Genomic DNA, 141,221 nt, shown 5'->3' with positions numbered 1-141,221 from the left:
TACATAACGTACCAAAATTCTACACCAACTTTCCATGCCAACATTCCATGCTAACATTTTGTGTGAAGATTCTAGAGCATACATCAAATTCAAGGGGTGCAAATATGAAGGGGGAAGAATTTTGGCTTGGAGGGGTGAATCAAGTTTGAGACTGATTTACATCCCTCGGTCTCATATTTACATCCTTACAGCCTGATTGGTACCCCCTTAGACTAATATTCACATGCCCCTGAGCTTAGCATTTAAATCCTTATTTGAAATAACGTTCCCACCCACCTGACTATTTAGGAAAAAGTGCATATTGTAAAACAAATAGTAAATTCCCTATATTGTTTTCTACTCACCACGGCTCCTCTTTAAGACATGAGATTAAGTGTCATGAATTGATTATAAAAGTGATGGATCATGTTTATGTAGTAGGTGATTGTGATTGATGTTTTTTTGCTTTTCGTTTGAGCTACTAAAAATCTGATGGAAACATGAACATACCGGAAGCTTATTCACTTCTAGTAATTCTGGTATCTAGGAATAAGCATGTAATGAAGATGATTATGGAGCAGATTATAGTCTATTCATTAGGAGTGAAGGATTTCTGATGTGCATTCCCTTCACGCTGCGGCCATATTTTCTCTCTTTTGTTTTCCAGGCTAAATACATGTTACAGAGTATGGCATTCAACATGGCCAAAAGCCAGATAATAGGCAGGATGTGTGACTTCTATAACAGTGTTTGGTCATAGACAATTATTCATGTTCATTTTCTCCAATCCTTTACATTCTAGCAAAGCATCAAAATATGCAAACATGCACAAAACTCTTCTCACCTTTTCCAATGCATTCCTATGGGAGTACTAGAGGCTAAACAGAGCGGATACACACTGCACAATTCTTTCCAATTTGCTAACGCCGACATCTGCACAGCTGCAGTGGTAGCCAACAGGAAATCGTCCATTAGAAAGCAGGCGGCTTTGTGGGAATATGAATAGACAATCAATCATCTTATGTTAGGTTTTAGCTTCTCCAGACTATATACCATATTGGATTTGCGTTGCAATTGAGAAAACTAGTCCCTTGCACCTGTGTATTGTTTCAAGTAATTGTACATTATAAATAAGCAGAACCAGTGATCTACAGTTACATGCAGCATGTTCCCTTTCAATAGACCATGTTCTCACTATGGGTTGTAATATCTTTCAGAGGGGCTTACATTCACAAACTTAAAATCACAGCAAAACTCCTTAGTAGGAATATATAGCGCTTGGCTGTAAGGCTGAATGGTGCAGCAGCGCACAAATTCAACAGCTGCTCCATAGGGGATAAGTCTGTACCACAGTGTATAAAATGATTTTTAAACATACAATTTGAGCCACCAGACAGACTGCTCTGGTTGTGGCCTATCTGTCAGAGAACAAAGGGAGTCAGGCAGTTAAATTTCATCACGCCGATCCCTATCTACACTGACATTATCTGTCGGAGGAGTCTTGGGAGACTCCCATACACTTAATACTGACAGCTAGACTGCATAAAGGCTCCATACAAAACTGCCCCATAATGCACCCACCAGGAATAAAAACAAGACACTTTGATACCTTTTGCTGGGTGATGGTTGGCCACAGCGTTTATTAGAAACCATAACCAAACCTCATGCCAACTGGCACTCAAGGTGCCTAACTTGTACTCCAGGGGGAGCAAACTGTGTGCCACCGGCGGACTCCCGCCATACATTTCTTTTTGCCGGTTAATCCCAGCCCGCTGTAACTTAAAAACAAATAAAGATTAAACTTTCTCAAAATGTCTTTGTCTTTTCTTTCTTTAAAAAAATAAAATAAATAAATAAATATATATATATATATATATATATATACACACACACACATGTACAGAAACAAAAGGGAGGGAGGGTGGGAAAACAAGCTCCTGAGAGGTCAGTCGGAACTGAGCCAGCAGGGGTAAACAGCGCTTTTAACAGGAGCCAGCTTCAGCAACGTGACCAGGGAAACAGAGGGATAGGTTAAGACTAGGGATGACCAAACTTTTGAAAAGTTCGGTTTGGTTCGATCTGGCGAACCTTCACAAACCTTCACAAACGAATCTTGCTATAACAGCTGAATAATTGCAGCTACAATAGTGAGAGTCTGATAGGGTTTTGTTTAGTTGCAGTTGCTATTACAATGAAAAAAAGGGGAAAAAATCAAAGTGCAAAAATAGTGAAAAAAAATTAGCCAAGGTGTAAGTGATTACATGTGACATAGCACACAAAGTTCCTTGGACACAGTAGGGTGGAAAACAGAAATTTGATAGTGGAACCAGCAGCAGTAATAGTACTGTATTGGACCCAGTGTGATGGAGAACAGACAATTGACGGAGGAGGCAGTAGCACTTGATTTCACCCAGCCCAGTATGGTTGAAAAGAGACTATTGGAGGAGGCGGCACCACTTGATTGCACCAACCCCAGTATGATTGAGAACAGACTATTTGAGGAGGAGAAGGAGGAGGAGTCAGTACCTGATTGCACCCAGGCCAGTATCATTGAGAACAGACTATTCAAGGAGGAGGAGGAGGAGGATGTTCAGCCTGTGGTGACCTGGGAATCCTCGCTGATCATGTTGTTCACCGCACTTTCAAGAACACGGACGAGTGGGATGATGTCGTTGATGCCTGCTTACAGAACCGCGTCCTCAAAAGAGATCAACAATTGGCACTCCATGTTCAAAGAAACCTGTGCACTTTGAGGTTTATCACATGTGCCATACAAGGTGTATGACTCAGCCCGCCCTGCTGCACTGCAGAGAAAAGGTTCCTCCCTTTGTGGGCTACAACACTTCCCACCGTTAATTGACCTTGGGTCAGCCATTTATATATCTCCTTCTCCTCCCTGATGGTCCGGAGGAGCTCCTGCCCACTGTGGCTCTGTTCACCCAGGCTCACAAAATGGAGGACAGCCTGAAAGCGTCGGGCCTGACATAGTTGGTAAGACACCAGGGCAGGTTGGACTACAGTCAAAGCGGTGGATGGTTGCAAGCTGGTGGAGGCAGAACTTTTGCAGGTGACAGTGTTTGGGCTAACTTTCTGGTGGTCTTCTGGGGGAATGTTGACCCAATGGGCAGTAACAGACATGTACTGCCCTTGCCCATAATTAAAGGATCAGACATCAGCACTGGGGTGCACCGTCTTGGACACCAAGAATCCTAATGAGTTGCCAACATTTTTCTACACAACTGTGCAGTGATGGGACAGCCGATGGGACTTTTTTTGTTTCTCGGACAGTGATGGGACTTTTTTTTGGACGTTTTTTGTTTCTCAGACAGTGATGGGACTTTTTTTTTTGTCTTTTTTTAATAAAAACTTTTTGTTGTTGCGGCTAAACAGGGTTCTCCTATTTTTTTAATCTGATTGTAAATAATTGATCGAATGAATTGATTTTCCCTCAATAAATTTGATGAGCATGAACACTGAAGTTGCTTTCATGTGTCTTGGTTAATACTCACAGACAGCTGTCACATTACATTTTTGATTAGGCAGCACCCAGGTATATCTGAGGAGACTAATTTAAGGTCTCACCCTAAGGCTATGTTCACACTACGTGAACAACCGGCCGTAGTGACTAACCGGAGCCGCTTGCTTCACTGTGTGAACTGACAGGTCTTTCTACGGCCGGAATTCACTGACTTCCGGCCGCAGAAAACTGACATGTCAGTTTTTTCTAGCGCCGCACGGGATCCCGGCCGGAGCGCATACGATGTGTGTACGCTCCGGCCGGGATCCCATTAAAAATAAAGCTATGTCCCACCCCGCAAAACTACGGCCGTAGTTCTGCGGCGAGAACTACGGCCGTAGTTATACGTAGTGTGAACATAGCCTAACAGGGGTGACGTCACACATCTTGATATTCACAGAAAACCAGGATACAAGGAGTAATAATCCCTTTTATCCTGGTGTATTCTGTGAAAAAAGTACAATTTTGTGTCGCCGTTGTTATTTTTACCAGATTCATAAAGAACTTTCTCAAAGTTCGGTTTGGTGCCGAACCGAACTTTTTCCAAAGTTTGTAACGAATCTGGTTCGTAACGGTTCGGTTCGCTCATCCCTAGTTAAGACAGCAGAGAGAAGGAAAAGGAAGGAGGGACATAGCAACAGTTAACCATTTGCTGGCAAGGGTAAAGGGGGGGGGGATAATGGCTGTATACACATATGGAGAATGCCTTTATGCAGTCCCTATGCACCCTTCTTATGCAAGTGGGATGCCTTCAAAACCTGCCACAAGTGGGGACCGTTCACAGTAAAGGGGAAATTCTCCATTAGGCAAGGGAGAGATCTTCAAATCAAAAATACCAAGACTAGTGCCGCACTCTCTGCAGCAGGACCTCTCCACATGGGAAAGCCTTTCTATGCTACGAAGATTGAGAGCGTAAGACTGTTTTGTGTTGGGTCTTAAGAATTCCAAGTCTAACGACACTCTATTACGGGACAAGGGGGTCCTGGCTGAAGTCTGGGCAGACCTGTCCACCTACTTTACTTCCAACACATCACCCGACTCGGCCCCGTTAGTCGTGTGGGAAGCCCATAAGTGCTTTATTAGAGGCACTCTTAGCCTCTCGCCTGAAGAAGGAAAGAGCGGCACACATCAGGTCCCTGATCTCACAGATTGCGGACCTCGATAAACAGCACAAGCGGTCTCTCGCGCTTGCCACGGGGGCAGAGCTAGCGGCCTTGCGTGGGAAGTTACGAGACCTCACTTTTGCTAATGCCAAGGCCTCCTTAGCACGATGCCGCCACCATTACTTCGAGTTCGGCAATAAGCCGGGCAAGACCCTAGCTCGGGCCCTACGTCAACAGGGAGCACGTTCTTTCATCTCCCACATTTCCACCCCTTCGGGCTCAAAGCAGACCCTTTCCTCCCTAATAGCTGATTCTTTCCGGGACTACTATGTATCTCTCTACGGCATTTCTCCGACCTCGACCACCTCTGCATCCTCATCCCCCCACTCGCCCATACTCTCTTATCTAGCAGACCCGGCCTCCCGGCGTAGTCTGGGGAGGATGCGGCAGCTTTAGAGTCACCCATTACGGCTGAGGAATGGGAGTGGGCGCTTAAGACATCTCCCACAGGCAAAGCCCCGGGCCCAGACGGGCTTACATTGCCGTATTACAAAACCTTTGGACCCCTTCTAAGGGACCACTTCCTTTCGGCCTTCAACTCTGTGTCCACTGGCTCCCCCCTCCCCATGAATACCCTCCGCACTCACATTTCTGTCATTCCCAAGGAGGGCAAAGACCCTTCCCACTGTCAGAATTATCGTCCCATCTCCCTTCTAAACCAGGACCTCAAATTCTTCTCGAAAATTCTGGCAGCTCGGCTCACACCCTTGCTGCAAAACATCATACATCCCACTCAGGTGGGGTTTATGCCCATGCGGAAGGCCCGCGACAATACCACTAGAGCTATAAACATTATTCATAAGGCCCGTTCCTCTGGCCTCCCTGCCATGCTCCTATCAACGGACGCGGAGAAGGCCTTTGACCGTGTAAGCTGGCCCTTCCTCTCTGCCACACTCAGACACATCGGCCTTGGCCCTCATATGCTGGAGTGGATTGGCTCTCTATACTCCCACCCCACGGCTCAGGTATCGGTCAACGGCCTTCTCTCTGACTCCTTCCCCATCTCCAACGGAACACGGCAGGGCTGCCCCCTCTCCCCCCTTATCTTCATCCTGACCCTGGAACCCTTCCTTAGACATGTGAGACACAACCCGGACATTGCGGGGGTACGGGTGGGGCCAGTAGAACACAGAGTTGCAGCGTACGCGGATGATCTCCTCTTCTTTCTTACCCAGCCTTCTATCTCCCTCCCCAATCTCCTGAAGGAACTTTCCAGTTACCATTCTCTTTCTAACTACAAGATCAATTTGCAGAAATCGGAGGCACTAAATGTCTCCCTCCCGATGGCGGTGGCCTCCTCCCTTGAGGCCTCCTTCCCCTTCCGATGGTCCCATATCTCCCTAAAGTACTTGGGGGTTCAGCTTACGCCCTCCGTACCCGACCTGTATAAGTTGAATTTCCCACCCATGCTCCAGACGGTGGAAAAGGACCTGCTTAGATGGCACAAGGGTACCTTCTCATGGTTTGGCCGCTGCGCTATCTTCAAAATGAACGTCCTGCCCCGCCTCCTGTATCTTTTCCAGGCCCTACCGATAGCGGTGCCCGTGTCTTTTTTCCGACGACTGACGTCTCTCCTCACTAAATTCATATGGGCACACAAACAGCCGCGTCTAGCAAAGGCAGTCCTGCACCGTCCCAAATCTCAGGGAGGCCTGGGTCTCCCCAACCTTTACCAGTACTACGTGGCAGTTCACCTATCCAGGGTACTGGACTGGCACCGCCACTCTGCCACAAAGATATGGGTCACCCTGGAAGAGGCGTTGGCACCTCTGCCTTTGCTGGCCGCGCCCTGGCTTCCGGACTCGGCCCGTCTAGTACGCTCTCACCCCACCATCGCTCCGACACTTCGAGTCTGCCAGAAACACTTATCTGCCAGCTTTTTGGCTCCGCACCCCTCTCCCCTATTCCGAGCAACCCGTCCTTTCCCCCGGGGATGGAGGACGCGGGCTTCCGCTCCTGGTTCCGGGCGGGACGCTTCCGTGCACTATCCTTTCTCAGGGGAACGGCCTGGCCCTCGTTGACGGACCTCAATGCCTTGTCAGACCCCGCTCCCCTGGGCTTCTGGAGGTCCCTTCAGCTCCACCATTTCCTTTGCACTCTCCCCATGCCCTCTCGCTACGCTCGCACCCTCACGCAGTTCGAGTCTCTTTGTACAGGCTCGGGCCCGCTCCGTCACTCTCTTTCTATAATTTATGCCATGTTGAACTCCCCTCCGGACCAGTCACCTCCCTCCTTCCTCGCGGCCTGGGAGGAGGACTTAAACACCTCTTTCTCCCCGGCGCAACTGGACAAATTGTTCACATGTACACATTCCTCCTCGATATCCTCCCGCATCCAGGAAGCGGGTTACAAACTCCTTTCTAGGTGGTACCGTGTCCCTACCCGTCTTCATCGGATCTTCCCGGAAGTGTCCCCACAGTGCTGGAGGAATTGCGGCGAGGACGGCTCCCTCCTGCATACGTTCTGGAACTGCCCCAAGCTGGTACCCTTTTGGCATGAAGTGTGGCGTATTACCTCCACCTTCACTGACCACTCACTCCCCTTCTCTCCTGCCCTCTTCCTCCTGCATGTGTCCGACATTCCCCTCAAGAGCTACCGTTCCTCAGTCCTCCGACACCTGATTAACGCAGCCCGGGCCTGTGTTCCCGCTCTGTGGCGACAACCTGACCCCCCCAGCCTAGCCATGTGACTCCGGAAAGTAGAGGATATCAAGCGTATGGAGGATCTCACTGCTCAGCTCCATGACCGGAATTCCCGGTTCTACCAAACTTGGTTCTACTGGGATCAGTACACTGAGACTCCCGAATACAGCTCTCTGCTGGCTCAGTGAGGAGCCAACTGCCCTTTAGACCCCCCTCCCCCCCGGCTCTCCCCCACTAAATACCCCCCTCTTTTCTCCCCCTTCTTACTTTCTCTTTCTTCACCTTTGGTTTTTGTCCGTTATGCCTCCTATCGGAGCACCAGCTCTCTTCCCAACCCATATTGTTTGTTACATATTGTCTTCTGGGAGTCATGGTTTGCTGGGAATGTCCCACGGAAGTTGTTGGGATACAGTTTCAATGGCAATAGATATATGTTAAGTGTACGCTTGCCCTAACGCCCTGCGTGGCGCCATGGGTACCCGTTTTGATGTGTGGCTTGTTCTTGCCCTGCTTCGCTTTGTTAAAAAAGAAAAATGTTAATAAAAATTTAGAATTTAAAAAAAAAAAAAAAGAATTCCAAGTCACTTAGTAACATTCCCATTGCTCCTCCTCATCTACCTGTGCCTGGTATCAGCCGCATCTACATAATCTTGGGCAATCCCACAATCCACCAGTTAGCAACAAAGAAAACGTGCTCAGAATTGCGAAAATAATAAAAAAAGGCAGGACAGCGTTCCTGTCGTGTGCCTTCCTGACTGCGACTCTTTGAGTGAATGTAAGCAGATTATAAGTGAGGGGACAAACAGAAAAACATGCAAACAAAAAACATGGCCACAGCAAAGCTCATACCAATTCATCATTTATAGGTCACATAGACTGATGGGGTCTATATACCATGTCCTCAGGCTATCTAAGGCACAATTTTTGAACAGACCACCCAGGGCTCATGGTACCCATAACCTGCCCCTGGCTGCGGCAGCCATAGGTCTGCATGGAGAGGAACCAGGAAGTACAGATACTGGAATAAGAACATAGGGGGCTCTGTAAGGTGAATATGACTTCTTTTATTATTTTACACCATTCTGAGTATAAAACTTGCAGAACGCTGACTTGTGATTGTTGTGGGCAGTTTACACCAGTTTCCATTTTACACACTTTGATAAACTTGGGTCTTTATGTTGCTGGAAAACCCTGCTAAACCTCCTGGTCAGAGAAAAATACCATCCTTTGCAAGATATGCCAGACACATACTGGCATTGGCCAGACGACCATATTATTGTGTAGCATTATGGCACAGCTTATAAGCCATTTTTGTATGGCAGCCACCAGGTGGCGCTGCCTTCATAAAGAATAGTATGCCTTGGCATCCCTTGCTATTCTTTGTGATGACATGGGAATCCAAGAGATGCATATATCCATCCATCACCTAACAGTTGCTAGTTGTGATGCATCTCGTGTTTGAGTGCTGTCATAAAGGGGATAATGAAAGGTGGCATAAAACAATCACATTTATGGACATGGGCCAGCTTCATCCTGCAGCAATTAAAATACAGATTCCAATCATCTTTGGTCATTGTTCATGGTTGGTGGAACAACATACACAATCAATTCAGGCCACTTAGGTTTATGACAGCCAAAGAGACTGGTGAAATTGTGTGCGCAGATCCATTTCTCCACACAAATAAGTATGAAGAGAAGTGCTAGGACTTATAAGAATCCTTTCCATGTTCTACTAAAACAAAGAATACTTTAAGAAAAACTCTATCAATGTCACTGGAAAGACAATCAGTAGTATGAAATTAAGTTATTATTATATTATTTTTTAACCAATAAATCCATAGAATGAACAGCATGTGGGGGAAAGGGTCAACAGGCAGATTCAGAAAGCTTGGGACTCCAACACAAAGGGTGACATTTATGAAATGTCCGCTCGAGGGGTACGTCAGGGAGAAGGTGCCCCTTCTCCCTGGCCTGCTGTACTCCCCGCTCGCCTGATGGGCGGGCTGGGGGAGCTTGGGGGGGCGTGACAAGGCAGGGAGGAGGTGTGCCCTCCCACGCCTCAATTATCATGATTAACGCCTGGCGTAAATCATAATCCAAATCTACACCTGCTGGAAGCAGGTCTAGATTTAGTATGCTGGGCGCAGGTTCGGGCCTCTTGTAGGGGGAAAGGGAGTGGGGCCTAATATAAGACCGCCGTACTTGTATGCCGGTCTTCATAAATCCCCCCCAAAATGCAGAATGGTCCCTACGATCCACTGAACTCTCCAGAGCAGGAGGGATTTTCTTTGGGGAATTGTTACGACTTTGGACAGTTCCTGACATGGACAGAGGTGGCAGCAGAGAGCACTGTGTCAGACTGGAATAAATATACCACTTCCTGCAGGTTATAAAGCAGCTAATAAGTATTGGAAGACTGGAGGTTTTAAGTAATTTTTTAATGTAATTTATAAATCTGTATAAAATTCTCGGTAGTGCCTCTAAAAGAGAATGTGTCATCAGATCCCCTCCCATTATGGGCTCAAAGCTGTTGAATGCCCTTTCTGTATACATCACTGTCATCTCTGAACAACTATAGTATATTGTGCTCTTTACAAGGAACATCATGAAATCAGAGGCTTAAATTCTAGATTTACCGTTCAGTACAGTAAGTGTAACATGGCGTCTGGGGACAGCCAATTATAACTGCCCCCCAGGACACCCAGTCAGAAGTATAACAGAACACAGCTCTATATCACAGCTTTGATCCCAGAGATCAGCCTTAATCATGTGTCCTGTAGAAACTTCAGGCTTCTAGGAAACATCATTTAACCCCAACTAGAAAGTGCAAGCTCAGCAGAGTTTAAGAATAGCGATGTGGGAGCATTGAGGAATCTCTTCCTTTTAATATCACAAGATTTTAGTTTCGTTTAGAGAAATTTCCTGCCCGAAGGCAAAAGCTGCCACATCGGATGACTGGAGAGTAACGCGTTCCCCGCCTCTTCATCATTCATTACATGTGAAGAATTCAGCAGGTTATCACAGAGAGGGAGAACACCTGGGACGCACTAGAGACAGACACCATGCCCTCTTCAATATTCATCTCCGGGAAGACGTCATTTACAGATACAACAGAGCTGATTTAGCCATTGTGAGAGGTCACAGTCTGTGGGGATGTATATATCTGCTACACTAGAGCAGCTCATGGGGAAACAATGTGGAAAAAAACAGCTAAATGACATATTCAACTCTGCTACATCTGTGGACCCTGTATAAAACCTTCTTTTGTATTCAGTTGTTTTATATAGTGTATGGAAGGGCAGGCTCCACCAGACACTACTGCAGAGGGGACCCTTCCCTCTGATGTCCAAATGTCCTAACCGGAATTGGGCTTATGAAACAGAATTCTAGTGAACAATGCCCCCAAAAACACTTGAACATGATGCTAAACAAGTAATTATGTGCTTTAGCTGGTTTCTTGTTATAATGCTTTAAAACAAAACTTTACTTCCAGTCTTCTGAACAGGGCCATCTTAACAGCATTATGGACCCCTGGGCAGAGTTGTGAACTGGAGCCCCCCCACCCCCAGGAGAAGTGTGGTATCCCACCACGGGTGTTGCTAGTAGTTACACCCTTTGTAAAAGCCTGTACTTTCTGGATGTAACTGGTGATGTAGTAGCGTTAAAGTTTCGCCACAAGGAGTCGCTATTGTAAGTGTATGTACTTAGTTGTTTCACAGCTGTCGCATGGAAAGGGTTTTTGTTTATTTGAATGTCACATGGATCTGTAGACCAGTGAGCGTTCTATCCTATTATTTCTCTCTTTAACTCTTACATATGCACTCTTCACCCATTTACAACACACCTTACAGGGGCTATAGATAGGACGTTACATGGGTACAGGAAGTGAAGAGGTCTTTTGTCGGTAGACTCCGTGGAGATAAGACCTAACCTTTTCTTTTCAAGTAACTCCACGCAACACTATGCAGTGTTAAACCTTTCACTAGAAAGGACAAGTCAGAGATCATCTCAACCCACGCCGTGGACAAGGAGAGTGACAGTGCAGCACAGTATCCACAAAGAAAGGCTAGGAACTGATCCGGATAGAGAAAAGTTGCTAGAAGCCTATGAATTCTATCTCAGCAGGGAACCCTCAGCATTCCGCTTATCCCAGGTAACAAGGTCTGGGGCTTGTGTCACCCACTAGGACGGGTCCCCCGACACTGGTAGGGCAATAGGTGGTGCAAAGACCCAAGAGTCAAAACACGGGCACAAGTATTCTCTCTCAAGTATTCTTCTTTTTCTACCTCCGACATCCCGGCAGAGCACAGTATTACTTGGGTTGGAACAACATCCTCCTCTCTACTCTTCTGAACCTCTTCTATAAACCTCTCAACACGCAACTCAGTCGGCACGACTGTACTACTTTCTATTCGCTCACTACAGATCTTGATCCTAAGTCATTAAATGTCTTATCAAGTGTAACTAGGGATGGTCCGAAACTGCCGAGGTTCAGGTTCGTATGAACCCGAACGCTCGGCATCAGATTCCCGCTGTCTGCCCGCTCCGTGCAGCAGGTGGATACAGCGGGAGGACCGCCTGGAAAACTGGGATACAGCCTATGGCTATGGCTGTATCCCAGTTTTCCAGGCGGTCCTCCCCCTGTATGCGTGGGCAGACAGCGGGAATCATTGCCGAGAGTTCGGGTTCGTACGAACCCGAACCGAATTCGGTTCGGACCATCCCGAAGTGTAACGTCTTCTGTGAATGCAAAGCTGTATGACCTGCTGCATAGAAGTATTCTCAGTGTAAAGCAGATTTGATTTATAATAAAGAGACTCTGTGATTTCTCATCAATCACCAACACAGTACATATACATCGCTTGGGTTATCTCCCCTTTCTGTGGGTTGCAGTGCCAATAGCCCGGGTGGGTCACTACTCCACTCCGGACCATCGTGACAACAGCCCAAGGGACCCCGCAACAACCCAGCAGGTCCCTGTCCACAGGGAAACAAGGTGTAACCGGCCCGTTAAACTAAAAACAGGTGTGCCACCCAGTGGCGGATTATAATGTGGGCGGTTTGGGCGGGCGCCCGGGGCCAGAGGCTCCGGGGGGGGGGGGCCATGCCACCGCCCACATTATTAGTATGCTGCTGATGAGTGATGTGCTGCTGTGTGATGTGTAATGATCCCTGGCGTCCGCGGAGGCCCCCCCCCTTTCCCAGATTCCCTGGTGGCTGAGCAGGAACTCCCCCTCCGTCGCGCAGGTCTCGCGGCACTTAGCTCCCCTGCGTTACGCAGGCTTCATACACTACGGCTGTACGCTGCTCCAGGTGGGCGGGACACAGTCACGCAGCGCAGCGTTGTGAAGAAGACGCTGCATGAAGAGAGGAGAGCTGAGGTGGCCTAGTCTGCGCAGTGCCCATGACGAAGAGGACTGCAGTGCAGAGCAGCCCAGAAAAAACAGCAGCAGCAGACTCCAGAGTGTAAGAGTGACAAGTTATTTTTTTGAAGCAATGGGGGGTGCTGGGCCTGGGAGTTGACGGGAACATGGACCATTGAGGGCTGAGGGGAAGGGGGGCCAGGTGGGACAGCAGAAAACCGGGAGGCAAGTTGTTCATTGGGGTGGGGGGCAACAGCAAGGGACCAGGTGGCAATATGTTTATGGGAGGAGGAGGGGCAGGGTGACAGCAAGGGACCAGGTGGCAATATGTTTATGGGAGGAGGAGGGGCAGGGTGACAGCAAGGGACTAGGTGGCAATATGTTTATGGGAGGAGGAGGGGCAGGGTGACAGCAAGGGACCAGGTGGCAAAATGTTTATTGGGGGTAACAGCAGAGGATCAAGTGGCAAAATGTTTACTGGGGGTAGCAGCAAGGGACCAGACATTGTTTATTGCGGCCAGCAGGGAGGGGAGGCACAGGCAGTACTTATTGGGGACAGTGGGGGAGGAAGGGGGAGCACAATGTTTTATTGGGGGCAGCAGGTGGCAATGTTTATTGGGGGCAATAGGGGTATTTCTATTATGGAGTCAGCAGGGGGCTATCTAATATATTCAGGGAGCAGCAGCAGCCAAGGGGTATAATACTATTTAGGAGCTGCATAGAGGGGTCCTAATACTATGGGAGGGCATAAATTGGCTTTATATGGCATAGGGGCAACAGGGGGACCAATACAGATGTGCAATTTGTAAACAGATGAAGATGGTGCGAGAGCGTGGAGTCTAAAATGATTTTCTGGCAGATTCTGCAGAGATTGGTCTTGGCTGGGAGAAATCCTCCAGGCCGAATGGAGAAGAAAATTCAGTGCGTCTGATCAGAAAAGAAGCCCATCTGTGATTGACTTCAGAAGACGTGACTTACTCAGAGAAGATACCCCCTGTGAGTCATTCAGAGAAGACTCTAAAGGTAAATCACTGTGGTAACTGCAATGTAACATTGGAGAAACCCAGGTGGGCAGACCGTGTTGGTTAGCAGTGTCTAAAATGGCCCATTTTAGACACTGCTAGCCACCATGATCTACTGTGTGTACTCATAGTTCATGCACTTTACTCAGAGCAGTGGGTTTAGGGCCTAGCAATTATTGGCTTTACCTATGTGATATTGTTAATATCACATAGGTAACATTTATTCATTAAACATTTATACAACTTTGTAATGTGTGGTATTTACGCGAATGGCCGCCTTTCCCGTGTTCCCCCACCCCCGGAAGTGTGGTGCAATATACTCACCGCATTGCTGTCCCAAGATGACAGCCGGGGTCAACAGTATATTGCACCACATTTCCGGGGGTGGGGGGGAACACGGGGAAGGCGGCCATTCAAAGTTAATAGTTTACTATAAAGAAACTATTGTATTTCTTTTCTAGTCGGTGCCGGTTGTGGATGGACGGCGGGGGGCCAAGGTTGGGTGGACAGCCCGGGGCCCAGGGTACATTTAATCCGCCACTGGTGCCACCATACCTGTGTGCCCAACCGACATTGGCGTCGTGACACAACATCTTTGGGCCCGGCTATATCTCGGCCAACCACCACAGGAGTGGCGTCACACTTCACCATCTGACAAGTGACCGGCCGTCTCACCTCCATACTACCGGAGGTGGGCACCACTGAAGATTGCAGCATCCTCTGTATGTACGGTTGTAGTAGCTATAAGTGTGTATTTGTCTGTCACATTTCCAGGGGTAAATCTGACTGTGTGACAGTCCAGTTGTGAGTATATGACTCCCTGTGTATACAGAGCTGTTATTATGGTTGTTTATATAGACCAGGGGTCCCCAAACTTTTCACACAGGGGGCCAGTTCACTGTCCCTAAGACCGTCGGAGGGCCGAAAAAAACAAACCAAAAAAAAACAAACTATAATCAAATCCCAGTGCAAAATGCCACAACGCCCCCCTCCCCCCCAAAAGTAAAAGCATCCCTCTCTTTCCACCCCTCACCCAGCCCCCACTCAACCCCTCACTCCCCCCTCAACCAGCGTCCCCTAACTCCCCCTTCACACCCTCAACCAGCCCCCTCACCCCATATACTAATAATGTATCCCTTCATTGTCCCCCATATAGTTATATTGTCCCCCTGCAATGTCCCCCATATAGTTATATTGTTCCCTGCAATGTCCCCCATATAGTTATATTGTCCCCTGCAATGTCCCCCATATAGTTATAATGACCCCCATATAGTTATAATGACCCCCTGCAATGTCCCCCATATAGTTATAATGACCCCCTGCAATGTCCCCCATATAGTTATATTGTCCCCCTGCAATGTCCCCCATATAGTTATATTGTCCCCTGCAATGTCCCCCATATAGTTATAATGCCCCCCTGCAATGTCCCCCATATAGTTATAATGCCCCTCTGCAATGTCCCCCATATAGTTATATTGTCCCCCTGCAATGTCCCCCATATAGTTATATTGTCCCCCTGCAATGTCCCCCATATAGTTATTATGCCCCCCTGCATTGCTACAAAAAAAAAAAAATTATACTCACCTAATACTGTGTTCATCTCTTCTAGCCTCTTCAGCCGGTCAGTCGCCGGAGGGATCCCCCAGCTGGAGCAGCGACGTCATCACTGCCCCTGCCGGAGGATCCCTCAGAGATCATTTCCAGGTTACATCCCAGGCGGGGGGCTGGTGGTCCGTGCGGCGCGGAGGAGGCTGGCGGCAGGGATAACATCTGACACTGCTCCGGGATCTGCGGTCCGTTGCACCAGACCGCAGATCCCGGAGCAGGACCGCAGATCTCGGAGCAGTGTGAGATGTCGCCCTGCCGCCAGCCTCCTCGGCGCCGCACGGACCACCAACCCCCCCGCCTGGGATGTAACCTGGAAATGATCTCTGAGGGATCCTCCGGCAGGGGCAGTGATGACGTCGCTGTACCTGCTGGGGGATCCCTTCGGCGGGGATGTCGGCAGCAGTGTGGATGCGGGGCAGGGGCAGGGGCTGGCGTGATCCGGAAGGGGGAACTCTTTTATTGGTGGTCAGTAAGAGCAGTCTTCTCACTGACCACCAATGAAAGAGTTGTCCCTTCCGGAAGTGCGGCGGGGGCCGGATAAAATGCCTCGGGGGGGGGGGGGGGGGGGGGGGCGCCTCGCGGGCCGTAGTTTGGGGACCCCTGATATAGACAGTCCTGAGTTTGACTTTATTGGGACTGGTTGATCTAATAAAGTCATAGCATCTAGAGCTGGAGACAATTCCCGCGGGACTGATACAGTCCTAAGCAGAGGTAGACATATCACTTTTGCAGCCTGTTCAGCTGCACAGTGGCCCAGGCCAATAGAGGGGACCGCTAGGATCAGAGGGGACCAGCCAGGGCTGGTTCTCCTCTCTCCTCCTTTCCTTCTGCAAGCTGCTGCTGCTGAGAGCCCCTCCCCCTCCTGCACTCCACTGTCCGGCATACCTTGTGCGAGGAGAAGAGAGAGCATGTGGTGACAGGGGCTGGAGGGATCCTGCAGGGTTATGGCTGCCAGGGACAGGACTGTGAAGAGGAGCAACAGCAGCAGCTGTGACTTATTGAGTGAGTGATTATTGTCAGTGTGTCTGTCAGGCTGCTGAAAGTTGTAAGATAGAGGGTGAACAGTAGAAGAGAAAGCATAGAGCCCCCCACCCTCTGATGCTGATGTTTGATTGTAAGTTTATGCCTTTCCTTGCCTTTCCCTCCCCCCTGCAGCATGGTTCTTTTTCTCTTTCATCTTCCCCCTAAGCAGCCGCATACAGTACATGTATCCCACCTGTGGAGCCACATACAGCACATGTATTCCACCTGTGCAGCCACATACAGTACATGTATCTCACCTGTGCAGCCACATACAGTACATGTATCCCACCTGTGCAGCCACATACAGTACATGTATCCCACCTATGCAGCCACATACAGTACATGTATCCCACCTGTGCAGCCACATACAGTACATGTACCCCACCTGTGCCCCAACAGTGATTAAGGGCTCATTTGTTCTATCCCCTATTAGAGCTGATCTGGGGTCACTTCCACACTCTAAGCTATATACTCTCATCCCCCACACAGCATCCAGAGTACAACGCACCCAGGACCCTCCAAGTACAAGAGCTGCAAACACTACAACTCCCAGCATTTACTGCAGTCTGCAACCGAGTGGGACTTAAGGGGCTACGTATCAGGGTGGTTTGGTGATCTCCCCACTGGGAGGCACCCCCTTGGCAATAGGCTTCCCTCCACTGGAGGGATATCTGGCTATTCCCGTGTTTTGAGACTCGTAGCTGAGACTCCACTGACCCTTCTTTTGCATATTTAAATTTATAGGGGGAAATGCATCAGTGGAGACTCTTCAGTGAGTACTCCATTTGATTTTTTTGTCGCTGGTCTCCCTGAGCTCAGCAATTGCTGTGTTTTGTAACCCTCAGGATGTGCTGGGATTTAAAGTATAAATGAGTAGACAATTCAAGGGGTTGTCCCCTCAGAAACTGCAACTCCCAGCATCCTATGAGAGTTTCATAAGTGTAAGGCATTCTAAGAGTTGAAGTTATTGTTTTTCAGGGTGGGACCAGGTCAGCATGTCCCTTCTGACTGGTTCTTTATTTGGGTGCCCCTATGATCAGTTCTATTGGTTGGCCACAGGTACCCCAGTTTCACACTAGAGCCTGCACAGACTACTGTACAGTACTTTAGTGGGCCCTGGCATCTGTGCTGTAGGGCCCTCCCGAGAAACCAGGACACATGTAATGGATACCCGGGCGTACATATGTGTGCGCCTTTAAGGCAGAAGGGTGGAGAAATGAATAGGTTATGGGGGCCCAAACACATTTTTGCACAGGGGCCCTCTGCAGTCTGTGTCCGCCCCTGGTCCCAAGCACATCTGCAGCTAGTACAGTACTTTTCTAACAGTATTCAGGTCAGACTTTATTAGTTTTGTAAAGTTTGATGACAGCCAGTATGGCCGCCATGACTCCTGAATGACATACCTGCCTGGATTCTTTTCTGAGGCCCTTTATGTGATCTGTGATGCAGAATGAAATTGAAAATGGGAATGGGAAATAGGCTTACCAGGCCTGCAAGCCGCCTTGCTCAGGCCCCCTTTCCACTGCATTGTGTCCCCAACCTGGTATGCACAGCTGCATGCATACATGGGTCAAACTGACCTATGAGGGCCGGCTGCTGAAAACGGCAAGCACTGGAGCCAAGTGGGATCCCGAGCATACCCCCCCCCCCCCTTCCCGTCACCAGACAGAGGCATCTTCTGTTTCAGGACTGCTAATGTATGCTGTTCATGCCGACTTTCCCATTGGGTAGGGTGAGACTGGGGCCCCCTATGAGTCTCTGCTCTGCTCCTGAAGGCAGCTATCCAGGTCCAGTCTCCTGCAGGCAGCTTTTTAGTCTTGTGCTGGTTAAAAAGAAAGGGACTAAATGCATAAAGTCCCCTCCATCTGCACGCTCACGATGAAGGCATCGCATCGATCTTATGGATTGATGGACGCATTCCTGTGTGACTTCCTGTGTTTGGTCTCTTTTTTTCATATTTTGGAATATTCTATTAACAGAGTTGAGACTTCAAATCAGAGAGATGACCCTTAAATGCAGACACCAGACACCAAGTGATTGGCTGAGCGGCCTGTCACTTCAGAGACTGGCTGGACAGGACAGCAGCTCCTGGACCAGACAGAAGCCAGGAACACACCAGGGAACGGGCAGAGGCACTGGGGAGCGTGGTCAGGTAAATATGAACTTTATTACTTCCTGTACAGTCGTCAGCCGTCATCCACACATAGTGATGCATGGTTGGCAGCCGATGATTTAAGGTCAGGAACTAAAGACATGATCAGCCGATGATCGGTGTCAGCTGATTGTTGTCTTTATTACACAGAGTGATAATCTGCCGAGTCATAAGGTCGTAGTAGTACTTGGTCCTATAGGATAACAGCTGATTATGGGGCACGCCTGCAATCGCTGATCTTCTAGGAACATAGCTAGTTGTGAGGGCACTCAGCAGCAGATCCTACTGGTAGCAGTTTATCTCACAAGGACCCACAAAGTTAAAAAAAATAAAGCTGGAATAAAAAAACAAAAACAAAGCTAGACCAATCCAGCCATTGAGATAGCCTCCCTGGATTTATATTGCCATCTTTATAAAATTGACAATTTTCATTAATGTCTCTACCTCATCCAGCTCCATCAGTAGGGATTTCCTACCTGACCCTGTATGTTGCGGCCAGTAACCTCTATTATATAAGGACAACAGTAGAAAGCAAAGTAACGCCATCCAGAGCCGAGTTCTCACATCCATAAACACCTTTTAACAATATCATTTGTGCAATAGTTTTCCATTCAAATGAGGCCACTTCTTTATTTGGCTCATATTTCAGCTCCCTCTGAACAACAGCACATTAGCATTTCACTGATGTGAAGCATGAATTTCCCTTTATACCTCGTTCTCAGCTAATGCCTCTTCAAAGCGTTGCAAAACAGGCTGCGTGAATACAAATTATTATTATTTTGTTTGACTAAGAACCTGACCTGATCTACTTTTGACAATCTACTAACCCATTTTCTCGCTGTCGGGCTCTCATGTCCTGGCAACCTTCTCGGCAGTTATATTTTCTTAATTTTTTTTCTCTTTGGCAACAAAGATGAGACAAGACAGCCAAATACAATAACCGCCATAACAGATGACATTAGAAGAGACCTGTATCATCAATCAGCCGGGAAACATTTGGTGCCAAGAGGAACGCCTGTGGCAGAGGCAAATAAAGGAACAAGTTGACGCCTGCCCAGGCCAAGTTAGGCACTTAGTTAACATGGCCAGTCCAAGATGGTAGGATTATGTAATTGTATTAGAAGCCAAGGTACACATATTATATAACATAGCCAAAGCACACATGGTACACAAAGACAAATGCTACAGGTATGCCAATAGACATTATAAAAATTGCAAACACTAGTATTATTACAAATAAGTACACAGCCGGACAGTTATATTTCTTAAGCTATGTTCACACAACGTGAACATCCGGCCGTTCCGTGACCCCGGTACTTAAGTCCCCCTGCACACTATGGAGCGAGCGGCCGGAGCCGCTCGCTTCATAGTGTGAACTGACATGGTTACCTATGGCTGCAATTCATTGAATTGCGGCCGCGGAAAACTGACTTGTCAGTTATTTGCGGGGCCGCACGGGATCCCGGCCGGAGCGTATACGATGTGTATACACTCCAACCGGGATCCCATTGAAACTAAGGCATTGTTCCACCCCGCAAAAGCTACAGCCGTTGTTGCCATTGGCAACAACGGACGTAGTTTTACATAGTGTGAACATAGCCTTAAACTGTACTTTGCATAAAAAAAACAAAAAAACTTTTTACATCACAAGACACAAAACCCCCTAAACCCCTCCCCTGCATATTGGAACGCCTCACTTTTCTGCTATCTTATCATCTCCATCCAGTGCCCCTATAGATTAAGGCTGGGTTCCCACTACGTATATTTCAGTCAGTATTGTGGTCCTCATATTGCAACCAAAACCAGGAGTGGATTAAAAACACAGAAAGGATCTGTTCACACAATGTTGAAATTGAGTGGATGGCCGCCATTTAATGGCAAATATTTGCTGTTGTTTCAAAACAATGGCTGTTATATTGAAATAATGGCAGTTATTTACTGTTATATGGCGGCCATCCACTCAATTTCAACATTGTGTGAACAGATCCTTTCTGTGTTTTTAATCCACTCCTGGTTTTGGTTGAAATATGAGGACCACAATACTGACTGAAATATACGTAGTGTGAACCCAGCCTTAATTAAGCTAGATATTGTTGCGCCTGAATATCTCGAGACACACTACTCCCAGCAAGCTCCTTGCACTGTACTGGTGAGGGGCAAGAACCCTGAAACAGATGTGTATGTATACAGTAGATAATTCCCCCTTTTGGAGGAGATTCTAGTCTGGCATATGATCACTAATCATGACTTTAAGTTCTTTAACCCCTTAAGGACAGAGCTAATTTGCATTTTAGCACTTCCATTTTTTTCTGCCTTGTGTATATAAGGCCATAGCACTTGTATTTTTTCACCTAGAAATCCACATGAGCCCTAATTTTTTGCACCACCAATTGTACTTTGCAATAACAGGCTGAATTTTTTCATAAAGTACACTTCTCAAGTCATTACGAGTACATATTACGATTACGATATGTAACATGTATAACTTTTATTTTATCTGATGGCTTGTAAAAAATTCAAACCATTGTTAACAAATATGTGTTTTTTCTATCGATACCTTGATTGCACATATGCAACTTTTTGATCGCTTTTTATTACACATACGCCGTTTACCGTGCGAGATCAGGAATGTGATAAATTAAGTTTGGGTGATTACGCACACGGCGATACAAAACATGTTTATTTATTTTTATTATTTTAATTTATAACATGGGGAAAGGGGGGTGATTCAAACTTTTATTAGGGGAGGGTTTATTTTTTTATTAATAACACTTTTTTTTTATACTAGAAGCCCCCCTGGGGGACTTCTAGTATAAGTACACTGATCTCTCGTTGAGATCTATGCTGTATAGTTATACAGCATAGCTCAATGAGATAGGCACTGGATTGCTTTCGGCTGATAGGACGGGTTCACACTACAGAATTCTCGCGGACAATGTCGGCGGAATTCCGTCAGCTGTCCGCCCGCACGGGCACATCTGGGCGCCTTTCCGCCGGCCCCATAGACACCATTCTATGGGCCGGCGTATTCCACGATCCGCTAAAAGAAGTGACATGACACTTCTTTCAGCGTATAGCGGAATTCGCCGGCCCATAGAATGGTGTCTATGGGGCCGGCGGAAAGGCGCCCAGATGTGCGGGCGGACAGCTGACGGAATTCCGTAGTGTGAACCCGCCCATACAGCCGAAAGCAATTGAGTGCCGAGCCGGGATCAGCTCCATTATGGCGCACACCCCAGCAGGTACCGGATGTGTGGATTGCTTCTCCGGGACAACCCAATCCATCCCACTAGACACCAAGGAGTGGGACAGCAAGCATTTTAAATGCAGCTGTCAACTTTTGGACCGTGTCAGCTAACAGCCACGGTCCCGGGATACATGCCGCACCCGGGACTGCGGTGGTTCAGAATGGGGCCCCCCTTTGAAGTCCCTGAGGCGACCACAGGGCGTAAATATACGTGTCACCATTGTTACAAAAAAATTTTGACATGTCAAAAGTTTTGATCAGTCCAGATCTAAGTGTTCACACCTGTACCGACCTGGAGATAGAGTCAGACTTATAATGGAGCACAACGCTGCAGCGTGGTCCTCTCCCTACTCATTCTCTTGATCAGTACCGGTCTGAACACTGCATGTGTTTTAGTGCGATTTATAATTTCCTGGTTTCAGTTCCGGTCCAGGCTTCCCATTGTTAATTGCTCTCTTGGTTTACGTGTTGCTTGACCATACGGTTGTGTTCTGTTTTCTCACTATGCTGATATCTTTTGCTTTGTTAATTAAGCTTCTTGACCTTAATATATATATATGCGATGCCCGGGCCCCTAGGGGCCACTCCGCTGGTAGATGTTGTTACTGGCAGGAACCAGGGCAGCTAGATGGTTGTCACGGTTTAGACACGAGGGATCGCAGCTGGAAACCGGACTCCTGACCGAGCGGAGACTAGGCATGCGATTCTTCGTTGTCCTTAGTCAGGGCACCAATAATTACACCAATGCCAAGGTTCAGAAACAACGGTAGTTGTATATTTATTGTAACGGTGGTAACTAGTAGCAACAGTCTCTCAGGATGCAACCGGGTATAAGGCAAACTTGAATAAGGCAGAGTAATGGGTACTGAATGATGGGAGTAGTAGTGATACTGAGGATAAGATGCTGGGTGGAATGAGACTGAGATGAATACTTGCTGTTGATGATTAGAGAAGATGATGAGAGGAATGACTGAAGAACGGCACCCAGATCTGGAGAATAGATGAGAATCTTGAGGACTTGAGAATAGCACACAGCCAGGAACACTTCTTGTGGAGCTGGAGCAGCAGAGCACACGTATCTCTCTCCTGACAGGGGAGAGAGGTCACACAGAACTTGTCCCCCTGAAGGTGGAAGACAAGACTAAGGTAGAACAGGAAGTCACATGGTATTCCCCAGCCAAAGCTCGATGGCCATTGGAGCTACCATGGAAGCAGGAGCAGTCACGTGACATCCAGCCATTGTATCATCACACCATTAGGCATATACAGTGAAATATACATGAGAAGTACCATACTTGAACACTGGGGGGCGACATAATACCTTTAGGCACTGTTACCTGAATATGCATACAAGAAATGAATGGAATAGCAGACCTGAACACTGAGAGGGGTGACACAATACACACAGTTTGCAGTGAACCATAGCTTTCCAAAACAGTAATGGTCATAAGAAAAGTGTGAGGATAAGAGGGCCTGTTCTGGGACACTGCATATATAATGAGCACAATATGTGTTGTAGATTCAGTTGGTTACGTAATTAAAAAAAAAAAAACGTTGAATCTGAAAAAAATAAAATTAATTAAAAAATTCCAGAACAGGTTTTTATCGTGTGTACGCTGGGGGGAGTATATACGATGAGTCCTTGTAATTTTCTACTTTTGTCTGTTAGCCATGGCAGCGTCAAAACTGCATAGTGTGAACAAGTGTGAGTGGGGTGCTGGCTATTCGTTTGCATTATTTTTTGTAATGACAGTGATATTTTAAAGGTTAAGCCTTAATTTGAAGAAAATGATGCCATTGTAAGTTGAGGGACCACAATAAAGAAAAATAACACAACTTTGTATACAATAATAGTCACACTGCAGAGGATACTTGTTCAACAGATGATAATGCAATTCTTATATTTTACAGCTAGATGGGCTCCTAAGGAAGCTCATACAGGTTAAAAATCAGTGTAGACGCCTATAAACATTATAATCTAACTAGGCTGACGGCAATGGATTCTGCTGCTATATCTTAAACCCATACCCCAGCGACTCAGTCGGCCATTATCAAGAGTTTGGATGGAAATTATACTGTGCCTGCACAGTCATAGAAATCAATGGCTGGGGATCAAGGACTGTCCTAACATTCCTGGACAAACGCTTTAAAGGGGTTTTCCCACTGCAAAAAATCATCACCAATTCACAGGGCAGCGGGCGGTTTAACCTCTGAGGCCCCAGTGATCTCAAATATGGCAGTCCCAGAATGTCCATTGTGCATGTAATAGTAGTGCACTTGCTTGACCATTAATCCATTTACTGCTATGGGGCTGACAGAAATTGCTGAGCATGATCTCTCACTTTCAGAGTGACAAGAGTGATTTTAGTGCCCTCACTGTTGCTATTAAGCCCCAGAGAGTCTACTTCATGGTGCACAGCATTTTTCTCTAAATAATATGGGGTGATCAAAGTGCAGCCATTTGCCAGTGGTATATACTCAGGAATTCTTCCCCTAGGTGTCTAGCTAAGCACAACACTCAGTCCTGACTACTATGCCATGACATAATGCTGGTCAAAGCGCACTGAACAAGCTAAATCTGCTAGGGGATGTTTTACACAGTACTGCATGTACAATGTGGCATGTGATGGGATAAAGGGGTTACTGATGTATTGTGTGTGCAAGGTGCTGTGTGGGCCAAAAGGCAAGAAACTGCAGGCATGAAATTCTTACACTAGCTGCTACTAAGAAGCTAAACAGAGGGAAGATAGGAGGTTACTCTGCAACACCGTGGCAATACAGTAATAGGTACATTGCTACAGCGGCCCTACATTTTATATGAGAGGTCAAATATGAGAGGAAAGCCTTGATTTATCTTTGTGGATTATCTTCAGCGAGCAGACTGGCTCGGCTTGCAGGTAACACAGCCCAGGCTTTCACAGGTTGTCTCTCGCTCCTGCACATAATGGTGGCAAAGGGCATGTTCACATTTCGTTTTTCTCCACACGTCGGGCTACACGTCAGGAATCAAAGAAAAAAGGATGCGGACATGCAGCCCGACGCCCACATTGACTTTAATGAGCAAGATGGAGTCATTATGTGACTGTGTTCTGCTCATTTGCGGGACGTACACTGCTTTTGTGCAGGACTCAAAAGCGTAGTCGACCACGCTTTTGAGTACTGCACAAAAGCAGTGTACGTCCCACAAATGAGCAGAACACAGTCACATAATGACTCCGTCCTGCTCATTAAAGTCAATGTGGCCGTCATGTGGCTATCGGCCGCACATCGGGCTGCACGTCCGCTTCCTTTTTTCACTAATTCCTGACGTGTAGCCGAATGTGTGGAGAAAAACGAGATGTGAACAAACCCCAACTCCTAACCCCACTTCCTTTGTCCTTAGTTTTTCTGTTACTAGAGACAGATATCTCCTAACAACAAACAGAAGATTGCAGAAAAGTTGAGAAACTGATTGGCTGTGTTAGGAATCACACAGTAGGATAAGTCTTTATTTAAGTCTTTATTTAATAACGACCGTAGAAAACCCTTTCAGTTCACACAATGGAGCGTGCGCGCTCCATTGTGTGCAGGGGGGAATTTGGATGCGGGCACGCATGGATGCACCCGCATCCAAATTCAGCGGCAGTAAAGATCATCCAGCCGGTACTGCATGGTATTTTCTGACACCGGCTGTTCCGTGACCCGACCGGGTCACACAACGGCTGGTTTCTTACAGAGTGGGAACATAGCCTAAGCCTGTCTGGGATGATAGTGAGGAAACTGCTGCAGTTTTTTCTCTAAAGAACAGGAAGTGTCAGCTTAATATTACTCCTAGTGGCTAGACTAAAAACTGCAAGATATAAGCATTATTTTATAACATAAATAGAAAAAACGGAAAATTGGGAAAAAAAAAGAAAAAAGACAAAATCCTTTAAAAATATGTTTAAAGCATGAGTACATGGCATATTGTGCATATGTCATGTACTCAGACCTTCATATTATCCCCTCAAAATCTCAGTATTTTTACAATAATTAGACCATAATAAATATACCCAGGGTGCACAAGCCAGTACATGCAGAGGAGGGTAAGTGTAGCGCGACCTCATCCTATCCCCAAGATCATTTATCTCTATGATAAATGAGCTGCCGCTATGTGCTGACATGGAGGGCACTGTTACATATCCAAAACTATTCAGTGATTCTAAGGAGCAAAACCTCTCAGCACCAGTAAAGTCTGGACAAATGCAGAATTCACAGGGAGACAACCCTGTTTTGCATCTATTTTAGTCCTGCTTTTTCTTACTGTAGCCATTAAATGACCCTAGGCTGTCAGTCAGAGTCCATGACTCAATGATGTGACCAGCAATTCTCCACAGCCCTAGACCATAGCTTTAAATAGAACTGGTAATATACTACTGTAGAAGAAAAAAAACATAGCTTAGGGCTACAGTATCTAGTGAAGCCCCTCCATATTGGGGCAGTGACTGCATCAACTAATATCATAAGCTATGGAATACAGATAAGCCATAGGGCTGCAGGGAATTTAACAATTTTTATGCATTTGCAGATTTCACACATTTCTTGTATTGAGCAGATTGCTATATTCTGTTGGTCGGCCATGGAGAACCGAAAAGACTTCTGTTTGCCTCCCCTCTAAAAACGGGTCTGCAATTCTTCAATATCAGCACCAGTTCTGCCCACGGGATGTGGCTGGTATTTCTTTTCAGCTTTGCCCACTTCAATGGGGTTTAGTGCACTGTTTAATACTAAGAATGAGAGTAATTTTTTAAAGAAAAAGAGGGAAAGTGCCTAAAACGTAACTTTTATTGGAGATGATAAATAAACACCATAAATCGTGTACCCATCACCAAGTTACAAATTTAAAATGAATGGTTTGGATAGTCGCATATCCGGAGTGCGTACTTAACCAAAATAGATTAGTATGAATATTCCATATCGAGGCTAGGTGAGCCCCAAATTTAATATGTTAGCGTCGTATTCTCCCAACGCGTTTCTGCCACTCGTTATCGCGGCGTCATCAGGGGAGTATATCAGCACCAGTGCCAAAAGTGGTGGAAATCGGTGCTTATAGTTCAAACTGCAAGCATACCCAAGAGTAGGGGTCTGTAGCTCTGTATGAGCTGTATGCCTATATACATGCAGGGTATGCAATGGATGGGCTTAACAGTGTACATAAAGTCATTATTTGCCGCTCAGCGGCTACTCACTGGCCCTTGTTTTAAGACCAAGCGGGGTGCGGTACATGGGAAGCACTGTAATAAAGACAACATACAATTATACCTCCGAGTATAGGGTTATTGTCATGAAAACAGAAGAAACATCCCTTGTGGGATACTCACTGTGTGCTCCCAGGACCTAGAGTGACTGTAATTTGTCGCTGCAGTGGCAGCACTACAGTAATAATCTAGAGTATGAGAACATGACCAATCAGTTATAATGTTTACAGTCTAGGGCTGGGTTCACACTATGTATATTTGAGGCTGTATTTGTGAGGCTGTATAGCAACCAAAACCAGGAGTGGATTGAAAACACAGAAAGGCTATGTTCACATAATGTTGTAATTGAGTGGATGGCCGCCATTTAATGGCAAATATTTGCTGTTATTTTAAAACAACGGCTGTGGTATTGAAATAATGGCCGTTATTTACTGTTATATGGCGGCCATCCACTCAATTTCAACATTGTGTGAACAGATCCTTTCTGTGTTTTCAATCCACTCCTGGTTTTGGTTGCTATGAGGACCTGACATGAGGACCAAATACTGCCTGAAATATACATAGTGTGAACCCAGCTTAGGAATGTACTATCACCTCTAGTATACTCTCTACTCACTTTGTCCCCGGCGCGGTCTCCGGATACAGAAATAAATCAGCGTCTGCTTTGGCAGAGGACTGACTGAGCACGCCGGCGCTGACTTTAACTGCCACGTCCGGCCCACACCAATGCGTCAGAAGCGCGCGCCTCCGAGTGGGAACGCCCCCCGCGTCATGTGACTGAATCGCGTCACCGATTGGGCGGGGAGCTCTCCATCCCACTCTGGTAAGGGAACGCCCACGTTCGATCACGTGACTAAATCGCCACACGCTCGATGTGGGACGCCCTCCCCCCGACAGATCCTACATGGTGTTTAGCAGGAGTGTCAGGTGAGCGGTGAGGCGCCGCTGTCCAAGTACTGAACCTGGTGCTGTGCTGCGTCAGGTTCTTTAGAACCATGCGCAGCACCGTATTTACTGGCTATGTAGATATATCACTGGTTTATTTGAGAGGCAGTTCATGGACCTAGATATTTAAAAAGGCAAAGGAGAATAAATCATTACATGTATAGTTCCATCTATCAAATTAGGATAGATGTCTACTATGGTTAATAGAGCTAGATCTTGGTATCTATCTATGCTTATGCGGCAATTTAGAGAGGGAAGGAGGGGGGGGAGGGGGGGAGGGGGCAGGAGGGCAGTAAGGGAAGGGAAATGGCAACTCCAACATGGGCTGGGGGAGGAGGAATAATTAAGTAAGGACACATTGATTTGGACTATAGGGCAAGAAAACTATGGCAATCAGGAAGCTCTGCATCACAAGGCAATGGGTCTAATCTTACCCTGATAAGTGCTATTGTAGGCCCTATTCCTAGGTGGGGTGGCCGCCCTAAAAAGGGCGGTCCCACTCTGGAACCTAGACTAAGCCAGCCCTACTATGCCACCTGACTATCTGATGGACCTAACTTCTTGGTCTACTGAGACCCTCCCTATCTGCCTAAGTAAGCCATCAGAGATATAACCAGCCAAGGGAGGTATGGGCACCAGGAGAGGCTAGAGTGAAGGAGTAAGAATGAGAGTAACACAGATCGATTTCTGACCATTTTAATAGAGAAATAAAATGTGTGTAAAAAATACATGGAATGGGATAAGACAGTGACAGGCTGATACTCTCCACATATACGTACCACATACAGGACAAGCACTCAGTGTCTCTCATACACATACATAGTGTTGCACAAGCAGTGTCATTCATGGGCATACACGCATGGCCTGCTTCACATCAGGTCTGTGGCTATATATAATTTCCAGAAGAAATTTTGGCCATTCAGAATGTATAGGTGAATTACGTAATTTCCCATAGCTGTCTTAGATTATGTTTCAAATGGGTCAGTCGACGTCTGTTTGGTCTCCATTCATAGCGAGTGTCAAAATAAATTCTGAGCGTACTATATTAGTGAATATTAATTCTTCTTTTTTAAAAAAGGGGTGATCATCTGTATACAAATATATATATAATATATAAAAGTACTGTATAAGTTCTAGACTTTTGGGGGTCAGAGTCGCGTAGCTTCATCCTCTGAGTCCTCTGGGGTCTGTAAATCCCCTTCAACAAGATCTGACCCCCAGCCCCTTGTGATAGAAGTAGGGGTACTCTGTGTTGAAGAAGGAGGTCCGGAGCTGCTCCCACCCTTGCTGCCTCCTTCTTCTTGCAGATATCGTTGCACTTCTTGGGGGAGCTGACGTAACTCTGCTTGGCATTCCTCTTCTAACTGGGCCATCAGCTAGAAGAAGGAAGAGAGGATAAGAAGAATGGGTATTGAGAGAAGAGGAGACTGCTGCCTGCAGTTCTCTATGGCCTGACACTGACCTTTGGCTCCTCGTCCTTTATTCTCTGCAGTGTCTCTTGGTGAGCAGCAAGCAACTTTTCTAGACGCTTGTTTTGTGCTTCTTCTAACTGCAAGGAAAGGGACATTTATAAGGAGGACTGGCGGTAATGTGTACTGAATAGGTAATGATAGCATAAAAATATTCCTCTATGGAAAGTATATACAGCAATAACACTTGTTACCAGCTGTCTCCTATTCATCTCCACTGGACTAATAATTTTTAATTTCTGATCTGTTATAGAGCTGTGGTTATAATGCCCTTTTTCCTACACCATAAAATGCACTACTTTATCTTGTATTTGTATTCATAGGATCTACACCTGCATGTCCATCACTGTATTCAGTACAGCAGTGGTTTGTAGTAGTGCGGATCAGCAGCTTTGATTGTACACTTTGCTTGGCATATAGTATTATAGGCTATGGACACCTCTTTATGCATCTTCTATTCATATTTTATTTTATTAAAAGACTGACTTTTTTAACGTAAAAAAGATGTTGTGGGAACATAGCCGTACAATGCATTCAAAAGTGTCTCCAATAGGTGGCCCCAGAGAACAAGCTATTGACTAAAGGGGCATTGCATGGGCTATAAGACTCTGTGTGTCTCTTTGAAGCTCTCCTTAAGGAGAAACCTAAACCCCTCAGTCCCATTCAAAGGTGTCCATATTCCAGTTATTGAGTTTTAAATTATTCCAGTGTGCATCTTGTCATAAACAACAGCCTCCAATCCTATATACAACTAGGTGGTACAATTAACAGAAAATAGCATGTTTTTTTGTTCTCTGTTGCTAAGCAACCTGAATCCCCGACCACATATTTTTATGCCATGCCGGAGCCTTGCGATGATATGTTTACTGAATATGTCCGAGCCGGCAGCCCAGTAGTCCCCACTCCAATTAACTAATGCAGATGAGCAGTAAGTATTGTCAGCGACTGTAATTGATGTGAGCCCATGTGTCCTCCAATATTGCTGTGAATATTAGCCACATTGTAATAGTGGCAACCCGAAAGGTCAGGCTGAAAAGGAGTCACTGTCCCTAGATCACTTTATACGTTGAATTAAAGGGGTAATTTTTATCTATGTAATTACTGTGATGTTTACAGGACTATTTTCTACTGGTCAGAAAAGTTATCCGACTTAATGAAAAAAGTCTCCTGAGATTATTACTACTGAGGCCGGACATTGTCTCATCTATCCTATTACTTTCACACAAAAGTGTATTCCCCGACTCTTCCCAGCACGCTCCATGGTCACTTACACTGCGTATAAAGTTCACGGACTCGTTGATGTGACGTCTGTTGATCTCAGTCAGTTCTCTGCAGAAAATATGATGTGATAAATGGAGGATGGCAAAACAAGGAAGGAAAATAGAAAAGAAGGAGAAAAAGGAGTGTGAAGAATTTTAGCTAATAGTCTCTCTTACTGACCCTTCTTTCTTGTGCCGGTCTTGTGACTTGACCTTCGTGATGCTGTTATGTCTCTTTCTGTCCAGGATCTTTTGTAGTTCTTTCTTCTCTCTTAAATGAGATATATAGATAGATATAGTTTCTTTACTGTCATACTTTTTTTCCCTTTTGCAGTGTGACAGGAGTCCACCATAAGAATTCCCCAATTGTCCCAACAAAAAGTTCTGATTTTGGATCTTTCAGTTCATGTTTTTCATTTTCAAGATGATATCTACTTTTCATATACAGTGAAGATATGTTGGCCGTGGGGGCCACAAATAAGCGCTAGTCCGCCTTTACACAGCACAACAAATTGAGCTACCGGGCTGCACAAATGATCCTAGTATAGTTTGTCTATTAGTTGGGAAGAAATGATTGCTTCAGCAGCACTCTGTGCATGCGGGCACATACAGTGGAACAAGAAGAAAACAGCTGAATGAGGAGCGGTCTGAGCAGCCAGGAGAGATTTGATATGTGATGATCGGCCAGGCACCCACATAAGATCGACTGACATAATTTCTACACAGTAGAGCATGTAGTGGACTTAATGTCACATGACTTAGGTAAGGCTTCACGGTATATGGATGTAAAAACCCTATTACACTATAGTCAGACATATACCCCCATCGTGAACAGTGAACAGTTGAAAGATAATTTGGATCTACATTTGTCCATGTAATAAGAAAAAAGAAATGTGCATCTGATGGCTGATTGCAGCAAAGGGCTGCACAGACTTCGCTAGTGACATTCATGCAGCCCTGGTTGTGCAATTGTTGATCTGTGTAATGGGCTTGGTAAGTGAGAACCGATCTAGCAGACTGGCGCTTACTTACAGCGTGGGTTAGGCCATGGAATACGGCCTTAAGTGAGCTGCAATGAAAGAAGTTACACTGCTATAATACAAATGATGAGTTAGCATTATAATGGCATGAGAAAAAAAAGATCTTGAGTGCTTCTTCAAAAGAACTTGTAGCGCTGCTCAATTAAAGATTACATCTCTCAGCACTGAATAGCCTCAGAGGACTCTTGAAACAATGGGTGCCCGCTAATCCTTTATTTTAAAACTGAGCAAGTTTACACTGAGGCTCCCCTGCCAATATTAGCTGAAGAACAGGGGTTCCCAGCAGAGAACCCCCTAAGATGAGCAGCCGTAAGGGGACCCTAATGTAAGAATACATTCTCCAAACCTCTACGTCCACATAAATGATCCTATTATACTGGAAACAACACTCACTTCTCACTAGTTTCTTTAAGCTTCTTAAGCTGGGAGGTGTGATAGGCCTGGGCAACATCTTGTAGCTTCTGAACAGCCTGTAGGTAAGGAAAGATCAATCTTTGTTAGAGATGGTTACAGTGGTGTCTTCAGGATTTTAGGGGGAGAATGCTGCACCTGTTGAAGATGAAAGTGTTTGAGTTTCCTTTCTTGCTCATGCTGCAATTCCCTGAGCTCCACAAGGCGTCTCTGCTGCTCTCCTTGTAGATCCATCAGCTTCTTCTGCTGCTCCTCCTGCTCTGGCAATGAACTACAATTACAAGGTAAAGAATAACACACGATCAATGCATGCGATGAACAACATAATATAATAAGGCAAGGAGGAGACCTACACAGTTGTACATTTGGGGGGTGGGGGGTCACTGCAAAGAGGAGACCTAGAAGGGAGAAGATACTATGGGGGGGGGGGGGGGTAAATTATGTTAGGGAGGCTGCACAGGGGGGAGCTGCAATAAGGAGACCTATGCACAATAGGGTGGAGGCTGCACAACGGAGGCCTATACTATGGGGAGGGGGAAATCTATACAATAGGGGGGGCTTCACAAAGGACACCTATACTATATGTGGTCTGAACAGAGGAGCATATACTATATGGGAGTGCACAGAGTGGTCTACAGAGTGCACGCTACAGTATTACTTCATACTGCAGAGCTGATTGCTTTGTAGTAATATAGTAGACTATAATACCATTGCAACATAATAACTCCCTCAACCTGCAGAGGTTCGGATTCGTACGAACCCGGACTCTCGTCAATGATTCCCGCTGTCTTAAACCTCTGTAGAGAGGGTGGATAAAGCGGGAAGACCACCTGGAAAACTGGGATACAGCCTATGGCTGTGGCTGTATCCCGGTTTTCCAGGCGGTCCTCCCGCTGTATCCACCCTCTGCACGGAGGTTTAAGACAGCGGGAATCATTGACGAGAGTCCGGGTTCGTACGAACCCGAACCTCGGCAGGTTCAGACCATCCTTACTCAAGACACTAATGCTGCGTTGTCCCTTGGTAAAGCAAAGCTTACTGCTAGGCTGGGCTATGAGTAATCTTTCTGTCTGTGGGTTTGAGCGATTTCTACACACGCTCACTAACTTCCCCCTTTCCTTTCGCCATAAGGAGTAATCCAAACCTATAATCCTAGTAAGCTAAATTCCCTCATAGTGGTAATTTAAAAACCATGCCTCAGACTAACATGTTTTGTCAGACAAATCTGACTTTTTCAAAGTTGATGGCCAAACCCACAGACAGAGATTATCCAAAGCCTTTTTAATACTTGACAAAGTATCATTTTGGTATTGGGAATTGTAATACTAAAGAAGATATCGGTATAGAAGTCAAAGTTCTGGTATCATTACATCCCCAACCCTGCTCCTACAGCTGGATAGCCACAGGTTGGGAAAAATTAGTGTATGATCTAATCTTTACATGTTAGGTTTTTTATGGCTACTAAATGGCAGTGTTGTAGTTTTAACTTGTAGCTTTTTATTATTTATTATTTGTATAGCGCACACAGATTCTGCAGTGCTTCACCTATCTGTATGTCTTTGGGTGTGGGAGGAAACCGGAGTACCCGGAGGAAACCCACGCAAACACGGAGAGAGAGAGAGAACATACAAACTTTTTGCAGATGTTGTCCTTGGTCGTATTTGAACCCACGACTTCAGCGCTGCAAGGCTACAGTGCTAACCACTGAGCCACCATCTTTGCCACAAACGTGACAACTGTGTAAAACTAACCATATTGGCTGTCACCCAGCTTTCCCAGGGACACATAACCAAGGAACTGCTGGGCAGTGGCAAAGTTCATAAAGGCAAAGTGGCAAAGTTCTTTTTGCTACAGATTGAAGTGCAAAGGGGCTCACCTTCAGATAAGGGGCACAAAGGAGGCCTAACTACAGATATGGACACTAAGAGGGGGCATGAGTACAGATCGGGGTAAAAAGAGGGGGCACAGCTACAGAATAAGACACAAAGAAAGGACATAGGGGCAGAAAGAGGGTCCTGTTACTGTTGGGAGCTTGTATGGAGGAGGGGAAGGTGCTGAAAAGGTAAAGTGCCTTAGATATTTGTCTGGCAGAGGGGGGGGGCATCAATAAGCAGGGCTACACAGAGGGGACCTGCTGTTTTACTGTTGCCAGATTTGCTCCACAAAGGGGCCGGCTGAGGCTCTGTCACCCAAGAGCCCACAAAACCCTGGAGCCGGCCCTGGAGCGGGAGGTGGGGAAAAAATAAACTTTTGCTTTTGGTGCCGGGACACTGCTATCACTCAGCAATGTCGTGGCACCAATTACCGACATTGCGCTCTACTGCTCCCAGCAGCAGCCCAGCAGCGTTGTGTGTAGAACAGGGCTTGAAGATACTGCTGGGGAAAGGAAGGACAGACGGCACAGATGACAGGGAGCGCCAGTAGCAGCACCCCTCGGACCCCACACAGCTCAGGAGAGCACCCAGTAATCGATTCCCTCTAGACCCCCCCCCATGCCAAATACACTACCCCCTTCAACCTCTGTGTACCCCTCAGATCTGCAGCGCCGGACCGGCTCTCACCTTCCCCTAGCAGCAGCCCAGCAGCTGCTGCGTGTGGGACGGGACATGGTGAGCTGACGCTGAGGGAAGGTGAGAGCCGGCTCGGCGCTGCAGGTCTGAGGGGGTGGTGTATTTGGCATCAGAGGGGGGGAAGGTGTCTGGGGGGAAATCGATTACTGAGTGCTCTCCTGAACTGTGTGGGGTCCGAGGGGTTCTGCTACCGGCGATCCCTGTCACCTGTGCTATCTCTCCTTCCTATCAACAGCAGCATCTTCAAGCCCTGTCCTACACACAACGCTGCTGGGCCATGGGGCATAATTACAATGGGGGCACAGCATGGCACATTATAACTATATGGGGCACAGCTTGAACATTATTACTATATGTTGGCACAGCAGGAGACATTATTACTATATGAGGGCACAGCATGAACATTATTACTATATGGGGGCACAGCAGGAGACATTATTACTATATGGGGGCACAGCATGAACATTATTACTATATGGGGGCACAGCAGTGGGCATTATTACTATATGAGCAGGAGATCTTGCATGCAGGGAGCAATCCACATACCTACTGACTTTACTGGACATGACAACAAGCAGTGGACTAACTACTGTAAGGGAGCCTATAGGTGGGAAAAAGGGAAGGAAGTTGATGGAAATGTATGGAGCCTAATATGTTTGTCTGGCAGGTTCAGAAGAGGTGAATTGTAGCTGCAAGAAATCATTGTGGTGGTCCGGGCTGGATGGAGTCAATGAACAACTTTTTTTGGATTTCATAGAATGTTATTTTCTTAGGGGTGCCCTGAGGTAAAAAAAAAAATTCCAGGGGGTGACTCCTCCCAGACCTGACATGGGGGAGGTATCTGACTACATGGGGGAGGTATCTGGCAATGTGGGAGGGTATCTGGTTACATGGGGAGGTATCTAACTACATGAGGGGGTATCTGACTACTTTGGGAGATATCTGGCTTCATGGAGGAGGTATCTGACTACATAGGGCAGGTATCTGTCTTCATGGGGGACGTATCCGATTACATGGGGGAGGTATCCGACTACATGGGGGAGGTATCCGGCTACATGGGGGAGGTATCCGGCTACATGGGGCAGGTATCCGGCTACATGGGGCAGGTATCTGGCTACATGGGGCAGGTATCTGGCTATGATAGGGGCAGGTATCTGGCTATGATAGGGGAGGTATATGGCTATGATAGGGGAGGTATATGGCTATGATAGGGGAGGTATATGGCTATGATAGGGGAGGTATATGGCTATGATAGGGGAGAGATCTGGCTGCAGGGGGACATATTCAGCTCCATGGGACAGATCTGGCAGTAAGAGGCATATCCAGCTTCAGGGGACAAATCTGTCTGGAAGAGACATATCTGGCTACAGGGGACATACCTGGCATCAAGAAACATATCTGACTGCAGGGGACATATCTGGCTAGGGGGATTTCCGGCTTTAGGTGGCATACGTGGCATGGGGAAATCTGGCCATACCTAGCTGAAAGGGGTATATGTGTCTGCAAAGGATGTATTTGGCTGCAGGGAACATATCTGGCTCCAGGGCCATACCTAGCTGAAAGGGACATATCATTTTCTGTCTGTGCTCCAGCCTACTTCTTTGGCCTCCTGACGGTCGCTCAGCCAGTCAGTGCACTGTCCTGTTGCAGCGGGAAGGTAATCATCATCTATTCAAGGCCCGGCGGCTAATTAGTGTAATAGGCAGTGGCTACATTGTCATAGCACAGAGCCATAGGCCATAACAGTACAGAGTATGGCAGCAGATTTCGATGTGAAACGTACGTGTGAATCAACCCTAAGGCAATGTTCATAATCAATAACATCCTTGGGGGTACTCTGCTTGAAAAGGTTGAGAAACACTGGTCTACACTATATGGGGGACTGCACAATGTATTATATTACATGAGGGCTAAACAGAAAGGACCTATACTATAGGCAGGCTGCACAGAGGGGCCTATATTATATTGGGGAGCTGCACAGTGAAGCTATCCTACATGAGAGCTAAACAGAACGGACCTAGACTATATAGAGGGCTGCATAGAGGGGCCTATTCTATATGGGTGGGCTGCACAGAGAGGGATCTCATACTATATAGGGGCTGCACAGACAGACCTGATACTAAATAGGGACTCCATAGAGGAGCTTATACTATATGGCTTCTGCACAGAGGGGCTTGACACTATATGGGGACTGCACAGAGAGGCCTATACTATATGGGGACCTTACTACTATACAAGGGCTTGGAGTATACCTTACTTTTATGTGAGAGGATAGGGGGGCCTGAAAACTATAAAGGGGCACAGAGGGGCTTAACTACTATATATGTGCTGGAGCAAGGAACCTAAGATGTTTCTCTGGCAGATTCTGGAGAGAGGATTTGTGGCTGGGAGAAGTCTTTAAGATGGTTCAGCCTGGTTGGAAAGGAAAAATGAAGGACTCTGGTCAGAGATGACGCCCCATGTGAGTCAGTGGATGTAGCTGCACTGCAATCACTTAAAGATGCTGATCTCATGCTGTGTTAACCAATATAACTAAATTTCTAAATATTGCATCAAATGTGTAACTAATGTACTTGCAAATGTACACTAACTGTTGCATTATATTTAATTTACTATGCTAAATTAGCTTTTAGACGAAGGTACAGATGTTTCTGTGTAAGTTTTTGGTTTGCCCAGCTTTGGTAGAACATTGCCCTGCTCTCTTGCCATTCCACTCAGCAGTGGCTGAAGCTTAGAGGGAACATTGCTCAAAACCGTCACATGCATCAGCAGGAAAACTTACTCTTGTCCCCCTTTAAGGCTCTTCCCAAACTTCTTCTTGCGGATGCTCTGGAGCTGTATGAATCTGCTGTTCTGCTCCTTACACAGTGAGGACACCTTGCGCAGGTGTTTACGGTGCATGTGACGCAATTCTTGGTATTGTCGGCAGAGCAGCTTCACAAAGCTTTTCTGTAACTTCAACTCCTCCAGGGAAGGAGCTGGCACATCTGAGTTTTATATATATAAAAAAAAAAAACTCATGACAAATCTTGCATAAAGAAAAAATAGGCCTATGTTTTGAAATAATGCCTATTTCCAGTTACCTGTTAATACACTTGCTATAAGGTCATCTCTTTGCTGAGCTGGGGAAGAACGGAGATTTAACATTTTAATAATGAATATATACATACATGGAGAGAAAGAGAGCACACAAAGTGTATGATGATGAACAATGCCTCTTTTTATATAGCACTCCAAATAAGAAATACAAGAAGTATGTTCCTAACCCCCACCCAGTATGTACTGACTGCAAAATCTTACTAGAAGATGCTCACTTATATGGATCGATTAAAGTTCTCTATAGGTGTTATGTGATGCAGTGAGCTTCTCCTCTCTATGCAGAGAGATTTACAGTATACTGGGACACCTTATGGCTGTGTGAAGGAACGCAGAGGATTTCAATGTATGGGGGAAAAAAAGAGCACTGGTCCTGGTATAATTGAATTAAAAGTACATTTTTTGGATTTGAAAGGGAATCTATCACCAGGAAAGCGCATATTAACCTACTGATATTACGGGCTAACCCTAGTGACACAAATACCAGTAAGTCAATGTAGGCTACTCTAGTGATAGATTTCCTTTAACCCATGAAATAGAAATGGTGGTAATGTCCATGGCACAGTCTCTTAATTGTAATGTATAATACATACCAGGGGGTGGTATTGGGGTGATTGAAGGCTTCTTGTCACTTGGGATCTGGTTAGTAAAATTGGACGTTATATCCGTCTTTTTCCTATCCTGTGGTTTTTCAGTGTTGTTGACCTGAAGTTAATAGTAAAAAAGCAAACGTTAGTTAATGTCAGAACAGGTTGCACTTACATATAGAATAATCCTTAACCTTGCCCTGCATGCCATTTAGTCAGTTAGCATTAGATTAGGCCTTCATCATATAACAAATAGTAATAGTATAGTAATCCTCCCAGATCATACAAATGGCCAAGGTAATAAAAAATTTTTAAGTATTTCTGCGAAAGTGAGCATGCAGAGAAATGGAGACGTGGATGACATGACCCCCAAGATGTAATGCACTTGCTATCAGCCACTATTCCCTGTATAAGTATCTGCGTGTACCATGGTGTGCACCATACCTCACTTTCTCCAATCAGAGCCACAAGCCTCTTTGCCCTCTCATCCAGACTGACATGTTGGATGGGGTTAATCAGAGCTCTGATGTACTCTGGGGAGGATGAAGTTAGTTGTCAGGATTAAATAGAAATCATCAGCAAACAACATCACAACCAATAACAAATGTGTGCAATAAAGATGAAAGGACAATGAACGCATCCAGAATAGTAGGGATAAGATATAAGGATGAGAAGAGGCATATAACAAGAATTACAGATAGAATCGCTAACCTTGGTGGTCATCAGGGATGTAATCATTGGCTTCAGTGTATACAAGAAGAGCCGGGAGACACAGAGGCTGATTAATCTCATTTCTGAGACAGATGTAGTGATAACCTGGAAGAAAACATGGATGGTTCACAGTTATCTAGATCTCCTCCACAGCAATATAGGTAAGCCCATACATCTAGTATAGCTCTCAGCTACTTCTCCCAATCTCCCCATACGTGTGCACACTTGAAAGCCCCCTCCCTATTGTGCTCAGCCAGGCTCTTTGTTGGGCACAGCTTAAAGCATCTATAAAGTGTCTAAAGGACATAATAAAATGTTTACTAGAAGTTGTGTCAATGTCAGGTATCAGAGCCAAGGAGGCACGTATGTTCTTCATAGGAGGTAACTACTGCAGGATACCTGGGTTACTCATATTTATACACTGTTTAAGAAAATAACATCTGGAAGAAGCCTTCTTTTCACATGACTTTATAATTATATAAACTTAACCAGAAAAAAAAAAAATATATCTTGGTTTGGCCGTCTCACCTTCATGATACATAAATAATATTTTATGTAATGCTAAGTGGCTTCCACTGTCTGATAACCACAACTGTGCTCAGAGAAGCCAGGAAGAAGCACTACATATATTGTTGAGGTTAATATATCAGCAAGATTTCTGTCACCATTTCCTTCTGTTTCACCTCTCTAGATGACATCATGTCCTGTCAGAAATGTGCACCAGGCTTTATTCTCCTTATTATGGCTCAAACAAGGCTGGAGATTAAGGCTTGGGTTACACTAGTGTTATACAGACACATTTGGCGCCCCTATTACAAGTCTCTAATAACCTGATGTGACAGCTCCAGTCATCAGACCTGCCGCCAGACTGTGACAAAAATATGGCTATATTACCCCAGTGTGAACCCAGCCTAAAAAGCAGCTCTACTACTGCTGTTGTATCAGCATGTATTGGTTGGTACTGTATGTTATAGGCTCTGGGGCTGAAACCTGTAGAATGCTGCTCCCACCACCATGTGTCACTGTATTGTTTGCACTGCTGAAGGTAAACAATGCAAAGGGTTAACTGATGTCTCTATTGATTATCTGTCTTCTATGCCACTGTCTGGTAATTATTGTCTAACCAATCCCCAAGCAAGCTACCTCGGCTTATAACGGCTTATCTTTATATTATTCCCAGCTTCCAAACTGTGCCTGTTTGTATCTTCTCTCGTCTACCAGCGCACCAGCTGTGTTCTATACCAAAAGCACAATACTATTGTATTATCGAGGTTCCTAAACTGTGAAAAAACTGTTTATTGCCCTAACAGGACCTTCTGCAAACAATATATATATCCTGATGCCTAAAAAGCAACCTAACCCCTGGCCCCCCTGGGTTGCTGCACTTGCAGTTCAGCATGCAAGTAAATGTCACTCACCTGGCCGTATAGCAGACACTGGTAGAATTCTGTGACCAACAAACTTTCCACCCTCCTCAAAGACAGCGATACGAAGAGAGGCTAGGGTTGGCAGCACCACCTAGAGGATTAACAGGTTGAAAACATACAACCAGAAGGGTCTTTTACACAGTGCATTTATTGATCAAACAGGCTGACTACCGCCCCCGTGTAAGAGGCCCAGAATTGAGCCGATGCAGATGAAAAAGTGAATGGTTGAATACTGTAGCCTGGTGAGCCATTGCCAATAACTATCCCTAGGCTCTATTCACACCCTCAACATGGTTTTCATTATATGGAGTGATACCATTGGCGCTGGACAGTCCCCACTGATGGATTATGCTATCTGTAATGTCTAAATGCAATCACATGAACTGAAAAGTACTGCATGAAGCCATAGACTTTTATAGGTAAAACATAGTGCATAGTATTGACTCCTTTGTACCTACTTCACATCTGTATGTTTTCTTTATGGGATGGCATAGCATAAAATAGATTTTTTTAAGCTTTTCTGTACGTCTTGAAAAATGTAGTCACCATTTATATCTAAAAAAAATATACATATATTCCCTGGTGGTCTAAGAAAGTGAAGGTGTTATTGCAGTGAAGGAGCAAAAGTTTATTTAAATAACAGAGCCACTTTACCAGTCTCCATGACAATACATTATACCCACGCACGCACTCAGCTCTACTTCATCATTCGCACTCAGCGCTTGCTGAGTTTTCTATGGGGCTTCTATATGTAGGTGATGAACATCGCTTCCAGATTACTCTCTTGCAGGGCACTGATCTCACTGATCGGTAGGAGAGGACTGTGCAGCCATTAGTCGCTGCACAGGTCACTCAGCAGTCGGGCACAGCTCTGAATCGTCACTGAGCCCGACCCGAACATTAGGGAAGCAGTCAAGGCAGTCTGACTCTGAATTTAAGTGAATGTAAAACTTCGCTACATAATATATATATTTTTTTACATGTCTTGATCAGTGACGGTGCGTTGATCCAAGTGGTCTATTTTTCAAATCGCCGCCTGATTCCTGCCATTTGGGTTTCTTCATATGCAAGGCGTTCCCAATGTACTGATATCCCCTCTCCTCTCTATCCTGACCCACATTCCTCAAAATTAAGTCTGGCTGCATCACCGAGGGGAGGGGATATCGGTGTACTGGGCCCGTCTGAAGTGTATAGAACAGCCCTATGTGTATATGAAGAAGCCTGAGCAGATGGTAGGAATGGGGCAGCAATTGGAAAAAGTGGTAAATTCATTTTAAGGGTTCGTTCAGACGTACAGGATCTGCAGCAGATTTGATGGCGCAGATTTAAAGCTGTAGATTCAAGGCAAATCAATTCTGGGCCATCAAACCTGCTGCGGATCTGCTGCTGCAGATTCAAATCTGTGCCATCAAATCTGCTGCAGATCCTGTATGTTTGAATGCACCCTAAGGGTCCTATTTCACGGGCCGATGGGGGCCCGATCAACGTTGTAAACGAGCGCCGATCTGCTAGATCGGCACTCGTTTACTGGGCCTATTCCACAGCCCAATGATCGTTGAGCGAGGGCTGCAGGGACGTTACATGGTAGGACTTCTCCTCCAATCCGTCTTCAGCAGCTCCAGAGCGTCGGTCGTCCGTCGCGCCCGCTATTCCACCGTAGCAATGCGCGGTGGGGGACCGATCAGCTGATCATCGGCTGATCGTTTTCTCTATTCCACCGAGCGATAATCAGCCAAATCGGGCCGATTTGGCCGATTATCGCTCCCGTGGAATAGGCCCCTAAGACCGCCTTACACATCAGAAAAAGTCAGCCTAACCTGCCAATTTTGTCAGGACCAGCCAACTATCTGATGTGTATGGGGCCTCTGAGCTTTCTATCTGCAGACAACGTCTAGGGAGAAAGGAATCAGACATGTTTAGGTTTTAAACTGCTCAGTCCTTTTGCTCTCTGAGAGTTAGGCCACCGACTCACCGCTTCTTCCTCCATTCAGAGCACATGAACTCTTGACAGAGAAGAACATTCATGTGTATGGAGGGATCAGGAGAGATAGCTGTATGTGTATGGCAAGTGACAAGAGGGCGATTTAGCCGCACAGAAATAAGAACACTTTTAAGCAATATAATGATACCTTATGGAATATAAAGGGCTCCTCATCCCACACAGGGTTAAATGAGTTTCCCTGGGAAGTTTTTGTCCTAAACTTTCTTTTTGTGTCAACGGGCAAACCAAACATATCAACTTCTACGTATATCCCAACACGTTTATCAGACAGGAACTGCCCTGAAATGATCTGTCAAGAAAACAAAAATGACAAAGTCATGGATGGTGAAACTATAACAGGAGGAGCGTCCCTGTCTCTCCCCTTCTGGCCGCTTACCTTTACTTTCACTGTATTAGCTACAATCCCATCAACAATGTTTTCTGTGAACGGATCGAATGGCTTGTCTGTTCTGCGCATGAATTCGGGCTTCAAGAGGTATCCGCTGCGCCTGTTGTATTCAAAGATCCCCATATTCAGCTGCATGGGGAGGTCTACAAAGGAGCAAAGACTGAACATTATCACCTGACAAGAAACAATACACTATAGAAGAAACAGTGCGGCAGGAAGGTGACTGTGGGATGGGGAAGGGGCGAGATAGCAGGAGAGGCAGAGAGATATAAAGCAAATTAATACAACACTAAGAAAGCACAGCAACTGTATAATAAAGCAATGAAGTGTGGACAAGGGGAAAAGCAGGGTGGCAATGCAGGGTGTCATCATATATAGCAGGGGTGGGGAACCTTTTCCATGTCGAGGGCCGGTCGGGCATTAATAAAATCATTCGAGGGCCGCATACCGTGTGCGGAAGTTAGTAGCGTGGGTTTGCAGCACCCGGGGCAAGGCAAAGTATTGTTCCACTAGTGCCCCTGCTATTGTAGTTAACCCCCAGTGATGCCCCTGCTATTGTAGTTAACCCCCCCAGCGATTCCCCTTGTAGTCTAGTTAACCCCCAAGTCATGTCCCTGGTGGCCTAGTTAACCCCCATCAGGCATGTCCCTGGTGGCCTAGTTAACCCCCATCAGGCATGTCCCTGGTGGCCTAGTTAACCCCCATCAGGCATGTCCCTGGTGGCCTAGTTAACCCCCATCAGGCATGTCCCTGGTGGCCTAGTTAACCCCCATCAGGCATGTCCCTGGTGGCCTAGTTAACCCCCATCAGGCATGTCCCTGGTGGCCTAGTTAACCCCCATCAGGCATGTCCCTGGTGGCCTAGTTAACCCCCATCAGGCATGTCCCTGGTGGCCTAGTTAACCCCCAAAAAATATATATATATCCCACTCACCTTACCTCCGCTCCCACGCTGCCCATGTCCTCTTCTGTCCCAGGTCCTCTGTGCCGGTCTTCTCCTGCAGGCGGCGCGCGATGAAATGATGTCATCGCGCGCGGCCCGCAGGAGACTGAAGACACGCGCCGCTCTGCTGGGGAAGAAGCCGGCATAGACAGCATCCTCCTGTGTCCGGCAGCTGTCACAGACACCGGAGGATGCTGTGTATGCAGACTCCTTCCTCCTCCAGAGCGGCGCGCATCACAGGGGAGCTGCGGGCCGCATCAGGAGGTCTCAGGGGCCGGATGTTCCCCACCCCTGATATATAGTCATCCATACACTGCTACCACAACTACAGAAAATTCCAGCATCTCTACCAATCTCTTGAAAAAATGCGGCTACATTAGATTTCTACAAATCTACTCTTTAGTTTACATTTTCATATAGAATTTTGACCACAAGTATCTGGCGACAATCTGTCCTATAGTTTCTCCTGAGATAGGCGGCAATGGCAGCTGCTCGTGCTGTTTTGCGTCTAGCTACATCTAGGCTCTGTTCAGCGTTTACTCATGCAGAACAGCAAGATGCCGTATAATCCTGAGGAGTTACCATCCAAACCGTACAAAGCGCCCGGCAGGCTATAAAACTAAGAACTGACAGCAAAGGATTATCACAGAAATGTAACCAAGCTAAAGAAGCCAGAGACGCAGAGCAATACTTCATCCAGCCTTGTTTCTGTGATCTAACATTGGAATTGGCATCGCTTTGTAAAGTATAAATGTGGCAGAAAAGTACCGTATTTTCCAGTGTATAAGACGACCCTCAATTTTTCCTGTTAAAATATAGAGTTTGGGATATACTCGCCATACAAAACTACCCCTCTTCCAAGCCACACTAAATAAAAGTTAATAAAAAACATCAGAGAGCAGCAAGATCTGAGAGGCAGAGAAGGAGGTACAGTAATACCGGTAGGATATAAGGGCAGCCAGACGGGTGAAAGAGGTGAGTTTTTCTGGACTCAGCACCATTCTACCGTATCTTTTTTCCATACCCCGGGTGCCTGTAGCTTGCTCTGCCCTTTATACGGTCGCCGCATACGGCAGGGATGTGGCCGTTTTTGAGCTCCCCCAACGTATGCGGCTACCACAGATTTTTCAGTCTGGTTCCAAATTTTTCAGCACCCGCCCTATAAGTGACCCCTGACTTTTGAGAAGGGTTAAAAAGTAGTCTTATACGCAGGAAAATACTGTATGTGGGCACAATGACTGGACTGAATGACAGGTACAGGGATGATGAACGAGGCATAGGGTTGATACTAATTGGAACAGAACATAAAGCCGGCAATTTTAGTACAACCTCAGATCTGCTTTAAGTATTCCTCAAGTTCTGGAACTCTACTGAGCTTATTTTAATGTAAGTTAATAAAAATAATATATATATATATATATATATATATATATATATATATATATATATATATATATTTTATTTTTTTTTTACTTTTTTAAAATAATATAATTTTTTTTATTATTATTTGAATTTGTAGTAAGCTCTGATGCAGGCTCACTGCTACCTCCTACTGTTTGTGGCTGGATGCAGGTTGGGGTTGCTTTGTATTAGTGTTTTGTTTTTTTACTATCTCCATTCATGAGCTGCACCCTGGCTGTGTCAGAGAGGACATCCCCACTCGCTACATTCTGTTTCCCCCCATATCCAGAGGCCAGCAGGTGAGCGGGATGCTGTGAGCCACTCAGCTATGTGCCTTTGGATAGAGAGGTATCTGAATCTAGTAAGCAGGGATACATATAAATTATTATTATCAAAGGAGTCACCTCCAAGGCAATTGTGCCCATGGCCAGACGAGACATTTTTTTCAGACAAATCTAACCTGCTGGTGGCTCCCTAGTGGGCATGTGGCACTGATGATTAAGCTATGGGTCCTATTATACAGCCTGATCATAAAGTGTAAATGAGCGCTGATTTGCTAGATCGGCAAGGGCCTGAGATCAGACCAGAAGGGAACAGTAGACAGAGCTGCAGAGACCAGGGAGGGCCCGAGGACACCTGGGAACATGGTAAGATAAGTAACTACTTTATTATTTTACACTACAATCATCAGCCGTAGGCCACGCATGGCTATCGATGCACTCCTGTCGCCTAAAAAAATGATCAGCCCATTATTGTTTTATTGCCTGATCATTCTCTTCATTACATGGAGCGATAATCAGCCCGATTTGGCCGATTATTGATCCATGTAATAGGGCCCTATGTCTGTTACCTTCATCCTCGAGCGCTGTTCCCATGCTGTTAGCTGGAAAATCTTTTGCCTGGTTGCAACAGGGGGGCAGGGCTACAGCCTCCGCCAACCTGCCCTTTCTAATGGTTAACAATGGAGGAAGCTAGCTGGGGCGGAGCTAGGAAGGTAGCTCCACCCCCAGTGCTCCTAATGGCTCACCGGGCAGAGGAATTCATAATAAAAAACACAGTAATGGCGCCTAGGATGAAGGTAACAGACATAACTTCCTCCTCAGCGCCCTGTGCAGCAGCTTAGATTTGTCTAACCTGAAAGTACCTTGTATTTCCTCTACCCTCTGCTGACCAGAGTGGGGTGAGTATTGGGTAATTTATTACTTCACAGCCATAGAAGTGCAATGTAAAAATAAAAAAATAAATAAAAAAGCAGTGCTTCTACCAATGCAGGCGCTAAAAATCCCATACATATATAGATAAGTTTACTATGCTAAACAATGTAAAGTTAAACAAAACCACTGATGACAAAAAAACTGTTTTTTTTTTATTTTATTGCATACAATATGTTTACCAGAAGAGAGCAGAACTCACCCAAGGTCTGAAAATTTAGCGCCACCATCTGACATCCAGCGTTCCAGAAAACCTGGGGCATGTAGTTAGAGGAATCAACTCTCGTTCCTTTGGGGTAAATACGACTCAGCTGCTTCTTGTTGTATCTGGGAGAAGAAGAAGTGAAGGAAAAATAGGTAGAAAGAGAAAGAGAAGTAGTAAAAAAAGCTCAAGATAGATGTGGACCAGGAGGATGGGTAATAATAGGTTATGGGGAAGAATTATAAGTCACTAAAGGGAGACAAACCAGAAACAGAGGATGGAGCCGAGGGAGGGGTAGAAACTGACCTATAGGGAGAGGCAGATGAGAAGAAGAAGAAACCACCATACAAAATGCACACAAAAACAGATGGAGATTGTGCCTTAGAGTGCGAACGTTTGGCCTTTGATTACCAGTGGCTGAAGAAGATGGATGCAGCCCTAGGGAGCCCTGGAAAACATTGATGCAGCCATAGGCTGTATCCACGTTTTCCCATAATAAATCCAGGTACAGCCGAGTATGCAGGTGTATGTGTGTGTGTGGGGGGGATTGCAGGAAAGTTGTTTGGCATCTACATTGACAACTATCTAAAATCTATGGTCAGCTTTAGAAAAATAGGGTGCAAAGAGAAGGAAGCATAACTGCACAGACCCAAAGGTCTGCAAAGGAACTGCAGACACCGAATGGTACTAGAAATCAGCTGGTGTCAGAAAGTTATACAAATTTGTAAAATACTATTAAAAAAAATCTCAATCCTTCTAGTACCAGCTGCTGTATGTCCATGCTACCACATCTGTCTGTGACAGAAACTGTCCAAAGCAGGAGAGGTTTTCTATGGGGATTTGCTACCATTTCAGACTATTCCTGTCACAGACAGAGGTGGCAGCAGAAAGCACTGTGTTAGACTGGAAAGAAAACACCACTTCCTGCAGGACATACAGCAGCTGATAACTACTTGAAGGATTGAGGATTTTTTATAGTAATTTACAAATTTGTATAAACTTTCTGACACCAGTTGACATGAATTTTTTTTCTCTCGCAGGAATACCCCTTTAAGTTTCTAGTACCATTCAGCGTCTGCAGCTCCTGATACCAAGATACTTAAAGAACTGAGTTTTTTTTTTAAATAGAAGTAATTTACAAAGTGTAATAACTTTGACACAAAATGATTTGAAAACATCTTTTTCTCACCAGAATACCCCTTTAAAAGTGATATCCCCTTCTTAACTAACATAAGTGGACCTGCAGGACTCGTCAAGATAAATATTTTTGCAAATACATTCATTCCACCTCTGCTCTAAAAGAAGTCGTCTGGGTTGTTAGATATTTAAGATTTTATATATATATATATATATATATATATATATATATATACACACACTCACCGGCCACTTTATTAGGTACACCATGCTAGTAACGGGTTGGACCCCCTTTTGCCTTCAGAACTGCTTCAATTCTTCATGGCATAGATACAACAAGGTGCTGGAAGCTTCCTCAGAGATTTTGGTCCATATTGACATGATGGCATCACACAGTTGCCGCAGATTTGTCGGCTGCACATCCATGATGCGAATCTCCCGTTCCACCATATCCCAAAGATGCTCTATTGGATTGAGATCTGGTGACTGTGGAGGCCATTTGAGTACAGTGAACTCATTGGCATGTTCAAGAAACCAGTCTGAGATGATTCTAGCTTTATGACATGGGGCATTATCCTGCTGAAAGTAGCCATCAGATGTTGGGTACGTTGTGGTCATAAAGGGATGGACATGGTCAGCAACAATACTCAGGTAGGCTGTGGCGTTGCAACGATGCTCAATTGGTACCAAGGGGCCCAAAGAGTGCCAAGAAAATATTCCCCACACCATGACACCACCACCACCAGCCTGAACTGTTGATACAAGGCAGGATGGATCCATGCTTTCATGTTGTTGACGCCAGATTCTGAACCTACCATCCGAATGTCGCAGCAGAAATCGAGACTCATCACACTAGGCAGCGTTTTTCAAATCTTCTACTGTCCAATTTCGATGAGCTTGTGCAAATTGTAGCCTCAGTTTCCTGTTCTTAGCTGAAAGGAGTGGCACCCGGTGTTGTCTTCTGCTGCTGTAGCCCATCTGCCTCAAAGTTGGACGTACTGTGCGTTCAGAGATGCTCTTCTGCCTACCTTGGTTGTAACGGTTGGCTATTTGAGTCACTGTTGCCTTTCTATCAGCTCGAACCAGTCTGCCCATTCTCCTCTGACCTCTGGCATCAACAAGGCATTTCCGCCCACAGAACTGCCGCTCACTGGAGGTTTTTTCTTTTTCGGACCATTCTCTGTAAACCCTAGAGATGGTTGTGCGTGAAAATCCCAGTAGATCAGCCGTTTCTGAAATACTCAGACCAGCCCTTCTGGCACCAACAATCATGCCACGTTCAAAGGCACTCAAATCACCTTTCTTCCCCATACTGATGCTCGGTTTGAGCTGCAGGAGATTGTCTTGACCATGTCTACATGCCTAAATGCACTGAGTTGTCGCCATGTGATTGGCTGATTAGAAATTAAGTGGTAACGTGCAGTTGGACAGGTGTACCTAATAAAGTGGCCGGTGAGTGTGTGTATATATATATATATATATATATATATATATATATATATATATATATATATATATATATATTAATCTAGTATACAGCTATAGGCTATGTTTACAATACGTATATGTCCGGCCGACATATACGTGGAAAACTCCGGCTGGAATTTACGCAAGTTGCAGCCAGTTACGTACGGTCCGCGAACTTACGCCCGTAAGCTTAGTATGCTTCCCGAGCGGCGTACGTAGCAATCTGACAGCGGTATTTTACTGGGATATCTTCGGCTAGCCCCGGACACCCCACAGAACCTTTTGGATCGGCAAAACAAAGTGGAAAAAAGAAGAAACCACCACTCCGTACGGGACCGCATGTTACGCTACGGGCGTAAGTTACAGTATTTCCGTCCTAGAAACAATGGTCTGGTTCATTTTTTACGGCGCCGCATACGATCCTGGCGTAAGTTCGTACGTAGTGTGAACTGTGCAGCCGTAGATCATATACTTTCCATTGTAAGCAAACTACGTTAATCTCCGGCCGCTTATTCACGGAGTGTGCTACGGCCGGAAAGTTACGTAGTGTGAACAAAGCCATAATGTGTATATATAGTGTGTGTGTATGTATTATATATATATTATATATATACACAAACACTCCAGGCAGACCACTTAATTTAGAGTGTTGGTCAGTAACTTAGGCAACAATCTTATTTATTTTATGAACAAAAAATATTTACATTAAAAAGCCCCACAAGTACAACTATGTCAGCTGGGATGGGAATACTCCTTTAATAATGCAAAGTTAATGTTTTCATTGTAGATGCATTAAAGCAGGGAAATGTTTGGTTGTGAGGATGTACACAGCCTTTCTATAACCTATATACATTATACTCTTGGGGTATTCCTTTACATACAAACCAGCTTCTGATTTTTGTTTTTAAGGTGGCATTTATCTTTAAGAAGGGGCTATAAGGATACTCTACAAACTCCATGGGAGATTTAGTTAGCTGTTCCAGTGCTTTAGTCTCAACAAAGGAAGACATTTCATAATATTTATTCCTCTCTGTGAGAAAATGAAGGGACAGGGTGACAACAAAGGAAGATGAGGAATGCAGCAGATCAGGGGAAAAGATGGTGAAAAAGTGAGATACACAGATTATTAGAGGAGTAAAAGTATAGTAAAAAGGAAAAAACAATTAAGGAAAAAAATGGGAACAAAAATCATCAGCAACTTTCCATGTACAACTATAGGATAAGAGCATTAAGTGCACATACTTCCTCTATACATCCTAACTCTATACTTTTCCATGTGTAACCAAGCAATTTCTTTACTTGTAGCAGAGTAAATGTTTAATTTGTTGCTGTCATTAAAAAAAAAACAAAAAACTTATGACATAACGCAAAAAATGGAAACCCAACAGCACTGTGAAATGAAGTCCTTAGACACAGCTTGTGTAGGTGAATGCACAATGGAAAGCTGACACTCCCAATATCAGTAAATAGATAAGAAGAAATGATGGAATCCAACAGCATTCGGTACTGAAGCAAAAATCCAAAGATTTCATTGCATATTCATGGTACAGCCTGATAAAGACCTCTATGGGCTAAAACGCCACTGTTGAACCATGGATATGCAATAAAAACTTTGGGTTTTTGCTTTAATACCAGATACTTTTGGATTCCATCATTCCTTTATGTAACACAGACATAGCTTGGATCGGTTGGGGGTGCTTCACTCCCTAGCTTACTGCTCAGGCTGTCTGACTGCAGGGGACAGGCTCCATTATATGTATAAGGAGTCCATGTCCTGCAATCAGAAAAAGGGAACGAAGCACCAGCACTTAGAACCCAACTGATCTAAACTACTGGTATTTTTCTTCACAAGAAAAAGTGAAGAAAAAAAACACCACCCATAGAGCACACTATAAATAACTAATGCAAAAACACACAGTGAGTGTGGAAGACCACCAAGTAACAAGCATTGTAGGTATAGAAGCTCACATTTTCCTACTGACTTCCACCCAATCGCATTTTTTCCCACCAAATAACAGCATTTCTCTGGTCGTCAGGTCACTAAATGGCATGTGTGAAACCTAATGCAATAGGGATGATCTGTGCAGCCATTCTCCATTCAGGGTAATAGATGAAGGACCTCGATTAACTAAGAATTCCCTAATAAGGTAGTTCACAGCGTGTTTTCTAGGCCAGACAGCTCATTTACAGTTTGCAGTGACACAATAGTAAATCCCCCCAGCAGTAGAGGGTTCTTGCAGTTTCATTGCACAAAGCAAAGAAACCATCTATACAGAATTCCTCCAAATACAGCACTGCTTGAGAATGGAAAACGCAAATGCCTTATGCCCCATCCTCATCATCGGCCTGGCTCCATTTCTAATATGGGTTTCTCTTTTCAGCATTCACCACAGTTAAATCCTTTTCAATTTTAGTACAATATACATAACCAGACAGCCATAACATTATAATACTTGTATTTTTAAGATGGATAGTTAAAAGGGGTTATCCAGCTTTATAAATTGATGTCCTATGCTCAGGATAGGCCATGAATGTTAGATTGGTAGGGGTCAGACTCTACTGATCCGGTCTTTGAAGGGTCCACAGTGAGCTGCAGCCTACTCAACAAAAAATACAGGGACCACCCATTGCAAAACTAAAGGAGTCTGTGTGTATGTGATTGTAAAATACATATCTTTGTTCCCTTTCAATACTTCCAAACTGAGAGGCCCACCACCCAATATCTGATCCCAACCACTTCTCGAAGCCTATAGGTTACTCACTGTTGGCCACATCAAATGACTTGAACTTGACAGGTTCCACATAGTTCACAAGATTGGACATTTCTTCTGTGGCACTAACTTCACTACTTGCTGTGCCCTGGAAACAGAGGTTAACTATTAAAGAGGTTTTCTGGACTGAGCTGGAAGCAGACTGCTGTGTACACTGTTTGTTACTATATCTCTGCTTCCATTCAATTTAGTGGGAGAAGAACTACAGCAGCCCAGTACGGCCCCTTCACAATGTATGGCGGTTTCTGCTTACAGATACAGTCTGCCAGGAACCTGTTTACATGAACCTTCTTGGAAGGGAGAAGGGGGAGGGGGTTCAGAGGGGAGAGGGAGAGAACAGCTCACATACAGAATACTTCGTCTTCAGCAGAATCAGAACTGGGGGAAAGAGACTGAATATATAATAACAAGTATGGATTGAATGGTTAATCTCACCATAGGCAGCAACAAAAGATATGTTTGAGCAGAATACCCTTTTAAGTCATTATACTAACCTCATCAGACTTTTTTGGGTCAGTAGGTTCTTCATCTTCCTCCTCTTCACTATAAGCATCACGGTCTACAGAGTAATAACAAAAATCAGTGCATTATAAATTAAAGGAGTATCCCCATAACAGCTTGTCATCACCAATCCATAGTATAAGGAAAAACAAGCACATCATTGGGGGGAATCACTTCTGGGACCCCCCACAGATCCCAAGAATTGAGACAAAAATTGCACTGAACACATTTGCAGCTAGCTTGATTTATTCTCTATGGAACTGTCAATCATGTCTTTGTTTAATAATTTTTTTAATAATTTTCAATAAATGTCAACAATTAACAAGCTTATACACATAGGCATCAGATGTACCCCGGTAACATGGGGAGTAGTACAGAGAAGCAAATAAACAGAGCTCTTATATGCACAAACACAATAATTAACCGTATATATGGAACACATACGGTCAACTAGCTTATCCTGAGCTAGCACTACAGGTAAGTAATGTATGGAATATGTGGAGAGGAAAGAAGGTTTAGACGTTACTATTGGAGTTTATATAAGTCTAATGTTCAGTGTTTGACAATCTCATAATAAATTAATAAAGCTTAAGTTGTGCATCATTTATTCTAGGAACAACTTTGTTCCCATTCTCAGGATCGGTGGTGGTCACATGGGTCAGACCCCCCACTGATATCCTATGCTAGAGAAGGGAATAGCCATTTAACCCGGACTGACATACATGCATAGAATATAAATCTCACCGATAGACTTGCGCGGTTCTGCACACTTGGGAATCCTCTCCTCAGTTTTCTCATCACCATTGGTTAAAGAGACATCGGCTATGTCGGAGGCTAATGTACCTGGGACCAGAGAATAGAATAATTCATAGAAAGAGCAGTGTCTTTAAACCAATAAGCTTTCTCTTTATGCAATGGAGCTACATAGAATATAATAAACATGCTATTCTTAACTCACCCAGTGTCCTACTTCCAAGACAGACATGTTTCATCAGCGACAGCCAACCCAGCCAATCACTGACTGAGGCAGGACAGCACCGCGGCCAATAATTGGCTGAGAAGAATCCGCCTGCTGAGAAGAGTCTGTCTTGGAAGCAGTGTTGAGAGCATTCAGAGGGGGGGCCTGAAGACGCCGTAGATGGACCCTTGGGGAGCGTGGTTAGGTAAGAATAGCATGTTTATTATGTTCTATATCTGTCCCAGCACAAAAAAAATAATAATGTTCAGATTATCTGAGCAGATGTACAGTTTTGTGGGATACAATTCAATATACCTTGCATTTTATTCATTTACATCCCTGCTATTTTTATGATAAGTCTAGTGGGTGGTCCCACTCTGTGACTGGCACCCTTCCCTTTTTACCTGTCCATACACAATTTGTTGTGTAGGGATGCCCACTGGAGTCCCGACCATAGAAAGAGCAGGGATTTTAAATATGTGGCTCAGTTCACCCCTAAACCTATGCTGGAGACATCTGGTATATCCTGGGGATCTTATGACGTAAAAAAACAATGGAGAGCTGTAACATATCCCGCTGTACATGTATACTGTATAGGCATATTGTTGGCTACAGCTCCTTAATGTTGCACGGTACATAAGTTCAGCCGTTACCTGTAGCAGGTGCCTCGCATACACTGGAGGAGTCGCTGTATGTGTTGGACGGCTGTTCGCTGACTCTTCTTTTCACGCTGCCCTCTGAGCCTTTTCCCCCTACTCGGTGCCTTTTTTTGTTCTTCACAAGGATCCTACCCATGAGTTCTTGGGGGCTCGGAAGAGACACACCTGGCTGGAGCTAAGGAAAAGAATAGATACATGAAAAGGAAGAAGAAGAGATAGGACTACAGGATGGACATTAGGTAAGATAAGGAGATGTGGAAGAACCAAGTGCTCAGAAGTTTTCTTTCGGTGCACAATGCAGTCTTTTTGCTTCAATCTAGAACCAAGAGACAGTGTAATTTTAACAGGATGGGATGGATGGCTTTTAGCTTTGTTATATCAGATACATATAACTAAGGCTGTGATACATGCCACAGGCAGAATCTATATAATATTATATATATATATATATATATATATATATATATATATATATATATAATCTGTACCTATACTGCCTAACAACTATACAACTATATAGGGAACTAGTATTGGTTCTACACAAAATTTCAAGGTAAATGCGCAATCCAACAAACATACAACATGACCATAGTAGTCAGCCCACAACTCACAAGAATGGATAATATGAATAAAAAAAGGGAAGAAAACAAGTAATACAGCACAAAAGTAGTCAATAATATACACAGTATAAGGATGTTGTATTGTGAGTAGAAGGATGTCCCCTTACAGGATATTTCTCCAGTGGTTCTATTAAGAGGGCGTCTCCAAAGATGTTCCTACAATACTCAGCCATTTTTGCTTGTTGCTTTGCTCTAAAAAAAAGATAAAAGGCATCTGGTTACTGGTTTTTGGAAATAAAAGGTAAAAAAAATAAAAATGACAATAGAGTACTTTGTTGTATTGGTCTTTACAATTGGTGTAGTACAAAATATATTATTTCTATATTTTTTTTAATACACCATTAAAAAAAATTATATTATTTTTTGATAATGAAATTGTGGATTTTAAAAGGTGACTTCATGCATCTTTAGACATGCAGTTTTCACCTTTAACTAATATTTCTGTTTAAGATCAATAAAGAGAAATTTGGAAATAAAATAACTTATCCCCTATTCACATCATCACACAGGGGTGTTTGTTATGACTGAAGCAGCACTTTGCACCAATGGGGTTTGTATGTGATGTATAAAGATATAGTGTATATACTGTATAATATGTAAAGATATATACTATGGCAGTCTATAGACCACCAAACCACTGCTTTAAGACAATGAGCCGTCAACAATAGGGGGGAAAGCAGCATATCAGAAGAAGGTAGGCTTACTAAATTAATGTATTTGCAAAAATATTCAACCTGATGAGTCCCTCAAGCTTAAAGGAGAAGTCCCACGAAAATAAATTTAAAAAAATCACAGGCAGGCAGGGGTGTGTGGGAACATAAAGAATGTATCCTTACCTCTCCCCCTAGCGCTTCTCTTGCCAATCTCGGACAGCCGTTGGATGTCACTTTCGTCCGGCTTCCAGGTACGTCACAACCCAGTCATTGACTGGCTGAGCAGGCAATCCATCAGCTGGTTAAATGACATTGCAGCAGTAGGCTGCAGGAGGCCGGCGGCTGTCAGAGATCGGTAAAGCAGTGCTGCGGAGGCACAGAGATGTGTACGTATACTTTCTTTATTATGTTCCTGCACACCCCTGCCTGCGATTTTTTATTTTCGTGAGACTCCTTTAAATCTATTAATTGAGATGATTAATTGACTAATAATGAATGAAGTATACCCACAAATTTAACTAAGCCATCTATACCAGTCTATGTTGATATCTGGTTATCTGAACCCTTTCTCATGTTCTTTGCATTTGAATAAAATCTTACAAGGTAAATTAAAGCTGAACCTGTCAGCCCCTAGTTACAGACAAGTTGATATCAGTTTTCTGTCTTTTATACGTAAATGTAGGGAGCTAACAGTTTATTTGTTGCAGTGCCAGCGCTGTAAGACAGGACTCCGGATGTATGAAGTGAATGCTCCAACTACTATGTGACTGTGTCATTTATTCAAGTTGGGTCTGCAGAAATCCATGCAAATGGTGCAGACACAGAGCTATTGTGATATATGAAGCAGATTCAATGCATGTGACTATACCCTCAACATGTTCAGGATTTATAGTATCCCAGCATTAATAGCTACTTCTCCTTCCCAGGATACCAGCCCTGCTCTGGCCAATTTTAATCCCTAAGACCTTTTCGCATTGTGTGCATATGACCATTATTTCACAAATTGAGAAATGGTCTTAGGTTTTGGAATCATTGTGGGACATACTTAAAAAACGAGAACTGAAATAAAAAAAGAATTTAAAAGAAAAAAATCTGAGGCCTAAAACGCTGTTCATAGTAAAAAGTATACTTACGAATCAACATGGTTTTCAAACGATAAAATAACGGGGAACTGGGAGGTTTTAAAGGCACTTTCGGCAATAGCTTCAATAACTTCCTGTAATAAGGCAGTAAGAAACATAGAATTATCATATAAAAGGCACAAGTAACATACAGAATTTATATGTATACTTTTTTAGTACCTTAAATGGTATCTCAGTTGTCATAGTGAAACCATGCGTAATAAAGGGCTCCTCATCCTGGGGTCGTCCCTTCCAACAGTCCAACTCAATGCAGCGGCACCCTGTGAGCAGGACTTGTCGGTACATCTCTACTGAGGAGTTCCCAGTCAGCTGCCCAGCTGCACAAGACACAACATGAAAAAAGAATGATCACATACAGGAGCTGGTGATGTATCCTTTGTATTTCACAAAATTAAAGGAGCACACAGCAATTTATTTTTTATAATTCTTTTTTTTTTTTTTGCTTACATAGTGCAGCAGCTATTACTAGGAAATAACACAGATGTTCTTGTGTATACCTATTTTAATTGGTGTGGCATTTACTGGCTGATTCCTTCCAATATGATATGGCTCTCTCAATTCTGACTGTGTTTCCCTTGATGCCTCTAACTTTGCAAAGATAGAGGGGTGACGTTTTACCACAGTGATCTTCTTCTGAGTCCTATGTAAGTGCCGCAAAACCAGTGACGTACAACTTCTACCCCCCCAAGTCACACAATGGAGTATCAGTCTAGTCCTATGAGATACAGCTTCGGCCTGTCTCCTTGTGATAGGTTTCTCCCTGTCAGTGGTTACAAGCAGTGTGAAGCTTCATCTCATAAGAATGTACTGGATGTTCTGCACACACAGACACATACACAGTGAAGCAAATGGCACTGCCACAATATTGCTGGTGAGTTAGCAGTATATGTGAAAAAAATGGTGGAGTGCTTTTTTAACTGGATAGGTGGCATATACTTTACTCACAAAATACATAAATTCAAGGGTTACTAGAGTGCAAAGGCAGAATAATGTAAAACAAGTGTCCATTTCATATTCCTTACCAGTGAGGTAGGTGTTGTGAGAGGAGTTGATAAAGTAACTGGTGATGGGCTGCGTCATGTCATCACTTAGATCTAAGGCTTCTGGTGGCACAATGCTGTTCTCATCTCCACCAAGAAAGCGACTAAAGCCTTCCATGGACATCTGATCTGTAAAGAAAAGAATGTTTACAAGACTGATCATGGATAATCCACCAGCCAAGGCTATGACACCAGATTTCCATACTCACCCCTCTCTAGAAATTGTTTGTTGGGCTCATACTTCTCAATGAGTTGGCGCACCTGGTCCCTCTTTAGAGGGGGAAAAAGGATTTCATTGAGCCTTGGATCTCTTTGCTTTTGGTTTATAAAATCCATTAGCTGCTCAAGATTTAAGTATGGTTTCCCTTTAGCTCCACTGGGTATGAAATAAACAGAGAAGTCATTGACAAAGCAAATACTTTGACGTAAAACAAGAAAACAAGGATTTTATACAGAAACACCAGTAGGTAGTTAAAGGATTTTTACAGGAGCTGTTCATCTATGGCCTAACCCCAGATATTAATATCCAATTGCTTGGAGGGAACCCAAAACTCCCTGTCCTATTTTATGCTCAAAATGTCTAATAAAAAGAATCTGATTAAAAAAAAAAAAAAATCTGACTCAGAAGCAAGATGTCACCTATTTATCTGCGTCTGGTTATACAGCTCAGTTTTGCAGCAAAGTTCTAACATTACACCCAACCTTAAAGGACAGGTGTGGTGTTGTCTCTGGATACAATTAGCTTTGTTTTTCTTTTCCTGGATAACCCATTTACACTGTTGATGGAATAAGGTAATGATCAAAAGGTTCTTTAGATCAAAGAACTAAAGCCATAGACCATAATCCGCTCATCAAACAGGATCCATAAATTAAAAGACATTTACCCCGATACAATTGCTCCTATTATGGGAAATGCTATGTCTATTGCCTACATTAAATTTATAATTTCAACATGCAAATAAAGAAAGAAAAAATGTAGCTTAATTTAATTTAGAATTTTCACATTAAGGCTATGTTCACACTACGTGAACAACCGTCCGTTCCGTGACCCCGGACTTAAAGGGGTAGTCCACCAAAAAAATTTTTTTTTCAAATCAACTGCTGCCATGAAGTGCCAGAGATTTGTAATTTACTTCTATTAAAAAATCTCAAGCCTTCCAGTACTTATCAGCTGCTGTATGCCCAACAGGAAGTTGTATTATTTCCAGTCTAGAGAGCAGGAGAGGTTTTCTATGGGGATTTGCTACTGCTCTGGACAGTTCCTGACATGGACAGAGGTGGCAGCAGAGAGCACTGTGTCAGACTGGAAAGAAAACACCACTTCCTGCTGGACACACAGCAGCTGATAAGTACTGGAAGACTTAAGATTTTTTAATAGAAGTGAATTACAAATCTCTGGCACTTTATGGCACCAGTTGATTTGAAAGAAATTTTTCTTGGGTGGACTACCCCTTTAAGTACCGGCCGGGTGTTCTTTCCGGCCGTGGAGCTCTGATGCGGGCGCATCAGCGCATGCCGCATCAGAGCTTCTCACAGCACACAGTGAAGCAAGCGGCCGGAGCCGCTTGCTTCACTGTGTGAACTGACAGGGCTTTCTGCGGCCGTAATTCACTGAATTCACTGAAAACTGACGTGTGTAGGCTCCAGCCGGGATCCCATTGAACATAAGGCTATGTTACACACCGCAAAACTACGGCCGTAGTTCTGCGGCGAGAACTACGGCCGTAGTTTTACGTAGTGTGAACATAGCCTAAATCGACAGAAAAATGTAGAGAGAAATAAGTAACTTACAGCTCCAGTAATATCTTATCAATGTCCGGGCGCAGACATAGCTTATTCAGAAACCTCTCGAAAATTTCAAGGGTAAATTCTTCCGGCTTGATGGACTCACTCTAACAATAAAAATAAAAGTGGTCAATGAATGGAAGAAGAAGAAAATGTATCAGTATAATCATTTCTAGCAGGTAGTAATAGGACAGGGGGAGACAATGGTTTATGATTATGGTAAAATGGTGTAGGAACAGTAAACCTTAAAGCGACTCTGTACCCACAATCTGCCCCCCCCCCCTTAAAAAAAAAACCGCTTGTACTGTCAGATAGCTGCTTTTAATCCAAGATATGTCCTGAGTCCGTTCGGCAGGTAATGCAGTTATTATCCTAAAAAACAACTTTTAAACTTGCAGCCCTGTGTCGAATTGGCGTGGCCTAGAGTGTCTGTGCCCCAGGCCTGCGGCGACTCTCCGTCTTTCCTCCCTGCCCTCTTCTCCATTAGGAATGCGCCAGGATTTCTCATCCCTTGTCTAAACACTGGGGGGCCTAAACACTCTTGGCCACGCCAATTTGACACAGGGCTGCAAGTTTAAAAGTTGTTTCACCTGCCGAACGGACCCCAGGACAGATCTTGGATTAAAAAAAGGCTATCCGACGGTACAAGCGGGTTTTTTTTTTTTGGGGGGGGGGGCTGGTGCACTTTAAAGGCACATGGAAAGCCTCTTTATACATTTATTGCATCTAAAGGCCCTTTTATACAGGCTGATTATTGGCAATGAGCCTTCCTAGAAATGCTCAATAGGCCACTAATGTAAAAATGCCAGCAATCAGCTGATGAGCAGGAGAATATCCGTTCATCGGTCTATCTGATCATTTGATTGGCAGTAAAATGTATTGTTATTGGCCGCACATCTCTCGGTGTAAACAGGAGACGTGCATCTAATAACATTGCATTCTTGCACGGTCCCATATAAGGCAGAGTGAAAGGACCCTTTAAAGGGTAGTGCGGCGTTTAATTTTTATTCACTAAATAACACACATTACAAAGTTATACAACTTTGTAATGTGTGTTATTTAAGTGAATGGCCCCCTTCCCCGTGTTCCCCCCACCCCGGAAGTGTTGGTGCATTATACTTACGTGTTCGCTGTCGCCCCCGGCCGCCATCTTGTGCCGACGACGTCATCTTCGGGAGGCCAGCCGAACCACTCCAGCCGTCCCTCATCCCGCCCCCCCCCCTGTGCCACGTCATCAGCTGCTCAGCTGTGATTGGCTGAGCACAGTTATGCTCAGCCAGTCGCGGCTGAGCAGCTGATGACGCGGCAGAGGGGGCCGGCATGAGGGACGGCTGAAACGGTTCAGCTGGCCTCCCGAAGATGATGTTGTCGACACAGGATGGCGGCAGGGGTCGACAGTGAACACGTAAGTATAATGCACCAACACATCTCGGGTGGGGGAAAAGTTAAACGCCCCACTACCCCTTTAAGGAAGTATTAGACTATTTGACAGGCTGAAAGACAAAGCTCAGCAAGCTCGTAGGCTGATCGCTGTCTCCATGCTCCATGTAATAGGGCCATAGACTTTAGACCAGCATATGCAACATCAGTCTTAAAGAATTCCCCAGTTATAGTTGTATTTTCTGTAACAGCAATGCTATGGACTTTTTCTTAAATAACTGGAGAAGCAAAACATTTCCCTGTGACATCATATGTATTCATCTCCATAGCCTACCCTGTTAAAATTCAGCCCACAGGACTCTAGAGCAGTCTCTACTCTCTTCTTATCTGCTGCAAACATCTTCAAGATACTAGAGAAGAACAAGCAAGAAATGCTGAGGTTACAAAGTGTACAGTGCGTATAAGAACACTAAGTAAAAAAGTAATGGACATCTAAACAAAGTGTACCCAGCAGACTGACTAATAATGGGGAACCAGAACTCTTCATACTGCCCACCCTGGCACACCACATAAGGAGTACAATAGGAAAAGGCATGCTAAAATAAAAATGCCCAAATTCTGTTTGTCCTACTGTAGAAAACCCCAGCAGTCAGCTTAAAAAAGGGGTTGTCCAGTTTCAAAAAGATTATTTTAATATACCCTAGTCTAGGATTCTGAGTTAATAGAGTGGGGTTCTATGTTCAGGATGCTTATTTAGAATGGTTACAAAGAGTGTCTCTTACTTTGGAGGACTTGCCCTGTCCTACATTACTTAGGCAACTTATTGATTTCAATAGGGGGAACTGTGTAATGCTTTATTTCTCCTATGGTGGCGTTGTAGAGAAATTGAACACTTATTACCAAGTTTCTTCACAGAACACAACTGATCACTGGGGCTGTTTAAAGTGGAGGACCATCAGGTGCAAGCGAGAGGAGGACAGGTGGACTAGCATGTGTGCACCCCCCCCCCCCCCAAGGAGTTCCCGGCCGGAGGAAGCGCCAGTGGGTATGAAACAGCTTTCCCGGGACGGTGCACGCTTGCTAGTCCACCTGTCCTCCCTTTGCTTGGATGCAGTGTATAAAGAAAATTAAGCCTGAACACTTGGTGAGTGCTCCTTATTTTTGTCTATATTGTGAAATGCTAACTACTGTACGGTTTTTGGGAGCACATCAGTGTCAGGATAATTGATTCCTTTCCCTACAAGCCATCTGAACATAGCATTGTGGTGCTGACTCCATCTATCAATATTCACAAGTGTTCTGTTTACTTGCAATGCCACAACAGAGACTGTCTGAATAATGCACAGACATGCTGGGTCCCCCAGAGTGTAAGACTGTTTCCAGTTGCTGTCTGCTCAGATAAATAAATGAGAGTATATGAAAATGTGTTTTCTAAACCAGACAACGCCTTCAAGTCCAGAGTCAGAAGATCGAAAATGTAGAATAATGGAGCATGAGAGTCCAACCATGGCTTGCAGTGTCTCGACAGGGTTAAAGGAGAGGCTACACAGAAACTAACAGGATGTATCACTCACTTCTTCACTGGAATCCTTCCATCCTGATTAACCTGGAGCTTTAGTTTGGTGTATCTAAAAGATAACCAAAAGAGTTAAGTGAAATATACCATACAGAGCAATATGCAGCACCTAAAAAAGCAAAGTATTGGAATGCATTACAGATGTAGTGCAATCTAAAGAGCTCTGGAGGGGATGGGGATCTTACGCCTTTTGCAGGAATGTGTTCCGAGATGAATTTTGCGCTAAAATATTTGTTGCCAATTTAAAAAGTCCATCAGTCCAGATCTGAAAAATACAAAAAAGATACAAAAACACTATAAAGTAACAACTATCTAAAAATAGCTACAGCCCAGACATTCTCCACTCGGTACCTTCGCTGTGTCCTCCTGGACAGCCATAAAGTTGAGGAAATTGATATTAACAAGGTCACTCCCATACACAACAGTTACGAGTTTATCTTCAGGGCGCTGCTCAGTTCCAGTAAATCCTAAAATTTCTCTCATGCGCGAGTCCTGATGACAAAAAGAAAATTAAAGATTTTACCTTTTCATTTTAATCTAAGTGTGCTTGTGCTCCCTTCCGTCTGACTCCTATGACATTCACATAAAGGGAGATCGACCATAGGACCCAACCCTTTAAATTTCAGGAAAGCCTTTCATTTTCCCACCCCTTCCGTGCTCCCCAAAAGAAGTGCTGCAATGACGTCATGTACGCTGGTCACATGACACTGCCGCCAATTACTGGCCACTTACTGCTTTTATAGGGGGTGACATGTAGCTGTAAAGACTATACCTCTGCTTACTATATTCGTTTGTAGATTTGTATTTTTTCAAATTTGGAGAGGCAGGCCAAGCCATAGCGGCACAACTCTCTGCCTGAGGATAGGCCAGGAATTCTAAATTTGTAGAAAAGCCTTTTATGTAGGAACACCTATTAGATGCTTTATAGGGCATACATAATATGGTACAATTGTACCTGCTGAACAGCTAACCAAAAAATTTTTTTTTACGTAAGGTCTATATTAAAAATTTATGTGACAGGAACCATGTGACCGCATATTGCTTCTCAGTCAGTTAGACACATTAAAAGGATTTCCAGTCATATTTTTAAGAAGGGTCCCTTGACCTTTAATCACATCACAAAGCGTTCTGGCTGAGGCCCCCCAGCAACAAGCTGTAATCCATGAGTAAACCTGGTAGTAAGTGTTAAATTTCCCTGCAGTGCCACCAAAGTGTCTCCCCTTTATAAGGGTATGTTCACACTGAATAAAAATGGCGTAATTATGCGGCTTTTGCTCAGTGTGAACATACCCTAACTCCGCAATGCCTAAAATGTTTTGGGGTTTATATTTTTGTGAATGGCTTTAAATGATAAAATAGTGCTGTTTTCCCATTTCCCATATACCATGTAATTCCTTCATTTCTTCCCAGTGAAAAATTGCCCCTCTACTAGGGGGCAAGATTAATGAAGATTGATTTCTTATTGAACTTAATAGGAACGGTGTATAAATTCTCTGGTCTTTATAATGATATATTATAAATTAGCATTATTTTGTAGAAAAAGTTAAAACTTAAGTGAGCTTTCCATTCTTTTAATTATTCATAACGTAAAGCACATGTGATATAGTGTCTGGGCCATTTACATAGTTGGTTTTAGAGCTCACTGGTTATTGTAGTACCACTGTTCATCAACAGATGGAGCCAATACTCTGTAGAATTAACCTCACACCTTATTCCCCAACCAGTGCCTCTTCAACTGCTGCAAAACTACAATTCCCATCCTGTCATGGTATGCTATGATGGGGGTTGAAGTTAAACCACAGGTGGGGTAACACAGTCTTATGTAGGTCTATTTACCTTAGCACTTCAAACACCACAAATAACTTGTTTCCTTCTCCCTATTGCGAAACCTTAGTCTTGGGTTCATGTCATCACCCAATGATCCTCCCGGCACTTACCAGTCATTCATAATGTCAACCATGTGCGTTACAGATGTCTCTGTCTTGACCTAATTTTACTTCATAGCTAAGTAGAATTGTATTCAGAGAATTAATCCGCAATGTAAAGTGGCTTGCTTTGGCCTCCATAACACCACATCAATTACAACGCACACCTACACAGACACATGGCTACTACCCCTGCCTGCCCCACTTTCCCTGCTTCTAATGTTATCCATATACAATAGATAACTGGTGTCCACAGCATCAAGTTTCAGTTACTGTCAATGGGAGTCTGTAAATATTCCCAACTCATATAGCAGAGTAGGTTGTACACACCTGGTGTAGATCCTCAGGTCATCAATGGCATTGCAAAAGGCAAAAATAGGAGCCCCCTAAGGATGAAGGGGGATGGGAGCGTCTTAGGCTTATTATAGCCTATAAATAAGTGACCTAGGTCGTGACATTCAAATAGGGCAACAAACACTAAAGCCTCACTGACTCATTCACATTACTCCTGGCCATTAGTATCCTTACCTTAGGTATTTTAGCGTACTTTCCCGTCCGAGTGTCTCTTATTAGGCTGATATCCAAAATATCAACTTCCTGTAAGTGTATGAGAGAGATAATATGATTATCATCAAACATCCTACATCACAGATAATGGTGGTATCATCACATGCTATGTTGTTCATGGTGTCTTTGTACTATACAGATAATTCAGGCAACTAGATAAATAGGAGTCTCATGTCTCCCTTGTGCCCCTGCCCCAACCCTTCAACCTTTTATAAGAAGTGTTATAGGGAAACTGGCCAAGAAGATGCTATATAAAAAGTTAGCTGTATATACTGGAGTATAGATAGCCATACACATAACACAGCTGTCAGGTGAATGCATGCTCAGCAAATAGCTAGCTCTCCTGATGCCCCCATACACATGAATGCACAAAATGTTTGATATGAGTGCTCATATGTTTGAATAGACAAGGCAGTGGGTAAACTGCTACTAGACTATTCTCACAGAAGTTTATTTCCCTGAGAACAAAAGGAATTGGGAATTTAACAGGCCTAATCGTTCTCTTCTTGACTCTACACCTATGGCAGAGGTTAGGGAGACCCTAATTACAATAAATAGTTGGCCAGTGCTGCCTAAATCAGGATATATGGCCACCTTTGCTATTTATCATTTCCTGGAACCATCTGTAAAACAAGATAAAATGCTTTTAATGGTTTTGGAACACCTATTTTTACAGCTGGTGGCGGTCTGAGCAGATGGACCCCCAACAGGTGATAAATACTACTAGTGAATCCTGGATTCCTCCTCTATTAGCCAAAGCAGAGAGCTGCTGTGAAGAGTGCCTCTCGCTCTGGAGGATCTAGCATATACAATTATACAAACAGCGTATTTTAAGGTGCCTACACACCTTATACTAAAGCCAGTATAAGGTGTATCAGGGCCTCCTCAATCTCCACGGCCAGTTGATGTTGGTGGAGAGAAGAGTTGGGTATGACGCATTTTCACTGCCTGACTGTTCTGTTCTTGGGAGCAATAAACCACTGCCATAGGTACTATATTTTCCGGCGTATAAGACGACTTTTTAACCCCGAAAAATCTTCTTAGGAGTCAGGGGTCGTCTTATATGCCGGGTATGGTGGCCCCATGCGATGGGGGGGGTTCAAAAATGGCCGCATCCCCACCGTATGGGGCGACCACTATAAAAAAAAAAAAAAAAGAAGCAGTCAACTCACCTGGGGCCCGTTCCCGCCCTCCGCGCGTGTTCTGTCCTGTTCCCTGCGCAGGCAGTGTGACTTACACTGACTGTGCCGCAGATCCCCGAAGCTCTCCCGAACTCTCATCGGAGACGCTCGGCTGATGGGACAGCTTGGGAAGAATGACAGAGGCTCTGGAAGTAACCAAAGCGCCTGTCATTCTTCCGAAGCTCTCCCGGCAGCCGAGCGTCTCAATCAGTGTAGGTCACACTGCCTGCGCCGGGAACAGGCCAGGAGATGCGCTGAGGCCGGGAACAGGCCCCAGGTGAGTTAAAGGGGTTATCCAGCGCTACAAAAACATGGCCACTTTTCCCCCCTCTCTTGTCTCCAGTTCAGGTGTGGTTTGCAATACGTTACCACATGTCAAGACTGCCAATTTCACTTGCCACCATTTGCCCACTGGTGCTGTTCTGACTGTGCCAGTCCCGGCTGTCAGAGCTTCCCCTTCTCCTTCCTGACATGTAGGAAATGCCCAATGAGTCAATCAGTGGCAGAGGTAGGGAATTACTGTGGCCACTGGCTGGTTGAGTAGGCATTTACTGCATATCAGCATAGAGAAAGGGGAGCTCTAACAGCTGGGACCGGCACCATTAGAACAGCACCAGCAGACAGTCAGCAGCAGAAGACTACATGTTCTTCATTTTGGAATGAAACTTTGGGCAAGTGTTACATTTATCTTCCAGAATACGTATTTAAAAGGGTTCTCCGGTTAAACATATTTTTTTAATTAACTGCTGTCAAAAGGTTATAGAGATTTGTAATTTACTTCAGTTTAACATTTTCCAGTCTTCCAATATTTACCAACCGCTGTATGTCCTGCAGGAAATGGTGTATTCTTTCCAGTCTGATCTTTGTATGTGACAGGAACTGTCAGAAGTAGTAGCAAATCCAAATAAAAAAACCTCTCCTGCTCTGGACAGTTCCTGACATGGACAGAGTTGTCAGCAGAGAGCACAGTGTCAGACTGAAAAGAATACACCACTTACACCACCACTGCAGGACAAACAGCAGCTGATAAGTACTAAAAGACTTGAGATTTTTAAATAGAAGAAAATTACAAATCGGTATAACTTTGTGGCACCAGTTGATCTAGGAAAAAAAAATATATTCTTAGCTGGAGTACCCCTTTAACAGAAAAATGTGCAATGGGAAGAAGCTGATCACTTGCTGCCCTGATCCCCTACATATCACAGCTGATCACTGGATATGTCATTGTGGCCTCATTCTATTTATCCTCTACTATTAGAGTTAATAAAGGAAAGAATGGTCACAAAAGGCATCACATCACAAAGCAACTTCAACCTGCATTAAAAAGCTGCAAAAACTTCAATCTATTTATCCATCCATCTTTATTTCAAGCTTACACACACGCCCCAGTACGACCACACACCCACTTTCCTTCCAAGCTGGTATCTTTGTGTTTGTCTACACATTCTCAGGGTTTGGTCAGGGAAAACGCGTTTATCTCAACAGTGAGTGGGGGAATAGAGACAGAATATAAAAAATGTAAACACTTTAAGCAGATTCCCCCTCCTTCTCCTGACTTCCGCTGAGTCCATCCTCTGGAGGCCGGAGGAGATAGACTTTGCGGATAGGGAGGGAAGGCAGCACGAGAGGGAGAGAGAAGTGAGGAAAAGCAGCCGGTCAGGGCAAGGAAAAGAGGTGGGATGAAACAGGAACAGAGCTATAGTGTGGAAGTAAAGGTAAGAGGAGAGAGAGAGGCCGTGGGAAAATGAATCAGAAGGGCGAATTCATCCGGCATCCAGATGTGGAGGAGGGGTGGAGGCCCAATGGACACATCCAGATGTGTCAGAGGCTTATACAGCGCAGGGGAAGCTGGACAGATGAACAATCGTCAGGGTGTCAGAGGAACAGACAACAGGAAGAGAAAAGGCAGAAAGCTTTCAGGACTGGAGAGAGGTTAAAGCATACCTAGTCAAACATAATATACATATATAAAAAGACTCTTTAAAAAACACTCTCGCTATACACTAGAACAAAGCTGCCAAACCTCTGGTTATGGCACAACTTCAAATATATGCCATCTGTTCACATTTGCGTTGTTTCTGCTTATAATGAAAATCGCAAAGCTGAATTCATGGTAAGGGCCCTTGCACACTACAGAAATCACACAGATAACTTTCTGCGGATTCCGTGCGGATTCCCACTTGAACATTTGGCCGTCCCATAGGCTTCATTCTAGGCTCAGGCCGACTTCGTTTGACCATAGAATTATGGGACTGCAAGCTAAGTGCAGGGGGGGATGAGCGACAGAATGCGCGGCAAGTTATCCACATGATTTCTTTGTGTGCAAGGGCCCTAAGACAGAATAAAACAGAGTCCATCAGCATTTGAGTTCTATCAGGAGCAATGGCACTGCGTGTCTCCTTAATGTTTTACAAGCAGACATGTAGGAAGCTTAGATATAGTCACTGTGTGTTACAGTCCTCACACTGACCATTTTCTATGTGGTTCTGCAGGATTAAGGAGTGACAAATGGATTTTGTTGAGTGGGATGGCCCGCCATCTGATGATCTGGCACAGGAACAACTAACAGCTGTACAATGTAATGCCCCCGCCAAATAAATCCCTGTGTGCATGCAATGGTGGAAGAGTTGCAGTTATAGCAGTGAAATTATGACTATGATCAGTCCGTTAAATTCAATGGAACTTGTGCGGGTATGCATACATTGGCACAGTGTTCTGCCCACCTATACAACAACATAGATGCCCTACCATTATCATTTATTTGTAAAATAAACAAATTATAATGCACATAAAGTACGGAACTGGAGGACAAAGCCAGTATATAAAACTATTGTATAGAGCCGATAAGATGCATCAGAGATTACTAGAGCAACAGAATGAAGAGGTGGAGAGAAGAAGACAATACCCAAGAAGCTTGGTGAGATATGTAATAGACAGGGTGTGGGTGCAGCTGCTGCCATGAGATAACCCAGCATACTGAACAGTCATAGAAGACAGGAGAATAGTGTGGATGACCTATTTTTGCTTCTATACACCCAGATCTGGTGTTACCTGGAACACCTTGTCCCAAATATTTTTCCAAAGACCACGAAATCACATCCTAATGGTTAGCACAGTCAGAACATCAGGTTTTCTCACCATGTTAGGGCAGGTCCAGTATAGATAAAACCCCATGCTGTCCACACGTAGGGTCACCAAGGACTTACTGCTGGTGTCCTACAAAACAGCAAAAACAAGAGGATCCATTAGTAATAGAAGTGTTATACAACAATGGCAATTCATCATATAGGAAGGAAATCACAGGCACTTGTCTAAGGGAAGGAGCAAACACTTCTAAGGGGCAAAAACAGCTGAAAATATGTGCTGGATGTTTTGTACAGATGAGCCAGAAAAGAAGGGAGAGTAAGCTGCTCCTCTGGGATGATGTTATACACGAGAACATGGAGCACTTCCTTCTGTAAACACCAACGAGAGCTCTTACTAATGAAAGGAAAAAGCACACCAAAAAGAAGGCGCTTCATGTGCTCTCTATAAACCTTTATATAAAAGAATATTCTGCTGCCACAACCTTATTTAAAGTAATAGGCTGCAATTCACATGCAGTCAGCGCTGACTAGATACAGCAGATTTTACAAAGAAACATAGAAGATTGACGGCAGAAAAAGACCACCTGGTCCATCTAGTATGCCCTTTTAGCATTTCCCTTTTTATTTTCTTAGGATAGATATATGTTTATCCCAGGCATAGTTAAATTCTGTTATTAAACATTTACCAACCACACCAGCTGGAAGTTTGTTCCAAGCATCTACTACTCTTTCAGTAAATTTTCTCGCGTTGCTTCTAGTTCTCGAGTTCATTATTTTTTTTTTTACTGAAAACACTTCACTCCGGAACCTTATTTAGTCCTTTAACATACTTCAATCATGTCCCCCCTTTCTCTTCTTTCCTCCAGACTATACAGATTCAAATCCTTAAGTCTTTCCATATATATATATATATATATTATATGCCTCACAGCCTCCATAGTTTTTGTAGCTTATATTTGGACCCGTTCTATTTTATCAATATCTTTTTTAGGTGAGGTCTCCAGAACTGGACACAGTATTCCAGATGTGATGTCACTACAGCTCTATACAGCGGGATCACAATCTCCCTCTTCCAACTGGTTATACCTCTAGCTATACAGTCCAGCATACCATTATATATACAGCCCAGCATACCATTATATATACAGCCCAGCATACGATTTGCTTTCCCTACTGCCTGGTTGCACTGTTGACTCATTTTAAGGCTGTCAGAACTTACTACCCCTAAATCCTTCTCCACTGCAGTCTTTGCCAACACAGGACTGCCAATATGATACTCACATAGAGAATTCCTCCTCCCCAAGTGCATTATTTTACACTTGGAAAAAACTGTGAACTGCAGTTTCCATCCAGACAGTCCAATAGTCCAGAATATATTTGATAATCCACACAAGCACGTTGAAAAAAATTCTAAGGCCACTTTCAAATGAGCGTAATATGGTACTCATTTTATAGACATACGTCCTGATCCAACTTAGGAGTATAGATCCCTATGATGCTTTCAGTTCCAGCCATCTGACCTGCCATTGGATTGGGACTTTTGGTCATAGCAAAAATGTGGTTTGAAACAGTATACAGTGGTACCTTGGTTTAAAAGTAACTTGGTTTAAGAGTGTTTTGGTTTAAGAGCTCAGTTTTTAAAAATTGTGACTTGTTTAAGAGCATTGTTTTGGTTAAAGAGCTCCCGGTACTGGGTGGGAGCGCGAGTGGGGGGCATGCATGGTCTGCATAGCGCAGTGCTTCTCAATTCCAGTCCTCAGGCCTCACCAACAGGTCATGTTTTGAGGCTATCCCATACAAAGGACAACTGTGATAATACCTGATGCACCGAGTATAATTATATCACCTGTGAAATACTAAGGAAATCCTCAAAACATGACCAGTTGGTGAGGCCTGAGGGCTGGAATTGAGAAGCACTGGCATAGCGGGGTCTACAGCCCTGTACTCTGACTCAGGAAGTCTCCCTCACCTTCCAAATCATAGCAGATCCACTTCATTGCTGGGGCTTGCATCAGGGGACATGACTGTGGAGGTAATCTCTTTATAGCTGTAACCCCTCTCTCCCCAGAGTGCTGCTATACTGTGACCACATATGTCCTGCTCATTCCTTCATGCTCCCTGTAGTCTCTGTCCGCCCTTGTGTTTCCCATCCTCTCCATTACTGTACAGTAACTTATAATATCACATATTCTGCTGTTTCATTAGTTTTATATGTTATTCAGAATTATAAATCATTTTTTTGGGGGTGTGGAACAAATTGTCTGCATTTCTATGATTTCTTATGGTAAAATTTGCTTTGGTTTAAGAGTGATTTGGATTACAAGCACAGTCCCGGAACGAATTATGCTCATAATCCAGGGCACCATTGTATATGTATAGATATACCTTAAGACACAATACACTCACCAAAAAGTGTGTGAAACTTTACAAAGACAAAAGCTATGCAATCTATGTAATCCTCAGAATACTAGACATACTTTTCTTCCTTACACGTGATAATAAAAATATGTAGCAGTTTATATACATAAGGTGACATATCCCTGTGCCGAGCCCTGGATTACATCACCATCGATAATTTCTGGGTCATGAGTTTACAATGATTAGTAAGGAACATGTGGAACTGCTCCATTCTGGCAGTGTAATACATTACATGTACAGTAGTCATGGACGCCCTTTGGCCGTGACCGGGGAGGACTGTGTGCTCACACTGATAAGAGATATTACCTGGCAGAGAGCAGCACAGATTGATCCAGGAAGAGAGGCATGAGGTGCACAGGGAAGATCTGACAGCCAGAGGGGAGAAAGCCATGTTCACACCATGTTGTCAATGCTCTTAAACTGCCATCACCAGTGTGTGAACTACTGTGAAAGGGAGGAAGAGCCAGGTGTCTGACAGCGCCAGTGACCGCTGACTGACAGAAACACAGACGACACACCACCACCACAAAACTGACAATAATACAGGACTATTTACAATACACAACCAAGGCCCTTAAGCTCCTTTTACACAGGCCGATTATCGGCAAGGAGCATTGCTAGAAACGCAGAGGAGCTGGAAAACACACACTCGTCGGCTGATCACGTCCTTTGTCTGGCTTTAAAATTTACCACTGTAGTGTGTAAGAAGGGGATGAGCGGCGGATAGCAATACAGTGGTACCTTGGATGAAGAGCATTTTGCAAGAAGAGATCACAGTTTTTTTAAATTGTGACTTGGTTTAAAAGCATTGCTTAGGTTTAAGAGCTCCCTGTACTGGGTGGGAGGGGGAGCAGGGGAGGGGCATGGTCTGCATAGTGGGGTCTGCAGCCCTGTACTATGACCCAGGAAGTCTCGCACACCTTCCAAATAATGGCAGATCCGCTTCAGGCTGGGGCTCACATCAGGGGACAGGACTGTGGAGGTAATCTTTTCATAGCTGTAATGTCTCTCTTCCTGGACAGAGAGTGCTGCATGTATGTGCCCACATCTGCCCTGCTCATTCCTTCATACTCCCTGCTGTCTCTGTCAGCCCTTGTGTTTCCCATCCTCTTCATTCCTGCTATAATGTACCTGCACTCACACTCAGGTATACACATGGCTGCTTATAATGTGCCTGCACTCACACTCAGCTACATTATTTTTGGAGTGTGGAACTAATTGTCTGCATATAAGTGATTTCTCGTGGGAAAATTTGCTTTGGTTTAAGAGTGATTTGGATTACAAGCACAGTCCGGGAATGAATTATGCTCATAATCCAAGGTATCACTGTGTATTTAAATGGCTGCAAAAATTATATATCTGACTGTATAAAAGAACCCTGTAATCGGCTTGTGGCGGGTCTGGCTGAAGACAGATGATGTTGGTGGTGATAGAGGTCGGGCGTGATGGAAGATCAGTGTCTGACCCCTTTGCTTTGCGAGAGATAAGCCACAGTCAGTGCTCTCTTGCTGCAGATTCCTGCTCCCTTCCCCATAGAGAACACAGCTGTGCTCAAAGATCCTGTATATGGGAAGGTTGGGGGTCATCTGGGAGACATAACTGAAAGCGAACAATCTCTCAGCCTCAGATATTGAAGGTATATGGGGACCTTTAGGCTACGTCCTGTAAAATTGTCTGTGGATCCGCGACCATGGTTAATTTTAGGGGCCATTCATCACCAAAAAATAGTACATATCCTAGTACGGATCGTGGCACGGACCCCCCCACCGCCACCCAGCAGAAGAAATGAATGGAGCGCATAAGACAACTACTCGCCTACTCCCCCCGGGCCGGTGACCATGTGAGCCGTCCGGCACGGGGGGAGTAGTCCAGTTGTCTTCTGCACTCCTATAATCTCTACTGCCAGGCAGTGGGGGGGGGCTGCCCTTTGAGGGATCTGTGCCACAATCCACCTCCGGTCATCGTGGCACGGATCGAGTGAATGAGGCCTTTCTAGCTGTGTATGGATCCTAACATCAGTATACACTCCACTTCACATAAACATGGTAGTACCAGTCACATGTGGTAATAGTAAAAACACCCAGTTGTGTCGTAATTGCCAGCACATTTCTTTTGATGCAGTTCTACGAGGTTTTCCTAGGAAGTTTTCTAGAATTGCTTCAAACGTCAACTGGACAGGAGATAGGGAAAAGCCTGCTGAGGATTCTGTACTTTGAAACATATACTAAAGATTACGTTTTGCCCTTATATTTTATGTATATGCTATTTTGTCTTTATGTTTAATGTATACTAGAACATCTCCTGGGAAATGGGCTGAAAAACTGATTTCAACATTCCCGATCCCATGTTCTGGGTGAGACCCAAGAGTACATATTTGGGATAAGGCTGTGTTCACACACCGCCGTTTCATCGCATTACTGCATCATTTTATTGCAGTACTGCAACATTGTTGTGATAAAGGAGGAGTAAGACTCTTCTAGACTCCTCTGTTAGCAGTCTCTCTCTCAAGGGGCAAATGGATCCAGTAACCGACATTCAACGGATATTTTTCCCTCCAAACGCCATCCACTGTGATAAAGTTGGGTGGTCCTATATACATTATATTGTTGGATACTGTTGGATGGATACTATGTAAAGACTTACTAGTAAGGGCCCTATTACACCAACAGATGTCTGACAGTTTTTTGCAGCCAAGGCCAGAAATGGACTATAAACAGGGAACAGGTCATGAAAGAAAGACTGAGGGCCCTATTACACCAGAAGATTATCTGACAGATTTTTTTTGAGCCAAAGCCAGGACTGGACTATAAACAGAGAACAGGTAACAATGGAAAGACTGAGATTCTTCGTCTTTTCAAATCCATTCCTGGCTTTGGCCTACAAAAATCTGTTAGATAATCTGTTGGTGTAATAGGGCCCTGAGATTTCTCCTCTTTTCAAATCCATTCCTAGGTTTGGCTTAAAAAAATCTGTCATATAATCTGTTGTCCCTAAGGGCCCTATTACACCCACAGATGTTTGACAGATTTTTACAGCCAAACCCAGGAATGGATTTCAAAAGAGGAGAAATCTCAGTCTTTCTTTCATGACCAGTTCCCTGTTTATAGTCCATTCCTGGCCTTGGCTGCAAAAAACTGTCAGATAATCTGTCAGACATCAGTTGGTGTAATAGGGCCCTTACTAGTAAGTCTTTACATAGTATCCATCATATTGATAAGGTAGCAGCTTGATCCATTGAAGATATCCAACTATATATTAGGATGTGTTCCCTCCCTCTCGGTCTCAGTACCTGTGAATCACAGTCGCACACACACATGCTGGGGGACAATTTTATATGAAGCCAGCTAACATGGTTTAGGATTGTGAGACGTATCCAGAATGCCCGTAAGAAAGCCATTAACACAGCAGAAGCATATAAATTTATTGCTGCCGGTGCCAGATTATTATGTAACATTCCTATGTAAAATCACAGTTACAAGGTAAGGGATAGACCGCACGGCTCTCTTCTTGGCACAACTCAACGTAAACTCCAAGCAGAGATTTGCTCCTGGGGATTGCACTAATTTGCTAAGACCTAGAAATATAAAAGTGCATGATTTATGTGATTTATGTCTGCCCGTAGAAGGTGCAATATTACAAGAACACAGGTTGTTATAGAAAATATCATGAAAAACACAAATATGACAATTTATAATTATAAGTAATGAAAAATGTTTCCAAGAGCTGCAAGTAAAGTGTATAGATGCGGGTGCCTGGAAATAGTGAATCAGAGTGGTGCACGAACCCAGAGAGCTGGGCTCAAGGAGACAGGAGGTCAGATAAGAGGATCTATATACTCCATGGGTAAGCAGCAGTAGCACATCTGAGTGTAGCGTGTGTGGGCAGCGGGCGGACCGGGCACTAAGAACGTGTGCAGCTCTAATCCAATTAGTCCTGATCAACAGCAGATAATCCTGTAATTTCATTAACATTCTGCCATTCACAGCAACTCACAGTGCAAAGAACACACTGACAACCATCTCCTGCTACAGCCACGCACAGCCCTGACCAGGATTCATTAACCCTCACAACTATATCAGAAGATTTTTTTTTTCTTGCTTTTCTTGCTAATACAATGTATAATATTGATAATAAGTGAACAAGTCCTTGAACCACAGGGGGGGGGGGGGGTTCTGTTCTCTGGGTCCTCTATAATCTGGAGAGCAGGGATTCTGTGATTTTCTTCAGAATATAGAGTGGTGGTCTCCAAGCACTGTACTTTTGTTAGCCTTATTGAGAATGAATGGTGCATTAGCTGCGCAGTGGGCATCATTCATTCTGGGGACAATTTTATCTCCGTTCTCAGAATAAGGGTATGTTCCTACTACAGAAAACACACAAAAATTTCAAGCAAAGAATCTGCCGTCCAACCAAAAAATTTCTGCGCATATTCTGTAGAGGGAACATACCCTTAATTAAAGCCCCAGCGGGTGGACCACCACTAATCAGATTGTTATCCCCTATCCAATGCAAAATTCCACATACAGTAAGTAAACCATACATAGGATGGCATGTAAATATATAGAAAATTGCTATAAAAGAGGACCATGAAGAAAAAAACCTGCAGGTGACATATGGCCAGCAGCTAACTCTACCTAAAGAATCAACCAAAGCTTTTTGGCCATAGCTTGGTATACACAATGTTCAGTGAGATATCTGTGACCTGTGTACTTGCTGCAAAGTAATAAAAAAAAAAAAACTCTAAGTGTGGAGAGACCATAATTTTTGCTATGGACTGTATACACAGTAAGTGATAAGAAAAAAAAAAATACAGTGGAACAGACTGTAGCTACAGATCTTACAGATCTATAATACATATCTGCAGTGACCATCCGTATGATTCCTAAATATCTTACATGGGCACTTATCATGTAGAAACATATTAAAAGTTTTGATCATTCGTGGTCTGAGACCCTGACCAATCACTAGATAAAGCCAAAGGAAGTGCATGCTAAACACATTCTCTCCTGACTGAACTTCCTGCCGGAGACTTTCAAAATGCAAGTGTCAGGGACCATTTCGGTCTCGCAGACGGAGAGATGAGCCGGTTCTTATCTTTCCAGTTGTTCTAGAGATCGGTCACAACATGAACAGACTCAGACCCCCTACTAACCCAAACTTTTGGCATATCTATAGGACATGTTAACATTTGTTACAAGTGACAAGTACACCTTACTTCTAAGGAAAATATGACGCAAGAGAATAAATTTACTCAAACAAAATAGAATGAGCAAAGGAACAAAAGAATAGTATGTCAGTGCTATGCACAGCTGTTACTTTTCCCATAAGCAACACTGCCTGTTGGTATAAAAAACATGTTTAGGTTCATATGCATGAATATTAAGACATGTCTTCCTTATCTCGTCAATTAGCTTTAGTGGGTCCAAAATCGTATATACGCACTCTTTGTAGTCTACTAAACTCTTTTGCACTCATACGTGCACTTATAGGCTATATATATTATAGAAACTAACTCATTTTGTTAGCTTGGCATTTTTTGTAGATAGGTGTTGCATGATACATCAGCCTGTGGCTACATGTAGATAAATGTGTATATATACTAATATACACTCACCGGCCACTTTATTAGGTACACCATGCTAGTAACGGGTTGGACCCCCTTTTGCCTTCAGAACTGCCTCAATTCTTCGTGGCATAGATACAACAAGGTGCTGGAAGCTTCCTCAGAGATTTTGGTCCATATTGACATGATGGCATCACACAGTTGCCTCAGATTTGTCGGCTGCACATCCAAGATGCTCTATTGGATTGAGATCTGGTGACTGTGGAGGCCATTTGAGTACAGTGAACTCATTGTCATGTTCAAGAAACCAGTCTGAGATTATTCTAGCTTTATGAAATGGCGCATTATCCTGCTGAAAGTAGCCATCAGATGTTGGGTACATTGTGGTCATAAAGGGATGGACATGGTCAGCAACAATACTCAGGTAGGCTGTGGCGTTGCAACGATGCTCAATTAGTACCAAGGGGCCCAAAGAGTGCCAAGAAAATATTCCCCACACCATGACACCACCATCACCAGCCTGAACCGTTGATACAAGGCAGGATGGATCCATGCTTTCATGTTGTTGATGCCAAATTCTGACCCTACCATCCGAATGTCGCAGCAGAAATCGAGACTCATCAGACCAGGCAACGTTTTTTCCAGTCTTCTACTGTCCAATTTCGATGAGCTTGTGCAAATTGTAGCCTCAGTTTCCTGTTCTTAGCTGTAAGGAGTGGCACCCGGTGTGGTCTTCTGCTGCTGTAGCCCATCTGCCTCAAAGTTGGACGTACTGTGCGTTCAGAGATGCTCTTCTGCCTACCTTGGTTGTAACTGTTGGCTATTTGAGTCACTGTTGCCTTTCTATCAGCTTGAACCAGTCTGCCCATTCTCCTCTGACCTCTGGCATCAACAAGGCATTTCCGCCCACAGAACTGCCGCTCACTGGAGGTTTTTTCTTTTTTGGACCATTCTCTGTAAACCCTAGAGATGGTTGTGCGTGAAAATCCCAGTAGATCAGCAGTTTCTGAAATACTCATACCAGCCCTTCTGGCACCAACAACCATGCCACGTTCAAAGGCACTCAAATCACCTTTCTTCCCCATACAGATACTCGGTTTGAACTGCAGGAGATTGTCTTGACCATGTCTACATGCCTAAATGCACTGAGTTGCCGCCATGTGATTGGCTGATTAGAAATTAAGTGGTAACGTGCAGTTGGACAGGTGTACCTAATAAAGTGGCCGGTGAGTGTATATCTATCTATCTATCTATATATATATATAGACTATTGATTCACCTAGCAATTTCATATACTCACCATTAATCGATATAGCAGCTGTATCTCCTGAATGTGTATATTCTTTGGTTGTTATATATATTATAGATAGATTTTTTTTTTTTACATTATAATCTATGGGAGATGAATGCAAATGTTACACTCTGCTAAACCAACCTGCTCTACTGGTACCGAAAAAAGTGAGCACTGACTAGAGAGAGAAAGTGGAAAAACTTAGACGGAAGGATGAAATGGAATAGTCTTTTCTATGTTGTTTGCATGTAATTTTAACATACAAGCTATAAGTAAATGTCATGTAAGCCAGGACTAAACGGCATACAGTATCTGTAGCCAGAGGGGGCGAATCCTCTCTGCTCACTACTCCCTGCAGCAGACCAATCCAATGTGCACAAGAGGTCAAGATTGGTAAACAAAAAAATCCCATCCTGGAGGAAGGGATTCCTGTAAAAGCTACAGAATTTACATTATCAAAATACAAATCTAGCACAAGACAGGACAAGGAGGGGGAAGCACAGACATGTATGAAGCAGGCACACGGAGAACACTAAAGCATCTAAAGGTGCATACAGCATGCTTATGTAATCCATGTTCCAATCCCCAGGTAGAGTATCTAAATAAGGCCAAAGAGTATCACAAGTATTAACTTTCCCTTTACGCCTAGTACAGTCGTAATGACACCATCCTACTGAAACACACAAAAGACAAGACGCCAATTGGCTGGATTGCAAAGAAGGATGAGGCCTTGTATCAGCCAGAGACACAGTGTCTCAGAAGGTGGTCTAAGGGGAAACATTTGTCTCTGAATGTGAAAAATACTAAAAAAGATGGTTACTGATCAAAGACAAAAAGAACAGGACCACTCCTGGATTAATTTGGGTGGAAAGTAGAAGAATTTTGAAAGGTACTGTCCACCAGGAAAATACTGTTTAGGGTAGGCTGACTAAAATCTATTTTTCACGCTGTCGCTACTCTTCCAGTGCTCCCCGAGCCCCTGCTGATAACAATTTCTTGGTCCCATCTGGACCAATGTCTATGGCAATGACCTGCTGCAGCCACTGATTGGCTAAGAAGGTATTTCCTGTGTGTCAAGATGGGTCCAGGAAGTGGAGATCATCTGAGACAGGTAAGAATTATAAAACAGCCACAGTGGAGAAGCTTGAAGGAATTAGGGCCTCTCCTGGTCTTACATGGTCTGCTACAATATTGCACTATAGCTGAAGAAGCATAGTAGCATTTTGGGCAAATTAATCAAATGGGTGGTCCTACTTAGTGACACCTACTGATTAGCACCGCCCTCTTGACGCTGTAGCCCAGAATAAGCAGAGGCTTACAAGAATACATGACAATGTATCTATGAACTTTTTCCGCTAACTAAATATCAATCTACTCCCTGCTCTATAACATGCAGAATTTTCAATGTGACAGGTAACAGGGTGTGACCTTAACTTTAATAACAGATTTAATAATACACACCTCCTGACTGTATAATCAAGCCTATCACCTATAATTCCCTCCTATTATTCAAATTAAGTTCACACCCATTTGTCTATTACCTGAATTGTCAGACAAGTCTCATTTTCTGGGAGGTTTAAGTGTAATATAGGACTGTGTGACATCCCACAGTGTTTTTTCTGGGACTGTTATCATCTGGCAATGAGGTTTTCTATTTTACATTCACATCCATCTGACTATTGGCTCTACGTTATTTTTCAGTCTTCGCCTTCTTTCAGTCTCTATCTTAGGGCCCTATTACACGGGACGATTATCGTGCATTATGTCGTTCGAATTTAAACAATAATCGCTCTGTGTAATTGCAGGCAACGATCGAAAAATCGTTTGTATATCGTTCATGGTAGATTTGGATCTAAACTCATCAATCATTGGATCTAAACTCATCAAATTATCAATAATTGTTCGCTGTAATTCCACATTTGTTCGCTAAAGTTCCGCATTTGAGTAAACAATCATAGTAACAGTTGCAATAACGATCATAGTAATGATCGTAACTAACGACCATCGTTCTGTGTAATATGGTGAACGATTTCAGGTTAACGATAAACAATCTCGTTTGCGATAGTTTATCGTTAAAAATTGCTTCGTGTACTAGGATCCTTAGTTTAGTTCAGACTAATATGAGGACACTTCTGTCCGCCCCGTTCACGGAGGCCTGTGCCATCTCCAGGACCTTCTCTCTTTCCCATCAGCTCCCTCGCTCCCATTTCCTGCTTTGTCCTTGTGCCTTGCTATGATCTTCCTTCTCATCCCCTTATTCTCTCCCTTGTCGCTTTCTCGTACGCTGTCTTTCTCATGCTCCCCCTCTCTCTTTCCATTTCCTTTTTTGGGTTTTTAAGTGAAAAAAAAAATAAAAAAATCCTAGAAATGTGCTGGTCAATTGGATCCAGAAACAGACACTCGGATACACACAGGCACTGTCACTACACAGATTCACACAGCTGTGTACGGTCAGCACAATTTATATGACAATGGTTGTCATATATAACGCACAACACAAAGCCGGGAACCTGGGACGGGGTTAAGTCAGTATCTGCACCATCAGAACACAGTCTCATGTACAAGTTATCTGACAAGTGTATCTCAATAACGGCAGCAGAATTTCCTCCACAAATCAGCCTTTTGTTTTCTTGAGCAGATATATAGATAAGACAGGGTTCTGTTTCATGATAAAATATATCTCACAGTTTCATCACTAAAAACACCACTAAAAAGCTGCCCTTCGGGAAAGACAAAGATAAAAGTTCCCATCGACCCACATGCTCAGACAATGTCAACCAGCTGATAATACTTCTAGGTCCATTTTAGGAGAAATAGAAGTATACACCATGCGGTACCAACATCATTCTTCCCTGTACGGAGTGGTGGATACAGTCACAGATCACTTCTAGCATAAAGGTGTGCAAGGATTCCTGGTAACTAAAGTTGGATATACACATTAGATACAAATAGGCCAAGGGCTTTCGCAGGGCTCTCCAACCATCTAATTGCGTATAGTGGTCTGCAGATTCACCAGATGTCAGGGGAGAGAAGGATCGGGCACATCTTATGTAACTTGGGAAATAGGATTTATGCTACTTGTATGGACACTTTCTCAAGGCCCGTTCACACTGTGTAAAACAGGCAGAATTTCTGCGGAGCCCCCGTGGCGGACTCCGTTCGGAATCCTGCCAGCCTTAATGTGTCAATGTGCTGCCTCGCATGCATCTCCGCTCAAAGAATTGAAATGTCAATTCTTTGAGTGGAGAGCGGCAGAGAGCAGCGGCACGTGCGAGGCATTACATTGACACACTGAGGCAGGCGGGATTCCGGGCAGTGGGGGCTCTGTGCGGAATTCCGCCACTTTCGCTCAGTGTGAACATACCCTAACACCACAACATGAATAGGACCATGTGGAACACTAAATAAAGCTGAATGTTCATGTGTATAGGGGAATGGGGAGAGATAGTAATCAGCTATCTTAGAAGACATATAAATATATATATATATATATATATATATATATATATATATACACACACATTTATGTTTGATATTCACAGTTGGGGCTAAATTTACCAGTTTAGGTTAAATGAGTCATCATGCTATATTCCCCTATGACCGATCCATCTCTTTACAAACATAAGCATTACTGGCAGAAGAAAAGATCATGAGAAAAATGTAGATGAAGTCTAGGCTCTAATGCAGCTATATATATATATATATATATATATATATATATATATATATATTATATACACACACACGTATATATAAATATGTGAGTGTATGTCAGTATGTAAACTATAGTGATGATAACATCAAATTAGACTATAGGAATGTAGAATTGCTGCTCCAAGGACAGTTCGTTGTATGCTTTGCTTCTCATGGACCAATCTATACTCCAGTCAGGATTATGAGGCCTATTTGCTGAGACTGATATGTAGGGAAAACAAAAAACTTCTTATAAGATATATTTCTTAAATGTTATAAATCATGGCAAACTCTATAGAACAAGACTCAACAGTCTAAAGTGCAGAAGAGAGTATCTTGGCTGTCAGATGACTTCTCCGTCTCCTCTGGAAGTGGTTAATAAGAACTTTCATTATACAAACTATTTCCATGTTTACAAGTCATATTATAGTTAATGCACCAGCTCATTGTCTGCAGCTCAGGTTTAGAGATGCTCACAGTAAATAAACTGAAAGTGGACAGATACGCCAAAAATAAGTAATGGCCATACAGGAACACAAAAGACGCAAAATAACTTATAAGGTTTGTTTGTAAGGTAATATGACCACAAAAGGAAGTAAGATCAGGCCTAGTGAATGTGTTTTGTTCAGCTCTAAAGCAAAAGCCAAGATGAGCCCAGCAGGAGCATGGCTAAACCCTTTCACTGCCAGAATCATTTCCACAATTACAACTATAACCCTATTTCCAAATATTCTCTAAGGGTACGTTCACAAGTACAGAGCTCGCAGCAGATTTCACACTGCAAAGTCTACATTCTCGCAGCGGAATAAAAATGTAGCCCTTGCCCATTTAAGCCATCAGTTGCTGAGCTTTAATAAGCTCATACATTACCTAGCCCACGCTCCTGCCTCTCCAGCTTCTGGGTCAATGACGCAATGACTGTGGCAGGGCAGTGCACTGTCTGAGCGGGGCGTCAGTGACCTGGGAGCCGGAGAAACAGGCAGGAGCGTGGACAGCTAATGTATTAGACTGGCGGCTGGTGGGTTAAATGGGCAGGGACTCGCAGCGGAATAAAAATGAGAATGTAGAGCCATAGGCAATACGGTACAAAGTATTTCAACGGAACATGCAGTGTTAAGTCCCCTCTCAACTCGGTAGGTGTGAACGTACCTTAAAAAAGACATTTGGCACACTGTCAAAATGCCACTTAGCACTTTACACTTACAGGTGCTTTTGTGCAATTTTGGGTGTGTTTTCATCAATATATATATATATATATATATATATTTTTATAATAGTCAATGAAAAAATGGATCAAAACAGATGCACACATATGCATCTGTTATGTTATCCAGGATTGCAAAAAGATGCAGTGTGTACCCAGCCTGACTCTTTCTATTCTAACGCGCTAGATAAGGCTTGATGTTTGAAACCTACCTTTGGTATATACGCCAGGAAGATATTGGGCTCCATAAACCAGAGACCAATAGGGCGTCCTTTGGCTTTCACTGGTGTACATTTTTGAAGTAAGAAATGTCTTGATTGACAATATTCTATATATACTATGTTGGCAACATATCCCTGTGAAATGCAATCTGTTGGGATATATTGCAGTCTACTATCACAGGTAACAGAGTATATACACAGAGTATATAGGGAACAAGAGTGGTAGTTGTTGGCCAACAGCTATTAAAGGTGTATTAAAGTGAACCTGTCATCCTTTTCATGCTCCCTAAACTGGGCGGTCCCCAGCTGCTTCTCCCCGCCCCACTGGCCTTCAATGATCGCTCCCTCCTTGGGTATACAACAACTCACAAAAAGAAGAAGAAAAAGAACAAGAGTTTAGTGTATTCTTTCCTTAAATGAGTTGGATCTATGGGCAGTAAAAAAAATCCAAACCATTTTCAGCAGTAGTAAAGAGGTGATGGACCATTCTAAGTGTCAAGCCCAAACTAAATCCTCGATATTTTCTCCTATAAAACAGGGCTCATAAGCCTGAAGTATTCCACTTGTGGCCCGACTCCTAATGAAATAATAGCCGCGTCCATTGTACAAACTGCTGCAACATTTTGTTTTCTATAGGCGACCAACCGTGGTGACAAATATTGGAGGAGACTGCAACTGTATAAATAGAAAATAGCTGAGGTTTAACATTAACAACGCATCTTTAGTTTTATTTTAGCAAGCAGAATAGCGGACGATAAAGAACAATACAATAAAGCAACACATAGTAAAAAAGAACAAACAGAAGACTTGACAAGGAGGACAAGAGAGAATAACAAGAACCAGGAGCAGAATACCACAGACAGCAATAGCCAGAGGCACTTCATCCCCCTCTATTAAAGCAGTGATCCTGAAAAGGCTGGAGACATAGAGTGACCGACTTAAAGGGACAATAAACACAGCTGTAAACCAGGTGGAATATACTCTGATTATCCTGGAAAAAAAAATAATCTTTCAGAAATCTATATAGAGATCAGTCCCATTCTGCCCCGGCCACCTTTTTTCTGGTGGGCGGGGCTTCTGTATGGGGACGGGATTGCATTGTTTAAATTTAAAGAAATTGTTAAAATCAATTGCAAGTTCAAGATCCTATCTGGTGCCTATCTGTGATAAAGCAGAAGAGACACACTACGGTAGCAGGGAACATCCAATTTCATTACTCGTTTCATTCTGTTATCTTCAGTATTACACATTCAGTATTGACCAGCAGAAAGTCAAACAATGAGACTAGAAATGTTATCTTTCAGTCTGCATTATTTCCTCATCATTTATCTGCAGCAGCAATGTTTTCCAGCATCAGCGGAATAAAGACACAGCATATAAGCTTATAAGTCTAGGTCACCAGCCCCTTCTGATTTATGCTGCAGAGGATCCCTGGGCCATGTTCACACTTTAAGGCTGGGTTCACACTACGTATATTTCAGTCAGTATTGTGGTCCTCATATTGCAACCAAAACCAGGAGTGGATTGAAAACACAGAAAGGCTCGGTTCACACAATGTTGAAATTGAGTGGATGCCGCCGTTTAACAGTAAATAACGGCCATTATTTCAATACAAAAGCCGTTGTTTTAAAATAACAGCAAATATTTGCCATTAAATGACGGCCATCCACGCAATTTCAACATTGTGTGAACAGATCCTTTCTGTGTTTTTAATCCACTCCTGGTTATGGTTGCAATATGAGGACCACAATACTGACTGAAATATACGTAGTGTGAACCCAGCCTAAGGCTGCTATACAGCCTAGAGCTGCACCAAAAACATAGCAAAAACCTTTTACAGGTTAATACAAGTGGTGTGACCACCAACTGCACCAGACTGCATAGTCATGGCCAATGCACCATAACTACTGAGACCTCAATATGAACAAGGGCATACTGTACATATCTGCTATGGGGCCATTGAAGAGAAGCCCAGACCAGGCTTTTTGCACCGCTTATTTTAAAGAAGGTGATAATCTGATCAGGGAGCCCCCCTCATTGTGTCCTACAAAAAATAGGGTGCCATGTTGTGCCTATCTTAGGGGTATGGCTAGCCTAAAGGCCATATCACTTGGCCAACGATTGCTTTCTCCTCATTTCCGCTTGCTGCACTGGGCTAGAAGACACACAGACAGCAATTGGGGAACAGCTCTTACACCAAAGCAACGCTCTTAAACCAAGTCACAATTTTGAAAAACTGTGAGCTCTTAAACCAAAACACTCTTAATCCAAGTTACTCTTAAACCAAGGTACCACTGCATATTTATTTAGATACAGTCACATCTGTATCACTCTCAAGGGTACTCAAATTTCAAGGGTGGAGATCAGCGAACTTATAGTAGGTTTTATCATCCGAAAAAAAAGGTACAATTATCTCAATGTGGAACTATAGAAACAAGCCGCCTGTCACAGAAACACAAAGACAAGGCTGTCAATGAAACAGCAGGATGAATCCTGGTAACGTCGCCCAAGGGAAAGGTCAGATTATTAAGTTCACAAATAACCTGTGTCCTCCAGGTTGACAACAATGCTAGTCATAGACTTTGGACCAGTTATACCACTTGTGTGGGAGTAAAGACTCTCTTGGTCAAGTTCTACATTGTTAAACTTCATGAACCAGCAGGCAGTTTTTCCTGGTCGTGCAATTGTACAGGCGGGAGGATGTTTAACTGCAGAACTAGGTAGATTTGTGATTTCTAAGTCTTAGAAAGTCAGGAGTTCAACTATGTTAGACATGTAATGGCCGTCACCCAACTAGAAACAGGTGTAACCAAAATTATATGTTGAATACTGAAGATATTAATAGGAGACCCTCATCTACAGCGCTCTAGAACCAAGTCACAGGTGAGGCCGATAATGCATACATGGCATATGCATTATTTCACCACTCCAGCTTCATACTACCCCTTAGATGCCAAGCACACAGATCTACAGCAGATATTTAGTCTTCCATTAACCAAGCCAAGAACACTGGGTTTTTCCACTAAACACAAAGAATGACTAAAGAACTTTGGTCCTTATCTGTTCCCAAACAGAGGGAAAATAAACCATACCCCTAAACTGGGCTCATTTTAAGTCTAAAAATAAAATATAAAGTCTGGAGTTCAGATAAATGACCGCCTGGTGCCATTATTTATGTAAAGATTACCAAATACAATCACACAAAAGATACAAAAATACCAGAGCTTCAGAACAAGGGTTTCTAAGCCAAACTTGTGATTCGGGAAACATCCATTCACAGTCACCCCCATCTTCCCTCCCTGGCATTGGTAGGTACATCCACTGTATGTGAGCTAGAGCCCACTGGAAACAGGTGTAGTTAATGTTTGCAGTGCTAAAACTTAGGAATCCCCTTTAAATGACCACTACTGTTTCAACAAACTGTGGGTTTGAACAGTGCTCATCATTTACTTTAAAATCCCACAAGATAGACTTGCAGTTCATTAAGGAATCAATTACATGCTGCCCACAAAAGTATATAGATAAGGGTAGATAAAGGCAGAAACATTCAGAGAGATTACAGAAACACACTGTTCTGGATACACTGCTTAGACTGTTGATTACTGCTCTATAATGTCCTCCATGTTGTTGCTGCTTCTGAGGGTGTACTATAGAGTTATATTGGAGCAGGATCACCTCTTGAGTAGGGGTCCTGCTCAAATATAATAGCCAGAAAGAGCGCTAGTCTTTATGTACACTAGAGATGAGCGAACCTCGAGCATGCTCGAGTCCATCTGAACCCGAACTTTTGGCATTTGATTAGCGGTGGCTGCTGAAGTTGCATAAAGCCCTAAGGCTATGTGGAAAACATGGATATAGTCATTGGCTGTATCCATGTTTTCCAGACAACCTTAGGGCTTTATCCAAGTTCAGCAGCCACCACTAATCAAATGCTGATCGTTCGGGTTCGGATGGACTCGAACCCGAACCCGGTTCGCTCATCTCTAATGTACACATATAGGGGGGCATTTATTAAGTCCGGCGTTTTTTACGCCGGACTTAAAAATGCCCCCGCAGCTCCAGCGCTACGGAGATTTATGTAGAGGCGGACTGCCTCTACATAAATCCCGTGCACGCCGGTGCGCACCGCCGAAAACCTACGCCAGCTGAGGACTGGAGTAGGTTTTCGGCGTATATTTGGGCGGATCGGATGGTAAATCGCATGGACTCTGAGTCCGCGCCCTCCGTTCCACCCACTACACGCCCCCTTTCCGCCCCCCTGGCGTACTCGGCGGAAAGTGCCGATTTGCGAATATTTTATTCGCAGATCGGCCATTTGCGTATAAAAAAATACGCAAATCGGCACTTTCCGCCGAAAATCATCCGTTCGCAGGATGATACATGTGGCCCATAGTGTACATAATACTGAAAATTTACCTAACCATGTCTGTCTTCCTCAGGTACCTGCAAAGGGGTAGCACTTACCTCAGCTAATCTATTGCCCCTAAAGAAAATGGTGACCTAAACCCTTTGCATCGGTCCTGCCCTTATTTACTAAACATCAGCTGCACCATCGATTCTATGTCAATCTAGCTGACTCTATTACCTCGCTCTATAGGTTTGCATTTATTACTTGGTTGAGAAGCTAAAAATGTTAGACTTTAATATGATTTTTCAGGCCATCTGGTTCAAGAGTGGAAGGTCTGTGCAATTTACATTAAAGCTAAATTCACATGTGGCGGAAATGGTAAAGACTACATAAAGACTTGCGCAGGTATAATCTGCAGTGTTTTACAGTACCAGAAAAGTATATAAGATTTTATAAGAAGTCATCACAATCTCACAGCGTGCTCATTCTGTTGTGGACGTGACAATGATTGTCACTGTCAATGTGATAAAGGTGAAATCTACAATAAATCTGCAGCAAAATCTGCAAGTGACACATTTCTGCCATAAATTGACTTTGCCTAAAAAACAAATCCTAGTCGGGGTTCAGAGATATAGTTGACAAGCCTTTACTAAACGTTTATAAATATATATGGTTTTTCACTCAGATCTTCACATATGAAGTGTTGACTCCACCATATTGTAGGACTCTATTTAGTGATGGGAATAAATATCACTCCAAGAAACCTTCTACATGTCTGTTCTATGCAGGTGTCAACAGTGGCTTCAAATCACGTGGAGAAAAAAAAAGCAGAAACATGGCAGGGTTGTATGGTCCTCTACCAGGTAAATTTCCGCACACAGAATAATTTACCTTCAATTACCTGCACTGGAATCTGGTAAAAATCCAAGTAGGCCAGAAGGCAGTCTGGGCAGGGTCCCTTACTGCCTCTAAACTCCACATACAACAGCTGACAAACGTTCGGTGATGGCAACCTCTCCTGATTCCTCCATACACATGAATATATGGGGAAAAGATGTTCCAGGTAAAACCCCCTCAAAGGACAAGAGGGCACTGCCTCCGCCTGGAGAAAAAAAGGTTCAATCTCCGGAGGCAACAAGTCTTCTTTACCATGAGAACTGTGAATCTCTGGAACAGTCTACCACAGGATCTGGTCAGAGCAAAAACAGTAGAGGGCTTCAGAACAGGGCTAGACAAGTTCTTAGACCAAAATAATATAGATGCATATGTATAGAACTTATCATCCCTCCCCCTTCCCTGTATCCATCCCCTCCTTGGTTGAACTTGATGGACATGTGTCTTTTTTCAACCGTATTAACTATGTAACTATGTAACTATGTAATATCAGGCTCTGATGAGTGTTTGTGTTTTCTTAATTGCGTCTGAGATCAAAAACATCAGGAAGTTTTAAATTCAACATGCCTGACGGGAGGCCCCCATTCACAAAAGTGTGTCAGCCAGTCGCAATGAGTTTAGACGACTTTTGTCTAATTTGTGATGACCTTTTGTTTCAGCATGCAGTATGCTAATAAGGTTAGGGCCCTATTCTACGGGACGATTATTGTTCAGACTATCGTTTAGTCGTTTGAATCTAAGCGATAATCGTTCAGTTGAATAGCAGTTAACGATTAACGACAGAACAGGTTGTTGATCGTTTAATAACCTATTTTTATCATTGCTCGTTCGCAAATCGTTCGCATTGAATAAGACGTTGTTTGGTCGTTCGCAGTCGTGTCGAACGCAATAGTGATGACAAGACGACTGCAAGAACGATCATAAGTAACAATTATCGTTCCATGTAAATGGGTGAACGATTTCAGGTCTTTCGCAATAGTGGTCGTTTATCGTTAACGAATATGCGAACGATAAGCGTCTCATGGAATAGGGCCCTTAGTCTGTCAATTGGGCGAACACCTCACTCTTCAATGAGGAATGCACATAGGTTTGACAACTTATTGCATAGACTGTCATGGAAGCAGTAACCATGACCTTCTTGCTGATATCCTATACATGATGACTGCAAATGCTTTTTTAAGATGCCACAGGTCCTCATTTAAGTAGGCAGCAACAACCTGAAGTATATTTCATCCTTCAGATCAAAGGACAAACTATGTCTTGAATTAGCTACAGCTGCCAATAAAAGCAATAGTAAAAACATGGCACTAGCAGACAATTTGCCATTTTTGGATCAACAAAGGACAACACATATTGATTTGCCGAACCCGAACACTCTGCATTTGATTCCTGGTGGCTAGGGAAGTTGGATGAATCTCTAGGGAGTCATGGAAAACGTGGCTGCAGCCATAGGCTGTATGGATGTTTTCTTGGCAGCCCTAGGGCAACATCCAACTTCTCCAGCCACCTTGAGTCAAATGCATTGTTTTTGGGTTCCCTGAATAGTCCAATGAAACATTATGCTTGGAAAAGCCTACATAAAAAGTAGAAGAAGCCATCCAGTAACACAATGCATGTATAAATTCATAAAAATCATGAAGATCTTTATGATTCTGAAGGCCTAAACCCAGGACCTTCTGACAAAAACTATTCATATTGTCATAGAATCATCAATAGATTTGATAGTACTAAAAATACTTTGTCTCCTTTAAAGAGCTCCTTTCTGAAGAGAGGTCCATCACAGGCCACCTCCTGCTACAGGTATGTACCACATGGTCAGTTGCTGATCTGCACAGCTGCTGCAGCCTTTGAACCTGGACCAGCGACAATCACTTGATCAGTGGGTCGATTCAAATATAAAAAGAGGTGGTCTTCATGAGATAACCCCATTAATCATTAAATAACAGTAGCATAATAACAGAGAAGAACATCAAAAACCGACTGACTGGTTTTATTTCAGGATGTTGAAACAATGATCGGACCAGATCAGGGCGTTTCCAAACTAGCATTAAACATATTACAGGCATTCATATTAAGGGAAACACTTTTGTAGCCAAAAGTACATGCAAATCATGGCTAGCTGGTCAGTGTTTACTTTGGCCTCCAGCGTATTAATATTAAAGGGGTTGTCCGGCGATAAAAAATTATTCACAGAATAACACACATTACAAAGTTATACAACTTTGTAATGTATGTTATGTCTGTGAATGGCCCCCTTCCCCGTGTCCCACCACCCCCACCCGTGTACCCGGAAGTGTGGTGCGCTATACATTACCTGTCGCGTGCCGACCACGGTCTCCGATCGTCAGCAGTGACGTCTTCTTCGGGAGGCCAGCGGATCTTCCCGAGTGCCGGCCGCCCTCTGCAGCGTCATCCGAAGCTCAGCCGCAATTGGCTGAGCATAACTGTGCTCAGCCAATCGCGGCTGAGCAGCTGATGACGTGGCCGCGTCATCAGCCGCTCAGCCGCGATTGGCTGAGCACAGTTATGCTCAGCCAATCGCGGCTGAGCTTCGGATGACGCTGCAGAGGGTGGCCGGCACTCGGGAAGATCCGCCAAGCTCCCGAAGAAGACGTCACTGCTGACGATCGGAGACCGTGGACGACACGATATGCTGTGAGTATAATGCACCACACTTCCGGGTCTAGCGTGGGTGGGGGGAAACACGGGGAAGGGGGCCATTCACAGACATAACACACATTACAAAGTTGTATAACTTTGTAATGTGTGTTATTCTGTGAATAATTTTTTATCGCCGGACAACCCCTTTAAGACAAAAGAAAAGCCATATCATAAAATCATTAAAAAACTCCTTTAACCCTTGCATTGCCAGGACATTTTCTCCACTTTTGGCAGAAGACAAAAATGGGGTCCTATCAAATGGGCCGATGATGCCCGATCAATAATGTAAACGAGCGCCAATTTGCTAGATCAGCGCTCATTAACTAAGAATTAATAATCTTTTAGCAAGGGCTGCACGGACATCGTTAGCCCATGCCCTAAACTGTTATACCTCTCCACAATCCTGGTCTTCTCATGCCCTCTGCTCACTTACCGGTGACTGCTGCTTTAGAGCAGGCTGTCTGAGCTGACCGGCAGCTCAGCCAATCCCTGGTCGGAACCATTGTGGCCAGTGAATGGCTGAGTGGCGTGTCAGCTCAGAGCCCGTTTTGAAAAACCCCTGAGAGGCAAACAGAGGGCAGAAGAAGACTGAAAGCGTGAACAGGTAATGTATAACAGTAAGAGATGAGCGAACCTCAAGCATGCTCGAGTCCATCCGAACCTGAACTTTCGGCATTTGATTAGCGGTGGCTGCTGAAGTTGGATAAAGCCCTAAGGCTGCATTCACACGTTCCGGGAAGTTGTCCGTGCTCACGGCCAATTTTACAGTCCATTGCTTTCTATTGGGCTATTCAGATGTTCCGTGATTTCACGGATCCGTGATCCGTTCCGTTAAGAAATAGGACATGTCAATACTCGGAACGGATGCACGGAAAGGATTCCCCATAGAAATCAATAAGATCCGTGTTTTTCACGGATGTAAACGGATGTGACATCCGTGTTCATCCGTGAAAAACACGGATGTGATGTAATCAATGTAATTCAAAATGCTTTAACACAGATCCGTGTTTTGCACAGATTACAGAGGTAGCTGCCGGACCACAATCACGGACCGGGAAAAAGTGAATGCAGTGTGAATGCAGCCTAAGGCTATGTGGAAAACATGGATATAGTTATTGGCTGTATATTTATGTTTTCCAGACAACCTTAGAGCTTTATCCAAGTTCAGCAGCCCCCGCTAATCAAATGCCGAAAGTTCGGATTCGGATGGACTCGAACCCGAACCCGGTTCGCTCATCTCTAATAACAGTGTATTCAATCGTTAGCCACCAGCCGTGCATCGCTATTACACGTAGCAATGCACGGTGGGCAGCCGATGGTTTTAGGTCCAGACCTAAAGACACGATCAGCCGATGATCTCTGTCATCGGCTGATCGTTGTCTCTATTGCACAGAGCGATAATCAGCCTGATTCACCGATTATCGCTCCGTGTAATAAGACCCTTATACAAGACAGATTTTTCACAGTGGCTCAGAATAATAAACCTTACACTGTCTAGTCCAATGGTCCTTTTACACAGAGCTATAAATCATTTGTTTAACAATTTTGAAGCGACAATTTTGTTTTTACGCCACTCAGCATTTAGACAAAGAGATAAATCGTTCGAAAAAATAGTTTTTTTGATCACTTTAAGATCACTTAAGGCAAACCCACACACTAGGGTGAATCTGTGAAAGACTGTTTAGACAAAGCGATCTGCAAATTATCCGGGAGTGACTAGCGACTATTTGAGAACATGTTATAAGACCACGATTAATGATTTCTCACTCGTCGTTTGATAGTTACCAGGTAATCTTAAATGCAATCTCTAGATTTGAATAATTGAATGCAGATTTGAATAATAATCACTCTGAGTAAAAGTTTAGACCAACTATTAGCTTACTATATGCCAAAAATTTGCACCAAATATTTGCGCCTGAAAGTAGAATGAAGCCACATACTTTTCTGCATTTTCTGCACTGCCAGAATACTAACTACAACACTATGGGGGAGATTTATCAAAGGGTGTAAAATATACACTGGTATAAACTGTCCACAGCAACCAATTACAGCTTAGCTTTCAGGTATGGTTAAATGTAAGCTGAGCTGTGATTGGTGTAAACTGCCCCCAGCAACCAGTCTATATTTTACATCCTTTGATAAATCTCCTCCTATGTGTCAACATAGCCGTAATTTTCCCTGGCATTCTTTCATGTCTTATTCTTCATAGCAGACACTCTTTAATGTTATTCATTCCAAATTAGGTGGTCCGGGACAATCTAAGAAATGAATAGAAAATCGATAGTACATAGTGGTGCAGGCCTTTACAACATTGAGGTCTGTGCAGCAAAACAGAAAGAACACAAGTTGTCACGAATCACGATCCTTCTAAGAAACACCTCCGCCAGATCTGAATTACTGAACATGTTATTTGAAGTTCTCCTAAAACTGGCAGGACGGGTCCTCATGTTATAACATGCCTAGGCGCAATGTGAAAAAGGGGCACAAAAAGCAGCTGAAGTCATGTCTATAGAGCTAGTATATCTGTATCTCTGGAGACCAGAGTCCACATAGGCATGCAGTATGTAAAGACAGGCCAGACTGGTCAGACCAATCTGGAAAATACCTGCCTGGCATGCCATGTTTATGAGGTAAATGAACATCTTCCTCATACCTGATGCCGCCTAAATGATAATAGGCCTTATGTGGGTCACCAGCAACTCATTGTATGCCAGACATAAATGAACCCACCAGAATGTGAGAATATACCAGATATACTTAATGGCACACTACAGGACAAAGACACATTTTATATAAGACTATAAATCAGATGTTTTGCCAACATTTAGTTTGGCATTACTGTATGTCACACAGAAGAAATGGCTGTATTTGGTGGCTGGTCAGCGATTACAGTGCTCCAGCTTCCTCACACAGCGACTCAATGGGAGTCATTTAATGGGGATCTGTGGTCAGATATGGGTCTGACGGGGCATGGCATACATACAAATAGTAGAAACCTTATATCAGGAGGTGGGAAAAAGCATTTAAAATAAATAAATTATAATATATATATATATATATATATATATACTGTATATACACATACACACACACAGTGGTGCATTGGTTTAAAAGTAACTTGGATTGAGAGTGTTTTGCAAGAAGAGCTCACAGTTTTTCAAAAATTGTAAGAGCATTTAAGAGCATTGCTCCCTGTACTGGGTGGATGGGGGATTGGGGGAGGGGCATAGTCTGCATAGTGTGGTCTACAGCCCTGTATTCTGGCCCAGGAAGTCTCCCTCACCTTCCACATCGGTAGTGACTAAATCCCATACCTTAAAAAGACCTCGATTGGCGGGCACGCGCACACAGCTCTGCACGTAAGCTCGCCCTGGCCGGATTTTATTGGCTGCTCCACCCCTGGCCTCCTAGCTGCCAAACGTTTAGGTTTAGGGTTGGGGGTCAGATTAGGGTTACTACCAAACTACTTAATTATCCCCTGCCCACACAACAACCCTAACCTTTGGGGTTGGTGCTAATCAGGAAGGTTAGGGTTAAGGCTGGGGCTGTGGGGAGGGTTAGAACATGAGAAATCAGTGGGACGTAACCCTACTCCGCCCCCCAACCCTAACCCTAAAACTAAACGTTCAGATTAGGGTCGGGGGTCCGGCAGGGTCTGATTTTGGCTGCTAGGAAGCCCGGAATGGAGCAGCCAATGAAATCCAGCTGGGTTGGGGCTGGCCTGGAGACCCATCAAGGTCCCTTTATGGTATGGGATTTAGACACTACCCTTCCAAATCATAGCAGATCCACTTCAGGCTGGGGCTTCCATCGGGGACAGGACTGTGGAGGTAATCTCTCTCTCCCCGGACAGAGAGTGCTGCTATACTGTGCCCACAAATGTCCTGCTCATTCCTTCATGCTCCCTAGAGTCTCTGTCCACCCTTGTGTTTCCCATCCTCTCCATTACTGTACAGTAACTTGACATATGACATATTCAGCGGTTTCTAAACGTTTGTTTCATTTCTTTTACATGTTATTCAGAATAAAAAATTATTATTTTTGGGCTGTGAAACCAGTAGTCTGCATTCCTATGATTTCTTATGGGAAAATTTGCTTTGGTTTGTTTAAGAGTGATTTGGATTACAAGCACGGCCCCGGACTGAATTATGCTCGTAATCCAAGGCACCACTGTACAAAACAAGAGAATTCTTTACTGTAAGAGCACTGAGAATGAAGAACAACCTGCCAGAGTATGTATCCTTTTACAGGGCCCAATATGGGGCCCTGCAAAGACGCAAGCGAGCGCTGATTAACTGGATTGGCGCTTGTTTAAAGTGTCTTCAGAAGGGACAATAGTGTGGCCGGGCTGCATGAACGATAACTGTTTCGTTCGTGTGGCCATTTAAATATATTGCTATCAGCTGCTCAGCAGGGAGATGTGAGGCTGATAGTGATAACTTTTGAATCTGTACAAAAGATGCGATCAGTCGATGAGCAGTTGTTTTCCCGCTCCTTGGCTGATCGCTGACACTTTTACACAGGCCGAAAAAGTATTTCAAGCAACACTTCTTGCCAAATATAGGCCCATGTAGGGGCTTTAAGGGGTACTCCACTGAAACATGGATAACCGTTTTCCGATAAAAAGCAGCAGTTTATTGAATCAATTAATAAAACACGGTTATAGGAAAAACATTCCCTCCAGAGCGTTTTTCCTAAGGTAAACCTATTACTTGAATAGGTGTTTTGCTTTTGAGGGTACAAACCCACACAAACCCGGTAGTGACTAAATCCCATACCTTAAAAAGACCTCGATTGGCGGGCACGCGCACACAGCTCTGCACGTAAGCTCGCCCTGGCCGGATTTTATTGGCTGCTCCACCCCTGGCCTCCTAGCTGCTAAACGTTTAGGTTTAGGGTTAGGGTTGGGGGTCACATTAGGGTTACTACCAAACTACTTAATTATCCCCTGCCCACACAACAACCCTAACCTTCGGGGTTGGTGCTAATCAGGAAGGTTAGGGTTAAGGCTGGGGCTGTGGGGAGGGTTAGAACATGAGAAATCAGTGGGACGTAACCCTACTCCGCCCCCCAACCCTAACCCTAAAACTAAACGTTTTCCTAAGGTAAACCTATTACTTGAATAGGTGTTTTGCTTTTGAGGGTACAAACCCACACACCGTATACACAGCAGATACGCAACAAATACGCCGCAAATACGCAACAGATTTGTTGGTACAGATTTGATGCTGTGTTTAGTTATTTAGATCTAATCTGCTGCGTATTTGCTGCGTGTTTGCTGCGTATTTGCTGCGTATCGCAGCAGTAAATACGCTGCTTATACAGTGTGTGGGTTTATACCCTAATAGCATTAAAACAGTTATCAAGGGTTAGCAAGAACACAGCTACTTCCTTGCAAATACAGCACTAGCCCTGTCCTTAGTCTGTGTATATTACAATTCAGTTCCATTCACTTCAATGGAACTGAGCTGCTAAACCACACTCAGAGGACAAAAATGGTGCCATTTCTGGAAAAATGTGGTCATGTTTTCTAAGCCTAGGTAATCCCTTTAATCTGTAATATGCACATTGCCTACAAATATTATTCCTAAACTCAGGGTAACCGCCTGCCAATCCATTTGCTTCTAGTGACTGCACCTCAGAATTTATGATGTTTGCCGGGCATCCTAATGGAGGGCAGGGATTTACTTTGGATCCCTCACTCTAGCAACCGCAGCTTATCTCCATAGCCAATAGGAGTTGTTTATTAGAGTAGTTCTTGCAAATAATATTTATAGATCTAAGCACTACTTCCTTTATGCCACAGTTCCCTGATAAGTGATACGCAGCCCTACTGCAAATCCCATGTGGCCTAAGGCATGCTAACTTGGAAGGAGCAAGTAAAATAGGAAATATCCGGACTTCTATCAAGTATTTTCTTGTATTCTCATTATCATTCTTAAGGATGATGGGGTACGAGAGCTGGGGATTAGCATTTGTGAGACTTTGTATGGTATTCAGTTATAGAACACTGCCATCCTGATGCCAGCTTTGCAGATTAAGGCTGCGTTCACACTACGTATATTTCAGTCAGTATTGCAACCAAAACCAGGAGTGGATTAAAAACACAGAAAGGCTCTGTCCACACAATGTTGAAATTGAGTGGATGGCCGCCATATAACAGTAAATAACTGCCATTATTTCAATATAACAGCCGTTGTTCTAAAATAACAGCAAATATTTGCCATTAAATGGCGGCCATCCGCTCAATTTTAACATTGTGTGAACAGATCCTTTCTGTGTTTTTAATCCACTCCTGGTTTTGGTTGCAATACTGACTGAAATATACTGACTGAAATATACATATACTGACTGAAATATACGTTGTGTGAACGCAGCCTAAGGGTGCATTCACACCTACAGGATCTGCAGCAGATTTGATGCTGTGTTCAGTTATTTAAATGAAATCTGCTGCAGAAAATCAGCTGCAGATCCTGTAGGTGTGAACGCACCATTAAAGGTTTTTTTGTCTGGGACCTTTTTACTTATGGCCTATCCTCAGGATGGCAGAAGAAAAGCCAACAAAATATAAATTTTTCCAGCAGTGAAGTTTTACCATTTTCCTTTCTAACTAGTTGCCAAGTTGTTATATACATCAAAATAGCAACACTGAGAACAAAAACATGTACAGAATGGGTTTGTTATAAGAGACTTCAAGTTCTCACACGTCTGGATACAATGACTGCCTCCACATGCACCTTATTTTCCCATTAGGACTCTGTGAGAACACTGGGTAACATACATGGTTATCGCAGAATAATGCTCTTCTATGAGGGTCATTATTACTAGAGAATGATGAATGTTTGTTGGATCTCTATTGTATAGTGGGGTCATCCATCAACCCACAGAAATTATTCTTGACGTACAAAATTATATACTGGCCCCACATAATAACACGTTTACCAACTTTGAGTTGAAATGCGAAAGGTGAACTGAAGCATGAAGACAATTCATCCATTTGCATTTATGGGTCTAGTAACAATGATATTAGGTGTCTGAATGAGTCGAGTGTTCAGGTGTGCTATTCTACTGCTCTATAGCAGTGCTTCCCAATTCCAGTCATGTTTTGAGGATTTCACATACAAAGAACACTTGTGATAATACCTGATGCACTGAGTATAATTATATCACCTGTGACATACTAAAGCCCCTATTACACGGGGCGACTGTGAGGAGAAAACTATCACTGTCAGCGCTCGTTTGCTCCTCGATCCCTGATTACACGCGGCGGCAGCGAGCGGGTGAGAGCCGGGGGGGGGGGGGGGGGGGGGGGGGGGGGGCTATGGAGAGGTGCTGCCCGGGTGATCCCTTGATCATCCAGGCAGCCCATAGCATATAGCAGCCGTCAACTGCCACCTCTTTTATTCCACAGAGCGACAGCAGCAAATCGCTGCTATATGAGTCGTTTGTCTTTCAACATGTCGGCTGATCATTGTGTTCTATCACACAGGATGAATCCTTCCGTGTAATAGGGCCTTAAGGAAATCCTCAAAACATGACCTGTTGGTGGGCCATGAAAACTGGAATGGAGAAGCACTGCTCTATAGGGTAAGGTCATACATACTGACTTTGCATGCTTTGGTGCGGATTTAGCCGCAGCTTAATTTAAAGTTTCTGCAGAGTATGTATGTAAAGTATGAGGTGGATTTTGTTGCAAACTTAAAATAAAAAAGCTGTATACTCATATGACCGATCCGCAGGCATTTCTGTGGCCAGACGTTCTCTGATACCCAGCAGTTAGCAATGTGTTAACCCATTTGATCATGTTGTGTCTGACTGGCAGTCACATACTGATGATATTGATGAAGGCTGGTAGTAATAGACTGCCTGAGGTACAGGGGAAGCAGTGGGTGGCAGAGGAACAGTAGGGTGAGTATACTGCCTTTTTTATAACCAAGTGATCCACAATAAAATGCGCAAGACTAGGATTTGATGGCAGATTTTTTTCTTCTACATTAAACTTCTCTGACATGTTGCAGATTTCAAAATCTGTACAGAAAATGTGCCATGCATCACTGTAGCCTAAGACTGCAGCCTTTCTCCCGTCATACTCCTGCTTCCTGTGGTGTGTTCTCTACAATTTGTATTTCCACTCCATATCAGTTTTTGAGAAGGGACTAACAACCAATATGGCTGCCATTAGGGGGTTGTGGAATTTCTCAGATAAATCTGCATGACAAGGTAGATTTTGCAGAGAAACTGCTGTCTATGTAAAACAAAGCAGCGGGTTCAGTTACCTTTACACTCTGTACCCAGGGTTATCGGTCATGTGAAAAAAATTGCATACTTTCTAGTAGATGACACACTAGATCTCAGCATCTCCCAAAGCCATTTATAACACTATAATACTACTGTGACCATGGGAAAAATGTATGTATCTCTCTCTCTCTCCATATACATATACAGTGGTACCTTGGTTTAAGAGTAACTTGGTTTAAGAGTGTTTTTGGTTAAGAGCTCACTTTTTTTCAAAATTGTGACTTTGTTTAAGATCATTGCTTTGGTTTAAGATCTCCCTGTACTGGGTGGAAGGGCAGGGTCTGCATAGCGGGGTCTAGAGCCCTGTACTCTGACCCAGGAAGTCTCCCTCACCTTCCAAATCATAGCAGATCCACTTCAGGCTGGGGCTTACATCAGGGGACAGGACTGTGGAGGTAATCTCTCCATAGCTGTAACCCCTCTCTCCCTGGACAGAGAGTGCTGCAGTTATGTGCCTACATATGTCCTGCTCATTCCTTCATGCTCCCTGCAGTCTCTTTCAGCCCTTGTGTTTTTCATCCTCTCCATTACTGTACAGTAACTTATAATATCACATATTCTGCTGTTTCTGAATGTTTGTTTCACCTGTTTTACATGTTATTCAGAATAATAAATCATTATTTTTGGGGTGTGGAACCAATTGTCTGCATATCAGTGATTTCTTATGTAAAAATTTGCTTTGGTTTGAAGAGTGAATTTGGATTACAAGCACGGTCCCTATATATATATATATATATATATATATATATATATATATATATATATAATAATTTAAATGACAACTGGTGGACATTAACTATAGATTGCGTACGTGCCAAAAGAAGAAAGCCTAGAATGGAGCTAAAGTCCAGATGCCCTGAACCTGAATAGCATGTGATAGCAAGAGGCTGATGGAGGAGCTTGCCGCACGTATCTACAGATCTGACACCATTTCACCAGTACTGTATCTTGTCTGATCTTTCTGGCTATCAGACTAACATAAAACTGCATAAACATGAATGGAGCAAACCTAGGCTGGGGCTACATGGCGATTTGTTTAATAGCCCAAAACCATTGTGAGAATATAATCCTTTAGTTTTCTAGGTGTCCTTTAACTGTTTAGCTGATATTTGGCATTGGGATGATCCATCAGCAACTTACTCCTTACGTTGGGCCTGTTCTCATATAAGGTCATGTTCACATGACGTACAGGATCGGCCATTCTCTGAAATGATCTTTCCGGCCGCAGTGCTCTGATGCGCCGTATCAGCGTGCGCCCGCATCAGAACTCCTCACAGCACACAATGAAGCTTGCGGCCGGAGCCGCTCGCTTCATTGTGTGAACTGGCAGAGCTTTCTGCGGCCGCAGAACTGAATTGCAGCCGCAGAAAACTGACATGTCAGTTGTATGCGGAGCCGTATGGGAACCTGGCCGGAGCGTATACTATGTGTATGCGCTCCGGACGGGATGCTATATAAGAGCACGTGGCGTTCCTAGACGTACAAAGTACTGTTGTTGTTGCCGATTGAAACAACGGCTGCACTTTTACGCTGTGTAAACATAGCCTAAAGCTTATAGTTAGCTTAAAGGACAACTCCGGCGGGACCCCCCCCAAAAAAAAAAAAAACACAGACACACACAGACACCATACTCACCATCCCTCCGGTGACGATCGCCACTCCATTCGCCCGCCGTCCGCCTCACCGTCACCTGGCTCCGCCGTCCAGCGATGTCTCTTGCTTCCGGGTCCATGAGAGAGAAAAGGCTGCCAGTGCGCTTGCGCACCGGCAGCCTTTTCATTGGCTGGAGCGCATCACATGGCTTCCAGCAAGCTCAGCCAATCAGGGCTGAGCAAGCTGGAAGCCGTGTGATGCGCTCCAGCCAATCAAAAGGCTGCTGGTGCGCATGTGCACCAACAGCCTTTTCTCTCCCATTCACTCTCAATGAAGACGCCGAAGAGGAAGAAGACCCGGACCGCCCCCCAGCTCTGACGTCACCCGACACCAGAGAAGAGGACCGTGATGACCGTAATAGGTAATGTATACATTCTTTAACTTCCGGGGTGGGGGGTCGGGGGTCGGAAAGTGGGGGAAGGGGGCCAGACCGGGTATTTAACCACATTACAAAGTTATATAACTTTGTAATGTGTGTTAAATAAGCCAAAAAAATTTTTCGCCGGAGTTGTCCTTTAAAGGGCATGTGTCACCTAGATTTTCTTTTACTGATTAGAATCAGACACTTAAAGTTGTTCTTTTATTCTAATCTGTTTATATTATCTGACTAATTTTTTTTTATTTCACTTTTTGTACATTGTTATGGGGGCTGCCATCTTACCTGCGCTGTTTTTAACAGCACTTAAGGCCCTATTACACAAAGCTATTATCGGCATATCTGGCCGATTATTGGCCTTTACCTTATTTTCCTTTATGGTTAAAGCGACTCTGTACCCACAATCTGTCCCTCCCAAACCACTTGTACCTTCAGTCCTGTGTCAAACGGCCGTTGCTTACAGTATCTGTGCCCTAACTTTGCACCACCCCTCCGTCCCTCCTCACCACCTTCTTCATCATTAGGAATGCCCCTAGAACATTTTCTCCTGTCTGAACATAGCACAGGTACCTTAACGATCCAGCCCATGTGCCGTGCTGACACAGGTGAGGAATAGGAGACAATCTGCCTGGAGTATCCCTAATGATGAGGGCGGGGAAGAAGGACCGGAGAGGGTGTGCCAGCCTAATGCATACACAATCTAGGCCACGGCCGTTATTACCTGTAGTTTATTTCCTGTTTCAACCCGGCAGATTTTATTCCATGGGAAAAACAATCTTTTTTTTTTTATTAAAGGATTTGTAAGTACGTCCCTTCACCTTTCACAGACTTACATAAAAGGACCCACAAAACCTTGGGTTTTGGTAGCATTGAACAAGCGACCCAGGTGGTTATAGACACAATGGATGATCAGAATGGAGGAAATAGGGCCCATTGATTCAGTATGATTGAAGTTCATTATTACGAATACTGGATGAGATGAAAGCTTATACAGTGTACATGTAGACTACATGGTCCTACAAGGGCCCTGTTATATGGAATGATTAAAGGTCGAATAGACCAATTCCGCACTGGATAAAAGGGCCAGTGATCAGCTGCTGCACAAGCAACCCCACTGATCAGGATCTCCCTGCCTACTACCTGCGTTGTGCAAAGTAGTGTTCCCCAACCCCAGTCCTCAAGGTCCACCGATAGGTTATGTTTTTATGCACTAACATAATTAGTCAGTGCATCATGCATTGCCACAGGTGTTCTTTGCATGGGATATCGCGAAAACCTAACCTGTTGGTGGGCCTTGAGGACTGGAGTGGGGGGAACACTAGTATAAGGATCTACAAGCAATCAAGTGACCTACAACAGGCAAGCATGTAACTTACAAGACTGGCTTATGCTGCGCCAGAATTTTCTGACGGATTTGCCAATCACTGTCCTCAGCCGTCAAGTATTATTTCCAGACTGTCCATTACTGCTAAGCACCACTATGGATTATTTAAGAATTGGGGCAATGATTTTCTGTGTGATTTTCTGGTTTCCTTCGATGTATTCACGATCTTTATATTATATTCACATATATTTCAGTAATAAAAATCTGTGTGACTTTTCCACCAGTATAATGGAAAGTTCTTGTTGTTCAATAGCCTGAAGGGCCTCAGATCTCACATGTAAATGACAGGCGTTTGGCTGTAGATAACATCTATCACAATCTGTCTGCCCAGAAGCCTAGATAAAAGATTAACAGATGAAAAAACAGAGCCAGAAGGGCAATGCATTTATCTGCTTATCGGACATCACCCACAAAATGGACACTATGGGGGAGATTTATCAAACTGGTGTAAAGTAGAATTGTCTTAGATCAGATTCCACCTTTCATTTTTCAAAGAATCTGTGAGGAATGCAAAGTGGAATCTGATTGGTTGCTGGGGGCAACTAAGACAATTCTACTTTACACCAATTTGATAAATCTCCCCTTTCCCTTCTCTTAAAGGAACACTAAACCTAGAAATAAATGAGAAACTGGAGGTAAACTTTCCTATAATGTCTGTCAAGTGTGCAGAATTTTCAACTGGACTGGACAGCCTTCTAATGTGCATGGGGAGGGGGCCAAGTAACTTTTCCTGACAACAGAATTTTGGGGTGAGAGAGAAGGGGCTCTTGCATCTCAAATAACTACTCCTTTTGTTTTGAAGAGAGAAAAAGTGTTGCCACAGGTGTCTGCTGCTTACTCCTGTCTCCCTATTCACAATACACATACTAGGCCAAGCTAAGGCCACATTCACACACCCGTAGTGCAGTCCATGGCACTATGGTTCCCACACACTTTATACATTGGCTGTCAGTATAAAGCGCATGAGGGTCTTCTAACACTACACTGACAGATGTTGGTGGAGATAGGGTCAGGTGTGTTGGAAAATCACTGCCTGACCCCTTTTTTCTCATAAGCTGCCACCGAAGCAATCTGGCTGCTGCTTACCCCTCCCCTCATGTATATGGAGACGACGGGTAAGATATTGATGGTGTATGGCCACCTTTAAAGATTAGAATCTTCTCTTTGTGCTGGGTCTCCAATGGAAATAAAGCCAATCACTGGCATAGACGGTTCACCCTTGCAGACAATTATTGTAGGAGTCAAGAGTTCCTGCAGGGCAACACATAACTTAAGTTGAGTTGATTTGGGGGTAACATTTCTATTTAGAGGGGATGAAAGATCTTTGAGGGTTGGGATAGGGTTGGATAAATCTGGTGAGATTTGAATCCCTATTAAAATAATTCTATCTAATAATAACACTCTATATCAAACAGAGGGGCCATTGGCAGCAAACCCACCACCTTCTAGCAAGGATCCTCACACACTATGGTGGTATACAAGCATTAGGGAACTTCAATACCTGCAACTGACTTATATAGTCATTGATGATGATTCCTGATGTCAGCTCAAGAGGTAACTGTGGGGAAATTGTTTTCAAGTCGCCGGCCTTACGTGGAGTTAGGGCCCTATTCCACCGGACAATTAGCGTTTGCATAATCGTTAACGATTAACGATCTCAAACGACCGCTATTGCAAAAGACCTGAAAACGTTCACTCATTTCCATGGAACGATAATCGTTACTTATGATCGTAATTGTGATCGTTTTTCTTCGCTATTTATTCGCTATTGCGTTCGTATCTATTGCGAACGACCAAACAACGTCTTATTCAATGCGAACGTTTTGCGAACGAGCAACAATAAAAATAGGTCCAGGTCTTATAAAGCGATCAACGATTTCTCGTTCGGTCGTTAATCGTTAACTGCATTTCAACCGAACGATTATCGTTTAGATTCGAACGATTTAACGATAATCTGAATGATAATCGTCCGGTGGAATAGGGCCCTAAGGCTACGTTCACACAGAGCAAAAGGGGCGGATTACGCAAGGAAATATTTCCGCCTGAAATCAACTGACACTGAATTCCGAGCAGAATATAAGCAGAATGCAAGCAGAATCCCTGCGTATTCTGCTAGGAAAGTGTTCAGCTCGTAATCAGCTCTTGACAAATTCAGCGCGGAATACTCGAGGAATCCGCGCTGAATCCGCATGCATTCAGCGCTGAAATTCAGCGAGTATTTGGTGAGTAAACTAGACTATACCAGAACATATACTAGAATCCTCCTCCCCCCCCTTTTCCCCATTTCCGCGCTGATTCAGCGAGTAATTTCCGCTTGTATTCCGCTTGTATTCCGCGCTGAATCCGCGCTGAATCCGCGCTGAAACAGAAAATCAGAGCCCCATTGATTTGTATAGGCTTCCGCTAGCGGAAGAATGAACATGTTCATTCTTCTGGCGGAAAGCGGATTAGTTCAGTGCGGAAATTCCACTGTGTGAACTGCAGAGCAGAATTTCCATTCAACACAATGGGAATTAGCTCTGCACCTATTTTAACGGCTGAAATTTCAGCGCTGATTCAGCGCAGAAATTCAGCTGCTTTTGCTCAGTGGGAACGAGCCCTAAGGCATGTGTTTCCGATTTATTGCCCCTTTAAGACGTTCTGACATTGTCAATAGCCCACTAGAACCTGTAATTACCAGACAATGGGCATTCTGTGGTTATGGCCAAAGACTAATCTTTGCGGCCGCATTACCATCCAGACGTGTCCCCATAGGGATAATTCTGCTTTCTAACAACTTCTTCTATTAGATCAGAACGGAGACTATGGCGGGCTCATTAGCGGATGACCCGGGGCTAAATGACATCCATCTGCAACAAACAACACCAAGCACATTGTGGTTTGTAACCAGAACTTTGTTGTAGCTACAGAGTTGTCTATGTGAAACAAGCCCAAGGCACAATTCACATTGGCAAAAAAGCAGCTGTCAGCAAAATCAGTACATAGGATACAAAGGTGGTTTATGTGCAGCTGGATACATGTGTTCAGACTGTCACTGTACACAGCGGTGGGCTGCAACCTAAGGCCGGCATGAAACTACAACTCCCAGCATGTGAGCTCGGGAGCCACAGGGACCAGAGAGTGGTATAAAGAACACAAACAAGGTAGAGTACAAGTGGGCCCAATAGACAGAGGGGTAAGAGAATGAACAGTGTCATTTATGTAACAGGTTATTAGCATTTCCTCATGAGACTGGATAGAAACAGGACCACAGCTGGACACTGTAGAGCAGTGTTCCCTTACATGAAGGCTTGTGGCTCTGCAACAGTTGCAGAACTACAACTCCCATCATGCCCGCACAGACACAGGTTTTGAAAATACTACTGTATCTTTCCCCAATCAGTGGATCTGGTCATAGTGTATAGTAGTAATAAGCCTGACCCTTGTACAATTTATAGTAATAGGCATGCCTCTTATAGAGTGTATAGTAGTAATAAGCCTGCCTCCTGTACTGTGTACAGCACTAAGCCTGCCCCTTGTAGAGTGTATAATAACAGGCCTTCCCCTTGTAAAGTGTATAGTAATAGGCCTGCCTCTTGTAGAGTGTATAGTAGTAATAAGCCTGCCTCTTGTAGAGTGTATAATAACAGGCCTTCCCCTTGTAAAGTGTATAGTAATAGGCCTGCCTCTTGTAGAGTGTATAGTAGTAATAAGCCTGCCCCTTGTAGAGTGTATAGTAGTAACACGCCTGCCCCTTGTACAGTGTATAGCAGTAATAAGCCTGCCCCTTGTACAGTGTATAGCAGTAATAAGCCTGCCCCTTGTACAGTGTATAGCAGTAATAAGCCTGCCCCTTGTACAGTGTATAGCAGTAATAAGCCTGCCCCTTGTACTGTGTATAGCAGTAATAAGCCTGCCCCTTGTACTGTGTATAGCAGTAATAAGCCTGCCCCTTGTACAGTGTATAGCAGTAAAAAGCCTGCCTCTTGTACTGTGTATAGCAGTAATAAGCCTGCCCCTTGTACTGTGAATAGTAGTAATAAGCCTGCCCCTTGTACTGTGTATAGTAGTAATAAGCCTGCCCCTTGTACTCTGTATAGTAGTAATAAGCCTGCCTCTTGTACTGTGTACAGTAATAGGCCTGTCCCTTGTAGAGTGTATAGCAGTAATAAGCCTGCCCCTTGTAGAGTGTATAGTAATAGGCCTGCCCCTTGTAGAGTGTATAGTAGTAATAAGCCTGCCTCCTGTACAGTATATAGTAATAAGCCTGCCCCTTGTACTGTGTATAGTAGTAATAAGCCTGCCCCTTGTACTGTGTATAGTAGTAATAAGCCTGCCTCTTGTAGAGTGTATAGTAATAGGTCTGCCCCTTGTACGCTGTATAGTAATAAACCTGCCCCTTGCAAAGTGTATAGTATTAATAGGCCTGCCCCTTGTAGAGTGTACAGTAGTAATAGGCCTGCCCCTTGTAGAGTGTATAGTAATAATAAGCCTGCCCCTTGTAGAGTGTATAGTAGTAATAGGCCTGCCCCTTGTAGAGTGTATAGTAGTAATAAGCCTGCCCCTTGTACAGTGTATAGTAGTAATAAGCCTGCCTCCTGTACTGAGTATAGTAATAGGCATGCCTCTTATAGAGAGTATAGTAATAAGCCTGCCCCCTGTACTGTGTATAGTAATAGGCCTGCCTCTTGTAGAGTGTATAGTAGAAAGCCTGCCTCCTGTACTGTGTATAGTAGTAATAGCCCTGTATCCTGTACTGTGTATAGTAATAGCCCTGCATCCTGTACTATGTATAGTAATAGACCTGCATCCTGTACTGTGTATAGTAATACGCCTGCCTCCGGTACTGTGTATAGTAATACGCCTGCCTCCGGTACTGTGTATAGTAATAGGCCTTTCTCCTGTACTGTGTATAGTAATAGGCCTACCTCCTGTACTTTGTATAGTAATAGGCCTGCCTCCTGTACTGTGTATAGTAATAGGCCTACCTCCTGTACTTTGTATAGTAATAGGCCTGCCTCCTGTACTGTGTATAGTAATAGGCCTTCCTCCTGTACTGTGTATAGTAATAGCCCTGCCTCCTGTACTGTGTATAGTAATAAACCTGCCTCTTGTACTGTGTATAATAATAAGCCTGCCTCCTGTACTGTGTATAATAATAAGCCTGCCTCCTGTACTGTGTATAGTAATAGCCCTGCCTCCTGTACTGTGTATAGTAATAGGCCTGCCTCCTGTACTTTGTATAGTAATAGGCCTGCCTCCTGTACTGTGTATAGTAATAGGCCTTCCTCCTGTACTGTTTATAGTAATAGGCCTTCCTCCTGTACTGTGTATAGTAATAGCCCTGCCTCCTGTACTGTGTATAGTAATAGCCCTGCCTCCTGTACTGTGTATAGTAATAGCCCTGCCTCCTGTACTGTGTATAGTAATAGGCCTGCCTCCTGCAGAGAGAATGTCACTTTTACAGCTCTTACATAGGGCTCATGCACACGGCAGAGAGCCCAGCAATAACCCAGACAAAGACAATAGAAAACAAACCAAAAAGGTGCCAGTGCCAAATATCTAGACGCCCTGGCATCCAGCATTGTTCTGCTCCCTATGGAGGGATTCCAAGTATCCTCTTCATGTAGAGCACATGTAATTAGAGAAAGACCCCTATACTTTTTTCACCAAGGGGTGAGATCTATTATACAAACACAGCACCAGACACTAGAATCAGGATGAGGACAACATACTAGTAACAGTCCTAATTCCGAGCCTTGATGTGCAGCTCCCATACTTATAAGGACTCCGCAGGTTGCGGTGTTGCATTCTGCATAACAACTGATAAAATTGAAAGTGATCACACTGCAGCGATTAAAAGGTACCAAGAAAAAGTGGTTGCTGTCAGCGGAGTGCTGATCCGTCCATATACCATATGACCATTCAGTGCACATGTGTTCTCTCCAAGAATAGAGGGATCAGACAGGTGAATTCCAACATGCCTGATCTTTCTCTTCCAACGACACTATCTTTTGGAGGACAGTCGGGAGGCCGCCATACACATTAATTATTTGGTAATTTTGGATGACTATTTATGTACAGGGGGCCTGACATCTAGGGTCCATTTCTGATCGTAGTCACATTGATGGTAGCAGAGGAACCATGGAAAGCAATGACTTACAGCGACACAACTTATGAGCTGTGATAAATGTGCTCAGACAAGGAACGCACAGACATGAAATGGAGGATCCAAATGGAGACGCTCCATCTACTAGAAGAGTTATTTGCCCAATGCAACAACCTGCTGTAAAGGGGTTATCCCTAAGTTAGTCATTGATAATGGATAATCAGCTGATCATTAGGGGTTCCTGACTGATCACGAGAACAAAGGTCTATTGTCCCCGGATAGGTGATAACTTTTAACCTTAGGAAAACTCCTTTTACTACGAAGAGCTGCAATAGGAACTGGAATCCATTATTACTAGAGATGAGCGAACCGGGTTCGGGTTCGAGTCCACCCGAACCAGAATGATCTGCATTTGAAAAGCGGGGGCTGCTGAACTTGGATAAAGCTCTAAGGTTGTCTGAAAAACATGGATACAGCAAATGACTACATCCATGTTTTCCACATAGCCTTAGGGCTTTATCCAAGTTCAGCAGCCACCGCTAATCAAATGCCGAAAGTTCGGGTTCGGATCGCTCATCTCTAATTATTACCATTCTGATCCCCCTGACAGGTGGGGTCTTCTGTACCCAATGTGTCTTATGGTGCCTTTACACAGAGAGATTTAGCTGACAGATTTTTGAAGCCAAAGCCAGGAATGGATTTGAAAAGAAAAGAAATCTGTCTTTCTTTTATGACCTGGTCTCTGTTTATAGTCTGTTCCTGGCTTTGGCTTCAAAAATCTGTCAGATAAATCTCTCCATGTAGATCACCTACCAATAGCACCAAAATGTTTGTAATGTAATTCTACAGATGTATGCAAGGATTCTGCCCTTTACCGATGTCGGCACAGTGGGATGTCATGCTATTACTATAACCATTTTACACATGTGAGACTATCTCATGATGGCTGCTGTTTTCTATCATGTGACATTTGAGGAAGACAGGGATCCACACAGGGGTCCCTCTGGTGAGTCAGGGGTTAAATGCAACTCACTTCCTGTCTGTTCTGTCCCTTATTACCTCCAGTCCCTTGCTGCTTCTGTCTATGGGGCTCTCCATAAGGAGTTACATAAAGCGGCCACACGTGTCACATCAGCCTAAACAATGGTGTGTGCAGAGCAGCAGGATAGCGGAGCGGACCCTTACCATCCCGCTACACCACCCTACATCAACACCAAAGACGTCTCTTGGTATATACAGCTCACATGTAACTGCACATACAGATGTGAGGGTGAATATACAGCTCCTAAGTAACTGCACGTGCAGATGTGATGGTGTATATACAGCTCACATGTAACTGCACATACAGATGTGATAATGTATACAGCTCCTATGTAACTGCACATACAGATGTGATACGTGGTACACCTCACATATAACTGCACATACAGATGTGATGTGTATATACAGCTCACATGTAACTGCACATACAGATGTGATGGTGTATACAGCTCCCATGTAACTGCACATACAGATGTGATGGTGTATATACAGCTCACATGTAACTGCACATACAGATGTGATAATGTATACAGCTCCTATGTAACTGCACATACAGATGTGAGGGTGTATATACAGCTCCTAAGTAACTGCACGTGCAGATGTGATGGTGTATATACAGCTCACATGTAACTGCACATACAGATGTGATAATGTATACAGCTCCTATGTAACTGCACATACAGATGTGATAATGTATACAGCTCACATGTAAACTGCACATACAGATGTGATAATGTATACAGCTCACATGTAACTGCACATACAGATGTGATATGTGGTACACCTCACATATAACTGCACATACAGATGTGATGGTGTATACAGCTCCTATGTAACTGCACGTGCAGATGTGATGGTGTATATACAGCTCCTAAGTAACTGCACATACAGATGTGATATGTATACAGCTCCCATGTAACTGCACATACAGATGTGATATGTATACAGCTCACATGTAACTGCACATACAGATGTGATATGTGGTACACCTCACATATAACTGCACATACAGATGTGATGGTGTATACAGCTCACATGTAACTGCACATACAGATGTGATGGTGTATACAGCTCACATAACTACACATACAGATGTGATGGTGTATACAGCTCCCATGTAACTGCACATACAGATGTGATGGTGTATACAGCTCACATGTAACTGCACATACAGATGTGATGGTGTATACAGCTCCCATGTAACTGCACATACAGATGTGATAATGTATACAGCTCCCATGTAACTGCACATACAGATGTGATGGTGTATACAGCTCACATGTAACTGCACATACAGATGTGATGGTGTATACAGCTCACATAACTACACATACAGATGTGATGGTGTATACAGCTCCCATGTAACTGCACATACAGATGTGATGGTGTATACAGCTCACATATAACTACACATACAGATGTGATGGTGTATATACAGCCCCCATGTAACTACACATACAGATGTGATGATGTATATACAGCTCACATGTAACTGCACATACAGATGTGATGGTGTATACAGCTCACATATAACTACACATACAGATGTGATGGTGAATATACAGCTCTTAAGTAACTGCACATACAAATGTGATGGCGTATATACAGCTCTTAAGTAACTGCACATACAGATGTGATGTGTATACAGCTCCTATGTAACTGCACATACAGATGTGATGGTGAATATACAGCTCACATGTAACTGCACATAGAGATGTGATGAGGTATACAGCTCACATGTAACTGCACATACAGATGTGATGAGGTATACAGCTCACATGTAACTGCACATACAGATGTGATATGTATACAGCTCCCATGTAACTGCACATACAGATGTGATATGTATACAGCTCCCATGTAACTGCACATACAGATGTGATATGTGTACAGCTTACATATAACTGCACATACAGATCTGATGGAATATATATACAGCTCACATGTAACTCCACATACAGATGTGATATGTATACAGCTTGCATGTAACTGCACATACAGATGTGATTGTGTATACAGCTCACATGTAACTGCACATACAGATGTGATGGTGAATATACAGTTTACATGTAACTGCACATACAGATGTGATGGTGAATATACAGCTCTTAAGTAACTGCACATACAAATGTGATGGTGTATATACAGCTCTTAAGTAACTGCACATACAGATGTGATGGTGTATACAGCTCCTATGTAACTTCACATACAGATGTGATGGTGAGTATACAGCTCCCATGTAACTGCACATACAGATGGGATATGTATACAGCTCCCATGTAACTGCACATACAGATGTAATATGTATACAGCTCCCATGTAACTGCACATACAGATGTGATATGTATACAGCTCCCATGTAAGTGCACATACAGATGTGATGGTGTATACAGCTCACATGTAACTGCACATACAGATGTAATATGTATACAGCTCCCATGTAACTGCACATACAGATGTGATGGTGTATACAGCTCACATGTAACTGCACATACAGATGTGATGGTGTATACAGCTCACATATAACTGCACATACAGATGTAATATGTATACAGCTCCCATGTAACTGCACATACATATGTGATATGTATACAGCTTGCATGTAACTGCACATACAGATGTGATATGTATACAGCTTGCATGTAACTGCACATACAGATGTGATATGTATACAGCTCCTATGTAACTGCACATACAGATGTGATATGTATACAGCTCCCATGTAACTGCACATACAGATGTGATATGTGTACAGCTCACATATAACTGCACATACAGATGTGATTGCGTATACAGCTTACATATAACTGCACATACAGATCTGATGGTATATATATATATATATATATATATACAGCTTGCATGTAACTGCACATACATATGTGATTGTGTATACAGCTCCCATGTAACTGCACATACAAATGTGATATGTATACAGCTCCCATGTAACTGCACATACAGATGTGATGGTGTATATACAGCTCCTATGTTACTGCACATACAGATGTGATGTGTATACAGCTTACATATAACTGCACATACAGATGTGATGGTGTATACAGCTCACATGTAACTGTACATACAGATGCAATGGTGTATATAATATACAGCTCACATATAACTGCACATACAGCTCAGGCGTGATGGTACAGACGGATCAGACTTTACATACAGCTCTGGTATGATGGTGTATATACAACTCACATATAACTGCAAATACAGATTTCATGGTGTTTATATACAGCTCACATGTAACTGCACATACAGCTCCGGTGTGATGGTACAGACTAGATCCAACTATACATATAGGTCACATGTGACGGTACAGACCAGATAGAATTATACATACAGCTTAGTTGTGATAGTACAGACCAGATACAACTATATATGCTGCTTACATGTGATGGTGCAGACTAGATACGACTTTACATACAGCTCAGATGTGATGGTACAGAGCAGATACAGCATACATGTAATAGTGCAGACCAGATACAATTATATATACAGCTTACAAGTGATGGTGCAAACTAGATACAACTATACATACAGCTCCCATGTGATGGCGCTCAGAGGTGATGGTACAGAACAGATACAACTATACATACAGAACAGATACAACTATACATACAGCTCCCATGTGATGGCACAGAGTTGATACAACTACATATATACAGCTCAGGGGTGATGGAACAGAGCAGATACAACTATACATACAGCTCCTATGTGATGGTACAGAGCAGATACTACTATATACTGAGGAGATGTGATGGCACACTATACATACAGAAACAACTATACATACAGCTCCCATGTGATGGCACAGAGAAGATACAAATATACATGCAGCTCAGGGGTGATGGTACAGAACAGATACATCTATACATTCAGATTAGGTGTGATAGCACAGAGCAGATACAGCTATATGTACAGAGCAGATACAACTATACACAGCTTCCATGTGATAGCACAGAGCAGATACTACTATATATACAGCTCTTATGTGATGGTACAGAGCAGATACTACTACTGTATATATACACACAGATGAGATGTGATAGCACACTATACATACAGATACAACTATACACACAGCTCCCATGTGATGGCAGAGTGTAGATACAAATATACAAGCAGCTCAGGGGTGATGAAACAGAACAGATACATCTATAAATACAGAGCAGATACTACTATCCATACAGATACAACTATACACACAGCTCCCATGTGATAGCACAGAGCAGATACAACTATACACACAGAGCAGATACAACTGTACACACAGAGCAGATACAACTGTACACACAGAGCAGATACAACTGTACACACAGAGCAGATACAACTGTACACACAGAGCAGATACAACTATACACACAGCTCCCATGTGACAGCACAGAGCAGATACAACAATACACACAGAACAGATACAACTGTACACAGAGCAGATACAACTATACACACAGAGCAGATACAGCTATACACACAGCTCCCATGTGATATAGCACAGAGCAGATACTACAATACATACAGAGCAGATACAACTATACACGCAGCTCCCATGTGATGGTACAGAGCAGATACAACTATATATACAGATCAGGTGTGATAGCACAGAGCAGATACATCTATACATATAGCTCCCATGTGATGGTACAGAGCAGATTCTACTATATATACACAGAGCAGATACTACTATACACACACAGAGCAGATACAACTATACACACACAGAGCAGATACAACTATACACACAGAGCAGATACAACTATACACACAGCTCCCATGTGATGGTACAGAGAAGATACTACTATATATACAGAGCAGATACTAATATATATACAGAGCAGATACAACTATACACACAGCTCCCATGTGATGGTCCAGCAAAGATACTACTATATATACAGAGCAGATACTACTATATATACAGAGCAGATACAACTATACACACAGAGCAGATACAACTATACACACAGAGCAGATACAACTATACACACAGAGCAGATACAACTATACACACAGCTCCCATGTGATGGTACAGAGAAGATACTACTATACACACAGAGCAGATACAACTATACACACAGAGCAGATACAACTATACACACAGCTCCCATGTGATGGTCCAGCAAAGATACTACTATATATACAGAGCAGATACTACTATATATACAGAGCAGATACAACTATACACACAGAGCAGATACAACTATACACACAGAGCAGATACAACTATACACACAGAGCAGATACAACTATACACACAGCTCCCATGTGATGGTACAGAGAAGATACTACTATACACACAGAGCAGATACAACTATACACACAGAACAGATACAACTATACACACAGCTCCCATGTGATGGTACAGAGAAGATACTACTATACACACAGAGCAGATACAACTATACACACAGAGCAGATACAACTATACACACAGCTCCCATGTGATGGCACAGAGAAGATACTACTATATATACAGAGAAGATACTACTACTATACACACAGCTCCCATGTGATATAGCACAGAGCAGATACAACTATATACACAGAGCAGATACTACTATACACACAGCTCCCATGTGATGGTACAGAGAAGATACAACTATACACACAGCTCCCATGTGATGTTACAGAGCAGATACAACTATATATGCAGATCAGGTGTGATAGCACACTATACATACAGATACAACTATACACACAGCTCCCATGTGATGGTACAGAGAAGATACTACTATATATACAGATTAGGTGTGATAGCACACTATACATACAGATACAACTATACACACAGCTCCCATGTGATGGTACAGAGAAGATACTACTATATATACAGATCAGGTGTGATAGCACACTATACATACAGATACAACTATACACACCGCTCCCATGTGATGGTACAGAGCAGATACAACTATATATATACAGACCAGGTGTGATAGCACACTATACATACAGATACAACTATACACACAGCTCCCATGTGATGGTACAGAGCAGATACAACTATATATATACAGACCAGGTGTGATAGCACACTATACATACAGATCCAGCTATACCCACAGCTCCCATACCACTTGCTATATTCCTATTAATCTATTGGGGGAGTTGTGTAACTTTGGCTGTGTCCTGTGTGCACATAACATGGACAGCTCTCAGCATGCCTCTGGAATGCAACAGCACAGGGTACATCCACAAGCATCTAGTCAGGACATGCTGGGAGTTGTAGTACCACACTAAAACAGGCTGCAGAACAAACACTACGTCATAAGAAAAACTTCCTGTAGTGCAGAACAACAAGTCCCAGCATGCCGCATGATTTCACCCCGAAGGCTGCAGCACCCCATCACACAAGTGGGATTCCCCATGGGAATGCCCGGGATCTGTCACCCCCGGGGATGACGTCATGTCACAGCTGCAGCCCTCATCCGCTGTTAACCCCTTCCCTCCCGGCAGCGTGCTCCGCTCCCCTCTCACCTCATCCCACTTGATGAACTTGCTGCCCCGCTGCAGGGTGTCGGGCACCCGGACCGGCTCCAGCTGGAGGGCATGCACTCCTGGCCGGGCCCCCGCCATGGCTGTGGGGCAGAACAGGGGGTAAAAGTGCGAAGAGACAGCGAGAGAGAGAAGAGCAGGGACTGAACTGGAGGGAGGGAGAGGGAGAGGGAGGGGAGAGAAGAGGAGGAGGAGGAGAGGGAAGCCGAGACTGCTCACAGGGGAGGGGACACACTGGGAGAGGGCCGGGAGCGAGGCCGGCCTCACGGACAGGGGGCACACCTGAGCACCGGGGCATGGCACAGTGCTCGTCAGAGCCCCCCATAGGTGCCCCATTACATGAAGCCATGGCATAGCCACAGGTCGGACTCTAGGGGCCCACAAGCCCCTCACAGACTATTCCTGCTCATTGGCATTTTATGGGCATTTATACAAATCAGGTCTTTGCATTCAGATTTCAAGTGTTTCCACAGACAAAAATACTGAAACTTTTACACTTTTACAAACATTTATGTGTGAACATAGCTCAGAATAAGTGCAAAGAGGTCATATAGGCATATAAAAAAGCCTAGAGGTGTGCCAGCTCTTTATACCACGGGGTGCCTTTTAGTAGGGTCACAATCAATGATACCAGCCCCAGTGCCATAATAAAGACCCCCTATGAGTTGCCCTATGAATAGTGCTAGCCACAGTGCCAGGCGATGTATTCAGCAAGAAGTGACGTGAGAGACTGGCAACCATGTGTCCATAGATCAGTTCTAGTAACTGTTAGTCTCTTAAAGGGGTTCTCCAGAATAAGAAGAAAATCATAACTGCTCCACTCCTGCACTCAGTTTGTGTGTGGAATTTCACTTCAGTTACAGTGAAGTAAATAAGTTGTAATACCATATACAACCTGAGGACAGGGGTGGCACTGTTTTTGGAAGAAAACAGCTATACACTAAGGATATGTGCCAAATTTCCTATCATTAGGAACAGCCATCACCACCATATATATAGGACGTGCACAAAATCACTTATTCATTTCAAATAGTTATAAAATCATATTTTATTGAAACATATTTAGAAATATGGTGACATTCTTTCTTCCGCAGTATCTCTGTGCATTCTTCCCACCACCAGAGTGAAGTTACATTCTATGCGGGGTTTATTTATTATAATTTACTATTATTACTATTATTTATTATTTAGCTACAATTTACGTCTAGTGTAAATAGTAGGGGGGCGGCAGGTCCTGTACCCCACCCCAGCATCTCCATCCTGCTCAAGAGCGCCAGTGGTGGTCAGGAAGTAAAAAAGACATGCTGGCTGTTCTACACAACTACTTGGGTAATAGTAACGGGAATTTCCAGCATAGCTTGTTATATGATATGTCATAGATGTCCAGCGGGGAATACCCCTTTATGCCATTGTCCCTGACAATCACCATTGTCACAAGAATTGTAAAAAGGGCAAACAGTAAAAAGGGTTCATATTCACAAAAGACATCTATGGCTATATGCACCTGGTCCGATATTGGTTGGGTTTGAGGCAAACTGTTTCCAGAACTTTCACTGCATAATTGGGGTTCACCTTTCCTTCTACTAAAAAGGATTCTCCAATGTCTGTCAGGACTGTCAGTATCCTGATCACTGTGACTAGAGATGAGCGAACCGGGTTCGGGTTCGAGTCGATCCGAACCCGAACGTTCGGTATTTGATTAGATGGGGCTGCTGAACCTGGATAAAGCTCTAAGGTTGTCTGGCAAACATGGATACAGCCGATGACTATATCCATGTTTTCCACATAGCCTTAGGGCTTTATCCAAGTTCAGCAGCCAGCGCTAATCAAATGCCGAAAGTTCGGGTTCGGATCGACTCGAGCATGCTCAAGGTTCGCTCATCTCTAATTGTGACCCAAATAGTTTAGTTGTACTGTCCCTTTAAGAGAGAAACTTCACCGCTCCACCTTACACAACTTTTCCCTCATCTCCCACTTCTTTCCCCCCAGAGCCGGATCCTTTGCTCTCTCTATATTTCATCACTGCCCCCCCTTCTCTCTGGTCATGACACCTGTCTGTATGGCAGAGATGTGGGAGTAGCCTGTCCCGTCACATTCCTCACATACCGATGTCTTACCTCTTCTTCCCCCCAGGTGACTCCTCCCTCACACCATGCCCCTTCCCTTATAACCAGGGCTGACACATGCCAGTGCTGACTGGCCAGGGCCCAAATCATCTGCTCCAGGGCCAGGTATAAGGGGGGAAGATGGAGGCGGATTAGGCCCTGGAGATTGTCAGAGACTTGCGGAAGGGGGAGTAGCTCCACCTCCTTGATCTTGGCCCAAAGATCTGTGATAGAGATATTCAGAGGACTCTCGAATACAATAATAGTAAGGTATCTGCACTGGCTGAACTCTCTCTTGAGAAATCAGTAGTGTGTTTCATAAAGTTCCCAACTTTTATCACGTTGTAAAAAATTGAGGTGTGATGAAGAAGATTTATAGGACTCAACTACGCAGCGCCATTGACCTTTATCAGTGCTCGCCTACATGTGCAGGAGGGTAGTTCACCTACCCCAGATGCAGTGATTCATTCTGGTCATTTCATAATACATACTATTCCGTCATATCACTTGCAGCTAACTAGTCAGGTCTGTTATTCAGGATTCTAGGAAAGCTGAGTGACAACTCCTAGAGCTGTAACGGAGACCATCATCATATAGCTTTCCTAAAAACGTATATTACTGAAGAACATGATGTTAGAGGATACAGGGATATGAAGGGTGCCAATGTGAACTGTGAAGAATAAGGGCCTGTTCATATTGTGTTCAAGCCTTCCAAACAGACATGTAGAAACATAGAAGATTGTCGGCAGAAAAAGACCACTGGGTCCATCTAGTCTGCCCTTTTAGTATTTTCTTTCTTATTATCTTAGGATAGATATATGTCTATCCCAAGCGTGTTTAAATTCTGTTATTGTAGATTTACCAACCACCTCTGCTGGAAGTTTGTTCCAGGTATCTACCACTCTTTCAGTAAAATAATATTTTCTCACATTGCTTCTGATCTTTCCCCCAACTAACCTCTCACTGTGTCCTCTTGTTCTTGAGCTCAGTTTTTTACTAAAAACACTCCCCTCAATCCACCTTATTTAGTCCCTTAACATATGTTTCAATCATGTCCCCCCTTTCCCGTCTTTCCTCCAGACTATACAGATTCAAATCTTTAAGTCTTTCCTGATATGGTTTATGCCTTACACCCTCCACCATTTTTGTAGCCCGTCTTTGGACCCGTTCTATTTTATCAATGTCCTTTTTAAGGTGAGGTCTCCAGAACTGGACACAGTATTCCCGATGTGGCCTCACCAGAGCTCTATACATGTAGTAGAATATATTTCCCATAGGCCTTCATGTGCATAGAAAAGTACAGTCAACTGCCTTTTCTATAGAGTTAAAAAGAAAGTGTCTATAACATATGAGCACAACTGGAGCATGCTCGAGTCCGATTGATGGGGGTTTCCTTCCTGTAGTGACATGGGAGTTTCCTTACTGTAGTGACAGGGGGTTTTGTTCCTGTAGTAACCTGGGTTCTTCCTGTAGTGACATGGGTGTTTCCTTCCTGCAGTGACATGTACATTTCCTTCCTGTAGTGACATGGACATTTCCTTCATGCAGTGACATGGGTGTTTCCTTCCTGCAGTGACATGGGGTTTCCTTCCTGCAGTGACTGGGGGTTTCCTTCCTGTAGTGACTTGGGTTTCCTTCCTGTAGTGACTTGGGGGTTTCCTTCCTGTAGTGACTTGGGGGTTTCCTTCCTGTAGTGACTTGGGGGTTTCCTTCTTGCAGTGACATGGGGGTTTCTTTCCTTACTATAGTGACATGGGGGTTTCCTTCCTGCAGTGACTGGGGGATTCCTTCCTGTAGTGACAGGGGTTGGGGGTTCCTTCCTGCAGTGACATGGGGGTTTCTTTCCTGTACTGACATGGGGTTTCCTTTCCTTCCTGTACTAACATGGGGGTTTTCTTCCTGTAGTGACATGGGGGTTTCCTTCTTGCAGTGACTTGGGTGTTCCTTCCTGTAGTGACATGATGTTTCCTTTCCTTCCTATAGTGACATGGGGGTTTCCTACCTGTAGTGACATGTGAGTTTCCTTACTGTAGTGACATGGGGATTTCCATCCTGCAGTGACATGGGGTTTTCTTTCCGTAGTGACTTAAAGGGAACCTGTCACCCCCCGTGCCGGGGTGACAGGTTCCCGACCCCCCGTTAGAGACCCCTATACTTACCTCATCGCGCGGGGTCCCGCTTCTGAAGATGGTCGGGTCCCGGAGATCTCAGCCGCCGCAGCCCGGGGCGCGCGCTGAGAGATGAGTCCAACACCCATAGAGAATGACGGGAGAATCCAGCGCTCTGTCATTCTCTATGAGCGTTGGACTCATCTCTCAGCGCGCGCGCCGGGCTGCGGCGGCTGAGATCTCCGGGACCCGACCATCTTCAGAAGCGGGACCCGGCGCGATGAGGTAAGTATAGGGGTCTCTAACGTGGGATAGGGAACCTGTCACCCCGGCACGGGGGGTGACAGGTTCCCTTTAAGGGTTCCTTTCCTTCCTGTAGTGACATGGGTTTTTCTTCCTGTACTCACATGAGGGTTTCCTTCCTGTAGTCACATGAGGTTTCCTTTCCTTCCTGCAGTGACATGGGGGTTTCCTTCCTGCAGTGACATGGGTGTTTCCTTCCTGCAGTGACATGGGGGTTTCCTTCCTGCAGTGAAAGGGGGGTTTCCTTACTGTAGTGACATGGGGGTTTCCTTTGTGCAGTGACATCAGGGTTTCCTTCTTCCAGTGACATGGTGGTTTTCTTCCTGTAGTCACATGGGGGTTTCCTTTCTGTAGTGACATGAGGTTTCCTTTCCTTCCTGTAGTGACAAGAGGTTTTCTTTCCTTTCTGTAGTGACATGGGGGTTTCCTTCCTGTAGTCACATGGGGTTTTCCTTCCTGTAGTCACATGGGGTTTTCTTTCCTTCCTGCAGTGACATTGGGGTTTCCTTCCTGTAGTGACATGGGGTTTCCTTCCTGCAGTGACATGGGGGTTTCCTTCCTGTAGTAAAATGGGGGTTTCCTAACGACAGTGAAAAGGGGGTTTCCTTCCTGCAGTGACATGGGGGTTTCCTTCCTGCAGTGACATGGGGGGTTCCTTCCTGAAATGACATGGGGGTTTCCTTCCTGCAGTGACATGGGGGTTTCCTTCCTGTAGTGACATGGGGGTTTCCTTCCTGTAGTGACATGGGGGTTTCCTTCCTGTAGTGACATGGACATTTCCTTCTTGCAGTGACATGGGGGTTTCCTTCCTGCAGTGACATGGGGGTTTCCTTCCTGCAGTGACATGGGGGTTTCCTTCCTGTAGTGACATGGGGGTTTCCTTCCTGTAGTGACATGAGGGTTTCCTTCCTGTAGTCACATGGACATTTCCTTCTTGCAGTGACATGGGGGTTTCCTTCCTGCAGTGACATGGGGGTTTCCTTCCTGCAGTGACATGGGGGTTTCCTTCCTGTAGTGACATGGGGGTTTCCTTCCTGCAGTGACATGGGGGTTTCCTTCCTGTAGTGACATGGACGTTTCCTTCCTGTAGTGACATGGGGGTTTCCTTCCTGTAGTGACATGGGGGTTTCCTTCCTGCAGTGACATGGACATTTCCTTCTTGCAGTGACATGGGGGTTTCCTTCCTGCAGTGACATGGGGGTTTCCTTCCTGTAGTGACATGGACGTTTTCTTCCTGTAGTGACATGGGGGTTTCCTTCCTGCAGTGACATGTACGTTTCCTTCCTGTAGTGACATGGGGGTTTCCTTCCTGCAGTGACATGTACGTTTCCTTCCTGTAGTGACATGGGGGTTTCCTTCCTGCAGTGACATGTACGTTTCCTTCCTGTAGTGACATGGACATTTCCTTCTTGCAGTGACATGGGGGATTCCTTCCTGCAGTGACATGTACGTTTCCTTCCTGTAGTGACATGGACGTTTCCTTCTTGCAGTGACATGGGGGTTTCTTTCCTTCCTGTAGTGACATGGGGGTTTCCTTCCTGTAGTGACATAAGGGGTTTCCTTCCTGTAGTGACATGGGGGTTTCCTTCCTGTAGTGACATGAGGGTTTCCTTCCTGTAGTGACATGGACATTTCCTTCTTGCAGTGACATGGGGGTTTCCTTCCTGCAGTGACATGGGGGTTTCCTTCCTGTAGTGACATGGACATTTCCTTCTTGCAGTGACATGGGGGTTTCCTTCCTGCAGTGACATGGGGGTTTCCTTCCTGCAGTGACATGTACGTTTCCTTCCTGTAGTGACGTGGACATTTCCTTCCTGTAGTGACATGGACGTTTCCTTCCTGTAGTGACATGGACGTTTTCTTCCTGTAGTGACATGGGGGTTTCCTTCCTGCAGTGACATGTACATTTCCTTCCTGTAGTGACATGGACATTTCCTTCTTGCAGTGACATGGGGGTTTCCTTCCTGCAGTGACATGTACGTTTCCTTCCTGTAGTGACATGGACGTTTCCTTCTTGCAGTGACATGGGGGTTTCTTTCCATCCTGTAGTGACATGGGGGTTTCCTTCCTGTAGTGACATGGGGATTTTCTTACTGTAGTGACATGGAGTTCTCATTTGCTTGGGTGGCTTTTTTTAATAGGGGATAGGGTTTTTTTGACAACATCTATAAGATAGCAGGTGATCAACTTGTATCAACCACTATAGGTAACAATTGCTGCCATTGTTGCAGGAATAGAAGTCACATGCTATGCACTTGCCTTTCTAGATAAGATATTATTAGGCCTCATGTATTATGAGTGTATCAGGTAATGGCACATCATTTTACCAGGAAAACTGCATACTGATGTGGTTCTATGGCCGTTCATTGCTGTATGTTTCTGTGTTTGTCTCCTTTTTTGACTCTTCAGGCATTGTGTCACTGTACGCTGTGTGGAACTATGGGATGCCTAAGTTATTACATATGCCTTCATTTTACACTAACCAGAGACTGGACAAGTCCCAGGAAGCAGACATCACAAGAGCTTGAAGCTTAATTTGGGGTAAGTCGCAGAGGATGTGATGCTGTACCGTATTCCACACCCTAAAGCTGATCCTGCTGCGGGTGAGACATCTGACCCCCAGAACTTCCACTGCACCTGCGGCACTGCCCGTACAGCTGGAGTCCAACCCTTCCCCTTTCTACCAGAAAAGGGAAGTATCATGTTGTAAATCACTTCTGAGCAACAATGAGCAACTGTGATTGTGAAAACCCCCACCACGGGTGACCATCAGAGTGGCTTTAGGCTATGTTCATGCACGGCCATGTAACAGAAAATAACGGCTATTATTTTATAACCATGGACGTTATATAAATAACTGCAGTTAAATGACGGCCGTGCAGTAAAAACAGCTGTCATTTTTACAGTGTGTGAACAAAGCCTTAGGATAATAATCACAGGTGGCAGATTTGTTGCAAAAAAAATTCAACTGGAATTCAGTTCTGATCACCTGACTGCAGGGTTTTTTTTGGCGGCAAGCACATGGATATCATACCATAGGGTATGTTCACACAGGGCATATCCACTTTAGATTTTCTACAACCAAAATCTGCAGAAAAACCACAACTGTAACTTTTAAATACATTGGTAAACATAGATTGTAAGCCCTCGCAGGTATGGTCCTCTTCCCCCATGTACCAGTCTGCTTTTTGCCATCATGTAATGTGTTTTTGATCTTGTAATGTTCCTGTTTGTTACCCCTGTTGCTTGTATGGCGCTCTGGAATTAAGGGCGCTTTATAAATAAATAATAATAATAATTATTAGTGTTTAGCAGATTTCTCAAAATGTTCAGGTTCATCAACATAATCAAAACCCAAACGCTAATGGTGAGTTTACACAGACAGATTTATCTGACAGATTTTTTAAGCCAAAACCAGGAACAGACTATAAACTGGGATCAGATCATAAAGAAAAGACTGAGATTTCTCTTCTTTTCAAATCCATTCCTGGCTTTGGCTTCCAAAATCTGTCAGATAAATCTGCCTGTGTAAACGCACCATTAGCGTTTAATTCCCCGCAGCTGCAGTTGGATGTCGTCCTATGGAGTCTTGGAAAACATAGATACAGCCATAAGCAGTATTCATGTTTTCCAGGCAGCCCTGATAAAGTATGAATAGGTAGACTAACACATGGCATATTTGCTGCAGATTTTCTGCACAGCATGTATGTAGCAGTTTTCATCCACATGCTAAGGGGAAAAGACTGCAGAATATGCATGTGTAAGTTGACATTGTGCTGAGTTCTTTAGTGAGCAAATAAAACATAGTAGCCTCCAATGTTGTATATTTTGGGGAGAATTCATGACAAATCTGCAACATATATCAGCAAGCTGCAGATTGTACAATCCACACTATGGGTAGCTTCACACATAACGGATCTGCTGCGGATCCATTGCCATGTATTTTCTATGAGAATACATACTCGCAGCAGGATTGACATCCCGCTCCATGGTCCGACTGGCTTCTTGGGATCCCAGCATCTGCATGTCCCGCTCAGCCAATCAGTGGCTGCGGCGGGGCAACGCACTGATTGGCTGAGCGGGACGTGCAGACGCCTGGACCCCCAGAAGCAAGCAGGACCATGGAGCAGGAAATGTATGCTCCAGTCGGCAGGGGGGTTAACTTACATACAATCCTGCTGCGAGTATGTATTCTCATAGAAAATACATGGCAATCGATCTGCAGCGGATTTAATGCTGCAAAATCCGCTGTGGATCCATTGCCTTGTATTTTCTATGAGAAAATGCACTATGAGAAGATCCGTTATGTGTGAAGCTACCCTTAGGCTGGGTTCACACTGAAGAATTTTTGAGGAAATGAAGAGGAAAGTTTTCTGCTTGAAATTCCTCGCTGAAAGTATGTGCACACTTCGGAAATGTGACGTAAAATCCGTAGCGGAATCCTCTGCTCACATCAGCTTGCGGACTGTGGTGGGCGCACTCATCTCCGCCCGTGTCATAGACTCAATTCTATGCACGGGCGGATTCCGTCGTCCGTCCAATCCACCCGTGAATAGAATCTGCTAGGAAATTCTGCAGTGTAAACAACAGAGCAGAAATCCCTTTGGGGTGCCTTCACACGTACCGTATCGCTGCGTATTTAACGCTGCGTATTTATCGCTGCGTGTTTGGTGCGATTTTTACATGCGATCATGTAAATCATGTGAAAATCAAAACTCGCATGGAAAAATCGCACCAAACACGCAGCGATAAAAACGCAGCGATAAATACGCAGAGTTAAATACGCAGCTATACGGTACGTGTGAAGGCACCCTTGAACACAATGGGACATTGCTCTGTACATATTTTACAGAAGTAATTTAAAGCTGAAATAAGAGCGGATTACTCTTCAATTCCTCACCTATTCCTCAGTGTGAACCTACCCTAAGGGTAGCTTTACATGTACCAGATTTCACGCTGCGAGTTTGCATTTTCATTCCGCTACCTGGCCCCTTTAACTCCCTGGCCCAGAGCATACATTACCTGCACTAGTAATGATTGGCTGATGGGGACTGATGGGACTCGGGAGCCTCACACACAGCCACGACGCAGAGCAGGTAATGTATGCTTCGAGCCAGAGCCATATTCGTCCGATAATCGTTTTGTGTAATAGAAGACAACAATCAGCTGACATAAACGATCTGCTGCCATCAGGGCCGATTCTAGGTTCTATGCTGCCTGAGGCGAAAATTGAAACTGCGCCCCTTCCCCCGCAAACACAACTATATACCAGCAGTGAACATTGCATATATAACTACATACCAACAGTGCATACAGAACTATATAACAGAAGTGCATACACTAAGGGTATGTTCACACTGAGTAAAACAGGTGGAATTCCGCGGTGGAACTCTCCGCCGCAGGATCCCGCCTGTCTCACTGTCCCATAGCCCATCTATGGGAGAGCGTGCGCTCCTCCGCAGCCGCCGCTCTCCGCTCGAAGAAGTAACATGATACTTCTTTGAGCGGAGAGCGGCGGCTGCAGAGGAGCATGTATAAGTGCCAGTCTTAATGGTGGTGACATATCTGGAGCCAAGTGTTAGAGACCCCCAAATAGTATAGGTCTCAGACTGCCTAATACTGCCAGCTTCAGACTGCTAGGATACCCTTTGCCACGTGAATGGTGCTAGCTAAATAACTGCACAGACAACAGTTCCAATTTTAGTGGACGGGGTCGGCCACAGCTTTTATTAACTTAACCAATATCAACCAAACTTCGTCGGGGTTGTGCCAGCCGTCGGAAGGCCGACGGGCACTGCCTCCATTTCTCCTTCTCTTCACCGCCAGCTGTGACTTTATAAAACACATTCTCTTTTTTTTTTTTTTTTTTTTTTTTTTTTTAGTGACGTAACACACACACCAACCTTTTAAACAGACAAACCAACGCCACTGAGCACCAAACATAGGGAGGGAGGGAGGGACAAACTCCTGTTGGGGCAAAGCCGAAAGAGGGTAAGCCCGCCCCTTCCTCGGGCTTATGTATCCTTGCCTCCACCCATAGCCTGCCTTTTCCTGGTAACTACTCCTCCCCTAGTTACCACCGGAACTTCCCATGTGCAGCCATCCCAGCTATACCCCCTTCACTAACCATTAACCCCTTACGCTCCCCACCGCCCCATCAGTCCAAGACACCATGCCTTATACAGGCTGGTGTCCCCTAGACTGCTAGGATACCCTTTGCCACGTGAATGGTGCTAGCTAAATAACTGCACAGACAACAGTTCCAATTTTAGTGGACGGGGTCGGCCACAGCTTTTATTAACTTAACCAATATCAACCAAACTTCGTCGGGGTTGTGCCAGCCGTCGGAAGGCCGACGGGCACTGCCTCCATTTCTCCTTCTCTTCACCGCCACGGAGGGGCTCGGCTAAGCCTAGACCGAGCCCCGACCCCCCCCCCAAAATATACAAGGCCTGTTCCACCCCGTCCTGAAGCCCCGACAGGAAAATATCCAAACCAATATCATTCAGGTGAGTTCCGTCAGCAATCATTAATCTCCGATTGTCCCCTTCCAATTGCCTATGGCGAACCACCACACCCCCGTTCGCCCGCACGAATCTAGAAGTGCGAGCGTTAACAGTCCTACGGGCCCTCTCCATCGCCGCTGCATCCCTGGCGCCCTGCCACTTGACCCTTGAAACTATTTCTGACCAAACCAACACCACTTCATTAAAAAAGCCCGGCAATCTCTCAAAGTCGGAACGAATGATGGTCAGTAACTCATTCAAACGAAGTAGGCACAAATCATTCCCCCCCGCATGTATAACCAAAACCACTGGAGAACGAGCAGAACGTCCTATCTCGATCGCCTGGGACAGGACCTCGGACCAGCGGAGCCCCTTGACTCCTTTCCAATGCACCTCCACATCCCGGAATCCAAGAGACCGGCCTCCCGGGCGATGCGCTGCTCTCTGTGCCGCCCAATAAATGTACGAGTGGCCAATTAGCCAAACCACCGGACGTCTAGGACCTGCAAGAAAAACACATTAGCAAAGAAGTTCCGGCCTAACATAAGAGGCATAACATGCGGACCTCCAGCGCCCTATCCTCATCACTTGCTCCTCTGACAACCCCGCTCTAGCTGCCTCCGTCGCCGCGCCAATTCTAAAGGAATGCGTCCCAAACTCGGCCTGGGGGGCACCGGCCGCCTCCAAGGCCTTTTTCATCAATGCTTGAAACTGGTACCTAGATAAGGGAACACCATCTGCGTGTACCAGAAACTGGGTGCACCGAGGACGAGCCGCCATGTACCTAGAGACAATGCTGACGGGACAAGCCGGACCTTGAACCGGGGATAGGGGGAGCCATGCACCCAGACCCAAAAGATCTGTCTTGGATCTGCGGACCCTAACCCTAAGCACCCCGTTGGATAACAACACATCCTCGGTCAAAAGGCCTCCAGCCCGACGACTAGATGGAGGAACCAGCTCACTGACTCTAAACGCCCCAAAAAAAGCCAGGACAAAAGCAGCAGAAAACAGTAAAACTTCAAACTCGGTCCGACATAACTTATCTAACTGATCTAATAAACAAACTAACAACGAATAAGAAATCGGCCTGCGACTGTCCTTAGGAGTCTGACTCCTCCTCCAGCCCTTAAGGGCCTGACGGATAGTAAAATTGCCACTAACGTCCGCCCAACCTCGCAACTTAAAGTGGAAATTAATGCCCGCTATCCTACGCTGCGCAACCACACCTGATAGTCCTTTATCCCGTAGAGACAGCAGGTACTCAACCGTAGTAGACACACGGTCGTCCTCGCTCAGCATGACATTTCTTGAACCGACACACCCCAACCACTCATCCCATGCCTTACCATACGCAGACCACGTCGATTGCGACACTGAAGCCTGCACTAGCGGGAGCAGCCGTGTGTCACTAAGTCCCAGAGGTGCTCCGGGCATGCCAGTCCATTCGGCGCCGCTTCCGGACGGAGCTGTCGAAAAACCTGCCAATCAAAACGGGATAAAGCGTCAGCAACCACATTAATTTTACCTGGAACATGTTGTGCCCTGAACACAATATTACCCTCGAGGCAACGCAAAACTAAGTGTCGCAACAAAGCTAACACCGGGAGGGAAGACGAGGTTAACTTATTAATACAGAAAACGACACTGAGGTTATCTGTCCAAAAACATACCCGCCTGTTAGCCAGAACTCTTCCCCAAAGTTCAACAGCAACCACTATGGGAAAGAGCTCCAGCAGCGTAAGATTACGACAGAGACCAAGCTCCTGCCAATCCGGAGGCCACGCCTCGGCACACCAATCGTTGCCCAGGATGGCCCCAAAACCGCAGGAACCGGCCGCGTCTGTGAACAATTCCAATTCGTCGCTGGAAACCTCCTGAGAGGGCCAGCAAGTGCGACCATTGTAGGAACCCAAAAATTCCTTCCACACCATCAGATCGGCCTTCAAGGCAGCGGTCAGCCGGATGCGGTGGCTGGGCAACCTGACTCCTCTGGTGGACAGCGATAAGCGCCTGCAGAAAACCCTGCCCATCGGCATGATTCTGCAGGCAAAAACTAGCAATCCCAACAGGGATTGCATTTGCCGTAATGAGACCTTACGCACAGCCAGGAAACCGTCAATCAGAGAAGCCAAGCGAGCCAGCTTGTCCGCCGGAAGTCGAAAAACCATGTCCATGGAATCGAGTTCGATCCCAAGAAAAGACAGCGAAGTCGCCGGGCCCTCAGTCTTTTCCCCGGCAATAGGAACACCAAATTTACGCATATAAAAAAGGAAGGTGTTCAACAAAAAACGACACCAATGGGAATCTGCTGGGGCAACAAACAAAAAATCATCCAAATAATGAATGATCGCATTACTCCCGGTTTCATAGCGCACCACCCATTCGAGGAAGGAACTGAACATCTCGAAGAAGTGACACGAAATGGAACAACCCATAGGGAGACAAGTGTCATAGTAATACAAACCGTTTATCTGAAAACCCAGCAGATGATAACATTCCGGATGCACCGGGAGGAGACGAAAGGCAGACTGTATATCCGACTTCGCAAGGAGGGCACCGCGGCCGGCCGCAACAAGAAGGCGGACAGCACTATCAAAAGAAACATAAGAAACCGCGGCGTCCTCCTTGGGAATACCGTCGTTGACAGAACTGCCCTTAGGATGAGAAAGGTGATGTATCAAACGAAACTTACCAACTTCTTTCTTAGGGACAACACCGAGAGGTGACACCCTCAAATTCTCAAAAGGAGGAACAACAAAAGGACCCTCAACCCTACCCAGGGCTAACTCCTGACTAACCTTATCAACGAGGACCTCATGTGCTTCCCGGGCAGATTTCAGATTATCCGCCCATAACGGATAGGGAGAAAAATAGAAAGGTATGAAAAACCCATGGGTAAAACCATGTAACAATTGACTAGCTGCATCACGCTTAGGATAACTACTTAACCACGGGCGCATCGCGTCCACGTTCACCGGGGTCTTTCCCGTCAACACCCGCAGCTGGCTTACCTGGCAACTTAGATCGCTGGCATCTAACCGCCGCGTGCTGCCCCCCGCAGGAGGAGCACTCGTGGCGGAACTTACAGAGTCCGAAGAACTTGCAATGGCCCTCATTAAAAAGCCAGCAGGTTCCTGGCCGTCGCACGGCCACTGCCCCGGGTACTGCAGGCGCTGAGGCAGTGGCCGCTGAGGGAAAGGGATTGCTCTTCTGAGCCATCATCAAGCGCAGCCACACATCCGTGGCCTTCACACCCCACCCAATTTCAGGCTGCAAAGCAAGGCGGCGGCGAAATTCCTCATCGTACCGCCACCAAGCGCTGCCCCCATGTGACTTAAAAGCACTATAAATTGAGTCCATATAAATGAAAAGCTCAGAGCAACGCTCCGGGTGCTTCATACCCATAACACAACCCAGTACAGAGAAAGCCTGTAGCCAGTTGTTTATGGTCTTTGCGACCTTTGGTCGTTTATCATAACGGTCAGCAGCAACGCGTCGCTCTTTGTCGACGGTGTGCTGATCCGTAGTGATCAAGGACCAAATATCAACATATTGGTTAGCCCAAATTTTACTCTTTGTGTCATCGTCCAAATGCGTGCCCAGCGGGCTAATCCCACAGAAAAAGGCGTCCTTATGAACGCCAGCTTTTGCCGGAGGCTGCCTAGTTCCAGCCTGTGGCGGGGGAACCGGGTCAATTTTGCTAAGAATCGCCTTAAGGGCAGGCACTAAATCACCCGCCCCCCCACCCCATGCCCGTGCAAAGTCAAACTCACCCCCAACTGCAGATGACGCCTGACCAGGCATCTCCTGAGGAATAGGCATCGAAATCGAGGGCAACATCGGTGCTGCCGACAACGTCTGTACCGGCGCCGGCGGGGCTGACGGCAGAGTCTGTGCACTTGGAGCCGCCGCTTCTGGCCGAACTGAGCAGCATGGACTCCTCTTCCGGCGTGAAGGCTCCCGCCTTTTCTTGCCACGAACTGACTCCCCATCAGAGCTCGAGGGGGTACGAGACGAGGACCCAGAGGAAGGGGATCGCCACCTAGAACTTCTGGAGCGCCTCGATCGGCTCCGTTGTCTAGACTCCCTATGGTGACGTCTGGAATAGCGAACTCTAGAGTCGCGGGATCTATGGCGCCTATGCCTGGAAGATCCTCTGGAGGACGCATAGGATGGCGAGCGGGAGCGCCTATGCCCGCACACACTGGCACGAGACCCACCGCACGCCTGCGAAGTCACAGGCAGCCGCTCCCCACAGGAGGCCTGATCGAAACCACGCTGCGCGGTGAAGCCTAATGCAACGGGAGGCTGGCTGGGCGGCATAAGGGTGGGAGGGGGGGGGGGGAAGGGGGGGGTCATCAGGAAGGGAGAGGGGATGGACCTCATGCTGTGTAACAGGAGGGGGGGGGAGGGCAGTCAGGCTCGGGCAGTTAACAGTAGCCTGCTGCAAAGGGCTGGGAGAGCTGCACTCACCGGACTCATGTGAGGCAGGGGAGACTCCAGCCTGATTGCCCATCGCTGCTGACACTGATAAAGAGGGGGGGGGACCGGGCACTGGTGGATACTGTGCAGCCGCGGTACACCCGGACACGATGCTGGCAGCGTGGGCGCAGGGCGGAAGGGGCGGAGCCAACGGCGGCGCAACCGGAAGTGACGCCGGTGCAACCGCTAATGCGGCTCTACCACCTCCCCCTTGCCGGCGCCGGGCAGAGAGCGGGGGACTGGGACTAAGGCGCGCGGGTGGGCGGATGCGCCGAGCGGACCGCCGGCCACCACTGGACAAAACCTGCCCCGACTCTTCCCCCAAACCTGCCAGCAGGCGGCCGAGGAAAGACGGGTCCTGCTGCAGCTGCAGCCGCAAAGCTTCGGTCAGACTCTCCTGAGACATGACAAACTCCTGTTGGGGCAAAGCCGAAAGAGGGTAAGCCCGCCCCTTCCTCGGGCTTATGTATCCTTGCCTCCACCCATAGCCTGCCTTTTCCTGGTAACTACTCCTCCCCTAGTTACCACCGGAACTTCCCATGTGCAGCCATCCCAGCTATACCCCCTTCACTAACCATTAACCCCTTACGCTCCCCACCGCCCCATCAGTCCAAGACACCATGCCTTATACAGGCTGGTGTCCCCTAGACCCTCAATAATACTGTTAGCCTCAGAGACCACCTTACCCATATCATCATACTACTCCCCCCTTCATCCTCCTTCCCCCTCCACCATCATACTACTCCCCCCTTCATCCTCCTCCCCCCTTCATCCTCCTGCCCTATCATCATACTACTACCCCCACCTTTATCCTCCAGACCCTCCATCATCATACTACGACCCACTTTATCATCCTCCTGCCCTTCCATCATCATAGTATAACCCCCCTCATCCTCCTGCCCTTCCATCATCAAACTACAACCCCTCTCATCCTCCTCCATCCTCATAGTACAACCCCTCTCATCCTCCTGTCCCTCCATCATCATAGTATAACCCCCCTCATCCTCCTGCCCTTCCATCGTCATACTACAACTACCCCTCTCATCCTCCTGCCCTTCCATCATCATACTACTACCCCTCTCATCCTCCTTCCTCCTCCATCATCATAGTACAACCCCTCTCATCCTCCTGCCCTTCCATCATCATACTACTACCCCTCTCATCCTCCTGTCCCTCCATCATCATACTACTACCCCTCTCATCCTCCTGCCCTTCCATCATCATACTACTACCCCTCTCATCCTTCTGCCCTTTCATCATCATACTACAACTACCCCTCTCATCCTTCTGCCCTTTCATCATCATACTACTTCTCCCTTCATCCTCCTCCTGTGCCTTCATCATCATACCACTAGCCCCTTCATCTGTATTTAAAACAAAAAAAGCCATACTCACCTCACCAGTATGGACCCTCTAGTCTTCCAGGGACTCCTCTCCCGCTCTGCATGGGTGACATCACTCGCGCTCGGCAGGGGGCGGGGCTTCCCGCGGCAGGGGGCGGAGCTTCCCGGGACATCCTCACCATCCGGACCGGGATCCACCGCTTCTCCTTTCCCTCGGTGACAGGAGAAGACGCCACACAGGCCCCTCCCCCAGGCCAGGTCACAGCGCCATACACGCTCTCTGTTGTACAGCATTGTGACCTGGCCTGGGGGAGGGGCCTATCACCCAGCGGATGCCGTACAGGGGAGAGGATTATAGTGTGAGTGGGGGCGTCTTCTCCTGTCACCGTGGGCCCCGAGTCTGACGGCAGTGCATCCCTAGAAGCTGCAGAGCTGCAGCTTCTAGGGATGCGGAAAGGGGGACACCTGAGCGGGCGGCGGGAGTCAGATGACAGGGCAGAAGTTGCCGCCCCTAAAGGGACCCCAGAATGTGCCGCCTGAGGCGGAATACTCATTCCGCCTCATGGCAGAAGCGGCCCTGGCTGCCATTGCTCTGTGCTGCTGCTATCTGCTATGGGCTGCCCGTGTGATCTAGCGATCACCCGGACAGCCACCCCCCCAGCCACTCCCCACGACTGCCCCCCCCCCCCCCGTACTCACCCACTCGCTGCCAACGCGTGTAATAGCGCCAGCATGAAGAGGGAAACGAGGAGAAAACAAGGGCTGTATAATAGGGGTTTAAGCTTTAGAAACAGGTCATGGTTTAGTTCTCAAGGCCATCAGCTAGCTTTCCAGTCTCCCCCAAAAACATGCACACATGGAACGACCTATAGCACATGTTTATGTCAACAGGGAGAGGGAGATAAGCTGATGCCAGACACTTCTGGCAGCACTTATCTCCCAGAGGAACAAAGGTTGAAATCTATCGTACTTAACTTTTCTTAAGGGTACAAACACTCACACCATATACGCAGTAGATCTGCAGCAGATTTCATGGTGCAGATTTGATGCTGTGTTCAGTTATTTAGATCTAATCTGCTGCGTATCTGCTGCGTATCACAGCAGAAAATACGCTGTGTATGCGGTATGTGTGTTTGTACCCATATAGCTGGGTTCACACTACGTATATTTGAGGCTGTATATTTGAGGCTGTATAGCAACCAAAACCAGGAGTGGATTGAAAACACAGAAAGGATCTGTTTACATAATGTTGTAATTGAGTGGATGGCCGCCATTTAATGGCAAATATTTGCTGTTATTTTAAAACGACGGCTGTTATATTGAAATAATGGCAGTTATTTACCATTATATGACGGCCATCCACTCAGTTTCAACATTGTGTGATCAGATCCTTTCTGTGTTTTCAATCCACTCCTGGTTTTGGTTGCTATGAGGACCTGACAAGAGGACCAAATACAGCCTCAAATATACATAGTGTGAACCCAGGATTAAAGGGAATCTGTCAGCTGCATATTATACAGCAAGAAGAGTCAAAGAGGCTTTCCAGAGCTCCTGAAGTGCAGCAAGCTGAAACTCCTCCTTACTCCACCTCCCATACCCGACCCTGCTTGGGACTCCGCTTCCAGGTGTCAATCAAGCAGGGAGGTTGGAGAGATGAGGCATGCAGCTTGCAGCTGTTCAGGAGCTTGGAAAAAACTTTTTTACTCCTTGTACCAGAGGACAAAAGCATTTGTCTACATTCTGGAAGTACAGCTGGATATATGAAAGGTACTGTGTGTCTCCTTGACCTAACAGCTATCTAACAGTGTCAGCAGTTTGGAACATGAATTACAGCTGACAGATTCCCTTTAAGGGGACAAACACACTTGCCGGATCCGCAGCGAGTCCTCTCGCTGCGGATCCCGGCCCTATGTACATCCCTGCTGCAATTTTGTCTGCAGCCTGCCCCATTAACCCCCAGGCGGAGATTATACATTACCGGGTCCCCGCTCCTGCTTGCTTCGGGGCAGGAGCGGGGACCCGGTAAAGTATAGCCTGGCCGCCCCCCTGCTGCCCCGATCGCCCCCTCAGCAGCACCGATCGCCCCCCGCAGACCCCGGCCGCACGATCGCCCAGCCCCCCCCCCCCCCGCGCAGCACTGATCGCTCCCCTGCAGCTCCGATCGGGGAGCAGGGGTGGTGAAGGGCGACGGTCGGGGCTGGGGGATATCGTGCGGCAGGGGGCTGCGGGGGGCGATCAGTGCTGCTGAGGGGGCGATCGGGGCAGCAGGGGGGCGGCCGGGCTGTACATTACCGGGTCCCCACTCCTGCCCCGAAGCAAGCAGGTGCGGGGACCCGGTAATGTATAATCTCCGCCGGGGGTTAATGGGGCGGACTGCAGACAAAATCGCAGCAGGGATGTACATCTCTGCTGCGATTTTGTCTGCCATTGAAAGAATAGGGCTGGGATCCGCAGCGAGTCTCGCTGCAAATACGCAGCGAGGGGACTTGCTGCGGATCCGCCAAGTGTGTTTGTCCCCTAAAGCATAGTTGTCATTTAGAAAAACTATTGACGTATCAGTGCTGAGACAATCTATAGAAGGAGCAGGGAGAAACGGGCGGTTTTGCACTTTACTCCATGGCTTGCAGCAACCCCAGTCCTGTTTCTCTAGGTAGCACCATTAGAAGTCTAAGGAGCCGACAAAAGAAACAGAAGAAGATGGAGGCAAACTGGTGAGTAAAGTGCACTAATGTACTGATAAAAGCTTCTGACATGTCCCTGTGATTTGCCAAGTTTTCTAAATGACAGGTATGCTATAAGGGCTACCCCCTTACACATTAGATTATTGGCCCATCCAGCCAAAATCTGGTTTAGCCACTATTTATCCTATATGTATGGCCAGCTATACCAAGACGCAAGATTTTTAGATTGAGTTGCTGTTAGGTTAAGATGTTCACCATTCTGCAGAAATGATGTGAAATTGTGCACAATTCAGCTTCTGAGATTCCCCCTATAACTACAAATGTTTGAAGAAAATGGAAGTTTTATTTTTGCTTCACTGATCAGTCAGGTGCACCTCTGATATCATGCAGGGTCAGATACCAGAAAATAATTCCAGGCACTTATATGCTTTTACAATCAAAACCATTAAAGCTAGAATTATATTTTCCTGTGCTGCTCTGCTGCCATCTAGTGTTATATTTATGGAATTATGGAAGTATAGTCGCATTTTTGAGTTGGCACATTCACTATTTGTGCCTGTGGATTTTTACACCACCCTTTGTTTTTCTCCTCCTTGACAGCTTTGCAAAATCACAGCATGCTCTGACTATGACGTTTAATTAAAGAAAAAGTGGTGTTTTTACGCCCATAAACTTCATTAGGTATATGATGAAAGAATCACGACTTGTAATAAAAAAGATGAAGTGAATAAAACACTAGAAAAAAATATGCTAATAATAATAATAATTAATTTTTATTTATATAGCGCCAACAGATTCCGCAGCACTTTACAATTCTGGGGGGACATACATTAACATAAATCAGACATTACAGCAGGGCCCTGCTCGCATGCATAAGCTTACAGACTATTAGTTACTTACTTACATTATGATGAATGATGAAGTTTTGTGACTGGTTCTGAATACAATGGTGCCTTGGATTATGAGCATAATTCGTTCCGGGACTGTGCTTGTAATCCAAATCAACTCTTACACCAAAGCAAATTTTCCCATAAGAAATAACTAATATGCAGACAATTGGTTCCACACCCCAAAAATAATGATTTATTATTCTGAATTACATGTAAAACAAATGAAAAAAACATTTAGAATATGTGCTATTATAAGTTACTGTATAGAGATGAGCGAACCGCGAGCATGCTCGAGTCGATCTGAACCCGAACTTTCGGCATTTGATTAGCGGTGGCTGCTGAACTTGGAAAAAGCCCTAAGGCTATGTGGAAAACATGGATATAGTCATTGGCTGTATCCATGTTTTCCAGACAACCTTAGAGCTCTATCCAAGTTCAGCAGCCCCCGCTTATCAAATACCGAACGTTCAGGTTCGGATCGACTTGAACCTGAACCCGGTTCGCTCATCTCTATATCTGTACAGTAATGGAGAGGATGGGAAACACAAGGGCTGACAGAGACTGCAGGGAGCATGAAGGATTGAGCAGGACATATGTGGGCACAGTTTAGCAGCACTCTCTGTCTGGGGAGAGAGGGGTTACAGCTATGGAGAGATTACTTCCACAGTCCTGTCCCCTGATGTAAGCCCCAGCCTGAAGTGGATCTGCTATGATTTGGAAGGTGAGGGAGACTTCCTGGGTCAGAGTACAGGGCTGTAGACCCTGCTATGCAGAACATGGAGCAGGGAGCTCTTAAACCAAAGCAATGCTCTTAAACCAATTTTGAAAAACTGTGAGCTCTTAAACCAAGTTACTCTTAAACCAAAGTACCACTGTATATTGGAAAGGTGAGTGGGCACCACCCTAAATATTACAATAGGTCACAAGGTGCTAAATGATATGTACCAAAAATCAGAGCACACACTGAGAAAAGTGTTCACAAAACGGGACAACAATCTTTTATTAAAGAGGTAGTGTGGCATTTAACTTTTATTCGCTAAATAACACACATTACAAAGTTATATAACTTTGTAATGTGTGTTTTTTAAGTGAATGGCCCCCTTCCCCGTGTTCCCCCCACCCCGGAAGTGTTGGTGCATTATACTTACGTGTTTGCTGTCGACCCGGCCGCCATCTTGTGTCGACAATGTCATCTTCGGGAGGCCGGCCGAACCGCTCCAGGCATCCCTAATGCCTGTGCTTAGCCAATCGCGGCTGAGCAGCTGATGACGCGCCAGAGGGGGGCCGGCTCTAGGGAGGGCTGGAGTGGTCCGGCCGGCCTCCTGAAGATGACTTGATTGTCCCAAGATGGCGTCCGGGGTCCACAGTAATGCGGTGAGTATAATGCACCACACTTCCGGGGGTGGGGGGGAACACTGGGAAGGGGGCCATTCACTAAAATAACACACATTACAAAGTTGTGAATAACGCCGCACTACCCCTTTAAATAATGGCCACAAATAATGTTCCTCTTTATTTGTGGTCCTTATTTTATGTCTGCAATCCGCAAAATTATATCTGTAATGCATCCATTTTGCCTCCCTATCTTTTGTATTTTTTTGTGGATCTGTAAAAGTGGGAATGGTCAAAATGATTGCAGATCCACAATAAGGCCTCATTCACACGTTCAGTAATTTTTCAGGTCAGTAAAAATATGGTCCATAATTACATCCACATCCACTGTTTTTGCAGACCATATTTACAGTCTGCAATTTTCTATCCACAATCCGCAAAACTTCGGGAACCTGTAACCCAGGACGCGGGCGCAGAGTCCGCCCGAACCCCCCGGTGCAGCCCCGGATACTTACCCTTTCCTGCAAGTCCCGCTCCTGGACCCGGCCCTGGGACGAAGATATCCCCATCAGAAGCAGTGCCTGCACGCTGTAGAGATGAGTCCGATGCCCATAGAGAATGACGGCTCCATTCATTCTCTATGGGCATTGGACTCCTCTCTGCTGATTAGCATACAGCGCGCGCTCAACTTCGGGGGCCGATATCTCCGTCCCGGGACCGGTTCCAGGAGCGGAACTTGCAGGAAAGGGTAAGTATCCGGGGCTGCAGCGGGGGGTCAGACGGGCTCTGCGCCCGCGTCCCAGGTGACAGGTTCGCTTTAAATATGAAAATTGGCCACTTTTTCAATATTTTTGACGTTATATCAACATAGCCTTACAGCCTTTTTTTTTTTTTATATGTGCCCTTGCGGGCAGGGTCCTCTTTCCTCATGTACCAGTCTGCCATTTATGTTATGTGTTTTGGATCTTGTAATGTTCCTGTTTGTCACCCTCTATCGCTTGTATAGCACTCTGGAATTAAAGCGACTCTGGACCCATAATCTGTCCCCCCAAAACCACTTGTACCTTCGGATAGCTGCTTTTAATCCAAGATCTGTCCTGGGCTCCGTTCGGCAGGGGATGCAGTTATTGTCCTAAAACAACTTTTAATCCCGCAGCTCTGTGTCTAACGGCTGGGGCTTACATTTGTGTATGCATTAGGCTGGCACACCTTCTTTGTCCTTCCTTCCCACCCTCCTCATCATCATTAGGAATGATCCAGGAACATTTACTGCTGTTTGAGCTTTGCACAGGTGTATTAACGATCCATCCCATGTTCATTATAAACACAGGTGGGGAATAGGAAGCAATCTGCCTGGATCATTCCTAATGATGAGGAGGGTGGGGAGGAAGGATGGAGAGGTGGTGCCAGCCTAATGCATATACAAATTTAAGCCCCGGCCGTTAGACACAGCACTGCCGGATTAAAAGTTGTTTTTAGGACAATAACTGCATCCCCTGCCGAACGGACCCCAGGACAGATCTTGGATTAAAAGCAGCTATTCGAAGGTACAAGTGGTTTGGGGGGGTCAGATTGTGGGTACAGAGTCGCTTTAAGGCCGCTTTATAAATAAATAATTAAATAATAATAATAATGTGTGAGATGCCTGGAAACAAGATAAGGTGTTGTGTTAGTTGTTGCACAGAGTTTACCTAAGGATTTATAGGAAGGAATGGCAGAGGAAAGGGAAGCCGATGCAATGGAGGGCGGAGTCTTGAGTCACCACTAATTATCAGCTGATTGTGAAACGACGATGACATGTTAATAAAGGAACAATAAGGGCGTTGTACTTGTTCAAGCTTTCTATCCATTCAGGCTACAAGCCATGCACTTATACTCACAGTGTACAGTACATGTGGATGGACATATTTGCGACATAAATGCACTTAGTCCCTGTTCTGGATTTGCTTACCTGGAATCCCTCCAATCTAGAAAGTAACATTATCCAACCAAATTATTTCTAATAAATTATTGCTAATAAAACACACGTCCACAGAAACATACAACTGGATGTTAGAATATCAGAAATGAAGGTGATGTATGAATAATATTGGTGTTTTTTTTTTTTGTTTGTCATTTTATTCCTTGCATTTTATGTTATGTTGAGCATATTGCAATTTAGCAAAACTGCCAAGCAGCAAAATAACACCAAAATGCCCTAAAAAATGCAAAATGCTAAAATGTGGGTATGGTGTCTCATATTTCTCTATAGACTCTCCTAGGTAACATTTGGCCTTAGTGTTCTCGAGTAAAAAAAACCCGCTATGCGCACTTATGGTGCTTTTATGTAGGCAATTTATCAAAATGCATCTAGTGTAATTGCACCCTTAAGGCCAGGTTCACACACAGTAAAATAAAAGCTAAATAGGGCCGACATTTTGAGTGAAAATAAAACAATATGTATACAAGTGGGAAGAAAACCACTGTATTTTGCAAAAGCAGGTGATAAATGAGCATGTTTATTATGTAGACGGTCATAATTCTATACAGTGTGACAGCTGTCCAATTTCCTGTTGACCACAATAGAGTGGATTATTATATAGAAAATGTTTTTACCTCAGGATTACAGCTCTATTTTACCTTTATTTTACAGTGTGTGAACATAGCCTTGGGCTAGATTTTTGCAGTCAATTTATTATATCCATTTTAAATGGTTACTTTTAATGTACACAAAAATGTGGTCAACCAAAATCAAGAAATATGCTAAAATCAAAAAACGCATTAGTTTTTTTGGAAATCAATGGAAAAATACAT

The 141,221-nt window shown here is 44.6% G+C and overlaps 1 protein-coding gene across 1 annotated transcript; it reads right to left on the bottom strand.

Moving 5' to 3' along the window:
• Positions 1-28,557: 28,557 nt before the first annotated feature.
• Positions 28,558-116,843, bottom strand: PLCB3 (phospholipase C beta 3). Its single transcript, XM_069965456.1, has 33 exons — positions 116,658-116,843; positions 69,094-69,171; positions 64,736-64,804; positions 62,634-62,774; positions 62,468-62,547; positions 62,281-62,334; positions 61,041-61,116; positions 59,333-59,433; positions 57,751-57,917; positions 57,524-57,670; positions 56,661-56,818; positions 56,493-56,575; positions 54,814-54,898; positions 54,081-54,261; positions 53,214-53,312; positions 52,463-52,527; positions 51,960-52,056; positions 50,143-50,227; positions 46,594-46,718; positions 42,826-42,980; positions 42,577-42,738; positions 40,439-40,538; positions 39,021-39,125; positions 38,754-38,842; positions 38,316-38,427; positions 37,710-37,748; positions 37,409-37,613; positions 32,195-32,327; positions 32,039-32,115; positions 30,787-30,876; positions 30,618-30,675; positions 29,340-29,426; positions 28,558-29,253 (listed from the first exon to the last, which is right to left on the bottom strand). The coding sequence occupies exons 1-33, from the start codon at positions 116,754-116,756 to the stop codon at positions 29,026-29,028; spliced, it is 3,630 nt and encodes a 1,209-aa protein (XP_069821557.1). The 5' UTR covers positions 116,757-116,843; the 3' UTR covers positions 28,558-29,025.
• Positions 116,844-141,221: the final 24,378 nt, after the last annotated feature.

The sequence above is a fragment of the Dendropsophus ebraccatus genome, chromosome 4 (genome assembly GCF_027789765.1).
Source record: "Dendropsophus ebraccatus isolate aDenEbr1 chromosome 4, aDenEbr1.pat, whole genome shotgun sequence".
In the NCBI taxonomy this organism is placed as follows: Eukaryota; Metazoa; Chordata; class Amphibia; order Anura; family Hylidae; genus Dendropsophus; species Dendropsophus ebraccatus.
Note: the sequence above shows the minus strand (reverse complement) of the source record. Positions and strands in the feature narration are given on the sequence as shown.

Bases quoted from the DNA above. Each gene is read 5' to 3' on its own strand.
- PLCB3 (XM_069965456.1), bottom strand. From the start codon at position 116,756: ATGGCGGGGGCCCGGCCAGGAGTGCATGCCCTCCAGCTGGAGCCGGTC. The intron at 38,843-39,020 runs GTTAGCGATTCT...CATCCTCCCCAG, and splicing joins CATCCCTGATGACCACCAAG to AGTACATCAGAGCTCTGATT. The intron at 29,254-29,339 runs GTCAGTGTCAGG...TCCTTCTTCTAG, and splicing joins TAAAGGACGAGGAGCCAAAG to CTGATGGCCCAGTTAGAAGA.